This window comes from Arvicola amphibius, chromosome 9 (genome assembly GCF_903992535.2).
Source record: "Arvicola amphibius chromosome 9, mArvAmp1.2, whole genome shotgun sequence".
Classification (NCBI taxonomy): Eukaryota; Metazoa; Chordata; class Mammalia; order Rodentia; family Cricetidae; genus Arvicola; species Arvicola amphibius.
Genome location: NC_052055.2, coordinates 75,574,492 through 75,718,670, shown reverse-complemented (window position 1 = coordinate 75,718,670; position 144,179 = coordinate 75,574,492). Strand labels below are relative to the sequence as shown.

The following is a 144,179-nucleotide window of genomic DNA, read 5'->3' as shown; positions in this document are numbered from 1 at the left end:
CCCTCTGTTAATATTGAAAACAGGTGAAGAATGATGTCAACTCACTTTTTTTTTTATTTTGCTCAAGGCCAGAGCTAACAAATTATTTTTTTTTCCAATTCAGAAGAGGAAAAAATCAATTTCATTTTCTGAAGGGTGGCTATCTGAATGACTTCAGGAAAAACTTGGGCTATTCTAAAGATATGTCTGAAATACCAGCAGATGTTAACAGCAAGATAACCATTAATTTACGGTCTCCTTTGTCCCTATACTGATGTAGTTAATAGAGCACATATTTTTATTGCTACATATTTTCAGAGCCAAACTGATATTTTAGTATTTCTATGAATAAATATACTGCTTGTCCAAGATGAAGGTCATTTTTCTAGGAGAGATCTAGGACTACAGCTTACGAAGAAACATTAAAGGGATGTAGTCCTTATGGTATCCTTGGGACATTCTAACACCCTGACAGCTGCTATACAGATTCCTTAAAATATATTTTCTTAGTCAAGAATCTGTAAAACACAAGGCCAGTTGACAGTGAATCTAAAATTTAAGGTGCAATGAGTTTATAAAATTGTTTCAGTAATTTCATCACCTTCTGATGATTTTTAAGAACACAATGAAGAAAATGAAAGATGTGAGACACTACATTATACAATGATAAACAGAACAAAAAATGTAAATGTGGAGAGGACGTAAGTTAAGTACACAGAGCAGCTTTGTAGGAGAAAGAAGTCATTTAAACATGTGCTCTTGAATAATGGATGTATTGGGTAGAATAGATTGATGGCCACAGAGAAGAAGAAAAGAAGATCTTTGTGATTCTAACTCAGGGAGAGAATGGAATGCATGTTTGGCATCAGATTACAAATGAGCAAGGACAAGTAGGATTTGTAGCATAGTGTTTAAATCTGAAAGCTCTCAGTGGACCACCAAGAACTGTTTGCTTCTGGGTGTTGTCTGTCTGCCACCGTGAGTTAGACTGTCTTTTTGACCAGTTTCAGGTAAGTAAAAAATTTCCCCTAATAACTTCCGCCTGTAATTCTTCCTGAGATAAAGAGATATCTGGTAGTTCAAACAGGAGATAGAGCAAATCTGTGTAAAATTAAGTACTTTTTGTAACCTTTAAATATGCCATCTCTGAACACCCCCCCACATTCATATATAAATAAATAAATAAATATATATATACATACATATATATATATATATATATATATATCATAAAATACATTTTGTCAATAAACAGGTAAAATAGATGTAAAGAAACAGAATTTAATACACCTAACCTTAAATTATGCCAAAACAAAATGGAAAATAAAAAAATATATCTAGTCATCACTTTATTGTTCTGTACTGACCACACCAAGTTACATGACAACCCAGTCTCAGCTCAAAGAACATTTAGTCTCACAAAATGAGAAGCTACAAAGTTACATTGCAAAGGGAAAGAGACCACAAATGATTAAAAAATGGCTATCATTCTTTTTCCATTTACCACAGCAGAAAACTCCAATAAAATTTTAATGACATGCATTAATGACATGAACTTTACAATAAATTAACAGTTTAGGAGGAGCAAATCAAAGCTTCCATTGTCTAGCTGGAATTACAGTGCTCCAAAGAAGCAAACAGCATTAAATTTGCAAAGCAAAAATCTAGTTTTGAAAAAAATTTGTTACACTTGTTAACATGACATGAACAATGTAAAATTTCAGTGCTTTGGGGGATTTTTAATTGTAAATGGACATGTTCACTTGCCTAACATTTGTTTTTAAGAAAGTTTCAGAATGGTCATTCTTTGTCTTGATTTACATATAGTTTCACTGTGTTTAAAATGTTTTATTATCTTATTAATCGTATTCTAAGTTCTCCAAATCTATGGTAATTTGAAAGGTCATGGTTCTTAATTTTTATTTCAGAAAATATTATCCTTTTATGAATAATTCATCTTAAAATGTATGTGACTTTTGCACATTTTAATTGACTTAACAAACAAAATATAAAGGGTACAGATCCACTGAACCTCATAGAAGAGAAAGTGGGAAGTACGCTTTAACACATTGGCACAGGATACCACTTCCTAAATATAATCCCAGTAGCACAGACTCTGAGCAATAATTAATAGTTCATGAAGCCTAATTAATAGTTCTGGTTACAGCTATATGAAAACAAAAGAAGATCAGTTCACACAGATACACACAGACACACACACACAGAGACACACATATGTATTATCATATCATATGCAAATAATGAACGTTTGACTTCTTCCTTTCCAATTTGAATCCATATATATATATATATATATGGCCCCAAAACTCTACCAGGGAACTTCTACAGCTGATAAATACATTCAGTAATGTGGCAGGATACAAGATCAACTCAAAAAAATCAATAGCCCTCCTTTATACAAATGATAAAGAATCTGATAAAGAAATTAGAGAAAAATCACATTTCACAATAGCCATAAGTAACATAAAATATCTTGGGGTAACACTAATTAAAGAATTGAAATATCTTTTTGAAAAGAACTTTAAGTATTTGAAGAAAGAAATTGAAGAAGAAATCAGAAAATGGAAAGAGCTCCCATGCTCTTGGATAGGTAGGATTAACATAATAAAAATGGCATCCTACAAAAAGCAATCGATAGATTCAATGCAATCCCCATCAGAAGCCCAACACAATTCTTCACAGACCTTTGAAGAACAATAATCAACTTCATATGGAAAAACAAAAACCCAGGATAGCCAAAACAATTCTGTACAAAAAAAAAGGAACTTCTGGAGGCATCACCATCCCTGACATCAAGCTCTATTACAAAGCTATAGCAATAAAATAGCCTGGTTTTGGCATAAAAACAGACAGGTTGGCAGTGAAATCAAATCAAAGACTCAGATATTAACCCACACACCTGATTTTTGACAAAGAAGCTAAAATTATATAATAAAGAAGGAATCTTCAACAAATGGTGCTGGCATAACTGGATGTCAATGTGTAGAAGAATGAAAATAGATCCATAGCTATTGTCATGCACAAAACTCAAGTCTAAATGAATTAAAGACCTCAGTACAAATCTGACCACAGTGAACCTGACAAAAGAGAAAGTGGGAAGTAGCCTTCAATGCATGGGCACAGAAGACCACTTTTTTTTTCCTCATTTTTTTTAATTAAAGATTTCCATCTCCTTCCCTCCTCTTCCTCCTTCCCTCCCCTCCCTTCCACCCATACCCCCTCTCCACCCCTCTCCAAGACAAAGAGCCATCAGGGTTCCCTTCACTATGTTAAGTCCAAGGTCCTCCCAGCTCCCCCTATGTCCAGGAAGGTGAGCAACCAAACTGACAAGGCTCACAGTGAGCCCGTCCATGCTGTAGAGTTCACGTTCATTGCCACTTTTTAAATATAAATCCAGTAGCACAGACACTGAGAGTAACAATACATAAATGGGAGCTCCTGAAATTAAGGCACTTCTGTAAAACAAAGGACACAGTCAATAAGACAAAAAGGCAGCCTACTGAAGGGGAAAAGATCTTCACCAAGCCCACATCAGACAAAGGACTGATCTCCAAAATATATAAAGAACTCAAGAGATTGGACATCAAAATTCTAAAGAACCCAATTAAAAAACAGGGTACAGAACCAAACAGAATTTTCAACAGAAGAATCTCAAATGGCTGAAAGACATTAAGGAAACACAAGAAAACGTTCAACATCCTTAGCCATCAGGGAAATGCAAATCAAAAGAACTCTGAGATACCATCTTACATCTAAGAATGGCTAAGATCAAAAACACCAGTGATAGCTTATGCTGGAGAGGATGTGGAGTAAGGGTAACACCATCCATTGTTGGTGGGAATGCAAACTTGTACAACCACTTTGGAAATCAGTATGGTGGTGTCTCAGAAAATTGGAAATTAATCTACCTCAGGATCCAGCAATACATCTTTTGGGTATATATCCAAAAGATGCTTAATCATACTACAAAGACATTTATTCAACTATGTTCATAGCAGCATATTTGTAATAGCCAGAGCCTGGAAACAACCTAGATGTGTCTCAACCGAAGAATGTATATAGAAAATGTGGCACATTTACACATTAGATCACTACTCAATGGTAAAAGACAATGGCATCTTGAAATTTGCGTACAAATGAATGGAACTAGAAAACACCATCCTGAGTGAGGTAACCAAGACCCAAAAAGATGAATACAGTATGTACTCACTCATAAGTGGATTCTAGCTATAAACAATGGATATTGAGCCTATAGTTCATGATCCTAAAGAACAAAAGTAACAAGATGAACCCTAAGAAAAACATATATAGATGCACCTGGATAGTCAAAATAGACAAGATCACCTGACAGAATTGGCAACATAGGAGTGAGGGGAAAACAGAGGGTGGAAGGAGAAAGAGGAGGGAGGAGGGGAGGGTTGTGGAGAACATGAGGGAACAGGATATTTGAGATGGAGGAAGGAGAGAGATGGTAGCAAGGAAAGAGATACTTTGATTGAGTGAGTCATTATGGGGTTAGCAAGAAATCTGGCTCTATAGAAATTCCTGGAAACCCACAAGGATGAAACCAGTTAAGATCCTAAGTAATAGAGGAGAGGGTGCCCGAACTGGCCTGGTCCTGTAGCCAGACTGATGAATGTCTTAAATATCATCATAGAACCTTCATCCAGCAATTGATGGAAACAGAGGCAGAGACCTGTTTCAGAACCCTGGACTGAGCTGCCAAAGTCCAGTTGAAGAGTAGGAGGAATGAGAATATGAGTAAAGAGGTCAAGACCATGATGGGTTCACCCACTGAAACAGTCTACCTGAGCTAATGGGAGCTCACCACCACCCGGACTGAGAAGGAACAAGCTGAATTTGGTTGACAGTTGAATGGCTGGGGCAAAATGAGGGGCCACTGGCAGTGGCACCAGGATTTTTCCCTTGTACTGGCATTTTGCAAAGCTATTCTTTTTGGATGGATACTTTGCTCAGCGTAGATATGGTAGGAAGAAGAAGAATATTGGGGGAGCAATGTTTAAAACACTCTTTGTCATAAATGAATACATAGGGCCTGTTCTAGGTAATATAAAACATACACAAAGGCACAGGACTCGAGGGTAAAGTGTTTAAGGAATGCTAGTTGTTGTGACTATGAACGTGTTTCTCATTATTTTCACATAAAGATCTTCAGTGTTAGTAAATGAATGCATTTTTTCTGTGTTCTTGGACTATAATTACAACAAGAGCAAATGAAATTGCCTGACAGTTAAACTCATTTTAACAGCTATGTTTAAAATTCTGAGTATAAAGTTAAAAGCCTTTCATGTTTTTATGTGGGTTGGCTTAATGGATTCAGTAAAAATCAACTGGGCCCAACTGTGTACACAGAATCATCCTGTCAGAGTGCAGATGGATTTATAGGACTGTAAATCTCTTCTGTTCCCATTCTTTTAAATGCCAATAAAATCTTGCACTGTTTTATTAATAATGCAGAAGTAAATGCAATTATTTGATACCAAACAGTAGATTGTATGTTTCTCAAGGACAAGAGGACTTTACTTGATGTGCAAACTCACCGAGTTCCACGACTTGAAACTTACTCAGGAGGTAGCAGGCATGGTGTGGCTGGGTTTTCGTTAATGAGCTACTTTTGGCAGCAGATGCAGGGTGAGTGGGTTTTAAAGGATCTATGATTTTGGTTATCATGCCAGCTCAGTCTCAGAATCATGTGTATAGATAACAGTATGTTTAAGAATGCCTGAATCCTATTACTAGACAATGAAAAACACGGTACAGAAATTTGGTCTGTAAGGTAGTTCTCTTTGAAGTTGTCGTACTACTAATTTTGAAACTATACTGACTTCATTTTCCCCTTCTGTTTCCTCCCTCCAACCCCTTTCATGCACCTCTCCTGGCTATTTCTCAAATAGTGACCTCTTTTTCTGTAAGTGTTATTATTTATACATCCCTGTACACAATACACATACAAGCACACACACACAAAACCTACACACAACATATATACAACACACACATACACAACACATATACAACACACACATACACAACACATATACAACACACACATACACAACACATATACAACACACACATACACAACACATATACAACACACACATACACAACACATATACAACACACACATATACAACACATATACAACACACACATATACAACACACACATACACAACACATATACAACACACACATACACAACACATATACAACACACACATACACAACACATATACAACACACACATAACACATAGAAACAAAAATACAAAACATATACAACACACATGTCCACACACTACACAAACTCAATACACACAAAAACAGTACACATAAGTACACAAAACATATATACACACATACTACTAAATATATAAATACATTTTTTTCGATTTGTATATTGTTACTTGTATGCATATGGCTTCAGGGCTAACTACTTTTTAATATTTGCGTTTAACTCACACATAAGTATCCAGTGTAGTTAGAAGTACTGAAGAAATTATAGTATTAAAAGAAACCTTGAAGAAAGGAAGGTCAGGCTAAACAAGGAGAGGTTGGTGTTGATTTTTTCAAAATCCAAAATAATTTGTTTTCTAAAAGCCTTGTCTTTATCATGCAAGATAAAATTGATTATATAAAATGAAACCTTCAGAAATTAGTTGATTATTATTAATAGATATGCTGGGGACATTTTTACTTTTCAAATTTCTTGGAAATACTGCATGTGACTAGCTTAAATTTTCTTAATTATTACAAATTAATTAACTGATGAGGTCATTTGGGCCTAATGTAGTTCCTTTATGAAAAGTTTTAAATTTATAGATTTTACAGTTTTGTAGATTTGTGTATGTGTGATTGTGTAAGTGTATGTACATGTGAGTGCAAAGTCCCTATAGAGTTATTTGATCTTCTGGCAGTGAAGTTACAGGCAGCTATATAATGTGCAATTCCCCTCTCTGTGCTGTGAATGTTTTGTTTCCATTGGTTAATAAAGAAACTATTTTGGTTTATGGTAGGGCAGAATATAGCTGAGGGGAAAACTAAACTGAATGCAGGGAGAAGGGAGACAGAGAGGATGCCATGCAGCTGCTAAAAGAGAAGGATACAGAACCTTACCAGTAAGCCACAGCCTCGTAGCAATACATGGACTAATAGAAATGGGTCAATTCCAAAATATTTGATCACATTTTATGAAAGGCACCTTCTGATTGGTTTAATAAAGAGGTGAATAACCAAAAGCTAGGCAGGAGAAGATAGGTGGGACATCTGGAAAAGAGACAGGAACTCTGGGAAGAATCTCGGGCATGAAGAATTCACCAGCAATATACAGAGGGAGCTGGACATACAGCATGGAGGAGGAGAGGTAAGAAGCCAAGTGGAGGAACATGGATTAATATGAACTGACTAATTTAACTCATAAGAGCTAGCTAGGAGCAAGCCTAAGCTAAGGACAAGCTTTCTTAATTAATAAGAAATCTCTATGTCATTATTTGAGAGCTGGTCCTCCGAAGTCTGACTATAATGGTCATTAAATGTAACATCCATTATTGTAAGTTTATTTCCTCTATAGTATCTTCAGAGTCCGAGATTCTTTCTTCCATCTCTTGTATTCGGTTGGAAATACTTGTCTCTGAAGTTTCTGTTCGTTTACTCAGAGTTTCCATTTCCAGTCGTCCCTCAGATTGTGTTTTCTTCAATACCTCCATTTCATTTATCAGGTCTTGTACTGTTTCCCTTACCTGTTTGATTGCTTTTTCTTGTTTTTCTTGTTTTTCTTGGGTATCTTTGAGCGATTTATTTGTTTCGTCTACCTTTTTGTTTGTCATCTCCATTTCTTTATGGCAGTTTTTTACCTCCTGTTTAAGGGTTTCTTGTTTTTCCATATAAAGTTGATTATTGTCCTCTCAATCTCTGTGAAGAATTTTAATGGGACCTTGATTGGGATTGCATTGAATCTATAGATTGCTTTTGGTAGAATTGCCATTTTTACTATGTTGATCCTCCCAATCCACGAGCAGGGGAGATCCTTCCATTTTCTGGTATCCTCTTCAATTTCTTTCTTCAAAGACTTAAAGTTCTTGTCAAATAAATCCTTCACTTCCTTGGTTAGAGATACTCCCAGATATCTTATGCTATTTGTGGCTATTGTGAAAGGTGATACTTCTCTGATTTCCCTCTCTGCTTCCTTATCCTTTGTGTATAGGAGGGCGACTGATTTTTTGGAGTTGATCTTGTAACCTGCCATGTTACTGAAGGAGTTTATCAGCTGTAGGAGTTCTTTGGTGGAGTTTTTGGGGTCGCTTATGTATACTATCATATCATCTGCAAATAATGAAAGTTTAACTTCTTCCTTTCCAAATTGAATCCCCTTGATTCCCTTATGTTGTCTTATTGCTATTGCTAGAACTTCAAGCACTATATTGAAGAGATAAGGAGAGAGTGGACAGCCTTGTCGTGTTCCTGAATTTAGTGGGATAGCCTTGAGTTTCTCTCCGTTTAATTTGATGTTAGCTGTCGGCTTGCTGTGAATAGCTTTTATTATATTTAGGAATGACCCTTGTATCCCTAATCTCTCCAAAACTTTTATCATAAAAGGGTGCTGAATTTTGTCAAATGCTTTTTCAGCATCTAATGAGATGACCATATGTTTTTTTTCCTTCAGTTTATTTATATGATGGATTACATTGATAGATTTTCGTATGTTGAATCAGCCCTGCATCTCTGGGATGAAGCCTACTTGATCGTAATGGATAATTTTTCTAATGTGTTCTTGGATTCCAGATATGGACAGCAAGTGTTCCCTAGCTCCACAGAGGATGAGTTCTCCATGCCTTTACCCTATCTCCAGTATTGAACAGACTAATTAGGACCTCATTCCCTGACATTTAGACTTGGTGTCATTTATTTCATAGTGACAGAAAATGTTCAAAAGATAAACTAACCGAGTAACTGAATAATTAACTTCATAGATTTCTTTGAAAACTAGTTTCTTCTGGAACAAAAAGAAAATCTGCCCTGAAGTCAAATTGATTTACTGCTCAAGAAGAAAGGAATTATGGAAACTTTTAAACTATTCATTTTTGTCTATCCTAAAAAAAAATGCTATCTTTTTGTAATACGTGCCTTGTCTATTTAGATCACAATGAATTCTTTCTATGACACTCTGTCATATTCCTTCACGTAATTGGGCCTGAAGAGTGCCTACAGGAGCTACGGCTGTATTTCACAAGTTAGTCTACACTTTGTAGCAGCATGTCAATAATTTCTATCAGTACTTTCATCATTTTTATGAGATGCTAATAAAAATAGAAAGGAAATCTAAATGCAGGTATATTTGAATCTTCCCAAGCATGGAAAGATCTATATTCTAAAAGATGTTACTATCTAGCATTTTATTACGGGCTATACATATTTATAAAGAGAACATACTAACAGTCTCATTTTTCTCTCTTTTTATAAATTTTTGTCACTATTGTGTGTGTGTGTATGTGTCTAAATAATGAGGTGTGCACATGTAACATAGCCTACATGTGGAGGATAGTGGGCAAATTAATAAAGTGGGATCCAGGGATGGTACTCAGGCCGTCAGACATGCTTATCTGCTTACCCATGTCAGTGGTTTCTCGTGTGTGTGTGTTTGTTTAACTTCAGGATTACATATTAGAAACTTACTCTAAAACAATCTGTGTTTTAAGACTATGAAACACAAAATCCTCATATGAAAGCACCTCTTTCCATTGAGGCATAACATGAGAAGAAAAACATTGTAAGGCATTAAGGCTTTAGGAAGCAGAAATGAACTCAATGATTAAATACTGACATTAATGACAGAAACAACCTAGTAAATCATCATAAAAACTGTTGATACAGAGCACTTAGGTCTAAATTTTACCTCCCAGAATTCCTTGGGTTACTGTCAGTTCTTAAATATTCTTTTAGAGAGGAGGGGCTTTTTCCTACCACCTGGGAATTGACAAGATAGCAACAGACAGTTCTGAACTACATTGAGATAGAGACTGATACAATTTTTTGTTATCTAAGCACTATAGGGAAAACTAGGAGATGATTTACACATGTTGCCAAAGATGAACATGACCTACTTGAAATTATGTGTTTAGTGTCTACTATAAACCAGGCTTTGTTCACTGATGGTGTGCACTGACTGCACATCAGTGGCACAGAAATAATTATGTGCCTCTACTTCCTTTCGCCGTCAGCAGTGGTTGCTTCTGTTCTGCATTCTATTCCCTATTTGTACTTCTATTTATGTTTAGATTCACAAAGAGGTCATGATATGACATACTTCTCCTGTGAACATATTTTTTTAAAAAACTAAGAATGACTCGAGGAAAGCTTTGAATTTTGTGGAGACTTACAGGCAGACAGAGGAGTGTGCAAAGTGTCCAGCCATTGACAGGGAAAACCTCGAATATTCATTAATTGGAGGTTATAGGCATGGGGAAGCTGGCAGGTTGCCCAGTCAGGGAGCTTAGGTGAGGGACTACTATTGGTATTTCAGGCTTTGTGTTCAGTTAGAAGTGGGACAGACTCATATGCACTCCCAACTCCGGCTCAAAAAGGGGACAAATGGTGTTTTACCATTGCTAATTCTCTATCCTAAAATAGAGGTGATATGGAAATTATCCCTGCAGTTATTTTTATATAAAATAGATTGGAAATTAAAAATGTTTCTCACATTGAAAGATGCACTTGAAAGCTTAAGCAGATATTTTTTATTCAGTGTTTACATAATCCATGTAAATTTATGATTATTAATGAGTGGATTAAAGTGAAGGACGTAGTTGGGAAGCAGGATGCAGCATGCAAAGGTGCATTTGTAATATAAGCAGGCAAGCTTGGAGTGTCAAATAAGCATGAAGTTTAATGTTCAAGCCAAATAACTGTCTGAAAGGTAATTAGGTTGACTTTAGCCTAGCTCACATTCTAAAAGAATTTTGGACATTAGCTAATATGTTTGTAGTAACAGCCTAGGCACCTCCTTACCAATTTTAGAATGGCCTTATATTCTGAAAACAGAAACATTCCATAGACAAAATGTGCAAATGGATCATATATTGAAGCATAATTTGGATAAAACTAGTCAGCAGAGAAAGTTAAGTCACAATTTGCAAGAACCAGTTCAGGATGCCAAATTATAGTTTCTAGAACAGTCTGTTCTTAATGGTCGGGATTTCACTTGTAAAGGACTGTTCTCCTATTCACCAACCAGGTTTGGTTTATTATATTTTTAATTATTTCTGAAAACTTCATCTTTGTGTCTTATCCATCTTGATACATCGATGTACTTCCCCTCCAATTCCTGTTAGGCCTTCTGGGAACTTCTTTCTCTAAATTTCATGACCTTTAAAAACATTCTTGTATAGTCTACTGTATCCAGTTAGTGCTTCTTGCATGCTGATGATGTGGAGCCAACCACTGAGGCATGAGCAGCCTACCAGAGGATAGACTTCTAATAAAAGTGACTTCAAGCTGGTGTCTTCCAGGCAAGATGTATCCATTACTGCAATAGTGCTATGACTATTATGGGAATATCTTCATTTCTGATCAGATTTGAGGCTTGTTTAGTAGAAGGGAATCCATGCCTGGTGCCATTAACACTGTTTGGGAGGTCATAGGCTCTGGGGACCTATTGTTGTCTTAATAATAGAACACATTTTCAAACACAATTTCTAAGACAAATCAAAGTAAGCCAAGAATGTTCCAGTAACCCTTCACCTAGTTAGCCTCACAGGGTTATCCTGCTTTCAACCTGTCCATGTGAACTCCACCCAATTAGTGTATACCCATTTTCCTATCAATACCTAAAATGTTACACACATCTAAGCCCAGGACAAATCTTACACAGCACATGTGGCTTCTCCCAGTACTTCTCATCCCACCTCTAACTGAAACCTCTCCCTCTCAGGAGCTGTACTTCTGCTTCCTTTCCCCCAGGTAGATCCCTATATCTCTTAGTCAATGGCTCCTCTCTTGTTCTCACTCAACATCTCCTCTCTCATGGTCTACTTAGTCTGTCAGCCATGCTTGGCCTGGGCTCTTCATTCTCTATGCTTTCTCCATTTTATCTATAATAAATATCTCTTCCAGATAGGAGTAAGTCATGTCATTCTCTTTTTATATTCCTTTTCTTCCTTCATCTAATGCCAACAACCATAGTATTGGCATATATGAGCTTCTTTCTTCTAAGGGACTCGGGCTCTCCAAACCAACCTGCTGATTTGCCTCTCCTAAGGTATGCTTGGATCATGTCTTTTTTTAAATTAACTTCTGCCATCCACCATATTTAACTCCAAAAACTAGAGTCTGCCTCTCTGGCTCCCAGAGTCTATTAGACCCCTCAGAGTGCTCACCATCTCCCTGCTGTTCCCCCTGGGGTGTCTACCACATGGACATCTCCCTGCTATGCCCTACTGGGCCCCACCATGTAGGCCATCTCTCTACTCACTAAGATACCCCATCATCATCCTCCCTTCGGGTCTCTCCCTTTTCTCAAAAGCCCCCAGACTACCACTTTTTCCATTATCTCTTCTACCTGTTCTAACCACTCATCTCTCCTCCTCTACTAGGCAAGTGTCACCATGGAGCTCAATTATGTTGCTGCTTGTTTCGTAGCTTTTACATTCCCATCTTCTATACCTCATAGTTCTAATCTCTGAATACAAGCAATAGTGAATCAAGATGAGAGCATTCTAGCCCTTGAGAGCCACATGATAACTAAGGGATATGAAAACACCATACCACTATATATTATAGATACCACTATATATTATAGTTTCTTACAGAGGTAACTTCTATACCTGAAAATTCACTAATAAATGTTGAGAATATTTAGGCTAGAAGAATAAAGCAAAGGGACTAAACTCAGGGCTAAAATGGAATAAAGAGAATTCTGTCACATGTAACTGTCAAAAGCCATAGCTTAGATCCATAAATGTGACAGTTCTACAGTCCTTTATTCCCTGGTACTCATATTACCAGTCTTTGACACTGGATTTCCTGTTATAAAATCCCTAAAGTGATGATGGCCCAGGAAGGAAGTCCTCAGTCCAAGAGTATCTTCCCTAACTGTGGTAGCGGGATGTAAAGGATATCAATATTTCTTTGTTTCTCAGATTCTTTTCTTTCAAGTGAAAACTAATTTAAATTAGAAATTCTGAAAAGAGATGAAAGTGATAAAAATTCTCAAACATGATATCATTGACTGATTCTCCAACTGATGATATGTACACATCTGTAAAAAGTTTTATTTAAACTCATGTTGCTCTACTATCACAAACAGGTCTTATGGGTCTGGAATGAGGCTCAGCTGCCTAATACTTTAAATGAACCATCATTTAAAACATATGCTTCAAATGTATGCTCAGTGCCTTCACTTCCAGCCTCTACAGGCCAAATCAGGAGTTTTGTTTCCATGATAGCTACTTAAAGAAGTTCCAAATCATTTATAAAACTGACCACAAAAGTTATTTCTTCATCTCGTCCTACACTGATGACTGAGGTGGCATTCTGCATCACCTTATCTGATACCTGATTGCACCTGCTGCTTCTGTTTCTCTGTAGAGAATGACTTATGCAGAACTGATTATTATTATTAAAGAATGCCTCCTTCTTCATTAACAGTCCTTCTACAGCCAAGTGCACATGCCAATTATTGCAGATCTTTATGCTTGGCATAGATAGTGTTGTCTATCTGACGCAGTCTAGAATGAGTGTCAGTGAGAGATGTATGTCTTCGAAGATGTTGACTGTAAGAAAATTCTCTTTAATTGGCATGGGAGAACCCAGAGGACGGTTAAGTGGTACCATTTTTGGCTTTGGATCCTGAACTGTAAGACTGGAGATGGTTATTGACACAGTAAAGATGCACATGTTCATTTCCTCTTCTCTCTACGGTGGGTGTGACTGGTTGTTTTGGATTTCTACCACCTTGGTTTCATGACTGTAATGAACTGTACTGAAATTGTGAGCTAAATAAACTTTCTCCTATAAGTTACATTTTTTTCAGAAAGACTTTTTCACTGAAATGCAAAAGATACTGAGACACTCACTTGTATCTTACTAATCCATGCCTCTAATAGGGTTTCTTAATGATAGGGGTGGGAGAGAACACTGTGGTCAATAGATGCATCACAGAATTTTCCAGTCACTCATGGCTTTTGCAGTCAACACTTATTAATCTTTTTCTTTCCTTAATTTCTGTGAAACTCCTCATTTCTCACAACTTAGCGATAGCGACTCTGTAGGAAGAAAAGGTCTACATGGCAAGAGATGAGTCAGCCTGGATGGAGTCGCCTGAGAGCCTAGCAACAGGTGCTGTCAGAGGTCCTGATCATGCCTAGGCAATAATGGGTGACCATGCAAAGTCAATGGATCTGAATGTAGCCTGTGTGCTGCACAGAGGGTATGTAAGGCTCTCCCCATGGATGAATAAATGAGTCTGCTGTTTGTCTTTTACCTGACTCCCAGGCTCTATGCCATTGACTCCATACCTTTTCACCTCCTTCCCCAAGAGAGCCACTAGGTCCCATCAACAGTTTCCCCAATGACTCTCTGAAGTCTTATCATGGGGACTTTATTCTGAAGTTAAGCAAGTCTGCAGAGAAATTGTCAACATAGGGTTAAGCAGGAAAATACAACTTCTTAAGCTCTCTGTTTTTATTCTACACACACTTATATTAGCCTTTTGATGAATGTTATCTATTGATTTCAATACATATTCATTAATAAAAGAATGGTGATCCAGTGTGTCATAATTAAATAATCTCTTGCAGTATTTTGCAGAACAGAGTGTCCTTGGTCATCACTACTTGGCTTTCTCATGTTTTCCAAGTGATTGAAAGGGTGATATATCCTGTGATTGAAATGGAGAGTCTGATACAGCTGTGCAGGATGTTTAGCAAGATGAACTTCCAGTGATGGATTATATTCTTGTTGATCAAATCACTTGTCTTTACAAAAATAAATTCTGGGACAGGGTGATGGTTCAGTGGGTCAGAGTGTAGGTAGCCCAAGGCTGGCAACCTGAGTTTTATCCCTCAGACATTCCTAGTGGTTTTCACATATCATCACAGAGATACACACCACATTTAATAAAGTAAAAAAGAAAGGAAGAAAGAAAGAAAGAAAGAAATAGAAGAGCATGCTTGTCTATTTCTTTTCAAGAAAGGAATATTATTGTAGATCCTTTTCCAATCTCCTTAAATAAGTAGCATAAGGCAGCGATGCATGTCTATGTATGTTCTCAACTACTGGGCACAGGAAGGGGAGGAATGTTTCAGGTCAGGAGCCTAAGACAGCATGATTAATGGCATTGCCAACATGTCTTAAAATAAGTAGAAAAGTTTATTTGTTTATTTACCGTGACCAAGGAATTAGCTACTTATTACCATCTTTATTATTAACTGAAAATGAAAAGAGTTGCAGAATTGAACAATATTTCACTGAAATTGTATAGCTGGAAAATAACACAGAGAGAACTTCTCTCTTTTTGCAGAACAGACAAAGAAGTTACAGCAAATTTTCAGAGAACTTTAGCCCCAGCTGAATGCTCAGATACCATGAAACTCTCCAAGGAGGCACCTTCTTAATATTTGCTGCAGGTGGTGGTGGTTTGTGAAATTATTTCATTCCTTGCATGAAGTTTCCTCTGGCTTCTTATTGTAATTTCATCTCAATGAGAAGGCTGAGCCCAGTAGTTTAAGAGCAGACTGGGAAGCATAGTGAGACACAAGTCTAACAAACAATGCACAAACAGAAAAACTAGTGAGTGCTGCTTTGTGGTTAGTGTTGGATGGTTGTGGTTGTGTGTGGATGGGGAGGTAGAGAGTGCAGACAGAGCAGAGAGCAGTGTTCATGTTAAGACCCATTTCTCCTCAATTATGACAACTGAGTTTTTATACAGGAAGAACCCAGATATTGAATTTATATAGAAGACATAAACAGAAAATATGGGTCTGGAGAGATGGCTCAGAGGTTAAGAGCACTGGCTGCTCTTCCAAAGGTCCCGAGTTTAATTCCCAGCAACCATATGGTAGCTCACAACCATCTGTACTGAGATCTGGGGCCCTCCTCTGGCGTGCGGGCATACATCAAGGCAGAATGTTGTATACATAATAAATAAATAAATCTTGAAAAAATTTTAAAAAAGAAAATATGCCTGGCTATTGTCAATACTCACTAGAAATAGTAGAACCCATATGTTAACAAGGGATTTTCTGAAATGAGTGACATCAAACAATTTACTCCAAAGAGGATGATTACAAAGATTTTGAAATCAATTTGTACTATACAATATTGAAAATATTTGACAGGTTGTATCTGCCAGTTGATAACGTCCTGAACTATTCTGTTCTAAATGGAGAAGGTGATGAAGACTAGCATCCACATGCAGTTTTCAATCACAATGAGTCCAATGTTTCTGGAAGAGTATGACAAGGACATAATGGGGAATTACAACTGATGGAAGAGTGTTTATGTGTTAATTTCATTGGCTAATAAAGAAACTGCCTCGGCCCTTTAATAGGATAGAAAATTAGGTAGGCGGAGTAGACAGAACAGAATGCTGGGTAGCAGGCAGTGGGGAGACGCTTCAGGCAGTTGCCATAGGTAGTCGCCATGCTTCTCCTCTTCGAGATGGACGCAGGTTAAGATCTCTCCTGGTAAGCCACCCCTCGTGGTGCTATATAAATTACTAAATATGGGTTAAAGCAAGATATAAGAATCAACCAATAAGAAGCTACAGATAACGGGCCAGGGACCAGGCAGTATTTAAATGAATACAGTTTCCGTGTAATTATTTTGGGTAAAGCTAGCCGGGTGGCGGGACACAGCCCCGCCATTCTTTCTACATACAACACACAGAATTCCCTTGGTTCTAAGTCAGTGACCTAGGAAGTATGACAAAATTAGGTATGATGCATAGAGGTGAAAAACCTATGACCAAAATGACAACCTGATATACCATTTGCTCATTTTCTGGGAACATAGAAAGCCTAGATGGCAGCCATGGTCTCCTCTCAACGACATCGATGTTTTTTCCTGGACTGAAATTGTACAGGAAGGGAGTTTGTATTTAAAGTCCTAGACAATGCGTCTGTCAATCTTCAATCTATGTGTAATGAAAATGTATCTTTACCTCTTCTCTTCATCACACTAAGTCCTTTCACCCAAAGGGGTGGTGCTCTTTGGGGTTTCAGAAGCTCAGGCCAGGCCCAGTGTTTTATTCTCTTCCTGCTGCCTGCTGATCTGGATGTAGAACTTATTAGGCTTCCTTGAGCCTCCTTATTCCCCAGGGAAAGGTGAGTGTGCTATCTGCCCATTCCTGCAGCCCCACAAAGCAGACAGTCGTTCTGCTTCCCCACAAAGCAGGACAATCAGACATGACAGGAAGTAAAAATCAAAGGAGGGGCTCAGTTTACTACTGTGAGCATCCACTTATAAAGGTTAAGCAATACCCTGTGATGTAAGGGTACCTCCAGCCAGTGAGAGGCAAATAAACCCTCCCTCTGGCTGGAGGGGAATCTACCTAGTTTTTGCTGTCTCATCTTTACTCAAACTAGAGCTAGGCTTTTCCTCTGTCCTACAGCCTCGAAGTATAGGCCCTGAGATAATTTTGGCACAACAATAACTCTCAATTTTCTCTCACAGACTTCATCTGCCTGCCTGCCACCAAACTTCCCTTCATGAGTACAATGAACTAAAATTCTCAAGGTGTAAGCCATTCCCAGTTAAATATCTTCCTGTATAATAGTTGCCGTGGTCCTGGTGTCTCTTCACAGCAATAGAACATTGACTAAGACATCCTCTAATTTATTTTTAAAATCATATGTATAGGTGAATCAATATGTAAATATAATCTCAAGTTATTAGAAGGAGTCAAAATAGCTGTGATATTTCAATGGTATTCTCTATAGGCTGGTTTGGAGGACAGAGATGTTTTTATGAAAAGAACATATGAAAAAGATGAAAAGCTTTTTCTTTCTCCTTCAACTATAACAGAGAGTTTTTCTGCATACATAGTTAAGACTGATCTTGTAGAAGTGAAGGATATTGCTCAGAGCTCTTCTGTCTTTTATATTTTCCATTGATAAATCAACTTTTATTCTAATAGCTTTTCATTTATATGTGACTTGTGTTTCTTTCTTATTTCCTTTAGTAGTCTCTCTTTGTACTGTTATTTACAGTTTTCACTAAATCATGCCATGGGGTGTTTTCTTTCTCTTATACTTGGCCACATTGCTCTAATCTCTACATACATAATCCCTTTGCTTCTCCCCCCTTTTCTTTGTCAATTTCTTTCTGCCCACCTTTCTAAGAATAATTATGATTGCACTTGTTGCCCACCATAATACTCTAGATCTATTCTCCTTCTGCAGATCCTTAATTTGGTTACACTGGCAAAGTCTTTATCCAACAAAGGTCATGTTTTCAAGTCACAGGGATTGAAGCCACTTTGCACTGGGTGATAATTAACATAATCACAGCTAACTCAACCTTCCTGGTAAAATATTTCTTAATAGAGATTCGTGTTTATTGGAAGTGAGATCCTAAAAGTGAGTGGGTGATGGTGGGCTGGGTGCAGATACAGGATTTACATCACACTGAAAACCCCAAAAGGCTTCAGGCATGATATGGAAAGGGCATTATAGTAAATAAAATTTGTAGAACATGCTTGGATACCATGCAATAATTTGTAAGTTTTTCTCAAATACAGTGAATTCTACATATATTTATTGGTGATTAAACACCACAGGTGAAATTAATTAACTTTTAAGTATGTTTTGTGCAGTAGAAAATTGTACATTCCCATCATACCTTAAGCTCATGAATGGAAAACCCATGCTTGAGTGGTTTAAACAAAGATTAATTAGTGTACTATACTACCCCCAAATAAAATGAATGCATGGACAAAAACAACAAGAAATTGCCATTTTCATTAATCATTTACATACATATGTGTGTGTGTGTGTGTGTGTGTGTGTAATTATATATATAATACAATCTTCTGAAATTTTCAGTTTAGACACCTTACAAAGAAACAGTGAATTCTTGCTATGAAATTCAGGGAAGAATGGGCTGACTGAGTTACAAGGCCCAGTTTGTAAGTGCTACACAATGTTTTAGCCACTCTGAAATCCATGACATTGCAGCACAGCTGATAGAAGACAACGAATAGAGAAACTGAGCATCCCAAACTGTCACAGAGGTCAGACATCACCTGGATCTTGGTCAGGTATGAAAATTTTCCCATACAAGTAGTGAGATGTTTAATTACTCAAACTATTAGAGTACAAAACTGTGAAAGCAAGGTATCAATGCCTATTTTAGATCTGATTTGGATAACTGAAAATGATCAAGCCAAAAAAATTTAAACTAGCCAAAACTTGTTATCTACAGAAAAGTGTACTATCTTGATTTCAAAAACCAAATTGTAGCTTCTAACTCTGATTAATTGACTTCATTGACTTTCACTAAGTCAGTGAGGCAGTATATCTAAATGTACCTTTAAATTGAGAAGCTTCTTACAAATAAAAACTGATGTGATCATAAAATTATTATCAGACCAGCAATCTGTCGTAGCAGTCGTTAAAGAAATGGAAAATTTTTTTAATAAAACTCATCAGTATTTTCTAATAACAAAACATGCAAACAAATACCAAGAGATCATCTTGCAATGTGTCCTTTACTTCCATTATATGGATTAAATATAGGAATGAATTTATTATTAAAATTATACATTGCTGAGATGTCTACTGTATGGTATGATATTTTTTAGCAATGTAGGTTTTTATGAATTGTTACAGGGTGATCAATTTATTGTTTTATATCTATATTTGGAGTCCCTATAGGTGCACTTTGGTAGAACATTTCTTAACTCACTTTAGTTTCCTGTGTATAAATTAAATATTGTTGGAAAATAAGCAACTCACTTGGCTTAAATACTCCACTGTGAAAACAGAAATACAGACTTCTCAGTTATAGCCTAGTTATCTAACTCAACACTTTGTAATTATTTTAAATTTCATACATATTTTTGTTTTGTGTACATGCACACCTGTATTTCATGTGTGTTCCTGGGGCCCACAAAGATAAGAAGAGGGCATCATATACACTGGACTTTTGATATAAACAGATCTGAATTGTCATGTAGATTTTAAAACTTGAACCTACATCCTCTGCAAGATTAGTCAGTGCTCTTGACCACTGAGCCCCCTCTCCAGCATTTTTCCTTTAGGAGAGAGTGACATGAATCACTGCTGGATTCATATAAAATCAATGGGGAACAGTGCAAAAGCTACTGCCTATGAAAAATGACTAATTTAAAATTTGAATTTATTATAAAAATTCATAAATAAGTAAGAAATTTGGAATATGGAGATGCAAGCCTATGAAATGTAATCTGGGAATTTATTTCTCAAATGGAACAAATCTTAATTCCTTTTTGAAACCTATTGTTTACTTGACAGTGCATCCAACTTAATTTGCCTTTACAGAATTTCCCCACACTATTTGATCATCCTTATTAGTAAACTTCATCCAAGCAACAACCGACCCATATGGTGCCCTGAAAAACCTTGAGATGACAGCGAGACCATAAGCAGAACAGATTAGGTTTGCATTGTACTTACTTGCAGTTTCGGCTTTTGCCAAAGTACAGAATTACTTTACTGAAACATTTTTTTATCATATTTATCAAGTGAAGGATGAATTTGAATTGAGAGAGAGAGAGACAGACAGACAGACAGACAGACAGAGAGAGACTACCTTATAAAACATAAACCTATTTTATATGTGTGATAGATTTAAATTACTATTTGTAGAATCACAAATTGTAATTATATTTTTATCTGATTTCCAATATATTTATAATTTACCTTTGATTTTGTGGTCTAATTTGATTAAAAGCTGATAATTCATGACTTCCTCTCACATGTTAAATGAAATAATCTGGATATTCAGATTAACAAGGATAAGATAGGTTTTATTATTCTATTTTCCTTTACTTTTTTATACATTTTTCTTTCTCTTAGAATGACCTTCCCACTCAGATGTTTACTAGTTTGTGTACAGTTAATCAGACAAGATCTAAATTGAAATCCAACTTTTCTGATTTTTTTCCTTTCAAATCCTTTCTACTCTTCATTGTTTTCATTCTCAGAGTCCCATGTCTATAGTCAATTGTTTCCTATAAACAAAATGAGAAGCAACAAGCAACTCTGTAATGGCTCTATACCCCTAACTTATACTCCTCTATTTTTGTAAAATATGACTTTCGGAAAAAGCATACCCTCAATTTACCCCCTTTCTCCTACTTCATATACTCAAAAAAGTGTGAAACTTCAGAGATTTCCTAATTTGTAAAAAGATTTCCCATCCTGTTTTACTGAACTCCACTGCTACATTTGGTACCCTATCACTCCCCTGAGTATTCCTTCTGGTTCACAGATGCTTTCTGCCATGGCTTCCACAGTTCTGTCCTTCCTTCACTCACTCCCATTTTTACATTATGTATTTCCTTTGGTTATTTGTTCCACTGCCTTAGCACTGTTCTCTACCATGATGAAGAAACACCTTCACCAAGGTAACTCTTACAAAAGAAAGCATTGAAATGGGGGATTCCTTACAGTTGTAGAGGGATTTATCGTCGATCATCATGACAGGAAGCAAAATGGTATGCTGCTGGGGTTGAAGATGAGAATTTTGCACTCTGATTCATAGGCAGGAGTCAGGGAGTGGGAGAAAGACAGAAATACAAAGATAGATAAAGATACATACATTCATATATACGTAATACATGCACACATACATAGACAGACAGAGACAGAAAGACAGAAGGGGTCAGAGAGAGAGAGAGAAAGAGAGGAGAGGAGATGAGAGGAGAGACTGGGCCTGAGTGAGCTGTTGAACCCTCAAAACCCTCTCCCAGTGACAAACCTCCTTCAATAAGGCCACACACACACACACACACACACACACACACACACACACACACACACCAACAAGGCCACATGTTCTCATCCTTCTCAAAGAGCCCCATCAACTGGGGACCAAACATTCAAACATATTCGCATAACGAGAGTCATTCTCAATCAAACTGCCACATCCACATATGGATTAACAGCCATCCCTTATAAACTGATTTTTGGTAGCTTAAAACTGAAATACAGGATCCTTTAAAGGATACATATTTACCACTAGTACACAGGCATAAAGATTGATTCTCATTTCCCAACTAAGGGAAAGGAATGGCAAAGTCACACGAACATGAGTTTTGTATCCAAGTTCTTGAACCTGGTCTCTCTCTTCACTCCTTTTTCTTACACTAATGTTTTTACTCCTCCGACATTTTCCACCTCATAGCTCTGATTTTCTAATGCTTATTTAACTTTTAAAACTAGTCAAGACTCGTTTTTCCAATGCGGAATTTCATAGTTGTTCTGGAGTCCTCAGAACCACCTGTATTTGTTCCTACTCAACTTCGTCTCACTCTGCTAGACCAAAAACCTTTCAAAGCCAAAAACAATTTATAGCAAATGAATATCATTTAATATTTCATTTCAATATCTAGAAGAGAGAGTACCTCAATATCTAGTAAAAAAAAAGAGGACATTTAATTTACTAGCAAATCATTTCTTATCGTTATTTTGCTGTATCAACAGACTTTATAGAAACTGAATATAAACTTTCACATGATTAATATGTCCTTTCAATATCACTCTCACACAGTTCTATACCATATAAAACAGTGCAAAGAATTCCAGCTATTCAAAATAGAGAGAAGATTCTAGTATCTTAATATTTTTTAAAATCACGTTTTTAAAAATAATATTAACAATTGCGATTCAAGTTGAACAACTGCTTAGTCTTGATAAAATGTTCTCACGAACTGAAACATCATTTATGCTACTCTTCCTAAATGAAGAAGCCGTCATTCCAGATAAGACAAAGAAGCAGTTTCTGATTCGTGCTTGACGCTATTCTCACTAGTCCTCACAAAGGCTTGTTGGTTCTCTTGTTAGGCTTTCTGTTTTCATTGGAAATCTGTGGCAGAAATTAAGTTAAAGGAAAGACACTCAAGCATCCATGGCAACTAAGGAAGCTGCACAGAAGCCAACGTTCCTGCACATCCCCATTTCTAATACATCTTGATGATGTCAATTCATGTAATGTTATGAATACTGTACATCATGATTCCTTATCACTCTTTTCACCTCTATTTCAAATAATCACCATCACATATAATTTCACAATTAACTTACAAGAAATTTTTTACCAATTAATTACAATAATAAAATAATCATTTATTATTTTCAGTCATAAATTTATGGAAATTTATAGATATCTATCTACCCATCTAATGTACCCACACAAGCACGTATATGTACATGCATACAACAATTTATAGCTATCTACCCACCCATTTAATGTACCCACACAAGTACATATATGTACATGCATACATGCATACAACACACACATACACACATACCTACATATTCATAGAAGCAACAGACTCACATATATATATATATATATATATATACATATATGCATGCACCCTCATATATATGCACAAATTCACTCACAGGCATACACACAGCCATACACTTATGCCCGTACACACACATCCATACTCATACACATGCAAATAAATACACATGCTCCCCCTCCATGAAAAAGGAGCATGAAGACTTGGTTCTTAGACTCTATTCCCTAAAGTCTTCCAAGGAATTTTCTCCTAGTGATGGCAAAATATCTGAAAAATAAGTCTCTGTGGCTTCATTTGTCAAAATACAAGTTTGACATCCAAAAATTCCTGGATTTGGGGGGTATTTTGGGAAACTGTAGATAAAAGTGGGTTTGGATGGCATGACAACACTCTGTTTATCTTTTCAACCTTGGAATGATTGCCCTGACTGTGTGTTCCAGCTTGAGCTCCAGGTGAGCTCCCTGTTTATGGTGTTGCCCCCTTCACAGCATTCTTCCAAATCCCTTCTGAAAGATAATGCATCATGAATGAAGAGATGGCTCAGCAGTGAAGTTCATGTACTGCTCTTGCAGAGGACCCAGGTTCAGTTTCCATCACCCATATGGTAGTTCACAAACATCCTAAACTCCAGTGCCAGGGAATTTGGTATTCTCTTCTGCTCTCTGTAGGTCCCAGGTATACACATGGTGCACAGACCTGCACATAAGAAAATGCTCATGCATATAAAATAAGACATAAATAAATGTTAGTGTAATATTGCAAAGACACCTATAGATTACACTTAGCCTGAAGGAACATTTATCCTATTTATTTATTAAACATTTTATTTTACTTATATATATTTAAATATGTGTCTGTGTGCCTGTGATGTGCATGTAGGCTTTTGCAGAAACTGGAAGAAGTCCCAGGCTCCTGGGAGCCAGAAAACATGGGCACCAGTAACTGAATTCAGCTTCCAACCACTGGGCCATCACTTTAGCCACTAGACTTTGTATTCTTATTTTTGTTGTTGTTGTTGTTTCTTCTCTACTTGAAGATGGAATTGAACATTATGAAGGTTTGAAGCCCGGTACATTTAATTCAAGTGGCAGAACATATTAGTAATAGAAATATTATTTGAAACTTCTTGACTAGATGACTTTAACTGTGGATCATCACTATTTGGTAACATTTTAGTCTGTAAAGTGTTTGGTGTTCTCTTCACTTTTTCTAACATTGTTTGTTTTAATATTCTGTGTTTACTAATCTGGTAAGAATTCTGTTTACTTATACTCTATATTTTTAGATAAATGATATATTTGTAATTTAACCAAATAGAATTTCTGAATATCAAAATTAAAGGACTAATGTTTGTTCTTTAATCAATTTGATTGCTGATGGAAACAAGTTATGTTACAAAAACTACTCAGTCCACTCTACCACAGGAGCCACGCCAATGGGAGTGCCCTGCACTGCCACCAGGGGCCATGGTAACATCCTGGCCCAGGTATGTCCTTCCCCCTCTACCCCTTGCTACATGCAGAGGGTGAGAGCTGGCCCTGGGGTCACCAGAGTAAGAGTACTAGCAATGCTCCTTACCTGCTGCAGCACCCAGGAGAGCAGGCCCTGTACCCCAGTCTGGGCAGAACACAAGAGCTGACCCTGTTGTTGGATGTGCAGGTGAGCCAGTCCTCCGGGCATGAGAATAGGAGAGTTGACACCCACAACCTCCTTGTATACCACTTACAGTAGTCTAGAGAAAGGGCCCTTCACCTTGCCTGGGCAAAATAGTAGAGCTGGCCTGGTGGTGTAGGTGTGGGTTGTTAGGAAAAAAATTCTAAGACAGGTGGCTCTGCAAGTGCAAAGAAATCCAATTAGGTCAGATCAAACCAAATTAAAATGCCAATAGTTTTATTAAATACGGTGCTCTTAGGTGGCCAAGCACATGGCGGGGAGACAGAAAAGCAGGGAACACATGCAAACCCGGAACCACATGTTCCTGGCATACTGGGATTTGGAGTCCAGACCAATATAACTCCCAGGCCAGGGGGCTGGGATGGATGCCAGGAGCAGGGATTACGCTCCCAACTTAACATGGGTGAGCTGGATCTGAGGACCTGAGAGCAGAGGAGAGGATCCTGATCCTTGATGAATGCTGCATCGGGTGAGTTAGCAGATGCAACGCTAGAGAACTGTCCCTGGTAGTGACAATGAGGGAAACCCGGCTGGCTGACTAACCCAGCTACCACTGAGGCCCAGTACTAGGGCTATGAGTTGGCTTACCCTAACATCCACCTTATCTATGAACTGACAGAAAGAACATGTGAAGGAGATGAACCTACAGAAGAGGATTTTCATGACACTAGACAACAACAGGGTGTCCAAGAGGAGCGCCAGTGAGAGCCCATTATCAGTGGAAGAGCAGGAGCTTCAGTTCAGACAGGACCTTGAGGCAAAGCAATGACTTGTGACAGTGAACACTTGCGCCTAGTAAAGGTAAATGGCTTAAATGGTAAACTGTGACACAGCGGGCCACACTACAGCAAGAAACGGGAACACCGAAGAAGAAACCATCGGGATGGTTTCACAGACTCTTTTTTGAGATCATGGGTCTCTGACAAATAATATTGCCAAGCTTCAATTCCAGTGCATGTGGGTATAGCAAATTCTGTTTGTTTTTTCCCCACATCATAAAACCATGAGAAGTTTTTTATACTACTACCAGGACTACTTTCGGGATAGATGTTCCAAAATTTCAAATTCAAATTAAAAAAATATAAAATTAAGCATAATACATTTAATAAATGGTAGTTGAATAAATAAATCTATGCTTATTTGCCTTCTAATAGTAGTTATTGATGAAGGAGGTGATATTTACGATTATGAAATGTTATAAACTGTAAATGTAAAAAATAAGAATTTAAGCAAATAAACTGCCAGTAACTATTTTCCTTGAACAAGGAACTGGATAAAATACTGGTTTTATTTGCTTTTTTGTTTACTACTTTGCCTAGTCAAAGCTATGGGCTTTGAGTTACACTATTGTAAAATCTGTGGTTTGGCTATGTACGTTTAGATATCAGCTCTGTGTTGAGCATTGCTTATATGTTGGATCTATTAGTGATGAATGGGTTGAACATGGGCCATATCCTTGAAATCAGAATTAGCTACACATTTAAGATAGTGATAATAATGAGAAGAATAGGAAGATTTCTATCATTGATAGTAAGAGCAATGGTCTTTGAGGTACAAATGACTTTCCTGAGGATAATACACAGGTGTATTAACAGGCAATGCAGATAAGATGTAATGCATGAGTGTCTGTGAACATGCAAATAATGTGTGGTTTATAACAGGCGGTAGGGTAGTCAAATACTTTGAAAAAAGAAAAAAAGACAAAGAAGCAAGATGGGTGAGCACAGACAGAATGTGTTATGAAAGGTTGGAATAGGAAATCAAATTGGCATCTTGTTGGCTCGTACTATCTTATGGTGAATAACAAGCTTTGTCTAATGGAAAGGGAGTCTAAATGGAGACTTTTAGACAAATAAAATATTTTTAAATATTTATTTATTTATTATGTATATAGCGTTCTGCCTGCATGCATCTGCAAATATGCCTGCACATCAGAAGACGGCACCAGATCTCATTACAGATGGTTGTGAGCCACCATGTGGTTGCTGGGAATTGAACTCAGGACCTCTAGAAGAGCAGCCAGTGCTCTTAACCTCTGAACCATTTCTCCAGCCCTTTTTGGGAGAAAATATTTTTAATTCTTTTGAAATGTCTCACATTAGTGTAGAATATTTAGTTGAAGATGAAAGAATGACCATGCTAAGATCATCTGAACTAGAAGCTGGTACAATAGTAATATTATAAATAGTAGTTAGGCTGATAATGGTAATGCAAAGAAATCAATGGACTCAAGGCAGAATCAGATAAAAAATAATGATGGCTGACTGCTGAATTCACAGACTAGGAGTAAACAAGGACTCGAACACAAATACACATATTTGTTCTCTTAATTTTGTAAAAGCAGACACTGTAGAAGTACTTAACTCAAGTTCTCATCATTTAAATTTTAGATATAGGATTTGGATGACAAATTATTATAGCAAATGTGTTTAGAGAAGCCATAACAATACTCTAAAGAATAGTTAGGAATTAGATCCTTGTCTATATGTAGCCACAGCTGAATTTATAGTAAATGTGGCCATCTTTGCCTCCAGAAACAAAAACAAACCTCAAGTAGGATACCTGGTGACTCTGAAATTGTACTTATTTAGGTCAGATGGCAGAGATGCTGGAGAAGAGGACAATCTTTTATTATTATTATTATTATTATTATTATTATTATTGTTGTTGTTGTTGTTGTTGTTGTTATTGTTATTGTTATTGTTGTTTAAAATTTTATTTTGATGCTAAAGAATCTTCAATTAAATCTTTTTTGTATTTTTATTGATTCATCTGAACTATACTTTTCCAATGAACCACAAGATCTTGCTTTCTTCTCAGAAATAAGGAAATAAAACTTTTGAAATAAAAAGATTTAGATTGGTGGAGAGTTTGTGATTTTTGAATGTCAACGACTTTCTTAGAAGAGACAATCACAAAATTAGAGAGAGCTTGATTTCATATTTTAAAGTGATGATATCTTATTTAGAAACCAATTTAAACAAAAGTGAAATAAAATTATCTCATGAGAAAAATCACAGAAAAAATGTGCTCAGCAACAGAGAAAAAAACACAGCTTTAGACTCAAAGTAAAGACTAGTTCGCTACTTTCAAAAACTGACCTAAAGCACATCTTCAGAGTCTAAATGAAAAGCTAGTCTTCCCCATTTTTGAAGTCAGAGCCATGGATACATGAAGGGTTAACACTGACCTGCAAAGACAGATCATAGGATCAAAATGATTGCAGTTTGTCTGTTATTAGCCAACTGGAAAGAAAGGCAATGTGTGATGGCGTCTGATAACTGAACAACCACAGAGACACATGAGAAACAGGAAATGTAGGTAAAACCTGGACTTGGGGAGGTTCCCAAATGTTTTTCCAGAATAGAGGTAGCTTCCTGCAGCCCCTTCCACACAATTCAAGAGGACTACTGAAGGAGAAAGGGACTCAGTCTCATAAGCATTGCTGGATGAGGGAGCCATTTGTTGACTTTATTTCCTGCAAGGCTTATTTCTACTGGACTTTCTCCCCTTCTCCAAATTCTGGTGACAGAAGGGCTTAATTTCCAGTTATTTCTTAGGAAAAAAATAATAGTCAATCTGTGATTCAAACATGAGGTGATGCCATGTCTAGTTCAGAATCCCAAATATTATAGGGACAAAATGTTCCAACAAGCATAATGTATGCAAGTTAGAAGTACTAAAACATCATTTTCCTGAGTGTCCAAGCAAAATCATTCTCACAGAATAAGAAGAAGGGGTAAAATAGAAAGCTTTTTTTGATGATTAGAGACATAGGGCATTTTTACATGGCAAAGGGAATTATAGAAAAATGGAAAGAATGGAAATGAAATGCTCTCTCAACCCAGGGGACTGGTGAATTTTATGTTACCATCTACACTAATTTGCATTTAGAGTGTGTCGTCTTCACATTTTATAGCCAAATCGATATTTCAAAAGTAAAACTACCAGAGTTTACTTTCTTTTCCTAAATCATAACATCAATTCCATGTTTATTTCATAGTTTTGTAAATTGTATCAATTTCTTGACCAAAAATAAGAGCAGAATAAAAGAAAAAAAAAGAAGACACACAAAATGGAACAGCTTTACCATTGATGAAAGGTTGGAAAAATAATAAAAAAAAATTAAGCCAATTATTAATTTTATTACTATTAATTTTATACATATAAGTTTAACTTTTGCATGTATTTTTTAATGTTTATTTTTTAAGGTTGTCTGCAGTTTGAAATGTGGAAGACCAAAAATTTCTAAAATTTGCAACAAGTAGAAATTGGTAATAAGAAAAAAATACCAGATTTCTGACATTATTTCCAATGTTGTATACTCCCCCAAAGACTCTTTCTTCCAATGTCCTGTTTCCACAGGACTTTAAAACTCTATTAATGTCCAGTTTATTGTTCACTTGGAGCAATTCTGCAGCTAAAGAAGAAAATACCCCAGTTGGACTGTAAACTCTGAAACATGTACTGAACATACACAGAAATTATGTGGGGTGATTTATTCCCATGCTAATTAGCTTAACTTCCAAGAATGACAGAAAATAACTTGATATCATTTACAACAGCAATGACAAGATTAAAATCATGTTATATTAAACCTCTTCCCACTGAAACTCATTCAATTCCTTTTGCTCATGTAAGCACATAGTCATAGTATTGATGCCAAAAGACATTTCTTTTTTGTATAGTTTTATGATCTTTTTGTTTGTTTGTTTTCTGAGCTTTGAGTCAGGATTTTTCTTCCCCTCAGACTGGTCCTCTTGCCTCAACTGTGTGGTTTGTTTTCTTGTCACTTAAAAATTAAAGCACAGTTTTCCGTTTTTTTTTTTGTTATTGTTTTGTTTTTTTTCTGGATGAATTCTTTTTTTAAAAAAAATCAACACAGTTTTTCTTTAACTACTACTGATTTACACAAAGGGCAACTTCCCTGCTAGAGTACTGAATGCCTCAATGAGCAATTGAAATGTTTTGTTGATAAAATGTACTGGCACGTTTAAACAGCCTCGGACAATGTGGTAAGTGGCGTAAGGCGGCACCCGTGCGACTGTGGCTTGATGAGCACTCTGGTATTTCCCGCACTGAAAAAAAAAACATGCTTCTAAACACCCCTAGAAGAAGGCAAAATCCCAGCCAACCAGTTGCTTCTCATGGGAGACAGGATGTTAGAGGAACAGGATGGCGAAGCAGGTCAAAATAGAGGAGAACACACTGGCGCTGCTCAGACTTCGTTCATGTTGGAAAATAGGATTGAGCTGCGGATGGAAGAAAAGAAAACAGGGACATTTAAAGGAGATGCAGCATGACTAAAGCTGCCCTTGCCCAGATGCCCTGTGATGGCAGCAGCTTTCTCTTCCATCACCTCTTTTGAAACAAATTCTCTCAATCTGGAACTCACTGATTTGACTAGAATAACAAGCCAGATTCACAAAGATCCTCCCGTTTCTGCCTCCCTGGTATTGATATCGCAAATGTGCAACACAGTTCCTGCTTTATGTATTTGTTTGCTTGTTAACATGAGTGGTGGGGTTTGAATTTATATCCATATAGTCATACAACAAAACTTTTACCAACCGTGCCATCTTTCTAGCTATTAGGATGATATTTTTTAAGTGTACAATTCATTTTATTAAAAGATGCATGTAAGGCAAAGCACCTGAATCTTGAAGAAATATGAAATCAGCTTTGTCCTGAGATATCTTTGTTCCTAATCCCATATTCTGGGATCAGATAATAACTAATTTGAATCTTACTCATATCTCTTCCAAGGAGGGGAATCACAAAGTGAGAAATGATATAAAAGTTACAGTGACTTTTTAACTGAATATAGGTAGCTTGCTTTGGGCAATGTCACTTGGTGGGGACAGAAAGGTAAAGCTTAATTTCTACACAATGTGAAGATGTCCTCTTGTCTTTGGTAGCAGCTTTAGTGGTGCCTGGAGGGCAACCAAATAACCCCAGATCAGCTAAGGCCAGCCAGTGGTAAGGAGGATTTGATTAAGCTCCTGTTGGTCAAGGACATTAGACAAATGCTCGGAGACAAGGAAAACCTTTATGCAACTAAGATAATTTTTTTTCTTCTGGGCTTACCTTTTTATAACTCCTCAAGAAAGATAATTTAGATCATTAAACAGAAAGAGGATTTTAAGATTATACATTTGGAAAAAGTACTTGCTAATTTCCATATTTCACTTGAAGTATAATTAAAGATCTCTTTGTAGGAAAAAGGAATATTTTTACTTTTAATTCACCCTCTACATAACCCTCTAACATTATTGAGGAGAAAAATGTGAACGCCTTCAGTTTGACTCTCATTACTGCATTATTTTCCATGCATATAGAAATCTTCAGTTTTCTCCATTAGCATGTCATAAAGAAGAGTTTGTTGGTATGCTCCCATATTCCAGATGAGAGTGTTGTCATCACTGATATTTTTGAAAATCATTAGTGGTTTGGCACAAATTTGAAAGTCATAAGCATTTATGTAAATCAAACTTTTTAAGATTTAAGACTTAAGAATACAAGTTTATTGCCATATTGTTTAAATTTAATGGATTATATTAATTTAGTGCTTAACTAGTGTCATGAAGGCCTAATAGTAATAGTTGTAATCAAATAAATCTGTTATCTTAGTGCTCCACTTTCATTTCTGTGTCTATGACAAATACCCTGATAAAAAGCAACGTAGAGAAGAAAGTATTTGTCTTGAAATTTCTGGTCCATTATTGAAGGAAACTTAAGGCATTAGCTCTACAGTCAAGAGCAGACAGAGAATAAAATCATGGCTCTTGGCTGCTTATTTATTTTTATGCAAAGCTAGTTTTCTTCATTTTTATATTGTTTAGGGTCCACCACATGAAATCATGCCAGTCCCACTCAGAGTGAGTCATAAGAGTTCAGTAAACAGGCCTGGAGGGATGGCTCAGCCATTAAAGGCTAGGCGCACAACCAAAAATATGTGAGTTCAGTAAAAAATCAAGACAGATTCCACAGGTATGCCAATATCTGATATAGCTTAGGCAATTTCTCATTTTGAACCTCTTGTTATGTGATTCTATATGTTGTTATCAGTTAAAACTTAATTTGGAAAATGAACTCTATCATATTCTATAAAGATAGCATTTAAATTATCTCCTTAGCTAGCAAATAAAGTTGTGTCATCCACAGGAAAGACAGACGGATGTCATGTCCTACTGCAGTCATTTGTACCTGAAGATAGGGCCCAGAGTTGGATTGAGGGTATTAACAACCGTGTAAATGACAAAACAAAACTAGTATTTTCCTGTCAGAAAACATGAGAATAACATGAATACAGTGAGATAAAATCAAATTTAATAATCAATTCCTTTATCATTCATAAATTTCTTCACATGTGATTTGGTTACCTTTTAAGCAGAAAGCAATTTGACTATGCATATCTAAATCCATGCCAGTTACATAAAAGGAAATGGTTATTGAGTAAAAGTACGGGTTATTGAGTAGAAGCATTTCCAGCATGCTTCCTCGGTGCATAAAAGAGTAATAAACTTAAAGATCACAGGATGCCTTGATTAAAAAAGGACAACAAAGAGATTACAATAGCCAGTCTCAAAATAATGCTACAAAACCAAAGTAATCCAAACCGCATGTTGCTGGCCAACAAAATGATAGAACTATAAATCTCCAGACCTATAGACAAATATAGCAAAGTAGGAAACCTAGCAGCAGCCCCAAGAACTTATAATCAATTAATATTTATCTTTCCAAACACAATATTAGGGGTGGGGGATCCCACATCCACGTTCAGAAGAACCTAACCGAAGCTCTGTTTACCCAGCATGCAAAAAAAAAATCAACTTAAAATGAATTATAGAGTTAAATAAAAACCTAGAGCTGGAAAATAACTGGCAAAAAGTTATGAAGAAATGAAGCATGATAGCATTCTGTGCGAAAGCAGAGTAAATAAAATAACCTAGTAAATATCCTTCTATTTCAGCTAAGAAGCTTCTGCATGGCAGGTCAGACAGAATGGAAAAGAGCCTGCTCAGTGGAAGGAGATATAAACATGGCCTTTGTTTCTTCCTCTCTAATAGGCTGCATTTGGTATAATTCTTTTTATTTGTTTTAATCTTTTTTGATCTCTGCACTTTTTGGCTCTTATCTACTATTTTTTTCTGAAGAAATAGGAATGTATATTATGCAATTAAATGCCTGAATGATATAGCAATGACAGTACTGGATATAAAGCCAAAGGAAAACCAACACACAGAAGAGACATCTGTCTTCCCATTTTAAATGTAGCACTTATAACAATAGATTTAGTGCAGAGTCTCCCAATAGCACCAGTCACTTTAACCCATCTTTGTAGCTGCACCAAAATGAAATGCATCATTTAGGGGCAAGACACATTATTTTCTCATAGTTTGGAGGCTAGAAAGCCAAAATTCAAGCCAGATCCAGTGTTTGGTATGCCATTTTCTGGCATCCTATAGCTGTGTCTCTATGATGCTGACAGGACAAAGAGTCTCTTTCAAGCTTACATGCATAAGGATAACATCCCACATTGAATACTCTGCTTTTGTGACCCTAATCACATCCCCAAAGCTCCAACCTCCTCAACCACCATTATGGGAGCTAAGGAGTCAACAGTGGGGCGTTAGACACCAGACTGTAACCTTCATCCAGAGCAAAGCCTTCAGGCTCCCACTAAAAGTCTCTTCATTCCAATTCTGATCATCATGTGTTTCAAAGAGCCATTTTAGGTTTTCTGACCTTAAATTACATCTGTTTCCTTTACTTTGGGTGCATAAATTACTCCCAAATGCAGTGGAGTGGTATGGTCCTTTATTGTGCTACGATTCTGATGATCATGAGACTGGATAGAATTTAGGAGAGGCAGTTTTTCTCGCTGGTCCTTATCTGTGCAATAAGCTTGAAGATGGTAAGGTTGGGTGTGAAAATCCTTGGAAGATTCCTTCTCCTCCATCTATAGGTGACACACATTGAAAAGAACCTCAGTCACTCTCCACAAGGGACATTTTACTATTCTTTATACTGTAAATGTATATAAAGAAAGGAGAGGGGTGGAGGGAGGAAGGAGAATGAAGTTCTGAAGTTCCATTATAGCTTAGTCTCAGGCTCTAGGTTGAAAAGGAACACGGTTATCTTAAAGGCATATTAATGAGGGAAACAATGAGTACAAGACAGCAACTACAGAGCACTATGGCCACCTTTGAAAATAACACCTGATCCACATGGTATGATCTTACTTACTTCCCTGTATGTGAAGAATAGTGAGAAATTTAACATAACAACATCCATATGCAGCTACCGGATTCCTTCGACTGCAGCCACTTTTGCAGAGTTCTCTACCTATTCCTGTGACATGAAGTGCTGTTATACCCTTTAAAAGAGCTCCCTGCACTTCTGGGATCTGTAGGGCGTGTTTGGGGGGGGGGGAGGGGATGGGTGTGGGTGTGGTCTGGGGTGTGTGCATGTGTGTTACAGAGCACTTTCTTCTGTTTATCCATTACTTCTCTCTTCTCTTGCCTTGAGCTGTGAATAGCCTGCCAAGGATGCTCGAAATGATCATTAAGGGGGATGAATTAGGTTCATTTTGTATTTTGTATTCAGCACAATTCAAATAGAAGCTGACAGTAAATCAACAAGGAAAGTGGGCCCAGGCCCACTTCCTCCGTGTAACAGTGCTGACTCACCTCCTCATTACCTTAGAGAATATCCTCCAGTGAGTGTTCTCGTGGTGACAGATGAGCTGAGACTACGCTAATGGGCCTGTTTGGACACCGTTTCTTCTGCTTCAGCATCATGTCGTGGCAGAAGGAGCAGGTGCCATATTACGCTTGTATATATAGTAAATTTTAAATTATGAGACAGCTGAATATGGCCTATTTTTTTACTATTTTGATTGTAGATCTTAAATAATTGAAATCAATATGTAACTTACGTAATTGGATACAAATTTCCTTTCCAAAAAAACAGACTAAAATTGTACCAACCCCTACGATTATAAGAGAAAAATTAACAAGCTAAATAGAGTTTTTATTAAATTAATATTATATCAAAGCCATGTTTTTATGTAGATTTTAATACTATATAAATGATGGATAGTAGCTAAACTATGTGAAGATTCTGACACAACTTTCTAAATACTATGGGATAAATATTAAGTGACTAAGAAATGCATATTATTTCTAGCTAATATTAATAAGTATTAAGCAACTTTCCTATAGAGAGAAAAGTGAGGAATTAAAAGTGTATCTACTTTTCTTTTCCTTCAAAGAGACAATCAATGCAAACAATGTGAAAATAAACAACTATTTGCTGACACTGACATGCACAGGATCGAAGCAGGTAACCTGGTACCCAGGAAGCAATACTTTTTGAATAGCTCAGGACTTCTCTTGAAAGATGAGTAATAAGAGTAAAACCAAAAATGTTGTTATAAATAAATTCTGTAAAAATTGAGCTTCAAACTCTAAACGTCATCAGCTATGAATGCAATTGTATGTTAGATGTGACAAGAGAAGAAATGTGGGAATGGGAGTATTTGGTGGGCCTGGGGAAATGACAGTCTGTGAAGTACCCGAGGACCTGAGTTCGTATCCAATGTTAAGAGCCAGATGAGGTGGCAAGGATATGTAACTCCAGAGCACAGGGTATTTCCTCCTGTAGACACAGCAGGAGGAAACTGGAACACTAGGCCAAATTTTAGGAACCAGCATTTCCTAGGTAGAGGTGAAGATAAAAGGGGGTGACTTGTAGGAAGGTGGAAGAGTGACAGAAGACATCAGCAGTTATGCAGGAGGAGAGACCTTCCCTGCTGTTGAAGGCCTCCGGGAACAGTGTGGATGTGAGGTAGGGAACACAGGGACCTCAGGCCCGAGAGCTCATCTTGCATCATCTGTGCACTGTTTCAACTGAGCTGCATCACTCCACAAACACCTCCCCAGCTCAGGCATTCAAAGAGCCTTTATATAAGCAACAATTTTAAACTCGTCTTCCTCTGATAGCTTTCTTCCTTAGATTTTCCAAGAAAGAACAGAAAGTCTTCTCTAATCTTTTCTTCCATGTTGCAGCTAATTTGACTCCTTGAAAATTATACTAAATAATCATAGCAAAACCCCACAATTGTCCTACGAAATTATTCCCAAAATAGTTACTAAGGAAAGCAATGTTTCTATGGTGGGACTGGTTGTCTTTGCTCTCACCTTAAACTGCGGAGGAGGGGTAATTGTTTAGTTTGTCAGCACATATATCAGGAGAGCACAACATGGCTTCTTTTTGACCTATCTCCTCTTTTCTGGTGTCTCTCTTTTGATAGCAGAAGTGCAATACTGCATTTTTTCAATATAAAAAGCGAGCATTTCTTTTGATGTAGATGTATGGATGCCCTACTCTGTAGGACACTGCTTTCTCTTTGCTAGGTCAGGATACAGTCGAACAAATGTGTGCTCAGAAGATAAGCATTTTCAGTTCCAGCCATGTCCGAAAGTACAAATGCCTATAACACAGCAAACAAAACAGTCACACTATAATAAAAATTTAAAAACCTAAAAAATAAAAGCTAAAAGCACAAGTTAACATAGTAGCGTAAAAGTGAAAGGGAGAAATTTAGACTTTAGTAGAGTAAATTTTAAAGTCCCATGGAGACCTAGTAATGGGTGTGTTTATGTTTATGAAAATGTAGCAAGTAGCTGAGAACATGCAGTATCTTCTAAATTTTTAAAACATTTTGAAAATAGTAGGAGACCACATGTCTTTTTCCTCCTTTTTTCCTTTCCCCTCCTCATGTATTAAAGAATCTGTTGACTCATTACCATTATGAGCTCTGTGTGTACCTAATTTATTTTTTATTGATTTTATTGAGCTATACATTTTTCTCTGTCCCCTCCCTGCCTCTGCCCTCCCCTTTAACCCACTCCCAAGGTCCCTATGCTCCCAATTTACTCAGGAGATCTTGACTTTTACTACTTCCCATGTAGATTAGATCCATGTATGTCTCTCTTAGGGTCCTCACTGTTTTCTAGGTAATCTGGGATTGTGATTTGTAGGCTGGTTTTCTTTGCTCCTAAAACTGAAAAGCTTCTGTAAAGCAAAGGACACAGACAACAAGACAAAACGGAGCCTACAGAATGGGAAAAGATCTTCACCAAGCCCACATTAGTCAGAGGTCTGATCTCTAAAACATGCAAAGAACTCAAGAAAATGGTCATCCAAAGAACAAATAATCCAATAAAAAAAAATGGAGTACAGACCTAAACAGAGAACTCTCAACATAGGAATCTAAAATAGCTGAATGACACTTAAAGAAATGCTCAACATCCTTAGTCATAAGAGAAAGACAAATCAAAACAACTTTGAGATTACATCTTATACCTGTAAGAATGGCCAAGATCAAAAACACTGATGACAACTGATGCTGGAAAGGATGTGGGTTAAAGGAAACACTCCTCTATTGCTGGTGGGAGTGCAAACTGGTACAGCCCCTTTGGATATCATTATGGCAATTTCTCACAAAAATTGAAAACCACCTTCTCAAGACCCAGCAATACCACTTTTGGGTATATATCCAAAGGATGCTCAATCATACCACAAGGACATGTGCTCAACTATGTTCATAGCAGCACTGTTTGTCATATCCAGAAAGCGGAAACAACTAAATGCCCCTCTACTGAAGAATGTATAAGTAAAATGTGGTACATTTACACAATGAAGTATTACACAGTGATGTGCGATTTCCTTCTGTATGCTGTGAATATCATTGGTTAATAAAGAAGCTGTTTTGGACGTGTAATAGGGTAGAGCAGAAATAGATGGGAAAAATCAACTGAATGCTGGGAGAAGAAAGGAGAAGGAGCCAGGGAGAAGCCACGGAACTGCTGCTGGAGATAGACACACCAGAACCTTTCCGGTAAGCCACAAGCCTCATGGTAAAATATAAAATAAAGGAAATGGGTTAAATTAAGATGTAAAAGCTAGCCAATAAGACGGTAGAGCTAATAATCCAGGCAGTGATTTAATTAATACAGTTTCTGTGAGGTTATTTCAGTTCTGGGCGGCCAGGACAAACAAACAGCTTCCTACAACAACACAGTAGAGAAAAATAATGACATATTGAAATTTGCAGGCAAATGCATGGAGCTAGAAAACATCATATTGAGTGAGGCAACCCAGACCCAGAAAGACAATTATGATACATACTCACTCATATGTGGATTTTAAACATAAAGCGAAGAAAACTTAATTTATTTTATATGATCTACTCTCACGGTGCTCTTGCTATTTCATTTAACCTGTTTAATGCGGTTCCAGGGTCCTCCTGGACCACCAGCACAGTCAAGCTGTCCCTGAATATCTTAGGAAAAAGAACTCACTGTCTTTCCACAGCCGACTCCAGGGAGCATCCCGATGATGTTAGATCTGAGAAGATACACCCAGCTTCACAGAGCAGAAGGCTCTACAGAGAGAAAAGCAGAGGCATCAGCCTCAGCTCTTACTGCTCTTCAGGAGTCTGGGAAAAGTACATTTCAGGAGACCAAGTTCTGATACGTTACACCATATCCAAAAAGACTTGCCAAAAACCCTTAGATAGATTTGTCTGTGGACACAGTGCTTATAAATAAATGAGAGAGCAAAAGAAGAGCAATGGTCAGAGTTAGAGATGACCAAAGAGTAGACTCATGATGTAATTGTTGGCCACACACACACACACCAGATTAATTGGAAATATACCCAATAGATGATTATTTATATAGATTATCAACATGATTGGATTAAGAAGCACCCAAGAGGTTAGGAAAGAATGTTCCTTGTTTTAATTGTAAGGACATGTTCACAGAAAGTCACTTAAAGTGAAGGTATACTTTAAATACCTGTGTTATCATCTCAGGGGTTCATAATATACTAAGAAGGAAAAGAAGAGAGGTCCACATATTCTATCTTTGCTCTCTGATAGTCATTCTGTAACTTGCTCTTCTCTACTGTGCTTGTACCAACATGACAGGATTAAAACTACGAAATCAAGAGCCCTTTGATTCCTCCCTTTAATTAGTTCTCTCGTGCCTTTTGGTGGAGAACTAACTAGAGCCCTCAAAAATATTAATACAATGAAGGCATTTCAATTCCTCACTAAACTGTGCTGTTGACTTTAGAGAGTGTAGCATCTTCCTTCTGGAAAAATAGTGATATCATACATCTAATGAGATTTGAGCAGGTACCAATGAACTTTAGACCCTGCGTAGTAGTTGCAATGTTCCCTCTAAATAGAGAGGCCAAAGGAAATCTGGAGGTATTCATTGTGGCAAAACTCATATATTGTTGTTGGATGACAAATGCCTGTTTAAGCCCAAATTTAGCAGATATTTCAGTGCTCTGTCTATTCAGTAAATAGTTATTAAGCACCTGCTGTGAACCAGACTCTATGCTTCAGAGCAAGGAGCCCTATTTAGGGAGTAGGCATACATGAGGAAATTCCACAAATAAACAGAACATTGCCCTTAAGGTATTTTGGCTGATTAAGTAACTTGAGCCACAACTGGAATCAGGATCAAAGCTTATTGACTCTACAAAGCCAAAATACATACAAAATTACATTGGTAACCCAAACTGGGCACTCAAAGAACAGAACACCAGAAAACACACTTGTAATTTCCATAGCTAATAGATCTTGGCTCTTAAGTTATGAGACTATGTGATTTTCTTTGAAATGTTTCTTTATGGGATTATTTACAGAAAATATTCATATGCCATCACATAAATAAAAACTTCTGTACTCAAAACAATATAAATCATAAAATTTTAGGTAAAAATTATCCTTATTGGGATTCCCTTTCATCCTTACAATAACAATCTCTCCACCTTGCTTTTTCTTTCACACTTGATACTGAAAGGAACAACAGAAGAATAATTTCTTAAAGAAGCTGAACAAGAGTCGGTGTATAAAGAGGCTCAATGCTAATATTAAAGTGTTTGAATTTTTCTGTAAGCTGTGAGGATTATTGATGCATATACTAAGAAATTATATGCTGTGTGTGCCTATATCTGTGTGTATGTATGTGTGTGTGTGTGTGTGTGTTATTTTACCAACTGTACTGTTAAAGATCAAGAGGGACAATACCCTTAGAGGAAGGTCACCATATCTAAAATCATCCCAAAAGTAATGGCAATAGCAGCCTTAATTACAGCAGGAATGTTGTAATCTCCTTTTTTTTTTCATGGTTTTTTTTTATATTTAAAAATTTCCATCTCCTCCCCTCCTCCTCCCCCTTCCCTCCCCTCCTCCTCCCCCTTCCCTCCCCTCCTCCTCCTCCTGCCCTCCCCTCCTTCTCCCCCTTCCCTCACCTCACCTCCACCCATACCATGAAGTGTGTTCTTAATATGTGTGAGTTGTCATGTGATACGTTCTGGAGAGACATGAAAATTAAAAACGCCAATTCACCTTACGTAGTGCAGTCACTGAAAGACCAGAGAAGAGGTTCAGTCTGAGTCCAGTCAGTTGACCAATGAGTTTCTTGTGCTGATTTACAGGCGTATGTCTGGCTCAAAGGCAGTTCCACTACCAGGAAGTTCAATAGATAACAAGAATAGTGCACCAGCACATCCTTTAGGAAGGATGGACTGTAGGTCAAAGGTTATGTGGTAGGGCTGGTTTCCCATTCCCTCAACTTGAATTCTTGCCTGGTCACAGGAGATGGCTAGTTCAGGCTACATATCCGCTATTGCAAGAAGTCTTACCTGGGGTCATCACAATAAGTTCCTGGAAGATTCTCTTGTGCCAGTATTTTACTTAACACCAAAATGTTCCCCCCTTCCCAGGAGTAGACTGGAAAGTAATAGGCCTGCCCACAGTCTACTCACAAAATCTCTTTTATTTCTTCTCCCAGGGAGATCCAGGCACCCCATCCCCCAAACCAGCACTACTGTGAACACTCCTTACCTAGTCTCTCTGGGTCTGTGGACTGTAACATAGTTATTTTTTACTTGACAGCTAATATCCACATATGAGTGAGTACATATGATGTTTCCTTCTGGATCTGAGTTACCTCACTCAAAATGATTTTATCTATTTCCATCCATTTGCTTTCAAATTTCATGATTTTTTTAAGTGCTGAGTAATATTCTGCATTTTCTTTATCAGTTCCTCAGTTGAGGGACATCTAGGTTGTTTCTGAGTTCTGGCTATTACAAATAAAGCTGCCATGGACAAAGTTGAGCAAGTGTCCTTATGGTATTATTGAGCATCCTTTGGGTATATGCCCAAGAGGTAAGAGTGACCTAGAGATTGAGAGAGTGGTCAGCCAATTACTGATTTAGGCTTAAAGCCTTGCCAGGAGAGTAAGCCCACTCCTGACACTGACTGAAGCATCAGGACCCACAGACTGGATGACCTAGAGACCTAGGATAGAAGCAAACATGACTGGAGGAAAAAACTGTCAATGTCAGGATGCCTAATGATATTCTGCTATACACATAGCCCAACTGTCATCAAAGAGGCTTAATACAGTAACTGATGGAAACAGATGTAGAAACCCACAGCCAAACATTAAGCTGAACTTGGGTAATTTTGCAGAAGAGAGGGAGAAATGATTGTAGAAGCCAGAGAGGTCAATGACACCATAAGAACACCCACAGAAACAACTCATCTGGGCTCATATGAACTGACAGAGACTGAATCGACAACCAGGGAGCCTCCAGGGAGCCAACCTAGGCACTCTGCATATATGTTACAGCTGCATGGCTTGCTCTACTAGTGGGAGTCCTAACAGTTGGAGTGGGGCTGTCTCTGATCCTTTTACTGGTTTTGGAGACCCCGCTGTTCACACTGTGACACCTTCCCTAGTCTTAATACATGGGAAGTGCTTAGTCTTACCACAAATTAAGATGCCATGCTTTGTTGATAACCATGGGAGACCTGCCTTTTTCTGAACAGAAAGGCAGAAAGCAAAGTGAATAGGAAGATTGGGAGAGAGGGTACACGGGGAGGAGGGACTGGGTGGAGATGAAGGAGGAGAAACTGCAGCTGGATGTAAATAAACAAACAGACAAACAAATAGGACAGCCACAGGAGAGTTGCAACTGCAGCATGAATAACACTCAAAAGGCTACGCCCACAAAGAGCACTCTGTTAATATACAAGGACCTGTACTACAAAAGTGTGCTTTCATTAAAATGTTCACTACTCAATGACTTCAGGAATGGAAAGGGCCTTACGGGGATTTTTGGAAAGCTGTTGAAACCCTGAGGTTTCTGAGCCCCATGAACCGGGTTTTACTCTTAAAAAGAAAATAGACCAGATCTCATGGCTGTCTCACAGGTACACAGTTGCTCTCACTTAAGGGAATAGTGCTCATACCCAACCCAGAGTATAACAGCTATGCAAAAAGAAGAGAATTAGCAGCACATGTGTGATGGGATGGCTAAATTACTGGCTAGATACTGAGTAATTAGAAGGAAAATGCCAGAATGATTCTTAAATGCTTGTTTGAGATAGCTAAGTAGAGGTTCTGTCATAACCAAGATGGGACTACAAAACAATTCAGTAGGAAGAAAAATGAATGAGTTGATAGGTTTTTTTTCCTGCACCTCTGAATGCCCAGTCAGTCTGTGTGGTATGCTTTTAGATGCATTGTTTCATGGAGTTTCCTACAAGTACATCTAAAGTAGATGAGAGACCATAAAGAAAAACAGTTCATTAAGGGAGGGCTTCACAGAGTCCTGAATTCACATCAGCTACAGCTGCTTTCATCTGACCCTTATCAGCACTGCCTCAGATGTGAGATGTCTCCAAAATCCTGGAATTGATGGGACTAGAAAATGTGGATTCCTGATAATAGAACTGGAGAGAGATCTATGTACTAACAAGCAATGCAAACATACAAATTTGAAGAAAATAATTAAATGCAGTCAATGTCCGTCAGTCTTCCTTCGTCCTTCCTCCAATAATTTTCAAAGAATGCCAGACAAAAAAAAATTTCCAGTAAGTATAGAGTTTGTTGAAAGGCAATACTGTAGTGTGGAATTGCGGGCAGGCCTGCTTTTCGTCCTGCCCGGCTCTCGGCCACCAGCTAGCTTATGCCCCGAAATAACAACACACAAATTGTATTCTTTTAAATACTGCCTGGCCCATTACTTCCAGCCTCTTACTCACATCTTGACTAACCCATATCTAATAATCTGTATAGCACCACAAAGTGGTGCCTTACCAGGTAGATTCTAGCGTACGTCCATCTTGGGCTGGAGCTCCATCGCGTCTGGCTTCTCTCTCTGAGGAGAGGCACAGCGGTCTGTCTAACTTAGGAGAGGTGTAGCATCTGACTGATCCTTCTACCTCACTTCCTCTTCCTGTTCTGTCTACTCCACCCACCTAAGGGGCGGTCTATCAAATGGGCCAGGCAGTTTCTTTATTAGCCAATGAAATCAACTCAAACAGAAGACTCTCCCACATCACAATACCATGCTGTAGAAGAGAAAAAGAAAAAAATAAGCTACACTACACACCTATAAGAACTTCCAAATTTCAGAACACTAAAAACACCAAGAGCTGTCATTCACTGTGGGAGGGAATCCAACATGATATAGTCACTCTGGAAGACGGAACTAAATATACCCTTACTGTACAACCCAGCAATCATGTTCCTTGGAACTTACCCAAAGGAGTTAAAAGCATATGTCTACATAAAACCTTCACATAGATGTTTATAGCAGCTTTAGTCATTGCTACAAAAACTGGGAATCAACCAAGATGTTCTTCAGTAGGTGAATGGGTAAATAAAGCTTGGTACATCTAGAGCATAAAATGCTATTCCATTCTTGAAAACAAATGAGTTGTCATGTAAAGACAAAGGGGAAAATTAAAGGCATATTGCTTACTGAAAAAGGCTACATACTGTATTATTCTAGCAATAAGACATTCAGATAATAACGAAACAATACTGATACTTGAGACATAAGTGGTTTTTAATATTATTTTATTATCTTTACTCATTTAATCTATGACTGTCTGTACTCTGTCTCTTCAAAGACTTTGCTTTATTAAAAAAAACTATTTAAATTTCAGTTTTATGGTCCTATCTTGAATGAATTTATTTATGTTCTAGAGGTTTCCCTCATGCTTTATTATGAACATGTAAATCTTAATACATTTTCTGCCAGATGAGAGTTGGAGAACACCCATCTATATTTGGTAGGCAGGCATTAACCCTACAAATCATAAAAAACAATATTTCACTATTTTTCCTATTTTAATAAAGTTTACTAATAGTACAAATTTTATAATTTATTTAGCTAATTTTTGTGTCATAATTATTGCTTTGCTTTGTCATTAATTTAGGACAGTGGCTATAAATGAGTAGGTGGATTTAATTGAGTCTGACTAAATAGCACCCAGTTCAGTTCTTGGCTGAAGAGAGAAACATTTAAAATTATATGTACAAGGTCTCAGTATTGATATTTTGTTGCCAAATGTAATTATGCAACGTTTCATTATTGGTTCATTATTTTTAATTAAGTTTGGAGTGTCATCTTCTGTCACTGAAGCTTGAGTCCCCACTGACATTGAAAAGCATTGGCTGTGACTGATATCAGATTCATCAATGACCCTAGTAAAAAAGACTGCACCTTGTACCCTAACAGCATGCTTCTATCAAGATTCTTAGGACAGTATTTTCAATAAGGTATTTATGAGTCTGATCTATTTATTACACTAAAGTCTAAATGTATATATTACTGTTCTCAACCTAAGCTATAAGTTCAAAATACAGCTGTCTCCTCCTCATAAATTAGATAGAATTATTTAAAACCACATGAAAACCACTCTTTTATCTTAAAAGGAACTAATCCTTGGGAATGTTACATTAGAACAATAACTAAATTTTTTTATTTTTTTATTAAAAATTTCCATCTCCTCCCCTCCTCCCACTTCCCTCCCCTCCCCTCCACCCATACCCTCACTCCTTCCCTCTCCAGGCCAAAGAGCCCTCAGGGTTCCCTACACTATGGTAAGTCCAAAGTCCTCCCAACTCCCCCCAGGTCCAGGAAGGTGAGCGTCCAAACTGACAAGGCTCACACAGAGCCCGTCCATGCCTTAGAATCAAAGCCCATCGCCATTGTCCTTGGCTTCTCAGTCAGCCTCTACCGTCAGCCACATTCAAAGAGTCCGGTTTGATGGCATGTTCCATCAGTCCCATTCCAACTGGCCTTGGTGAGTTCCCATTAGATCTGTCCCACCGTCTCAGTGGGTGAACGCATCCCTCAGGATCCTGACTTTCTTGCTCATGTTCTCCCTTCTTCTGCTCCTCATCAGGACCTTGGGAGCTCAGTCCAGTGCTCCAATGTGGGTCTCTGTCTCTATCTCCATCCATCACCAGATGAAGGTTCTATGGTAATATGCAAAACAATAACTAGGTTTTAGCTCTTACCATATGAAATATCTTTCAAATGAGTTCATTCAATGATAAGTTAGGTTGTTTTCCCTAAAATAAAGCTGGGTACCAAAAAAATTATTTGGATGAGGTCTATGAAACAAGAGTGAGAAATACAAAATTAGGAAACTAGAAAAGGGATTAGAGAGGTTGTTCAGTGGTTAAGAGCTCCTGTTGGTCTTGTGGGGGAACACAGGTTCACTGCTCAGATCCCACATGGTGGCTTACAATCACCTATAACTCTAAGTTCCAAAGCAATCTGGACTCTTTGTGTATTGCCCATATGTGTAATACACACACACACACACACACACACACACACACACACAAAATAGATTAAGAAAGAATCAAGAGAAGAAAAGGCTAAAATGACAGTAAGAGACAGAGAAATGTGGACCTGTCACAGAATAGCACCCAGAGTTGTTCACACAATGAATAGTAGATGGTAGCATTTAACTTATCACTGATTCCATAATTATTTAAGCATTATCCTTGAGAGTTCTAACTTTCATGCAGTTCTCAAATATTTGAAGTCAAAGGGACAGCACTGTGCTAGAGAACTTAAGATAAAAGATGAGGATCTCTATGGAAACCAAGCACTAATTGTTGATAGACTGCTGAATAGGTTGAACCAACTATTCTGGACCCAAGAAACTGATCAAGGCAGAAGATCAAAGAGAAACACATGGATCACCCAAGGTGCTCTAAACGTCAATTTCAAGGAGGACTTGATGTTACCTTTTACACAATGGACGTTGTGTTGGTGTAGTTCACTTTGCTTTTGCTATTTCTGAATATGCTGCTCATGGTTTGCTTGTGCTATTGTGAAACAAATGCTTTTAGCTGAAAAGACTACAGACAAATCTGAAAATAGGACCAATAAAAATAAAAGACAAGTGAATGGAACTATAAAGAAAGGAAACAGGGTACAATCTGGGAAGTGCATTGTCATACCAAATTGAATAAATCTCCCAGGAAATGGAGATGTGTTACAATGCAACCCACGGGTAGCAAGTTCTCTCATAAATACAGAGTAGACAATTGCATGAAAATTTCTTTCTTGGCAATAGTATTTCCTTTATGTGAAACAGTGAGTTCTATTAGCAGAATAAATTTTATCTCAAAAGGTGAGTACCTCTTACAGAAATAGCTCTGATTCTTTATTATATTTTATAAAATAGGTAGCATCACAGATGTTGTGAGCAAGTGAGTCATATCCTGTATTCTAAAAAATATGAGCATTAGAAAATGAAGTCAACATGGCCATTGTTCTTCTTTATGTCTCTCCAGAATGCACACTCTCTCTTTTTCCATGCTTCAATACATTACAAATACATAGTTGTACAGACACACAGATGCACATACATACAGAGGCAAACACAGGCAGAAACACACAGCTAATTTGGGTTTACTTTCCAATAGTCCTCAATTATTACCTGATTAGTCATATAAACTTCATGGTTAAATTGATAGCTAAGATCACACATAGATGTTATAGACATTGCCCAAGTTATTTGTTACAAAATGTGTAAATATCTCAGACTTCAATGTTTAAAAACAAGTCGTGTCTTTTATCTCACGATCTCATGACCTGGAAAGTTGGGCAAGATGGGAGTGCATTAGTTGAAGACACACAGATGTGTTGAACTGATTAACAGGTTGACTTGGAGACCCTCCACGGCTTCATGCGGATGTCAGGTACCTGATAGAGATGAACACAAAGCAAGATGGCATTGTGACTGTTAATGGGAGATTCTCAATGGACCTCGCTAGCACCATTATGCTGAAATTCCTAGATCTCTTGTATGGCTTCCAGGGGTTTTAGTAGCCCAATGTGCTTATGTGGAACTTATAAGCTTCAAAAGGAATAGCCTTGGAAGCACCCCAATGTCACTTCGACTACAGACGTAAGTTACTCCTAGTCCAATGTGAAAGAGAAGGAATTTGACTCTGATTCCTGCTGCAGAAGGGAGGAAAGAATTTAGGCCACCTTTCATCAATTGCACCTGTGAAGATTACTCATGGGTTGAAATAAATGTTCTCAAGAGGTTTTTATGGAAGCCGGGAAGCTCTCACTGAATGTGGGGCTATATTATCGCATTATGACCTCTCCCCTTAAAAGACAAGAAGCTATATTTTAGTTCACAAGGCAGTCTCAGGAGCAGAGAGTCATCAAACACTAAAACAATAAAACTTGGTGAAGAGTTAGATACTGCCTGATGTGTGTCACTGCTCTGAAACTTTGGAATGTGGCTTAATAGCCAGGTTTATACTTTTAAATTTTATCAAAGAGTAAATTCCCTGAATTTGATAATATTTGCGATATAAAATCAATTTAGATAACTCAAATATCTGCACGTTGTTTTATAAAGAATTTTGTCACATCTAGATCTCAGCATAGCTTTTAAAGGTGTTTGCGAATACTAACTTGAATCCATTGAACATTAGTTTTAAGAATCTATTAACAAACCACTATAGTTGAATTTGCTTGTTCCTACAATTATGCAGTAAGCGAGTCTTCATAGCAGGCTCCTCATGGGTTTTCCATTGCATTTTACTTTATTTGTAGCACTTAGCAAAAGTCGGATTAATGGTCTTCTACTTCTCCAATCTCACAAAGGCATGTACGCAGCATCTGTGTGCTTACTTGGACCTAATGAAGCCCAGAAGCTTCTGTGTTTACCTTAGAGCTCCCTAAAGCACAACTTGAACAGAGATAACAGCCACAGAATCGGCAGTCCCTCAGGTGCTAGGGAGGAAATGACTGCACTGGCAGCCGTGGCACATTCCTACTGATTGCCAATTTTCTCTGACTATGCAATTAGCAGGAAAGTAGATTTTTACTTATTTTTTCTGTCAAGGAGGGCCAGAATTTCCCAGAACTCCAACACACTGTTCTCAGAGATTTAGCTATGGCACCACTACCCAAATAGTTTAAAAGGCAGACGGACATTATTAGAAAACAGTCTCACTCAAACTCCCCCTCTGGCTCTTACTATCTTTCTTCTCCTGCAGTGTTTTCTAAGCCTTTCTAAGCTCCCATATCTGTGGGAGAATTTTGGAAACTGATGGAAACGTATCCATCAGTACTGGACTCCACAACTCTACACTTCTCTCAAAACTGTCTTCAAAGTCACCTTCAGAAGTCATTCTGATTCTCTTGTGATAACTCTGTATAGAACAAGAAAATCCACCAAATTAATTACACAAATATTAATATTCTTCTGCCTGTCCAGTACTATGTCCGTTACTGTGTGTTCCATCCAAATATACATCAATCTTTGTAAAATACAGTTTCTTATCTTTTGTCTCTGCAAAAATTTTGTAATGTATTATTTTAAATGTTAATGCTAATAAATGCAGCAATATAGATTTGTTACTTAGTTTTTGAGGTTATAATATAACTATATCATTTCCTTCCTCTTTTTCCTCCCTCCAAACCCTCTTACAATCCTTTCTTTTGCTTTCTTTTAAAATCATATGCTGCTTTGTCTGTTCTAGACATCATTGTTCCTAGTTTATTTGTTTAATCTTGTCTTTAGCTATTACATATTTTAAAGCAGTAAACAATTATTTATGATAATTATTTGCCTTTATTTTTGGTCTCTGAGAGTTCTTAGTCTTATCATATCAAACCAGGATGATAGTTCAGTTATTAAGAGCACTAGCTGCTCTTCCAGAGGACCAGCATTTGATTCCCAGCACTCACGTGGAAGCTCACAACCACATCTAATTTCAGTTCCAGGGGATATGATGCTGTCTTCCAGCCTATTATGCAGTGAGAAGTTCAGTCTATCACTGTTTTCTCTACCACGAGGCTCTGCCTAACTACAAGCTAATAAATAATGGACTCAAGCAACTATGACTGAAACCTTTGAAATCAAGAACCATGATGTATTTTTCTATGTTAAGTATTTTCTCAGGAATTTGATCATAACAAGTACAGTAGGAGAATGATTTATAAAGGATTACTGTTTTGCATAGTATGGATCATTTCTATTAATGATTTAAAAATTTTGCTTCAAACTGACGATCCTAGGTTAAAAGTTTCCTTTGTGCGGAATGTGCTGCTTACTCCTCACATATTTTATCCCAAATTTTTCTCAGAATTTTCCCACTATACATTCCATTTATTCTTATTTACTTTAATTATTTTCAGATTTTTATTTTTACTATATATGCATGAGTGGGTTTGTTTTTGCCTGTGTGTCTGTGCTCCATGTGTGCAGTGCCCATGGAGGCCAAAGAGGGTGTGCATCCACTAGACCTGGAGTTTCAGATGCTTGTGAGCTACCATGTAGCACTGGGAATAGAATCTGGAACTTCTGGATGAGCCCCCAGTGCTCTTAACCACTGAGCCATCTCTCCAGACCAATATTCTTTATATTTAGAAAAAACTAATACTGTGAATCTTTTTTAAATTGAAAATAGATTTCTACAATACGTCCTGACTGCAGTTTTCTTTCCCTACACTCCTCCCAGCTCCCTTGGACATTTCTCCCCTCCTCCAGATCCACTCACGTATCTAAATGGTACATTACAAAGACAGATATGTATTCATGCTTATATAAGACAAAGAAAGGATTGGGAACAGGCAGCAGAGTTCATTGATCCCCACAGATAAACACTGGTAGGTTCGTTTCTCTGGTATGCATCATCAGTTATGTTTGAAGACAGATGACCTATGTGGAGAGAGAAATTTTAAGATGATCCACAATGATAAATGTTCTTTTCTAATTCCCTATCAGTAACTCTGGAGGAAACTGTAAAAACAATAACTTTATTTCCATTATATTTTAAGAATGTACCTACAAGGCTTTTGCAGACATAATTATAAGCTCTAGCAGATCAACTTTGAGTTAATCAGAGGGGTTCATCCTGCATAATTATCCTGACACAATCAGGTATGTTTTCCCCCAAACAATGGGGCTTCTGAAGACAAGCTTCTGCTACCCTGGAATGTTGCAAGCTGTCCTATTTCAAGAGAGTCATGGAGGAAGGACTCGGGGCCAGGAGGACATCTACCTGCAAAAGATTGGTAATCTCAGATTAAAATGTCATAATCTGCCACAGCCCATCAAGTTTTGAATAGGCACCTTTAACTACAGATAATACCACTTTCTGGCCAATATTTGCACTATAGTCTCATAAGACCATGAGCAGAGGGTTTTGCTAAATTGTGCCCAGGCATCTAATCCAAGAAAACAGCTACAATTTGTTATATAGAGAAATACAAAAGCAGTGTGATTTAAGGAGCCAGAACTGATAAGTAATTTAATGGGTATAAGCAGAGATCTAGGGTCCATCCTAGGTAGCACTTCATTTAGATACTAAATATGTATTATCCAGTTTTTGATGATGGTAGCAAAATGCCTGATATTAACCTATAACAAGAAAAGGCTTTATTTGGCTCATAGTCCTGGAAGTAATCGCCATGAGTGGACAGAGCACTCATTGCTGTCAGAAGTTAGGGAGGGTGCTAGTTGGGAAAGAGAAAACTGCTCAAGGTAAAGCCAGGCCACAAAGGAGAGATCAAAAAGGATCAGAGAGAAGTACTCTAAGGTGATTCAAGGACAGCAGAGTTCACTTCCCACTTCTAGGCAAAAACAAGTAAAATGGTCACCATGATAATGAGAAAGACTTATTGGGACTGAAGTCTTCGAGGGATCAGTACTTGATCATTTGGTCCTGTGGCTTTGGTCCTAGGAAACATATTATATTTCAGTGATATCCTCATAAGTCGAAGAAACTGATCCTCACATTGTACCCATGAAATGAAAACAGACAAAATAAATCAGGGTCCCAAATACTCTTTGGAGTGGGATATAACTCTCTGGAATCTAAATTTCACCAAAGAGGTTCTTTCTTATCAAGGCTCCCACCACCTCACCTATCTGGTGAGGAAGGGAGGGAGACAACATAAGCACAATAGCTGTCTCTAATCCTTTTTCTTCTTGTGTAACTCAGAAACACAATGCTCAGACTTTGTGCCTGTTATGAACATTGGTGAACGAAAGCAAAATGTACTTAACGCAATGCTCACTACACTATGGATAGTCTGATAATTGTAGCAATGGCTTAGAGACAAAAATTTTATTTTCAGATGTTAATTTTCATCACTGATTTTAGGTCAACTCCACAGATATGGGGATAGATTCAGAAGCAATTAGGCATCTGTGGAAATAATTTTCTGAAATATCAGATTTTATTTATCTCTCAGATTTAAAGTGTCTGAGGCTTAAGCCTAGTGCGTGCAGCTAATGACATCTTGAACTCTGAAACGGTTGATAAAGTTGCCGGTCTTACGAGTGGCTGCACTTTAAGCTTAAGTGTAATCTCTGAGACGAGTGTTTCTAATATCACACCTTTTTCCTTCAGTTATGATTTATATGAAAATGATCTAGGGTCTTGTGCTTGTGTGGGAGAGTAAATGTCAGTGAGACTGGCACAGGCAGCCTTGGGTGTGATGTGGAGGGACTTGGTCTTCCTTCTGGAGAATAAGGAGGCCATTGAAGAACTTCAAAGAAGGAAGGTCGAGATTATGAAAATGGGCACAAAATGACTGCATTAGTCCAGCAAGTGTTAAGATATTCTTTCTTTTTATTTTTTTAAAAAAATTATTTTTTAATCAAAGGCACATCAGTGAGTTTACTACAAGTCAATGTCTGCAATGTGGTCACATGTTTAAAAACTTGTATATTAACCTCTTTCCTTCCATATTATCTAGAACATTTGCTTCAATCCAAACTATTTGGAGGCACAAAGCATGTTTCTGAAGGGAAAAAGAGAATACTTCTCATTAAATGACCATTTCCCACTGAAAAGCAACCATAATTCTCATCCTCCCAGAGGATCAGTTATCACAGATTGACACTCAAGATTAAGGCCTGTAAGGTTTTAGCTAACATTCTGGTGGAAATTCCTTGAAACATTTAATGTCATTTGGTTCTTTGAATGGAACCCACAGTAGCACTGTCTGTCATGTACTTCTGAGATGTTTGCTTTGTTAGTGAAGAGAAAACATCAGGGAGGTGACTTTATTTTGTAAGCTGTTGTTCAAGCACTCATGCACAAATGCATACAAGAGCAAGACCTGCTCTCTAGTTCTAAACATTAAAAATGTACTTGGAAAATATGTAAATTAGCAGTGTTCTGAGGCTGAGTACATGGCGTTAGGACACGATTTTTAGAAGAAAAATAAGTGAAGTGGACTTTTCAAGGTCCCCGCGTGCTTTCATGAGCAGCATTCAAGATTGACGCAAAGGTTGAGCCTTGCAGGCTCATTAAATGGAGGGCAAAGAGATCAGAGTTGGAGGAAATTTGAGTTTTGAAAAGTAGTACCAGAAGTTAGAGAAGAGCTGGACTGAAACAGGAACTCCAGCTAGGGGTGTTACTGCAGATGGGAAGCTGAGCACTGTCCCAACCATACATGGAAAGTAACTAATTGCAATCAGATATGTCAGACGAACATCCGCAGAAAGGAACAGAAGCAATCCACTGCCTTTAAAAATAGTGAAAAGGGTTTATTTTTCCTTCAGACAGCAAAGAAAATACAACAACATCTGGTCTATCCAGTAAGGTCTAGAGAATTTTGTCGTATAAATAGCATGATTTATTAATCTTAGATAAAAGGTTTATTTGGATCACTGACAAAAAATTTGGGTCTGGTGAGCAACCAAAATGACAAGGCTCACACAGAGCCTATTGCCATTGTCCTTGGCTTCTCAGTCAGCCTCACCTTCCTGGACCTGGTGGGGAGTGGGGAGGACCTTGGACTTAACAAAGTGTAGGGAACCCTGATGGCTCTTTGGCCTGGAGCGGGAGGGAGTAGGAGTATGGGGGGAGGGGAGGAGAGGGAAGGGGAGGAGGAGGGAAGGAGGTGGAAATTTTTAATAAAAAAATGAGAAAAAAAAAGAAGGCCAGGGAATGAAATATCCTACAGAAACTGTGGGATAAAACAGGAGGCACATGTAATACAACCCAAGGCAAAACCTCCACAATGAGACTCCACAAATCAGCCCAGAGGTTTCGGCTCATTCGGAGAGGAGATACTGTTGCCAAAGTGTTCCATCCTCCATTTAAAAGCCATGCCCATGAAATGGGAAGGGTAACTGAAGGTGAACATAAATAAGAAAGACTGATCTACATTTACAAAAATGTCACAATGAAACTTAATGTATTGTATGCTAACTAAAGATTTTTTAATGAAGAAATTTATGTGAAAAAAATGCTCAAAAAGAGGAAAAACGCATAGGACTTGAAAGGGTTAGTATTATAAAAATATGTGGTAAAAATAAACCTATTACCTCACATAAAAAAAATGGGGTCTGGAGAAATGTCTTATGGATTACAAAAATATAGGACAGAGGGCCTGAGATACATGGCCAGCACTCATGTTAAGTGGTTCACATTTATCTGTGATTCTAGCTTCATGGGGCTATGACACCTATGGCTTCCACAGGCACCTGAACTCATGTTCACACAAACATACATACATACATACATACATACATGTAACTAAAAATGATAATGAAATGCAAGTGTGTAAGTGATTTAACAAGATTCCAACACAAAGTCTAACAATGGAAAACCGAATTTGCTAAGATTAGTCTCCAATAAAACAATTTTCATTAATTCACGAAAATATGACTTATAAAAAGGAGAAAAAGAAGATTCGACACTAACTATTATAGAAATAAAACAGAATTTATGCAAGAGCATGGATAAACCTGTCCCTCATGCTCACAGGAGAGAACTTCGCAAACACCTTGAAGAAATAAATGGAAGACATTTGGGACACAAACTGAATTTCCTACTGAAAATTCATAATTTTAATATAGAAGGTAAACATATATAGGCTGGTTGGACAGCTGACTTGAAGAGTTGTCAATTCACAGCATGTGCTGGGCAGTGGTGACATATGCCTTTAATCCCAGCACTCAGGACTCAGAAACAGGTGAATCTCTTTGAGTTCAAGACCAGCCTGGTCTACCTAGCTAGTTACAGGACAGCTAGGGCTATGACACAGAGAAACCCTGTTATCAGTCAGGACTCAGCACTTTTACTGAAGATAAGCATACCAGCACTATCATCAATAAGAGTAGGACAAAATAATGAAAAGAGAACAACAAACAAAAGAAATGTTTTTGGTGGCGTTTTACTGGCTGTTCCCTAGAGGCTTGCAAATTCCATAGCACCTGTGGGAGGTAGTAGAAGCTTTAAATGCTAGAGGCTGGTGGACAGTCCGCAGTTCACTGGGAGCAAACTCGGAATGAGGATTGTGAGACACAGTCCCTCTGATTCCTTTTGCTTCTGAGCTATCTTATTCTGTTATAGAAGTAATAGCTACGGGGTAGCTATATAACTACTACAAGATAATTCTTAGTTGCAGACTTTCCCAGACAGGTTCACTGAAGAATTGCACAAATATTTAAGGAAGAAATAACACTTGGATACTATCCCTTTTTTCTAATGTTACTATTACTCTAGCATAAAAATTCGAAGATATTATAAGGATAGGAAGCACGAATTAAACTTTTTAATAGTATACCTGTAACACAGCTTCTCCCAACACTCCGGAATCATTGCAGAAGAAGGCTGCACAGACTGTAAGAACAGAGGCTGGGGAAGACTGAAAAACTGTGGTTTGGTGATATGGCAGGGCCCTTGACATGACATGGCATGACATGACATGACAAACTTGAAGTCGCAGCATTTGTGACTACATGCACAAGATTTATACAAGATCAAGTCAGTCAAAATTTCAATATGGAGAGGGAAGTTTTCACTAAGTCCCACCTCTAGTTGCAATGGTCTTAATAGTTGAGAGCTTCAGGGGGAATAAACAATAGTTTTATTCAGAGATATTGCCTCAGGTACATTACCTATGTCTCACTGTATGGCCTGATATCCATGTGTGTACAAGCAACAGCAATTGGAGTCACTCAAGGAAAAGAAAAAGTATATAAAGGTGAGTGGGACATAAGATAGAGTATATGGGAGGAATTGGATAAAAGGGACTCAGGAGTAGGGTTGATCAAAGCACATTGCTTACATGTATCAAATTTTCAAAGAATAGATTAGAATATACAAAAACAATCATCCCATATCTGCTTTAAACCAAATATCCTAAATGTACACTAATTCTTAGCCAATTAAATCAACCAGATGTAAAATAGATGTGATAAAAGCAAATGGAGTGATTCCAGGAAATTAAAGACATTTGCCTTTGAAACACCAGGAAATACAGTTTTCAATGCTAACAAAATGGTCAAAGGCTAAATCCACACATAATGGCTCACACCAGCAATGCCATTACTCAGGACGAAAAGGCAGGAAGACTAGGAGTCCCACGTCAGCCTTTGTTACAGCAGAACCTGTCTCTAAACAAACAAATAAATGCAATGCAAAAGGAATATCTGGCAGCTATCCTAGTCAATATGAAGAAGGCATTAGATAAATTCCATAAACTATTCAGATGAAACCTATCATCAAACTTCTAATTGAAAGAAAACTTTCCAATGTCATAGGAAACTGGATTTCATGCTTGTTATTCAGTGTTTTGGTGTCCTGAGTTGTAAAACAAGATAATATAATTTATAATATATTCCCTTTCTGTTAAAAAGATTTTTTCATTCACAGATGATCTGACTGTTCCTAAAAGATTTTTGAAGGAATTTACAAAAGAGCTTTAGCATACAGTATTGGCAGGTTTGCAACTGGTAATTATATGCATTTTGATAAATTATCCATAAGGACCTGGAACTTGACTTTTAAAGAAACATTCCTAGTTGTGACTGAAAAGAAAACAGTTGTAGTTAAATCCGGAGATATATGTGTGTCCTGGTTCGGTTTCTGTTGCCATTATAAACCCTATCACCGAAAGCAACTTGGTGAGGTGGAGGTTTATTTTAACTAGAGGGCACAGTCTATGAATAATGAACGGAGAAGGATCTCCAGGACAGGAGCTGAAAGAGAGACCAAGGAAGAATACTGCTGACTGGTTTGCTCTTTCTGCCTGTCGTATGCAGCCCAGGTCCACCTGCCTAGGAATGGCACAGCCTAGAATAGACTTGGCCTACCTACAACAACCAGCATCTAGGAGGATGCCTTGGAATCAAGGCCACAAGCAAATTTGATGAAAGAAACCCCAACTGAAATTCAGAATATCATTTGTATAATAATTAATAATAAAAATATGTCAGTTCTTCTCAGGTGTATATATGTATTATGACAGTGGAATGGGTAATAAATATAGAATTGTAACTATGCCAGCAATGGCTATAAAATTACACATTTAACTGTTTTCCTAATGAAAATACTGAAGCAATTCTATGGGACTAAGGTAACTTTTCAGAGAGTGTCCTGTGCACCATTACATATGGGTGAACAAGAACTTCACCTCTGTCTCTTAGGACATGAAAGTAGCAAGAATAGAGTCATAGGCTTACATAAAACAGTTGTGATGATAAAGTTTCCAAAAGGAAACGCAGAAGAAAATCATTGTGACTTTTGCTTAGGTGAGAAGTTATTAGGATACAATAATTGTCAATTATTTAAAAACCCATAAACTGAAATTCACAGTAAATGTAAATGACTTGATATTTAAAAAATAACTATTAATTAACTAATGGGCAAGAAATTGTGGGAACTAACAAAGACAATATTTGGATAACATATATGAAGATAGAATTATACTCAGAATGTATTAAAAATCTTACAATTCAATCACAGATTAAACACAGAAATTGAAATTGGTGGAAGAAATTTGCAATAGACAACTCTTCAACAAATGAAGTACTAATTATGAATAACTATATGAAGCTAAACTCAACATTAATATTCACTACAGAACTAAAACTAAAATGTTAGTTAATACATTAAAATTAAGACTAAGTGTGGATATAGATATGAAATCTCATATGTAACTTATGAGAAAACAAAATGGGACAAACATTTGAGAAAGTTTGACATATATTAGTAGAGTAAAATGTAAATCCACCCAAAGGCTTACTAATATCACTTGTTTAGATTAACCTAAAAAAAGTAAATACATATGTTTACAGGAGTTCCATTCTTGGCTGTTTGTACCGACTTTATTCACAAAGGCTAAAACCTGGAAACATTGAGGAATTCAACAACTGGCATTTTGACAAATGGAAGGAAAGGAAATATCGATAAAAGTTACAGCATAGGTCTAGCTCAAAACCCTTATATTAAATGAAGTTGATCAAATGTAATAGCTCTGTACTGCATGAATCACTTATATGAGATTCCTTAATTGCCAATAATAGAAGGAAAAAATAGATTCGTCACTGCCAGGAGCCAAGTTACTGGAAGGCTACTGATTGCTGAGGGGCACGATGGGAATTTTGTGATTAGTGCAATATTCTATATTGTGACTGTGTTGGTTCCACAACAGCCTATGTCTGTCAGCAGTCATTATATATTTTGTTTTATATGTATTTGTATATTTTGCTATAGAGCTGGTAAAAAAAATAGTCCATAAAATAGAGATAAAAGACTCATTTGACTTTCTCCCTCATGTTCTCGCTCCTTCTGCTCCTCATCGGGACCTTGGGAGCTCAGTCCAGTGCTCCAATGTGGGGCTCAGTCACCTTCCCCATCTGTCGCCAGCTGGAGGTTCCCTCACGGTCCTGACTTTCTTTCTCATGTTCTCTCTCCTTCTGCTCCTCATCAGGACCTTGGGAGCTCAGTCCGGTGCTCCAAGGTGGGGCTCTGTCATTTTCTTCATCTATCGTCAGGTGGAGGTTCTATGGTGATATGCAAGAAATTCATCAGTATGGCTATAGGAACTGGCCTTTTCAGGCTCCCTCTCCTCAGTGCGTTCACTCATGGAGACGGTGGGACAGAACTAATGGGAGATCACCAACTCCAGTTGGAATGGGACTGATGGATCATGCGACCAAACCCGTCTCTCTGAGTGTGGCCAACAGCGGGGGCTGACTGAGAAGCAAAGGACAATGGCTCTGGGCTCTGATTGTTCTTCATGGACGGGCTCTGTGGGAGCCTTCTCAGCTTGGTCGATCACCTTCCTGGACCTGGGGGGAGTTGGGAGGACCTTGGTCTTAGCATAGAGTGGGGAACCCTGATGGCTCCTTGGCCTTGAGAGGGAGGGAGGGGAGGTATGGGTGGAGGGGAGGGGAGGGAAGGGGGAGAAGGAGGGGAGAGAAAGGGGAGAAGGAGGGGAAAAGAAAAAAAAAAAAAAATAAAAAAAAAAAAAAAATAAAAAAATAAAAAAAAAAAACTCATTTGAATTTCCAAGATTGTTCTATACCTTAATCTTTGATGTTAAGTAATTCTCCTAACCAAGATTAGGCAATGCTGAATCAGAAAATCCTCCCCTCCTAAGAATAGAGGAAAGTACTTCATCATAATTCAATATATGAGAAATGAATTCCTTGAGCAGTAGTACTTAGCTCACCAGAAACAAACGCTAAGGGCCATGCTTTCTTAGAAAGGTCAGGTTTATCTAAAATGTTTCAAAAGGTCAGGTTTATCTAAAATGTTTCACCGGTCAGGGAAGCTAGCCCACACCCTAGTGAAGAAATTGGTGCAAAGACGTGAGAAGGGCAAAAATAGTAAGGCTTCAATCCTGCAGGAGGAAACAGCAGACATGAGAACAAGTGTCCACCAAGTTCAGCGAGACCAATAAATCGTTCCTGCTAAACCGCTTTCTTCTTCCTTTCCACAGACTGTTTCCATAGATATCAGCTGCTCCTCTGAGAAAGTGACTATCATTTTTTCTTAGTAGAAATGCCACCTTCCTGTACTGTTCAGTGGCAGGTGTTGACTGAGAAATTCTCTAGGAATCCACAGCAATGAAGTCTTCTTGTTGGACTATGGCTGCATTATCATTTCAGTCAGTGTTATCTGAGCTACAGAAAGCATTCAACAAAATAAAATGAAATCAAATAAAGAGTGATCATTATGAAGACTTTCCCCTTGATCTTTCATTTATGTCAAAGAAACAGTAAGGCCATTAAGGGAACATGATTTCCTTCTGATGAAGGTCATGGGAAGTGAACCTAACATTCCAGCTAGAGAGTCAAGGGAACACTGCCAAGGACGGAGTGGCCACCCCTGGGAAGGCAGCCTCACTTCAAGCCCTGCTAAAGACTTAAGTGGGAAACTGACGCCTTAATGACACAATACACATTTTCCTCCCAGAATTTCATTCCCAAGTGCAGGGACGTAAGGAGCCACAGCCATGTGTCTTTGTAAATCTGCTCACGTGTCTCTCAGAAAAGTGTAACTTCTCCTTTTCTTATTTTTATCTATGTCTAAGCCTGCTTCACACCCACCCCTATACTTTGCATTTCCTTACTTTTTCTCTAATGCCCCACCCTTTCAAGCCTGGCCTGCCTGCTGCCAGCTGACTGAGTCCAATGATGGCTTAACCTAAAGGTGTCACTGTGCTGGTTTGTTTTGTTCTGTTTTTGTTTTTGTTTTTTCCTTCTCACTTCCATTCTCTTCTTCTGAGAAGCTGGTGTTCTTGTAGAGCTCTGCTGCCAAGGGATTGTTTTCTTTTCTCATCTTTTTGTTTATTCTTCTTTCATACAATACATCCTGATCACAGCCTCCCCTCCCTTTATTTTTCTTTTATATTCTAATAAAACTAACCTCAAGATTCCATTCCTAATGAGACCAAGATCTACAAGAGGACCCCCCCACACACACATTTCCTTAGTATCATCTGGGGACAGGAAGGGACTCCCAAAATATCTAGCACTAATCAATATTGCACGCTAAAGATGCTGAAGCTGGAGGGATTTCTCTATGGAACAAAACTCTAAATAGCATTAGTTTTTTAAGACTTTTCAGATAGACGATCCTATCAAAGATGTTAACTCTCTTAGAATGTTGGGTTCATTATATCTTCCTTATCTGCTTGGTTTCGGGTATGCTTGTTTCAAAAGATAAGATGTAAATAAGTCAATTTGAAGACATAAGCAGTGTTATCTACTCAAACTTTCATTAGATATTTCAGTTTGTAAACTAGTATAATTTTTCCAGGATGCTGATGTCCCTAATCTTTCTAATACCTTGTTAGAGGTTGTAGGTTTGGCAGCTCCCCATTTTCATCAATAGCAATTGCTTCTCTGGTTTCTTTTTCCCATCTTTCTCTTCAGCTCTCCTCCACACTGAACTGTGCCTTGATGTGTTCTCCTGTCATTCCTTACTGCCCACACTGCCCATCTCACTAAGAAGTAATTGTGATGACTATTCAATAACAGTGTTTTCACAAAAAAAAAAGAGAGAAAGGAAAAGAAGAAAAAATCCTAACATCACTCTTCTTCAAATTTCTTTGAAAGAATTTTGAAATAAAGTCAAAAAATGAGTAAATAATTCTCAAGAAATATCTTAAACAGTGCCAGCAGTACCATGAAGACACCTAGTTTCTTCTTGACAGAAAAAGTCGTCTAGATAATAATAAAAGGAGACTCTTAAAAAATAACCTGCATTAATGTTAAGCTAAAAATAGGAACACTTTAAGGTTGTCTCAACCTTACTGCAAGCAGGAAGCTCTCAACCTGTGTGGAACCCAAGTGCTATATTGGGTGATTTGTCTGATGAGTAGAAAAGAGCTCTCAGAATCCAGTCTGTAGCCACTTTATGCTATAGTATTTTGTGACTTGTTTCTGAAAACTTCAAAGTTAGTTCTTTTTTTTCTTTTTACTTTCTTTTCCTTTTCTTCTTCAGAGTTAAAATCTAAAATCTGAGTTTAGAGAACTGCTGAGAACAGCCCAATAGCCCTGCCAAATGAACTGCCTGGGGACTATAGCTTGCCTTCATTAGCGCAAACCTTTCTGTTGAAAAATTCAGAACACCTTGCTGGTGGGAGGAGACTCAGGCAGACTAGCTCTTTCTGAAGCTGCAAATTAGACAGAGGGCTTTAGGTTGCAAGCATTTACTGAAGATTGGGTTCAGACAGTAGTGACCATGTTGTCTTATTTAGGAATTTTGGGTTGCTTATTTGTTCTATAAGTTGCAAAGCACTAGATGATTAAATCATTATTATGAAGTAAAAAGCAGATATATGTTACAATTTTAAGCCTGTAAATATGCTTGCTCTGCTATTTCACACTTTATCTTTCAAATTTATGTGACTGTCAAATATATAAGATGATTTGAAGGAAAATAAACAAGTGGTATATATGGTTTAAGGACAATTTTACTTTCTGCTTTCTGTATGTTACGTACTTCTGGCTACTGTTTTTAGTTGTTGTCATATCTCAGGTAATGGTCCCCATCTCATCACTGTTGCAAAACAGGAGTCAAATTATGGTGTCCATTTGTCTAATCACTCATTCAATTAATGACATTTTTTTGTGACTCTACTACAAACAAAGACCTGTTGGGAAAATCAAAAATAATATATCCACAAGGTTAGGAAAACCTGCTTCTGCAAAGATAACATTATTTGGGGGCTAATTGAAAAAGAAATTGCAGGCTTTTGACAGTCCTTTAAATGTCTGGTAGAATTTAGTCATGGGTCCTTGGGTTTTCCTTACAGCTTCATTCTCATCACCCATTACATATTTGCTCAATCCAGCAAGCAACAAGCATATCTGGACACTTATGTTCATTGAAAAACTACACTCACCATGATGTGAATTTTGGAGTCTGTCAATAGATAAATAGATAAAGAAAACCACAATATACATGCATATGCATACAACACCTATCTCCTCAAGAAAAATAAAAATGAAATCATGTCCTCTGCAAGAAAAATAGTGGAAATTAAGAAAAATAAGCCAAATATAGATAAATACAAGAGTTTTTAATTTTTATGTTTAATATACAAAAAGTAAAAGTACAGGAGGCCAGTGTGGGGGAAGGGCAGCCTATATGAGAGGGAAGAGGAGGCAAGCAAGAAACAAGGGATGAATATGACCAAAGTATCCTATTTACATGCACAAAATGTTTGGTATAATTAATATTCACTACTAAAGATGTCATGGCATAGAACATAAAGAGAGATAAACCCTGAAGAAAATATGACCCAAAACCATGGTGTTGGAAGAGTCATATATGTCCTCTATCAGGTAGCATTGTGGAAATTTGATGCCAGAGCAAAGAATGTAAGCAGCAGGGACTGGTAGAGAATTTATTCAGCAATCTAAAGGCTCTGAGCTTGCTCCCCAGCACAGCAAAATACAAAACAGGATTAAAATTAGACAACAAAATAAATCAAAATAGAACATCAGAGGAAGTAAACCTGAAGAGAGGTTTGATGATATTTCGAACAGAGAGAACATGGTATCAAGCTCCAGGATTGGTCAGTACTGGCAAGATGAAAGAGCGACAGAGATTACGCAGAGTCTTGGGGACAGAATGTTTGAGCTTCATCTTATGGTTGTGAAAATAACACTCTGACCATGAGGAACCTGGTGCAGAAAGGGTTTATTTGGCTCATACTTCTAGGTTACAGTTTTTCATGGAGGTAAATCGGGGTTGGAAATTAAGACAGGAACCAGAGTCAGAAAGGATGAAGAGATGCTGCTTATCTGCTCAACCTCAGGCTCATGCTCAACCAGCTTTCTTATATAGCCATGCTCACCTGCCTGAGTATGGCTCTATCATGGTAGTCTGAGCATTCCCGTATCAGTCAAAAAAGAGCCAGAGATGGCGCTTGGCAATGAAACCTGAACAATTCCCCAAATGAAGCTCTCTCTTTCTAGGCAATTGATTCTGGGTTGTGTCAAGTTGACAATAAGAAAGCTAAACAACACAAGTGATAGAGATATTATGTCTGTGACATCCTTATGATTGCTCGAATTAAACTTTTCCTTAGGAAAAAAACAAGTGTCGACAGATATGATGATGCATATCTGCTGTCTCATATCCAAGAGATTTTCCTTGAGTTTGACTTCAGTCTGAAGCACATAATGAGTTTGAGGTTAGTTCGGGTTATGTAAAAAAAAAAAAAAAAAAAAAAACTGGTTCAGAAAAAAGAAACAAACAGACAAATAAAAAGAGGACTTTCTTAAGGATGTTAGTAACATAGTCTAGTCCATGTGTATAAGATATTTGAGAATAGACTATATAGATAAAGCTGAAATCATAATAGCCAGAACCTGGAAACAACCTAGATGCCCTTCAGTGGAAGAATTAATGAAGAAAGTGTGGAATATATACATATTAGAGTACTACTCAGTGGTAAAAATCAATGACATCTTGAATTTTGCATGCAAATGGATGGATGGAAATAGAAAACACCATCCTGAGTGAGGTAACCCAGGCCCAAAAAGATGAACATGGGATGTACTCACTCATAATTGGTTTCTAGCCATAAATAAAGGACATTGAGCCTATAATTCGTGATCCTAGAGAAGCTAAATAAGAAGGTGAATCCAAAGAAAAACATATTGTTATCCTCCTGGATATTGGAAGTAGACAAGATTACCGAACAAAAATTGGGAACATGGGGGTGGGGTGGGATGGGGGTGAGGGGAGATGGGGAGAGAAAAGTGTGAAGTGGAGGATGGGGAGAGCTTGGGGGAATAGGATGGTTGGGATATAGGAAGGGTGGATGTGGGAACAGGGAAATATATATCTTAATTAAGGGAGCCATTCTAGGGTTGGCAGAGACTTGACTCTAGAGGGTTCCCAGGTGTCCTACTTATACTATAAATGCCTATGTAAAGTGTGTGTCCGGCCTCTCTTCTAGCTGTGGGATTCACTTGCTGTTCCCTGTTTGATCAGAGGACTGTGATCTGTGAGTCTACCCGTAAATAAATAACCCTTTATTATACTCACTTCTGAGCTAGTGCTGGATTTCTTTTTAGTGACCATCTTCACAGAAATTTCAGCATGGATTTGGAAGAGTGACGGTAGAGGAAGCATGAGACACTGACAAGGCAGGGCGGAATGAACCTAGATTCCATAGGAAGCACACGGTATAAAATGGCCTCATCTCCTTAACCCTAAAACAGTCACACGAATGATGTTATCTTGTAACTGTTAAGAGTCTACAGTTTAGTACGGGATGAACCAGGAGAACCAAGATTTACTTCCTTTTTTACCTAAATTCCACTCCATGTCAGTGTGGAATGAGGCAATTGGCATGTCCCACTCACAGATTCAGTGTGCTCATTAGACGAACAGATGGGTAAATACTCATACATGTATAAGTACTGGTTTTGTCTCCATAAGAAGTATTAGTCTTTGAGTGTCCTACTGGTCTTAATTTCTTTCTTATCTCTACCAACTTAAGGTTCAAGCAGGTTTCCTTTCTCTCATGCTTTTATTGACTTATTTATTTATTTGTTTGTTTATTTTTTGTGTTTCTTACATTTATTTATTTACTGAGGCGGAGATGTGGGGGGATGTGGGTGAGCACAGGCACATGCACATGCGCACCATGGCATGCATATGGAGGTCAGAAAACAACATACAGGAGCTGCCTCTCTCCTATCAGTGGATTCTGGTGATCAAATTCAGTTAACAAAGCTTGGTGGCAAGTGCTCTTCCTTTTTATTTTAGAGAGAGATGTAAATATATCTTGAAAACGAGTACATGTGCAACTAATAGTAAATGTCCGGAGCAGGTTGCTCTATAAATATTTTAAGATTATACAATACTAGGAAAAAAGGAATGCATGTGTTGAATCATAGGACAGAACACAGAAGAATTTTAAAAGTGCCAAAGAGGAATGCTGAAGGAGGAATATGGATGTGGAAATCAACAGGCAACTGAGTGTAGCAAATTGGTGTTGAGTCATATTGTGTGCCAGGAAGCATCTAATGGCCTGGAAGAAAAGAACCTTGGCAGGAGATGTTCTGTTCTCTGGAAACAACTCCTCGATGTCATATCTTTTATCTTCAAGATTCCAGAGTTTTCTGAATTCAACAAACTGGCTGCCCTCCTGGTGAGCATCTTTTCTTTGATAAGGTTACTATGGAAACCATCCTAGCTATATTCATTTTACATGACAGTCAGAAACATCACAAGGAATTTACAGGGAGGCTCTTATTCATTTAATTATTTAAATAAGTAGTGTACATAACTTTTATGCTAGTTGTTTATACAGATAAATGATGACCCTTGATAGTGCTTTCTCTAGAGTACATTTGATAGGATATAATTGAAGGCTTAGAAATTAAAATTTTAAGGATATAAAATGACAAAGCATAAAGTAGCAAGAAAGCATCTTTTCCATGCCACGAGTTTGCTCAATCGAAACAAGTGGGTGCTTGTTTTACCAGTACTTATTATCCCTATCTGAAACTATTTTACTTTCTACCGTCAAAACATGACTCCATTTTGAGGTAAGGATAAATTTTTGAGACCTAAACTTTGAATATTTAATGGATGGAATATTAAAGCCCTTAAAACAACAAATCCCTGGTTCTAGTTTATCAAAATACATATAATGATTTGTCCTTCTTAATACCAACATACCTGCCTTGGGTCAAGAAGGCACCAAGAACCCAGCAGTAATAGTGGGGATGGGAGTAACAGTGATGACAATAAAGAAGACAGTTGCTATTATAAAAACTGTACCTTCATTAATTAATCTATCCTTGCAAGAGGCCCCATGATTTCTGAGCTTGTAGTAGTAGTTTGAATAAGAATGCCCCCATAGGCTCATATATTTGAATGCTTCGTCACCAGACAGTGGCACTATTTGAAATTAGGAGATTAGGAGAGATCGAATAAATTGTTTCACTTGGGGTGGGTCTTGGGGTTTCAGAAGCCATGCCAAGCCTAGGCTTGCTCTTTCTGTTTGTGGCTCAGGACGTAACTCTTAATCCCTTCTCCAGCACCATGTCTGCCATGCCTGTTGCAGTGCTCCCCACGATGATAATAATAGACTAAGCTTCTGAAACTGTAAGCAAGGCCCCTATTTAAATGTTTTCTTTTGTAAGAATTGCCTTGGTCATGCTCTTCACAGTACTAAAACAGTGATTAAAACAGTAAGCGTTTATACCAATTGACAAAGGCAAATGTGTTTAGTAACTTGGCTGTGATTATACAAAGTCTTACTGATAAAGGGAGGCTTCAAAGCCTAGTGCTCCATCTTTCAAATCTTTCAAGAGAAAATACACAAAAACCTTGAGATATTTATTTTGATGCATTAATTCAAAAATATTTGACATCTCCAAATGAGAGAAAGTCTTGCTATAATATGGTTCTTTTGTTTGAGTTTGATCATAGCTTGAAAAGGGTTACAATAAAGCACCTAGGCACGTTTGAGCCATTTTTAGATCTGGTGCTCAGCTCAGCAATTTGGGAAGAGCTGATAAACTCTATGTGAATTTTTATATGTTATACATCATTAATCAATATACATAAAATAAATGTCAGTGAGTTCCTACTGTGAAGGAACATACTAAACAGCAAACTTAAGTATTTTGAGAAATAGTACTGTTTGTGATATATGTGTGCATGTGTCTGCAAATTTATGTATATATGTATATACATATATATTATATATCTTCATTGAAGGCAATTGTCAAAGTCTTCGTGCATTTTTGGAACAAGGCACAATGTATTATTCAAAGCAAAGCTAGATGCAGCACTATTATGTAAGTAAATATGAAAGCAGCGACTCACCAATGCCAGACTGTAAAAACTGGTTCTCTGTGCAGTACTTACTGTGGTTCTTGCAGAAAATGGTACATTTAAAGGCTGCTACAGTAGATGTTTTCAAACATAAAAGACAGGAATAATCTCACAGAGTGACAGCAGTTCAAATGTGCCCATTAACTTCCTTTATCCAATCAAAAACATAAGTGATTACTTGAATCATTTCACACTTTGTACACTTTATTCTTTTGGTAGTCACCGGCTGCCTGTTATCTCTTTGGCATTCACATAGTGAGAATGAATGTATTGAGAACACAATATTTTATGTCATTACTCACGTAGATGTTCACTTACTGGCTTTTAAGGTTTTAGGAATATTTAAGGTCATTTATCACACACTGGTCAAGGTTTGCTTTATCTACATGGTAAGAATTAGTTTGGTACAGTTGGCCCAAACTCATCTCACTCTGTCAGCCATTACTCAATTTTCATCAGAGAAACCAAATATCTTTTTGATTACCATATTATTTTCACTCATCAGACACACCTGCACAACAGATAATTGTTCCCATTTTTCCAGTGTTTTTGTTTGTTCGTTTGTATAAATAAATTATTTCTATGGGAGAAGCAGCACTATTGGTTAAGTACCTTTAAGAAAAGTTAAGCATTAACCTACTAAATTCTGAATTTGAAAGCTAACTTAACGTAAAAGTGAACGTGGGCTTAAAAGAGGAACCATATCTATTCAGTTAACATTCAGCCTAAAATCTGTGGTAGAACGTAATATTCAGAAATCAAAAATCATGGACTAAGGAGGTAGCTCAGTGGTTAAGAACGCCTGATGCTCTTGCAGAGGACCTGGGTTTGGCTCCTAGCTCCCACATGCTGTCTCACAATTATCTCCAACTCTAGTTCCAGGGGCTCTGAAACCCACTCTGACCTGTGTGGATGCAAGCCATGTTCAGGATGCAGACTTACACATGCAGACAAAACATGCCATACACATAAAATAAAAATAAATAAATCTGAAAATATCAAGAATCAATTAAAGTTAGAATTGGTTTACATTTGGAAGTAGGTGAGAATAAGATAAAGAAGGTTATACATTGCAGTTTAATAGCTGTTTGATGATTGGAAGCTCAGTCTCTAAACTCTGCCATGCAAAACAACAAACTGGCCATGCAGAAAATCTTGATCTAAATACATTTCTGAGCTTCATGGATAATATACTTTTTGCAATAATAGGACTCCGTTTTCAGATAAATTACTCAAATCTCAATTTTAGGATGAGTTAGATGGAAAAGAAATATTCAAGGAAATAGGTGAAAAAATATTTAACAGGTTCAGTTCACTGGACCTCTGTATAATGAAATGAGTAGCCCTTAAAACAGGGAGAGGAAGCCTATGCTACTCACCCATGGATTCATGCTTCATCTTCTTCCAGGTTGTAAGAATAGGCCAGTAGTTCAGAATCTGTAGGCCACAACCCCTTTGGGGTTCAAATGACACTTTTGCAGGGGTCTCGTATCAGATACCCTGCATATCAGATATTTATTATAATTCAAAGCAGTAGCAAAATTATAATTACAAAGTAGCAACAAAAATAATTTTGTGATTGAGTCACCATAGCATGATGAACTACATTAAAGGGTTACAGCATTAGGTAACTTGAGAACTACTGGTCTAGATTTTAATAAAGATAAACAGGAAAATTTTTGGTGTAATCTTCCTAATCAGTATAGTTTAATTATTTCAAGGATTTTAATATTGTCTCTGGGTTGGAGTATAATGAAGGTGAACACTATACAATGGGTATGTGTTTATTTCTTTTAATTTCATATAATAGTATAAGAAGAAATTATTTAAGTTATGGGATCAACAAAATAATATAAACACTAATTCTTATTTCCTCCCATGTCTATATATAGTTATATGTATTTAAATGAAGACTTAAAAACTACATAGAAATCTTTAACACACACAGGGATTAGCATATTATTTTGATTTTATTCAATAAGCCCTATTTGATTCTGTTGGTTCATTCCTCTGGGGTGGTAGGCAATTTAGGTTTTTTTTTAAAAAACATTCTTTAGTAACCTGCAGTTTTCTCAAACAGTATGTTCTTCAGTGACCTGGATGTTGGATACAATGACAGCCACTCTGCTTCAAGGCAAGCATTTAAGTTAGACAGCAGAGTTGCTACTATGAACTTGAGATAGATTACGCTTAATACTGTGAAATGGTACTTTAAAAACCCTTCACTAAAAAGGTATTTTACATGAAACACACCAGTATTTTAATATCTGCTCTCTTTCTGCATGTTTCTTACTTTGAAAACTGAGCAGCTAAATTGTTCACAGCCCTTCATGATTTGTAGATACCATCTCCATTTCCAAAACATATGGTGATTTTTGTCCATTCAGTATGTATAATAAGTTTATGCACATTTATTGAGTGTGCAAACTATGCAAGTATCTATAAATTCAAAGAAATTTAAAATTTCAATCTATTGAGAATTTGAGGTCTTTTCCTTAATTAAACTTCTGATGAAAATTTACTCTCAATGTTATGTGGACAGCAGGGTATTAGCAGTGTGATCAGAAGACAGTAGCTTTAAATAACTGTGATGCTTTTAATCTGTGGACAGGAAAGAGAGAGCCATCAGGCTGGTCAAGCTGAGTTGGCATCTTCACCTACCAACAGTTGTGCAATTTTGAAAACAAAGCTGTTTTTATTCTGAAGAGTATAATTTAGCATTTTCCTCACTGATTAAATAACAGAATCAAAAACTGTAGGGAGAACTTATGGTCTATTACCTGTGGAGCCAACTCTCTGTGACAATTTACTTTGGATTGTGAACTTGTTTGGGTTTTGTTAGGAGGCTAGTGACCTACAGTTCTGAGTACGCATTCCAGGAAGGGTTTATTGAGCAGAGGAGACCTACATTGAATGGGGTGGGACTATCCTGTGGCTGGAAGGCATGGGAGGAAGGAATAGGAAAAAGTCAGCATACTATTAGAATGTTTTATTTTATTTACTTTTTGAATCTTTTGATGTAGCTCTCTCTCCTCCACCCAACTTTTTCCACCATGATTATCTGAATCCTCTCTAACTTGGGACCTGAACTTTGTTTTTTTCCTCTAAGTTACTATTCTCAATTATTTGGTCAATGACACTAAAGTAGTTGTTGTTAAAAATGAATACCACAGAAATTGGGCTGTTGTTGTGAATAAATTGGAGCATAAAGTCCTTAAACATTTTATTGTTTTGTTGAGCTATTCGAAAGAATTTGGAGATGCTGCCTAGAGAATCTATAGAATTCTTCAAGTAGAAATGATGGGTTACCTGTGGGGAGCTTATAAGATCAGAATTCAGATAAAAATATGTGTTAGCAGAGACTTGAAACCTTTTTACATCAGATTTATGGTGGAATAAGGACCACTGAGAATTGAACTTGAGGTCATTCATGTTTCATTCTGGCAAAATAATTGCCTATATTTCATCCATGCCCTAAAACTGTAGAAGGCTGAGTTTAAAGGTGTTGAATTAATTGATTTGATAGACATAATTTTAGCCAGTACAGTGTGCAGTCTGAGGGGTAGCTATTCAGTGATTCTTTCAGCCAGCGTTACAGTGAGAATATTGGACAAAATAGCAAAATGGAAGTCTCCCAAAAGGTACAACCCTGTCAAAAAAAGGAGAAAATTGAAAGTTGTGGATAAGAAAGGCATGGTTGTTAATAAGATTAGTGCTGTTACAAAGATGGATTTTCAATGGAACTATAAGCAAAGATCCTCTGAAAATATCTCTGAAATTATTGAGACTATCTTCCTTACAGACTCTAGAGATATAGTTATAAAATCTCACTTGAAGACTTTCTTTTGAAAAAAGTGAATTCCCAGAATATCTTGTTCTCATAAAGCCATTTGCAGAAGTGTTTTCCTAGATTAAAGAACATAGGCCCTCAAGTTCCTACAGCTAAGTTCTAGAAATATATGGCTACTGCTTGAGTTTGCACCAAGTCTCAGTGGTCAGACTCCATGCCAGTTTTACACGCATATGCAATTCAATAGTTATGGGTCTTGAATCTTCCCAAAGAAGAAGAGAGGGCTCGGACAAAGCATTACAGTGTGAGAGTCCCTGCAGTGAGCCCTCACAAGACAACTGATGAAGCTGAGAATGTCAAGTTTAAGGTGCTCTGGAAATCCCAAGGTGCTGAAGATTCCTAGATTGTAGAACTTCCACCCAGGAAAGCCCTAATCATCAAATGATGCTAGTTCGAGTCAGATGTCACTTGTACTGAAAACAATAGGACATAGGTGTGGGCATGCCCAAATCTTGGTGTCAGACATGAAAACATGGATTTTACTGCTTGCCTGCTCGAGTTCAGTCTTACATGAGCCCTGTTCATCCCCTTCGGCCTTTATCCCTCCAATTTGGAATGAAATGTCTTTATAATAGCGTTGAATATCAGAATTCCATAACTTGTTTTTATGAGAGGCTCACAACTAGTTGTTACCTTGAATCTCAGAGGAGGCTTTGACTCGTTAGATGGCTATGCCATCACAAACTCTATTTGAGGAGTTTATGGTAATGAAATGCTCTGGTTCCAATTGATGTGTTTGAGTAACAAGTTAACATGAGTTATATTAATTACGGGTGATCTTAAATGTCAGATTGATTGGATTTTGAAACACTAAGATTATTGGTGAGAAATTCCTAGTTAGTGGTAATGCCTAAAAACCATTCCAAGAAAGGGATAACTGAGCAGCTAGTTCCATCATGAATGCAATTTGTGTCGTTTCATGTATTAACCTGGGAAGAGATATTACCAAACTGTCCATCTCAAAGAGAGTGCCAGCCTGAGACTCCAAAAGCAATTTCACTCACTACTGGTTTGGTAAAGCAGTGAGCTCATGGTATTAAAGTAGCAGAAATGAAGGATTACTTAGCATAGTGACTCAAAAGGAGCGACATCACTGAAAAGCCCACCCCAGCTGGTGTATGACTCATAAAAGCTGCGTTCCTGGAGTTCTCTGCATAATTTTCCGGCAGCTCACCAGGGCAGACAGTTTCCTCCCTACAAAAACAGTTAGTAGTTCTACAACCTTGGTGAAGGGAATTGTATCTCTTTTGAATTTTAAAGTTTCTTAGTTTTTATGAGTCTCCCACCTATCTCAGGTGTTTCAATTCAGGGAAAAAAACAGTATGTTAATGGGGAAAAAAGTTGTTTCATCATAAATGAATGTTGAACATTTGAAGATGATTTTGTTTGTGTAAATGCGCATTTGAATATCACAAGATATCATATAACAGGTCTAATTTTATTTTTCTATGTACCATTTAAATTAATTTACATATAAACCTTTAAATTACTTAGTTTTAGGTGCTATTGAGGAAGATAAAATGGGCATACTCTTCTATTTCAAAAGTTATTTGCGTACATATTTCCATGTATAAAATATATATCTATGCATGATAACATATTATAATATATATGTTAAATGCATGAGAAGTTTCTGATAATAGAAAAACAATATTACTTTCTAAGTGAAAGTAAACCTATGTACACAGAAATGGTGTCTAAATAATTGCTTGTTTTGTTTTGTTTTGTTTTCTGAGATAGTGTTTTTCTGTAGTGTTGGTACCTATCCTGGAACTAGCTCTTGCAGACCTGACTTCAAACTAACAGAGATCCGCCTACCTCTGCCTCCCAAGTGCTGGAATTAAAGGAATGCACCACTACGGGCCATCCAATTTGTTTGGTTTTAGAGTAAGCTAATCTATATCCATAGTTTTGAAAATGGGTGGGTTTTATGTTGAAAATATATACTTTTAAGTAATTCCAATTGAGATAAATTAAAAATATAAACACATCTACTAGAGGATTTGCAAGTATATATTATTGCTTTTAGCTAATGCTCTTCAAGGAGTGACTGACATCTAGGATGATGGTCCAGCTCCTTTTCCACAGCTTAGGATTCTTGAATGACTGACAGAAATCAAAATATTTTGAGAGTCTCAGAAAAGGTATACATTTCAAGAACACAAGAACTTTATTCACTTATAAATAGTAGTGTTTTTTATCTTTGAATAGTTTAATATAATCATTTGAAAATAAAACACTTACAGAAAACACTTACAGAACCATTTTATATTTGCTCCATTTACGGCACCTAATTAACAGCTTAAGGCATGCATGGTACATGGTAGATTTTATTAGATTTGATTTTTCTGCCTGAGGAATTAGGATGTAATTGCACCTCTCTCTCTCTCTCTCTCTCTCTCTCTCTCTCTCTCTCTCTCTCTCTCTCTCTCTCTCTCTCTCTCTCTCCCTCTCCCTCTCCCTCTCTCTCTCTCTCTCTCTCTACCTCTCTCTCTGTCTCTATGTGTGTGTGTGCCTGTGACTGGTTGTATTATGTTTGAAAAGCAAAGGACATTTTACATTTGGTAAAAAACACAAAGCAAAGTAAGAAACAAGAGTGCTGTTTTGAACTATGATCACATGGAAAGCTCTAGAATATGAAATTTCCATTAAAAACCACTAATTCTAGGTCAGAGTTCGAAAATTACTATGGAGACTGATTTGTTCAGTTCCATCTGAGAAGTGGTCACGACTCAACAAGATATTTTTTTGTATTTGTATGAGTTTTTTGCCTCGATTTTCTTGATTTGGAATCTTACTTAGGATCCCACAGAAGCTTATTGGTAGAGAATGGTAGCCATTTATGAGTTATATTTTTAATATCAGAAATCACTGTTTTCTTCAATGAAAGTATATTGTATATTTGTACATAACACCTAGTTCAAATTTGTCCTTCCCTAGTTTTAGTAGGCTTAACTTCTTAACCAATACACACTTAACTCTCATATAATGAACTCTAAAATCATTCACAAGTTGGCACATAGCTGTTTTCCCCACAGTAATGTTGCGTTACTAAATTTTCATTTTCTCTGTAAGCCAACATTTTATTGTTTCATATTTTTCTAAAATTGTCTTTTCCCAGAACCCTAAAAAAAACTTTAACACATGTTCTGGTCTAGTAAACTAAGCACATGGCTACAGTGATCTCCTGGCCTTTATTTTCTGTTAGTAAATGGTGTGATATATTTGGTGTCATCATTTGGGCTCCTCATACCCATGCTATATTTTAGGTATGGTAGGTGGGCCTGTAAAAACACTGCTCTCTTGACCAATGTTAATGTGACATAATTAATAGTTACTGAGATTCTCAGACTAGACCTACCTTATCTGATTCAAATTTATCTGCAACCGTTCATCTATAAAGGGGAAAATTAGATGAAAATAATTAGAGTCTTGAGTAATTGAAAGGACTCTTTTTGATCTTGTTGGAATCCACACGTATCCCCTCGAAAGTCTTTGTTATCACAGGTTTTATTCTGTGACAAACTTTCCTTTATCTCAGAAAACAGTGGGACATTGTCAAAATAACTGTGATTTTAGGCATGCCAATTGGGGGATAGAGAATGCTGTGGTTACTACTTTCAGAGAAAGCCTTTAATTACAGGTGACATATTTCCACGTGTCATTCTTGTTGTGCAAGGTTAGTTCTGCTGTTGTAGTTAGTCCTAAACTCCCCTTTATTCTTGTCCTACATCTTATCTTTAAATTGAGAAAAAAATGCCACTTTTTATACAAAATTTCTACAAATTTAGAACCAATACAAAGCCAATAGTTTAAACAAGATGCTTTTGAGGAGAGGACCCAAATAAGAGTATGTGTGTACTGAACATATTTTACATTAGTTAGTATTCTATCTGGTGCAGCATCAATTAAAGAGTCAGTTAAATGCCACAAATAATATATTTTTACATTTACTATCACATTAAGACTCATTTCAGCACCAATTCGGTGTTTGACAGTGTGTTATAATTAAGGTTGTTGTCAATTGACAGAAACATGTTTTCTCTATCTCAGGAAGACAGGAGATTTCCTGTGTGGACACAGATGAAGCAAAAAGGGAACCACGACAGAGTGTAAGGTCGTTTGAAGAGTGGTAGCCAAAGCCCCTGCCTCCCTCTCAGCATCCCACCTGGCTGCACTGGCTTCATGAGGACTTTGGGAAAGAGGAGCTTCTCCCAGCCTCCTCCAACCTAGAATAGTACTTCCCCATAAACTCTCTCTTTGTGAATTTATTTATTTTCTTGTGTTTAACAGAATTTCATTATGACACATTTTCCATGTGTATTAGCTATGATATATATCAATTTATATAAAGTGCCCTTTACTGTGAAGCTTAAGTTTAGTTACTTATCATTGCCAAAGGGGTAATTGCAAAACAAAATAATATTACTGTCATTGTACATTTTTAGCATACAATAACATCACTTAATCATTTCAGTAAATGTTGGAACTATAAAATAGACAATCTGTGATAAGATGACAAAGCCTTCACTTCTTGTAAATATTTGATAGACATCTAACCTGTAATTTCTTATTTTAATCCTTTTACTGACCGTCTCTAGGGGACTACATGAACCTCTCAGGCAATAACAAGGGCAAATAAACCAACTGGTTCAACTTTTTAATGGCCTGGCAATGACAGTAGGATTGAATATTTCTCTAATAACTCCAAGAAATAAAGAATTACCTGTCTACTCTTGCTCATATCTGAGAGCAATTAATTTTATCAGCTGGCTTTGCATGCTGTCCTTGAACAGAAAGTACTGGCTACGCCTTTATGTTGTATTTGTTCTGAACAAGTCAAGAAAGAGATGAATTCTTTCTAATTATCTTTCAAATTTAACTGCTATCCCTGAAAACTCAGGGTATTGACTGTATTGAGCCTATGGTATGATTACAAATATAAGATAAAAAGCATAATTAATCAACAAGAATATAGTTTAAGGAAAATAAAGTATTTGTATGCTAATAAGAATGAAAATAGTATGGGGTAGTTGCTAAATTGTTCAGGACACTGGAAGGAATGTCAGGCTTCTATGATCATAATCATGAGAATGAAGACAGTGCTGAGTAGAGGCTGGTCTGTGGGTCATGTGTAGTAGATAGAAATTGGTAAAATAGCATCAGTTGCCTACTGACAAGGGATTTGGAGCCAGAGATATGGCAAAGCTGCCTGTGAAGAACAGGCATGGCATGGCAGGCGAAGACATGCAAGGAATACAGGTGAATCACAAGACACCTGCATTTACAGGGAACACTCTATCATTTTAAATGATGCCAGTCGTCTCCAGAACCCATGCATTAGTTCCTTGATATCACACTGGATCTGGATCAGATGTTCATCCTTGCAAGATGACAAGCGTGAGATGAGACCGGCATACGTAGTGAGTTACAGGTGGTGATAAACACAGCCCCAAAACAAATAGATGTTCAAACTGTCTCAGATAAAACAGCCATTCTCTCTTCACATTCTCTGTGTAGTGAAAACTGCCTCCATTTAAGTGAACTCTGGTTAAATAAAAGATACAAACAGCTTAATTTCCATCTAAGATATTCTCATGAAAAGCAAAGGGAGCAGATGAATTCTCAGAAAGAAATTTCCTACAAAGAGTTTCCTCATGTGACAATGAAATTCACAGATTTATTTTCTCCTAGAAATAATCCATAACAATTACTGATAATTAGTAATTCAAGTCTAATATAGAACATAGCAATCTAGTTACTCTACCCATTTACCCACAAGACAATCAGAAAATGCACCTAGGACATCCATACCAGGTACATAAAGAACAATTTTTGCTGATGCAAGGGAACACAGAGACATTCCTTTTGCCAAGTATACCTTCTGTCTTCTGCCTCAGAGCATCCTATTATTTTAAACAAATGAGTTCTTGTTTGACAAGAGTGAAAGAAATGCTCATCATAAATCAAATCAATGTAGGAAGGAGAGCATACTTGGGCTGTACTGTAATGATGGCGAGGGCCAAGTCTAAGGTGCCAAAACCACTGCAGCCTTCCAACAGTCGGGATGAGTCACTTAAAAAATGAGTGTTATGAACTCTGGCGAGGAGGGAAAATAACATAAAACTTGAGAAAAAAAATGCTAAGGATGCATGAGCCAAGGAGATGCCCACTAAGCCGGCTAACAAAGATAAGCTGAGAAGGGCAAATATTGAGAGTACAGTGAGGCCATCACTGTGTCTAGCAATAGAGTGCATAAAACAACGCACTTGAGAAGAGAGTAAATAAAGGGAAGTTCTGGTATAGGGGAGACCAAGGAGGTAGATACATACATACATACATACATACATACATAGGCCCCAAGTCATCAGGCAGAGAAAGAAGTAATAAAGTAGTGGGAGGACATGAACTTGGCTCATAATGGTGAGTGCTCATATGGGACAAAGGAAGATGACAGCATAAAAACAATCGCAGCAATAATAAAAATTAATAATAATAATAAAATATATTTTATCTGTAAAAACAAAGATGAAGTGGATTTAGTGAGATCAAGGGGATACAAATTGGAAAGGAAAAAGCCAAACTTTTCCTATTCACAGATGATATGGTAGTATACCTAGGAGACCCCAAGAATTCTGCCAGGGAACTCCTACAGCTGATAAACACCTTTATGTGTTTATCATGTGACAGGATACAAAATCAACTCAAAAAATTAGTAGACCTCCTATTTACAAATAATAAAGAAGTTGAGAAGCAAATCAAAGAAACATCACCATTCACAGCCACAAATAACACAAAATATCCTGGAGTAACACTAACCAAACAAATGAAAGACATATCTAACAAAAAATTTAAGTCTTTGAAGAAAGAAATTGATATCAGGAAATGGAAAAATCTTCCATGCTATTGGATAGGTAAGATCAACATAATAAAAATGGCAATCCTACCAAAATAAACCTGCAGATTCAATTGAATCCCAATAAATATCCCAAAACAATACTTCACAGACCTCGAAGTTCATATGAAAAAAAAAGGATAGCCAAAACAATCTGTATAATCAAGGAGCTTCCACAGTTATCATCATCCCTGACATCAAGCAGTATGATAAGGCTACAGTAATGAAAACAGCTTGGTATTGGCATAAAAACAGACAGGTTGACAAATGGAATCTAATCGAAGACCCAGATATTAATCTGCACACCTATGAATATCTTATTTTTGACAAAGAAGCCAAAATTATACAATGGAAAAAAAGAAAGCATCTTTAACAAATGGTGCTGGCATAACTGGATGCCAACATGTAGAAGAATACAAATTAATCCATACCTATCTCCATGCACAAAACTCAAGTCCAAATGGGTTAAAAACCTCAATACAAATCTGAGCACACTAAACGTGAAAGAAGAGAAAATGGGAAGTAGCATTCAATGCATGGTCACAGGAGACCATTTCCTAAATATAAATATAAGCACAGTAGCACAGGTACTGAGCAACAATAAACAAATAGGACCTCCTGAAAGTGAGAAGCTTCTGTAAAGCAAAGGACATAGTCAATAACACAAAAAGGGAGCCTACTGAATTGTAAAAGATCTTCACTAACCCACATTAGATAAAAAACTGATCTCCAAAATATATAAAGAACTCAAAAAATTAGACATCAAATTTCTAAATAACCCAGTTAAAAATGGGATACAGAAGTAAACAGTGAATTCTCAACAGAAGAATCTCAAATGACTGAAAAACACTTCAGGAAATGTTCAACATCCTTAGCCATCAGGGAAAGGCAAATCAAAATGACTCTGAGATCTTACACCTGTCAGAATGGCTAAGAACTTTGGACTTTTAAACTGTTGGGACTGTAATAGACTATAGGAACTTTTGAAATTGGACTAAAAGCATTTTTTTGTATTTTGGTATGTCAAAACGTCTTTGGGGATCAGAGTGGAATGTGGTTGTTTGAACAAAAATAGCTCTGAAAGGGAGTGGTATTATTAGGAGGTGTGTTGTAGTAGGTGTGGTCTTGTTGGAGGAAGTATGTCACTGTGGGCATAGGCGTTGAGGATTTCTTCTTCTCAAGCTTTTCTCAGTGTGACACTCAGACCACTTCCTGTTTCCTGTAAGATGTTGGACTCTGAGCCACCTCTCCAGCACCATCTCTGCTCACACATCAATGTCCCACATTGATGATAATGGATGAACCTCTGAACTACAAGTGAGTCACCATAATTGAATTTTTTCATTCATATCAGTTGTCAAGGTTATGGTGTCTTTTCACAGCCCTAACTAAGAAAGCCACAACTTGAAGCAAAAGAAACAAGCACAGAAGGCTACATACAATTTGATTCTAATTTTATAAAGTATAGAAATGGTTCCAACTATGTTTCTGAAATCCTTGATAGTGTAATAAAGAGTAAGAGGAATATTCTGGCATATTGGTAATAATCTTGGAGTTGGTTAAATATGTTCAATTAAAGAATATCTAGGACACATTGCTTTAGAAGTATACAATTCCCTTATGAATGATATGCTTCAGTTCAAAATTTTAGAAAAGGTTTTACGTTTCGGAATAGCTGTTAATCTATTTTGCCTCTTTGAAAGTTTGTAGACTGCTTAAGATTCAACACTCAACCTCATCCTATTTTTTCAGAACTTAATACATATGACAAGATGTCTAAGAAAACTGGTCCTTGGATGCTGGGCATTCACAGGATCTCTGTTTCACTGACCTTTCTCCACTTGTAGCTTCAGGGTTTTGATCTAGCCCTTTTATCTATTTTGGATAACAAACAAAAATTCAATAAGACATCAATTCAAAACATGATTGCTTTAGACACTGACATCATTTTCCTTTCCTAACATCTTATTTTTTACAGTTCTACTTATGAATAAGTTGTAAGGCAATTCTTATGTTCATAACTAAAAGTGCACTGTCCTTCCGTGTCCATTGATACCCATTTTTGGCTGCATGATAGATACAAACACCTTCTTTTTCTGTGTACCTAGACTTAATAATTTTGCTTGTAATTGTGAGAGTTCATAAATTGAAAGTTTATATTTAAACCTATTATGTAACCAAAATGAATCTTTGCAAATAAATACTATGTTCACAAGTAAATCAGGTATTTACTATCTGATAAGTTGTGAGGAACAAGTGCACAAAAGTCTTCGTTACTCCATTTAATTTAAAAATCACAGGCAAGAATTTAACCCAACTCACAGTGGAAACCCACCACCCATTATGGTAGAACATACCACCACTTTTAGGGGATAAGATATGTTCTTTTTTTACAATTTTGCCTAAGAAACTGCTTTCTATCCCTTTTCCCCTATTGGCCTTGAGAGGGAGGGAGGGGAGGTATGGGTGGAGGGGAGGGGAGGGAAGGGGGAGAAGGAGGGGAGAGAAAGGGGAGAAGGAGGGGAGGGAGGGGGGAGGAGGAGGGAAGGAGATGGAAATTTTTAAATATAAAAAAAAAATAAACCATGAGAAGAAAAAAAAAAATAAAACATTATGGCTGTTCCTAAGAACAGAAAACAAATGAAAAAAAAAAAATACAAAAGTCATATTTTCCTTAGTTCATTTAGGTTGCTATAACAAAATATCATATTCCAAATGATTATAAAAATGGAAATTTATCTGTAATAATTCTGGAAGGTGGAAAGTTTAAGATCAAACTCCCAGCAGACTGACTGTTGAGGGAAGGTGCATTTTTTGACTTATAATGATGTCTTCTTGTGTTCTTGTGGTGGAAGTGGGAGAATGAGCTCCTTTGGACCTCCTGAGAAGGGTGCTAATCCTTTAATGTGATGCTATCCTCACAGCTTTACCACCGCCCTGTATTCTACTTTCACACCCTGAAGACTTGAATTTGAACACACCCAGACAAAAGCATTGGAATAAGCAGGATTCGATCCTGATTCAAACCAAGATCATAAGGCAGCCGTTGGTTCTTGATTCCCAGCTTCTCCGTGTTGTCTCATCACCATAGACTAGACTAATGTCAGCTGCCAGCTGAATGTGGTATTTTCAAATCTTCTTATTTCAATTTAAATTCCATGGAAAAGTTCAAGAGTTTATAGCTCATAAATTCTACTGGAAGCTTAACTGTGGATCATTGCTAGGATTGATCTAAGTACCCGTCCTGAGCTATCATCACTGAAAAGAAAATGAATTGTACTCATATCCCAACGCTGGATTACTGCATGGCATATGCCTGAAATAGTAGTGAACTTATTCAGAACTTACAGCTGAGTGTTGGGGAAAGAAAGAGTAGATACCATATTATTATAAATAAACAGGTTCCGGGCAGCCAAAGCCCAATCAGTGCCTTCTACACATCCTTTAAAGTAGGATCAATAGTACTGGCCATCATACTTAGGATCTTTTGCTATTGTTATGAACACATTTATTGACTTTCTTTTCAAAAAATGATATTGAGTCTCTCATTGATAATATAGCTATTTGAATACAAAGAACTTCACTATAGAAAAAGCAGATACAAAAGATACTGTTTATTGTGCCACAGGGTCTTTAATCCCAACACCCAGTAGGCAGAAGCAAGTGGATCTCTGTGAGTTCAAGGCCAGCCTGGTCTACAGAGTGAGTTTCAAGACACGTTCTAAACTACAGAGAAACCCTGTCTCGAAAAACCAAAGAACAACAACAAAAAAGTTACTATTTATTAAACAACTGTGGACTGCATGTCATACAAGTACCCATATGTTAAAAGTTTGGTTGTCAATTCATGTCTCTCTGAGGAAGTGAAGCACTTAAGATGTGGGGTCTAGGAGAGGAAGTGATACCACAGCGGGCATGTCATTGGAAAAAATATCAAGACACAAATCTGTGCTATCTCCCTTCTTGGTCATGAGGAGACAAGTGTCTTCCTCTGACAGGCCTTTCCCTTTATGTCCTGTGGAAAAGATTTTCCACATGAAGCGCTGCCTCAACATTCCAATCAGAAACAGAGCTGCTCGGCCATGGACAGAAGCCTCTGTAACAGTGACCCCAAACCTGCCCTATGTAAGTTATTTCATGTCAATATTCTGTTTCAGTATCCTACAGGTGACTAACAAAGCAACTACCAGTTCAGTTACCAGTTACATTTTTCAGTCTTTGTATTAATTTCATGTTTTAATCATATAATATAAAAACGATAGTGAGTCTCCATGCTGCTCCTCTCCGAGATGGACGCAGGTTAAGATCTCTCCTGGTAAGCCACAAATCGTGGTGCTACCCAGATTACTAAATATGGGTTAAAGGAAGATGTGAGAATTAACCAATAAGAGGCTGAAACTATGGGCCAGGCAGTGTTTTAAAAGAATACAGTTTCCGTGTAATTATTTCGGGTGTAAAGCTAGCCGGCGGCCGGGTGGCGGAAAGCTAGCCGGTTGCTGGGAACTGGGCGGCGGGAACGCAGCCCGCCGCTTCCCACTACAGGTCATGAGGAGACAAGTGTCTTCCTCTGACAGGCCTTTCCCTTTATGTCCTGTGGAAAAGATTTTCCACATGAAGCGCTGCCTCAACATTCCAATCAGAAACAGAGCTGCTCGGCCATGGACAGAAGCCTCTGTAACAGTGACCCCAAACCTGCCCTATGTAAGTTATTTCATGTCAATATTCTGTTTCAGTATCCTACAGGTGACTAACAAAGCAACTACCAGTTCAGTTACCAGTTACATTTTTCAGTCTTTGTATTAATTTCATGTTTTAATCATATAATATAAAAATACAAATATTATTGTCCTCCAGTAGAAGAAAACTAAAATTAAGATACTCATGAACTTGTCTGAAGATTCATGGCTTGACCAGAGATTTACATTCCAAACGCAAATGCATACCACTTGACTATTTGTTCTAGACATTTAGACTATGTCACATCTTCCATAATATTTAAATGTTCATATTTCAGAGAAAATGTCCCTATGAGACAATAATAAAAATAATAATAACCTGGTTCTTAAAATACTTCATAATCTGGACCTCAAAGTTATATTCAAATTCATATTTTGGGGGGGGATTGTTTTGGTTTTGGCTTTGTTTGTTTGTTTGGTTGGTTTTTTTTAACTTTTATAGGATTTGCTTGCTTATTAGTTTGTTTTGCTCCTATAGTAGAAGATACATCAGGAATATTTCTGAAATAAAATTTAAACAAATTTTGAACACCAAAATGTTAAGAGGATTCTCAGCTCTTTAGGGCTATCGATTTTACAATGAGAAAGTCAGTGTACAGGGTAAGTATGTTCCTAACTTATTTGAACTCCCTCTTAACTATCACAGGTAGCTCTTCTGTATCAGAATTAATCATAATTTAATGGTTTCCATTTCTTGAGTGATTTCATTGTATGAAATTCTGCTTGGTAGCCTCGGTAAGCAGCTTTTTATAACTTTTCTGAGCATTTCATTGCATTAATCAAGGTCATCTTACGGATTATTTTTTTATCACAAGCCTAGCAATGGCATATTTAATTACAGCTTGAAACACAAACTTCAAGGCTAACCTGTATATCAACATATTAATTGATGGAGGAGAGTTATCTGTCTATGTTTCTTTCATTGGTTAATTAATAAAGAAAACTGCCTTGGCCCTTTAAGAACAGAAAATTAGGTAGGTGGAGTAGACAGAACAGAATTGTGGGAACAAGGAAGTAGAGTTAGGGAGACGCTTCAGGCATTCGCCATAGTGAGTCTCCATGCTGCTCCTCTCCGAGATGGACGCAGGTTAAGATCTCTCCTGGTAAGCCACAACTCGTGGTGCTACCCAGATTACTAAATATGGGTTAAAGGAAGATGTGAGAATTAACTAATAAGAGGCTGAAACTATGGGCCAGGCAGTGTTTTAAAAGAATACAGTTTCCGTGTAATTATTTCGGGTGTAAAGCTAGCCGGCGGCGGGTGGCAGCCCGCCGCTTCACACTACAATTAATGATTTTTTAAAGCATTTGACTGTTAGCCAACATAACAGAATAATTTAAATTAAAATCCCTCTGCTGTTAAAATAATCTAGGAAAACTCATAGATTCCCCTTGGTGTGGCCTGATTTCCCTGATGCTAGTCTCTACAACATCTGCTGATAGATGGCCCAAGAGAATGCTCCACCATCCTCAGTTCCATAAGGCCCTTATGTAGACACTGCCCTTATCAGCATGCATTTGCCTCTGTACATGGAAAACCTTTTGTTCTGATAAATGAACATGTTATTTAATTGCCTCTATTCATGTTTATAGCAATACATTAGTGTTCTCAGGGCTTTCTCAAGATGCTTCTTACTGCAGTGGACAGTGGTTAAAGCAGAGTCCCATAGCTGGTAAGAATGCAATGGGGTGCTCAGTCCCAAATGTAGTATCTATATTACCCTCTCCAATGTTTAGGGCCCTTTTTGAAAATGGGGCAGAAGAAAAGAGTTGTGGAGCCTGCGTGTGACTGAATTAGGCCCTCTGCATGTGGGAGACAGTTGTGTAGCTTGTTCTTTTTGAGAGGCTTCTGGCAGAGGGGCAGGGATCTATTCCTGTGCATGGGCTGGCTTTTTGGAGCCCATTCCCTAAGCTGGGATGCCTTGCTCAGCCTTGATGCAGCAGGGAGGGTGGTCTTCATCCTACCTCAGCTTAATGTACCAGGTTGCTACAGAAAGATGTCTCCTGGACATAGCATAGACATCGCACCCATGAACTTTCTACAGCCATAGTTACTTGCACAAGATTTGAATCTCCAACATTTCTTGGCAGCTGATCCAGGGAGGTATTAGAATGGTAACTGGACATGAACTGGAGAGAAACCTCATGAGCAGAGTTCATCTGTGACCTCTGCTTCTCCTACTGCCAACGTTGCTTGCTGCCTTGAGTTTCTGCCTTGTTTTTGCTCAGGGATAGAGTAAAACTATTAGCCAGCTAAACCTGTTTTGCCCCGTTGCTTTTGGTCACAGCAACAGTAAGCCAACTAAAACAGATACTTTACAAAAAATGTACTACTTTATAACTTATTGAATGTGAGACAATGTTAAATTGAGGTATAAACTCTTAGGGAAGCTCTGTGAGAAAAATTTCTGCAGTCACTAGAAGGTAAACTAGAAATAGCTGACATTGGACCGTAGCGTTTAATAACAGTACCTCGAGATACGTGACTAATTGCTTTCTTTCTCTATAATTGTCACCCACCCACTCACACAGCGTTCTCCTTCACAGAAAAGGAGGGGGTGGATTTCTACAAGCACTATAGAAAGAAACTTCGAATAGCAAAACAACTCAGGACAGCTTTTAGCTCACAGTGGGGAAGGGTGTGCAGCAAGGATAAGGGCAGCAGACAAACTCTGCTGATAGTTTTGCCATTAGTAGCAACCCTAGCACCTTGGATAAGCCTTATTGGAGCCAAGGGACCTGAAGGGCAGCCAGCAAAATGTGGTATTTTCATGGTAAAGCCAATACTTTAATGGTTGTACTTCTGTAGTTTGTTATTTTATTGATCTCTAAGGAAAATCTGCACCAAGAAGTTATATTTTCTTATGGTATGGGAGTACGGAAAGTGGACGATAACCAAGGACTCTTGCAAAAATGAGGTCCCAGCCTCCCTAAGCACAGTGCTCAGGTTGCACGTATTGATTCTTTACCCCAAAAGATACTATCATGTGATACAATAAAAAAAAATAAATTCTCAAAGATTTATATGTTTGGGAATCTTTCAAATCCCCCAGAAAGAAAATTGAAAAAGAAAGTCTATTGATGTTTTTTGTGTGGTTTGTTTTTGTTTCAGTGACAACAGGGCATTGAGACAAAAGAGACCTCAGGGTGTGCTGTCTCGGTGCGAACCGGAGCTGTCCTGACAGGAGTCCGCATCCTCTTTTCTCTGTTGCCCTCCTACTTCGTAGTACAGGATCTCTAGGTTCCTTGGTTGTGCGAGAAAAGAGGAGACTAGCTTATTTTTGCCATTAGTTGTGAAATCTTATCCAGTAAAGATAAGAGAGCAGTTCTGAACTTGTTTAGACTTCTTCCTGGAAGTTGTTTGCAATTTAATTCCTACAGTGTCGGTAACAGGCAGTAACTAATGCAGCATTTCTAGTGTGAAGCCATTTGCACTGAACCACATCTCTTTCTCTTGCCTCTTTGTCTTTTTTTTCATCCCCCAGTCTCAAGAATCCATTCATGTACGGACACACAGAAATTCATACTGTGCATGGACCTGAAGATCATTGGCTATACATACCTTGGTCCTAACAAGAGAAAGAAAAGCCCATTGTATAAAACTGGCATTGAAACGTGTGTGTGTGTGTGTGTGTGTGTGTGTGTGTGTGTGTGTGTGCTATTTAACTGGTTTTTTTGGAGAATTTCCAGAGCTATTTAATATAATATGTCCAAAGGCTTTGCTTCTCAATTGTCTCACCCCGCCCAAAAGATTTTTTTTCTTTCATCCTTGCTCAGACATTGACCAACATTACTGTATCTATGACCTTGTCACCACCCCCGCAAACCACTTCTGATATCTCAGTTTCAAGGACTTAGCCTCTGGTAAACTACTCAAGACATGGCTTACTTTACTAAGTATTTGAATCTCAGCAGTTCTTCGTCTTCAAGGAAGATTTTAAATTTTCTCTCCCTGACTGTTCATGTTCTCCCCTTCACTGGACAGCTTAGATTCATGGGAGCAAAAGAGAAAGAAAAATTTTATTCAGCAGGCAATGATTTTCAAGTTATGACAAAATGGAATGAAGATAAAAAATTTCGCATTTTGCTGTAAAATATTTGGTTCTGCCTTGGACCAATGATAAACAATAAAAGACAAAAAGTGCAGGGATTGAATTAGAAACAACTCACTGCAGCTTCACAGAGGGAACCCTTGTCTAAAGGAGCGAAAGGCAACTCATTTCTTCATATTTAGTATTTGTCAGATACTATGCTAGCTACAGTGATCATCGCGAACCTTAAGACAGAGGTATTGTTATCAGCCTTACATGACAAAGTTAGGAAATGGAACATTAAATATTGTAGAAGTAGGAAATGAGAAGCGTAGATTTAATCCTGGCCTGTTAACCACCAGACCATCCCTCCTACCTCACTTCCTCCATGGAATATTTTAGTGTATAGGAAGTTACCACAGCATTTCGCATATAGAAGCAATGCTATCTACATCTTAAATTTTAAATTTCATAATAAAATTTCTAAAATAAAATGGAGCTGTTCCATTAATATGTCAGTTACTAACTTATTTCAGTCTCCCGAATCAACCCTCATTTTCCATTTTAAGGCAACAAAGAGTTGGAACTCCATCACATTTCATGATGCTACGATTCCTATCATAAGACACTGAGAAAGGACCTCTCTTGCTGTTGGTGGAGCCTGCAACGGGGTAATTGCTAGAGATATAAGAACATCCACACGGGTTAAACCCAAGGAATGTTCATAGGATGTCTTGTCTACTGGTGGCATCAAAGACTTGATCTGGCTTGTCGAACACCCTACCAGCCTTTTTGATACAGAGAAGTGTTGCTCCTGGCTACCTGTTCATAGATGGACTCTGATATGTTCTTCATATCTAGTGACTACAGTATCTATAGTGCATGTTCCAGTGAGCTGCACTGCCTTATAGTTTGATAATACTTTGTCTTGGGGATTGGGCTCAACTTTCAAATCTACCATGCCTTGCTATTTCTTAGCCCTGAGTATTGTTGGAATGCTTTTTTCACTTACACTTCCTCTAATTCCTGAAAGTTAATATAGTTTACTTTTGAAGTAAGGTCCTTTCCACAAATCCATACATTCTGAATCTTTTGATTAGCTCTAGATTAACAGATATCAAGAAGAAATTGTAATGTCCCCATTTCTTCAGATATCATTCTCTCTACCCTAGAGATAAGAATATACTGATATTTTGATTGTTTGTTTACTATTTAGAAAATACATAGTGTAATCTCACTTTAGCATAAAATTTAAGTGGAATAAAACTTATGAAATAACTAAACCCTGATAGTAAGTCAGTTTACAAGCATGAGATGTTAACTTCTGCTGTTTTAATAGCATTGCTAAGGATTTTCTTGTATTTTAGAAGCACAGAAACTCATGCTGAATGTTTCCTTTGAAGCACATAGTATGATGTTTATACTTGGTGGATGATAGAATCTCAAATGGGAAATATTCTCTCAGTTCTTTCCAAGAAGTGCAAGTCTGGATAATAACTTATCCCAGAAATAGATAGTACTTATCCCAGAAGTCGAGATTTTAATTTTGGTTTGGTAGTGGTAGAAATGAAGAGATGGAGAGAAAGAGAGAGAGAGAGAGAGAGAGAGAGAGAGAGAGAGAGAGAGAGAGAGAGGGAGAGAATCTATTTCAATAACCCAAAGGCTAGACTCTAGATCAGCTTGTTTGTTAATTTTGCTTCTAAACTTTCCTTTTAAGGGATGTCCAGCTAGCTAGTCAAATTCACTTTCTAGGTCTATCTGGGAGATAATAGCATTTGAATTGGCAAACTGAAAAGAGCAGACAGGCCTTGCCTGTGTAGCCAGGCATAATCCAGTTTGTAGAGTTCTCAGGTATAAGAAAGAAATCAATTCAGGACACACTGACTCTCACTGATAGAACGAAGACATCTTACTCAGCCCGTTTCTGGGTTTATAGTTCTCTTTCTCTCTCTCTCTCTCTCTCTCTCTCTCTCTCTCTCTCTCTCTCTCTCTCTCTCTCTCTCTCTCTGTGTGTGTGTGTGTGTGTGTGTGTGTGTTTCTCTCTCTGTCTCTCTGTCTCTCTCATGTTTTTAAATCTCAACATACAAAGTTATAAGGTGCAATTACATTTACTATCAGCAGCAACAATTACAATATGCCTGGGATTATTTGAATCAACTTTAATGGCATACTACTGAAACCCAGTGGCATCTATAAAAATGAATGAGCACTCGAGAAGTGGCATGCATTTTTAATGTACTATGAATGATCATAGTGAGCTATAAATCTGTTGGAAGCAGTAATGCTGAGAATGTGGAAATATCTTGCTAATTATGTCCACCCATTTATGTGCGAATGAATAAATGAAGAAAATTTTTTGTGTGAATCAGCAGGACATTCTAAACCATGATGAAGTGTGAACATGTAAAGAACGGGAAGATGATAGCAGGAAAAAATATTAGTCACACTCATCCCTCAGTCTTGTCTTTGTGCATCTGCAGTGAAAGAGGGGAGATAGTAAGATTTAAAGGTCCTTAATGTCAAATACGTAAGTCTTTTTTTAGCTTCTTTTTTACTTCATTTTCTATTTATTTATTAAAAAATTTCTACCTCCTCCCATCCTCCCATTTCCCTCCCACTCTCCCCCCTCATCCTCCCCCACACTCTCCAGTCCTAAGAAAAGTCAGAGTGCCCTGCCTTGTGGGAAGTCCAAGCCCCCACCCTCCATCCAGGTCTAGGAAGGTGTGCATCCAAACATACTAGGCTCCTACAAAGCCAGGACATGCAGTAGACTCAAAATCCAGTGTCATTATCAATGGCTTCTCAGTCTGCTTTTAAAAGGAAACTCCACCTGAAGAGAAACTGTGTAATATTTCCTTCTATTTTTCATTTTTACTTGTCATTAAGTCTCTGAAGATAAATCTATTTTAAGTAAGGCTACACCCCCTGTCCTTCCCTCTCCCTCATTAACATCACCCACTTCTTTTCCTAAAAGGATGACATTTCATTTACTGGGTCCTGATTTTTAGCTTTTATTATAATTTTATTGTAGAATAAACTACTAAAAAATTTCCAAGACAATATAAAGTTCCCAAATGTGCTGACCCTATTGGAGCTGACATTTCCATAAACCATTAAGGTAAATAGGCCATGCAATTGTTGAGGAATATGGTTCTCTATTTAAAGTGACATTCAAAGCTAATAATCAGCCCAGGATCATGTGGGAGCTGGTCTGCAGTATTGGTTCTTTATGAAAAGAAGTCATGAACACAAAAAATAATGGGGCCATTCCAAGTACCAGTCAGCATAATAAGCTTTATTCATGGAAAATGTCAAGGAAGCAGGCACTAAAGAAAGTACTGCACTCCCTTCCCATAGGAATCTTAAAGATTCAATCCCCTCCTTGCCTGTCCAGGAAACTGGACCTTAGGAAATTATTTCTCAGCTCATGGCCCTCTTCGCATGTTTGTCTGCCTTTTAATCCAGAAACCTTAACTTTATCACCATGAGCTGTTTTACTTACAACTTTTTGTGAGTGGGTGGGAGAGCAATGGCAATGGAGTACAACCCCACACAGAACTAATCATTGAACATCGAGACAAGATCTTTCTGTAATGTAGAGTAAGACGAGGAATATTCCACCTGACCCAAACATCTGATGCGTCTCAGCTATCTCTGGAAATGCATAACCTATCTTATGACTTACTGTGAAGGTGAAGAAGGGCAGCTGCCCTGAGATCATCCCAGGTGAGTCTGCAGGGATGCTCACCCCAAGAAAACTGCAGGGAAGCTGGCCAAAGCCCAAGTCTGTGACCTAAAAACCTAAAGAGATGCAATTGCTTGGTGTTACGGGTTGTTCAAGGGCTTTAAAGCCCTGTGAAAGAAGAGTCGGTAACGGGTGTATCTGCAACTCAAGAAAGCCCAAATGAGAAGTTTTATGAGCCATAGCATCATAAGATAAGAATCCTACCACTCTATACTTGATTTTAAAAAAATTTATTTGAAACTGGAAGCAGCCACCTTTCATAAGACATAGACCAGGATAGGAACAAAAGAGATCAGGTCTATTCTGATCCACCACTTAACTCTTTTGGGCTGATGAGTCATTGAGCATGTGAGGATGGTAGACAATTCAGTTGCTAGAGTCTTTTGTCTTGTTCCTGGATCCAAAACACCTGCAAATTTTACCTTATTAAAGAGAGAAACAAATTTGTGTCAGAAAACAAAACCCATGTGTACTTAGCATCAGATACTGAAACCTCTGCACCCATGACTTTACCAAGCCCAGCATGTTCCCATTCAGGAAATCTAATTTGATGTTTATTTAGAAATTAAAACTTAGATGTGTTCCTTCATTCCTTGGATCTCATTATGTGCTCTTTTTGGAATGTAATAATTACATTTTTATTAAGAACATAATTTTTAAATGTTTGAAGACTCCTCCATGTATGCACTTGATTGAGCTTCTCAGCTGAAGAAGTGACCATCTTTCTTCAGGAGAGAAACAGTCCCTAACTATAAAAATGAAAAGGCTTTCTCCTTCAGTGCCAGCACAGAATCTCCTGCAAGGATTTCCCAGAGTTTATGAATGCACAGTATTTGAACACACAGGGCAGCCTTTGATACAACCGTTTGATATTAACCACAAACCAACAGAGAATGGGAACAGGGAATCTATGCTGAAATTGCTGGTACTTTTAGTGAAGAGCAACAGATTTGCTGTAGGATACAGTTGAGTGATTCTCCTATTTTGAGAAAGAAACAGCAAAAAAAATGAAATAAAGACTCAGAAAAGGAAGACAGGTTACATAGAGAAAAAATGATAGTATCAGTAAGGCCACCAGTCTCTGTAACTGGAAATGGGTGAAAGGGGTCTGCCACCTTAGTCACAGCTTAAACTTACTATAGACTCCTTGCTGAAAGTATGTTCATATAGAGCCAATACTAAAGATATTAAGATAAAGCCATAACTACTTGAATAAATATCTTAAAACCTTTGTGTACATGTGTGTGGGTATCAAGGGTAAAGTTTGCCCCAGGTGTTTTTTTTTTTTTTTTTTTTTTTTTTGAGAACCAATCACTTTGACTTTGGAAACATGGAGTCTCAATGCTATCTGGGGCTCTCTGAACAGTGTAGGCTACCTGGCCAGTAAGCTTCAGGGATGCTCCTGTCCCTTACTCTCCAGGGCTGAGAGTGTCATCATAGGCTATTATATCTGAATCTTTATTTAGGTGGTGGTTACTGAACTCACATTCTCACAGGCACAGAAAACACTTTACTAAAATAACTATCTGCCCAGTCCCCCCCTCTCCAAAACTGTCTTAAAATAAAGAGAAGGCACAGAAAGATAAAATGGAAGAAACAGAATGTAAGTCTTAAACACTTTAAAGTGTAAAACTCTGAGATTTATCTCAAAATTAAATTTAAGAGGAGCCATGGCTTCTGGCATGAAGGTGTTTATCATGTAATGAACATTAATAACATAATCAATAATATAATTAATATTACATTTGAAATTTTGTTAGAGCTAAACTAGTCCACAGCAAGTCTTAGACTCTGGAGATGATAATAGGTTAATAAAATAAGAACATTTGCCCAGAGTGGAGTAGAGATTAATATATTCCAGAGGAACATGTGGTCCAGTAGAAATAAATATTCTAGAAATCTTAAGAAATAGTAGGCCTTATATTTATTACTTCATACCAAAAAAGGAGAAGGGGTAAAGGATAAAATGCAAAAATTCTTGACTATAAAGCTGAGACTTTATCTAGGACATGGCACATGCCTATATCTGACCATTCATTGTAAGACAAACTAAACAAGCTCCTAACCATTTTCTCTATAAGGACACATGCATGAGGAGCTCTCACTATTGGCCATAGTGTCTCATGAATAAGAAGATGTAGCTATGTGTGCATTTAGGTGTGTACATGTGCACCTGTGTGCGTGTGTGCTTGTGTTAGTAAGGAAGTCTTTGACTCTTAAAACACAATCATTACAACTACATTACCAGTATAAAAAAAATTTCATCTCATTTCTTTCTAGATTCCTTTATACCTGGAATTGGCTGTTTGTTTATCTACTCTCCTTAGTTTCGCAATCTTTGTGATGTTGGGGCTGGTACTCTGCACGCCACCATTTGACCTTCACAGTTGAGTGTCATTATGCTTTGGCAAGAAGGAAAACTCACTAGAATTTCTATATCCAATGTCTATCAGGAGTTCTTTAGTTAGTTTCCTCAGCCCAGCAACAGTACTTTGTCCCAGTGGCTGCAGCTGACTGTTTGAGCTCCGACATCCCATAGAACCACATTTCCTATTATTCTTTCCTGGTCTACATCAGCCCAGCATCATCAGACCTGCTTTGAGGCCTGTGTCTTACAACTCAGGGCATCTTCTCTCATCTCAGAGGTCCCCACATCAAACAGCCATGGCTTTGCACCTTGGGTCTAAGTTTCAACTTGATAGCACATAAGAGTTTTTCTCTAAATGCCTATCATGAATACATAATCTTGGTACTTGGCAATATGGTGCTGTCATCTACGAATGTGTTGAGCCACATTCACGGCTTTCCTGAGCCACAGGTTGAATGTTCCTGGTAGATACTACCACAACTGAATCAGTTCCCCCAACAATACCAGAGCACAGCGCAATACCCTCCCCAGTGTTCCAGCATCTGGCTATTCAGTTTTTCAGAGTTATTAATATGAGCACCAAGGAAGTACACATAACCTTTTCTAAATTAAAAATACCACTAACATCAAATGAAGTTCTCCAACTAAATTTTCAGGAATATTTAAAGCAATTTCTCTCCCAAAACAATAAAATGGGGTAAGATTTCAGAGTTAGCTTGGTCACATAGTAATTTAATTAATTTCAAAAGACATAGATCACTTACAAGTTCTATTTGGATGGTTTCTGTGGTTGAACCTAAGGTGGATATCTAGCTCTCTACCACTCATGTGTATCTCCAGCCCTAACACAGATGCTATAAGGACTGGGATGTGGTATTGTGTGTGACACTGCAGCATTTTCAGGAAAGTATCTTCTGTCATTTATCTAGTGTTCTTAACAGTAACTACAAAGACAATTCATGGCCCTTCCCATGTAGCAGCATATATTTAATAAATGCAACTAAGTCTTGCTATTTCATTCTTGTCTCGCTTCCCCTCCCAATGATGGAAGACTGTTTTCAGCACCGAATTGTCTGAACTATGAATCATGTTAATTTCAACTCCTTAAAACTTCAAGAGCTAACTGATTTGTCTATTTCAAAAGGCACTGTTAATTTTGTCTGTCATTAAGAAGATTAGTTGAGTTTTTGTTTTTGTTACCTAGCAACAATAGATGATATTTAAATTCACAGTACTCTCCAAGGTTTTGAAAGTATTTCCTGAGTTTTCCTTCATTTGATTTCAATACAATAGGGGAAAACAGGTAATTACACCCTTAGATCTGAATTCTACAAAGTTTTATGCAATAAAATTTAAGGGGGAAATAGACCCTAAAATAAAATATTCTCTTGTGTGTTACACAAGCATGTGTTGAGTGTTCAGTCATTCATTGAAACAAAGCAGCAGGCAAGAACAAAATGCTTATCACCTGCAAGTAGTCTGGCAAAATCTGCTGTTGAGGATGTCAACATGGATTGGCAAAGTCTCTGAGAAAAGTATGTTAGTTGTAAATTATATTAACTTCTTACTGATGTTATATCAAGCTGCCTAAATTCAATGGCTTAAAATATAAAAACATATCACTGTGCAAGTCTCTGATGTTCACAGATATGGCTGAGGAATAAAGGACATAAAAGGGCTGCAATCCTTTGAGGGCTGGGCAGAAAATAAAAAGCCTTTCCTTATTTTTCCATTCTTAGAGACTGCCTGTATATCTTGATTTGCAGCCTCATAGACTGTATTTTATGAGTCTGTTAGTCCATCTTAATTACTATGATGATACATGGAGCCCTCACTATCAATCTGTGTTCCAATTCCTCCTACGTGTTAAGAATTCTTGTGATTAGCCAGCTCACCTGGATAAACATGGGTTTGTCATTTCTGTTACCTAAGGACATCTGGTGAATATCTTTAATTTCCTCCCCAATTTCAACCCTCATAGAATCCAGTGCATTCAAAGTTTTAGGAAATAACCCTGGGAATCTTTAGGAAGCTGGAAACCTGCTTCTCACACAGGGAGCTATTGGCTTGAGAACATTGGTTGATGGCAGTTGTTGGTTAAACCATGGCACAGGCCATTCTTTTCATTCAAAAAGGGACACAGTATAAACTGGGGACTCAATAGAAAAAAATAAAACTGAGGTAGAAAGGCAAAAGGAAATGCAATAAGGAGGTCAGGGGGCCAGATCAACAGGCTTTGACATAGATCCTGATACCTTTTTAGAAAGCAATGGTAAAACTAATAATGGCTTAAGTAATGGTCAGAAATGTTTTTAATTTATATTTATATATTATTGAGATTTTATCCTTAAATAACTGTTACAACATTTTTATCCTTTTCTTCATTTCAACTTCTCCTATGTCATTCCCTACTCCTCAAATTCATGATCATTTCTTCTTTATGATATATATATACATATAATACACACATATAATATAAAGAATATATATATACATACATATACATATATATTTCCATGCTTAGTACATTTAACATTGCAGAGAACATAACAGAAGAAGAGGCAGAAATAATTTGAAGAGTCAGAGAACAAGGGCATAGTATCTCAAATATTTGACAGGGATTTGATAGTGTCTTCTCTATTTGACACAGAAGTTGCGCCAATTAATTGTCAATAGTATCATTGCCTAAGTAAGACCTTAACAATGACAGGACAAGATTACATGTCCAGGTAGATTGGCAAGCTGCACTAGGTTCTATCCATACATAACGAACTACAGAAAATTAATAACTGCTGAAAGAAAATGTAACAATCTTTTTGTCATCAGTAATTTGAAATTTTATTTTTAATTATTTTTCCTTCTTTGTTTGATGTGTTACATATAAAAAGATGCTCTGAGTCATTAACTAAATAAAATTAAATCATCAGCTAAATAAATAAGCCATTAACTAAAGGAGATGTTACCTTCGTTAAACTGTGGTCAATAGAAACAACACAACTAGTTAGAGTTGAGGGAAATTTTATAATTATAAAAAGTAGAAATGGTGGCTTGTGGCAATATATCACTTAATCTAATGTTACTAATGAAAAGACTTGGAAGGGCCCTTTTAGTGAGATTCACAGACACAAAAATGTATGTATGATGATAGGAAATGCTAATGCTGGGAGCTTTACATGATTTTTTTGATATTTAGAGACAGGGTTTCTCTGTGTATCTTTGGAGTCTGTCCTGGAACTCACTCTGTAGATCAGCCTAGCCTCAAACTCATAGAGATATGCCTGCCTCTGCCTCCCAAGTGCTGGGGATTAAAGGCATGTGTCACCATCATTATTAATCATTACATGATTAATAAGGGTTATGCTAGTAAGATACTGCAGCTACAGTTGTATCAGTAACTTAGGGACTCAATAGAGCAGCCAGGGATGGATATACAGCAACTGCATTCAGGTTGTAAAGAGCTGAAAGATATATAGAATGTAACTATAATACATAAATAATCTATAATGGTTATTCTGCATCAGGGCTATTTTGTTCCTGAAGGCATAGTGGCAATGTGGAAAATAATCTTTAATATTTTTAAAACACAAATTGGAGAAAAGGGTGCTGTGAGCATGTACTATATAGAGACCAAGGATAACAATGTTCAAGAATGTTTACATTTCCTGAGACACAAGAAATAATCAAGCCACTCCATTTTCTTTTCTCTTTCTTCTTTATTATTTTATGTAGTTTATTGGTTTTGGTACAGTCTAGAATAGAGCTTGGGCCCTCAGCATTTAAAAAACATTTATTGAAAGTATGAATAATGCTTTGTCAAATAGGTAGAGCTGCCTCAAAATTGACTGTGATACCTTAGGAAGCTACTCCCTTTTCTAAGTAAGGCATTTGCTCCATTATGTCATGAGTGCCAAGGTAACACAATTCTGGCATGAAGAAAAGTGAGGACTTACAGGAGAAACAAAGAGGGAGTTCTGAGGACTCTACTGTGGTTTTTTATTTTATTAGCTATACACGATAGTGAAGAAGAAAAAAGAGACAAAGAACTAAGTGGAGTATGGCAAATGATGGAGAAGAGCGGATCATCAGTAACTACTATCAACTGACCAAGTATATGAACTTAAAGAGCCTTTGATATGAGTGTTTGAGGATCATGAAAGAATAACTTCAATAGAGAACTGAAGACAGAAACCATGTTAAAATGGATGTGTCAATCGTAGGGGTATATAAGGTCACACTAGTAAATTTTTAAAAAGTGTGTGTGTGTGTGTGTGTGTGTGTGTGTATGTGTGTGTGTGTCTGTGTGTGTTGGTATGGTTTGCCTACATGCACATATATACACTATGTGTGCACTTGCTGCTAAGGAAAACCAGAAAAAATAAAGAGTGCCAGATGACCTGGATCTGGAGTTATAGAGGGCTGCAAGCAACCATGTGAGTGCTGAGAACCGAACCTGTGTCCTCCCCAAGAGCAGCAAATGCTACAAACTGCTGAAACATCCCCCCATCTCTCCAGCATGAGTGTTTATTTTGATGGAGAAGAAAGCCATAAATAAAGAATAAGTAGGCAAATTTTTCCCTACCCCACCACTCTTCCCCAAGGTATAAATGCTAAAATGATAGAAACCAAGAAAGAAAGACAAGATTCATAAAACAAAAAGTAGCGTACAACATAACGTCCAAAATAATGAAAGACAAGATTCATTCAGTTGTTCATATAATCATTCACACAGCTAGTATTAATTCAAGGACTACTGAGCATTGTCTTAGAAAGGTAAACAGGATAAAAGCAAACAGGATCAACCTTTCTCTGAAAGTTAGCAAAAAGAAGATAGTAAAATAAATTTTAAATTGGACAAATTATGCATTGAGGGTGTGGAGGCATTTTTACTTTCTGTCTTGTCATTCTGGTGTTTAAACTCCTCCATGTACAAAGCTACAGTCTTTTTTAATGATTCTCTAACAGAATCTCCAAGAAATTACAGGCTAGAACTATGTTAACTTTCCATACAAAGATAAATTATTTTATTAAACCATCATTTGAAAATAAATATACTGTATATTAAGAAATGATATGTTGCTAAATAATATATAAGATTGCATGCTAGTTTATTCAAAGAGCACAACTGATATGAATTTTAACATTATGATATGGAAAATCAAGAATATACCTGATGCTGCTGCAGTAGCATCCTAAACATTCAATCAATATGTACGTTTGTTCAGCATAATAGACAATTTTTGAGATTCAAGGCAAGCTTGCTTTATAATGTGACTTTATTACATTATCGTTCCTGAGAAAAACAATTGAGATGAGAGCATTTGTGTTGCATAATTGATGCTTTACATGTATCTGTGAAAGTTGTGCAATTAGACCCAAGGGGCTCCATTAGCGATTCATCACCATCTGCCACACACAACTGCATACTGTGCTGTGTTGGGTAAAGTGGCACACATAAGACTGTTGTTTGTAGGCTTGTGTGTTCTATAAACAATAAACACTTCACATTCTCAGAGCACCTGAGGCTGCATGCACACGTAAAAGGAGGGAGAAACGTGACAGAGACAATTTGGCTATTTATTCCAGAGGGAAAGGCCACAGAGTTACGACACAAAATTATAATCTTGGAAAAGCATAAGGCTAACTTTTTCAGGTGATCCCTAACAATAATTTGATTGTTTTCTCCCAAAAAAAGAGACCCGAGATTTCCTGCATTTCTGTATTCTGAGAAAAAAAAGTTCCTTTTTGTATCTTACACTTTCTTTTGTTTTTCATTATAAACGATCAGGATGAGGGACTAGAGTCAGATGACACAAGTCTACATCAAACCTCCGCTGATAATTTTTTTTTCTGATTGATGAACTTTGAATTTCAGTCATATGTTTTTTAAAGCCAGGTATTATGTTTTGTTTTTCTAGCTTTTTATTAGCCTTTTATGGAAAGCTTCCATCATTACCAAAATATCTTTTTCCTATATTTTTGCAAAAATCAGCATGTCTTACTTAGGATTTATATTTCGCTAATAAAACACCATGACCAAAAGTCAATTTTGGGAGAAAAGATTTATCTCATCTTATATCTCCAGGTGACAGTCCTTCAATTGAGAGAAGTCAGTCCGGGAATTCAAACAAGGCAGGAACCCAGAGGTGGCAGCTGAAGCAGAACCCATGAATGACTGATGTTTGCTGACTTCTGCCTTACAATATGCTCATCCTGCATTCCCATAACACAGAAGACCACCAGTCCAAGGTGTCATAGCCGACAGTAAGCAGTGTCCTTCTACATCCCCCATCAATCAAGAAAGGGCACCACAGGCATGCCCACAAGATAATCTATTGGGAACATTTTTTTAGTTGAGGTTCCCTATTCCAAAATTTCTATGGCTGGTGTCAAGTTATATAAAACTAGCCAGCACATAGAACCTTTATAGCCCTACGCATATTCATTTGAAAAATGATGTACTGACTGCAAACTAGCCTATATCCCTCTACTTGGCACAAGAATCTGTAAATGGCTAAGCATTGTTTAATATGAATGTTTGAATAAGAATAGGTATCTTAAGGCCAAGAATAATGTAGTAAAGTAGAAATATGGGCTTATGTAACAAGAAAAAGAAACACAGGAAAATAATTTCCTTATTAGACATTATGCTTAAATTTACCTCTAAATATCGAGTGTATGTAATGCAATTTATTCATGATAAACTCAAAACATATAATGACTACAAAGCTTTCTCCAAAATCAAATGTTTTTATGCTTTCCTAAGATTATATTTTTGTCTTATATTTTCAGCTAAATAATAGAAAATTGTCCAAGCCTGGAGGAAGAGATGAGCAGATATGAACAAAAAGCCTATAAAGGACCAAATAAATAAGAAAAAAATGTCCTTCAGAACATGTTAATACTGACCAAAGAACAGGTATTGAAAACTGTAAGAGAAAAAAGTCAAATCACTGATAAAGGTGGGCCCATCAGAACTAAATCTGATGTTCTGAGAGAAACATGTAAAGCCAAAAAGACCTGGAAAAATGTATTCTAAGCTCTAAAAGCCCACAAGTGCCCATCTTATACTCAGTAAAACTACCTATTAAGAGTGAAAAAGAAATCAAAATATACCATGAAAAAAATAGACTAAAGAAATTTATGGCCATCGATCCAGCGCTACACAGGATATGAAAATATATGCTATGAAAGGATGAAGACAAGCAGATCAAAAACAAAAGAAAGATATCCTTTAAAAATTATCAGAATTCCTAATCAAAAGAAATCTAAGAAAATACTACAAAATCACCAAATGAGATGAATTAATACACATCTTCCAATAAGGGACTTGAATATCAATTCCCCAACCAAAAGATACAAGTTGAGAAACGGGATTAGATAAGAGGACCCATTTTTCTGCTCTCTCTGAAAAGCATATTTCTCCACCAAAGGCAGACGTAGGATGAAAGGACAGAAGGCATTCTAGGCAATGGGTTCTGAAAAACAGGAAAGTGCAAGTTGCTTTGGATTCACCTTTCTATCTAACTTCTCTAGGATCATGAAATATCCTCCTGGATATTGGAAGGAGACAAGATTGCCAGGCAAAAATCGAGAGCTTGGGGGTGGGGGCAGGATGGAGGTAAGGGGAGATGGAGAGAGAGAAGTGAGAAGGGGAGGATGGGGAGAGCTTGGGGGGAATGGGACAGTTGGGATGGAGGAAGAGTGGATATGGAATCAGGGAAGTATATATCTTAATTAAGGGAGCCATTTGAGGTAGGCAAGAGATTGGACTCTACAGGGGTTCCCAGGTGTTCAAGGAGATGTCCCCAGCTTGCTCCTTGAGCAGCTGAGGAGAGGGGGGCCTGAACTGGCCCTTTACAATAGCCACGCTGATGATCATCTTGCATATTACCATAGAACCTTCATCTGATGTTGGATGGCGATAGAGACAGAGACCAACATTGGAGCACTGGACTGAGCTCCCAACGTCCAAATGAGGAGCAGAAGGAAGGAGAACATGAGCAATGAAGTCAGGACCGAGAGGACTGATCTAATGGGAGCTCACCAAGGCTAAGTGGACTGGGACTGATGGAGCATGTGATCAAACCAGACTCTCTGAACATGGCTGATGAGGAGGGCTGACTGAGAAGCCAAGGACAATGGCACTGGATTTTGATTCTACTGCATGTACTGGCTTTGTGGGAACCGAGTCTGTTTGGATGCTCACCTTCCTAGACCTGGATGGATCGGGAGGAACTTGGACTTCCCACAGGGCAGGGAACCCTGACTGTTCCTTGGACTGGAGAGGGAGGGGGAGGGGAGAGAAGGGAGGGGAAAGGATATGGGAGGAGGGGAGAAGGTGAAAATTTATGAAATTATATAATTTAAGAAAAAAAAGAAAAAAGAAAGTGCAAGTTTTCTAATAGCTGAAAAAGACACAGAAATTTTTTTGAAAATTTCACTTCAATTTTTATTTATGATTAATATTTTTCTGAAAATTATTTCTTTACCATTGTTGTGTTTTCATTATTTAAAAATGTTTTAATAATTCTTTTCCAATTTTATACAGTGTATTTCGATCGCATTCATCCATAATCTCCTACCTTCTCTCAGCTCCACTCCTACTTAACCACCTGCCATCTTTGTGTTTCTTTTTTCTTCTTGCTTTTCCTTTCCTTTTCTCTCTTCTTTATTCCTTTTTTTCTCTCCATCCCTCCCTCACACCATCCCAGCTTTCCTTCTTTTGACCCTTCCTTCATTCCTTTTTTTCTACCTTCTTCTGAAAGCCAAGCCAACTACCCAGGGCTAGTGAAGTCATGGACCTCCGTGGAGAACCTACAACTATCACTTCACTAAACCAGAATAATTTCTAACCACTGTCTAAATATTTGTCCTTGTACCCACAGATAAGAATATTCATCATCAGGGAGAATTCTCAGAGACCATTACAGAAAAGCAATCAAAATGCAAAGTTCTGGATTTCACTCCCAACTCATATCTACAACACAATACTTGTACTTCAGGATCATTGCAGAAGAGGAGTGGAAAGATTGCAAGAGCCAGAGAAACTGAGAGTTTGCTTTGAGATTTTATATATATATATATATATGTGTGTGTGTGTGTGTGTGTGTGTGTGTGTGTGTGTGTGTGTGTGTGTGTGAGTTTTAATAAAACAAAACAATCTCAACCTGTACATAAAGATATTCCAAGCTAGGTACAAGAAGCTCACAGAACATATAATAAAAGAAACTGTGCATGATATATTATGGCTAAAACAAAATGGTCACTTCACACTTACCAGGCAAACAATCAACCAAGAGAACTTTGCGACTCTAAGTATACAAGCTTCAAAGTCAGATGCACTTAATTTTATAAAACAAATCCTACTAGATGCACAACCTAGTGGCAAAGGGTAACTTCAATATCTCACTTTCACCAATAGGTAGACAGACTAGATGAAACATAAAAAGAGAAAAATCAGAATTAGGTGACATCATAAATCAAATGATCCTAACAGACACCAAAGTATCTATTTGTGCAGATGATATATTTCTACGCATAAGAGGCTTCAAAAACTTTGCCAAAAGCCTCCAGAACTGATAAATATGTTCACAATATCAACACAAAAAAATCAGTAGTCTTTCCATTTATCAACCTCAAATAAACTGAAAAGGAAAATTAGAGAAAAAAATCCCATTCACAAGAGCCACAAAGAAGGTAAACTGTCTGAGAATAGACCCCAACAAGAAAACAACTCTACAATCAAAATTGTAAGTTAACAAGGAGAGAAATGGAGGTAGACAATAGAAGATGGGGATATATACAATTCTTGTAGACTAGAAGAGTTACACATGGAAAAATGATGTCCATGTAAAATGTAATTCATAGATTCAGTGAAATCTCAATAAAAATTCCAGTACTATTTTTTACATAGAAAAGATCCGAATCCATAATGCAAAAATATATGCAGAAAAACAAAAGACCAAGGATAAATGAAGAAATTATGGACCAAAAAATATTTTGGAATTATTTATCCTTCCCCATAAAACCAGTGCAAACTTGAACCAGACCAGATTTCAATACAGTCAGGCATAAAATCCCACTCCTAGTTGAGGAGCTATGGCAATTGTTAACTGCTGGGAAAGGGAGAGGCATTTTTCTCTAGGAGTGTAGCCCTTTGTAGGTCTACTTAGTCTATAGATCCAATAATATTTGAGCTGCATAGTTGGTCTTGATGCAATTTTTTTAAAGGACACAAAGTTGTGTGGATAATAAAAAGGGGTGGTTCCATATATAGTCAAGGGAGGGGACAAATATCAAAACATGCTGCGTGAAATTCTCAAAGAATACTGAAATGAATTCATTAGCATTACAAGACAATTAGAGCCATCTGTCTCTGGACCTGTAACTTTATCACATCTACAAAGTACCTTGTCTCAATGATACAGTCGCTAGTGCTAAAGATGAGGAGAGCGGATGTCCACGGATGCCATCATAGAGCATGTGGCATCACTGATGTAGTTTATTTAAGTAATGGATTGTATAGCCCTTCACTGCAGTTATCACTCCTTCCCCCAAGTAAAAGCTGCGTCTACTGCATTCCTACCCTCTTCATGTCTCCAGCTCTCTCTGTAAAGCAGGATAGATAATACTAAGCCTCTGGCTTTCTGGTGTCTGCCCCTCTGTCAGATAAGGAAGGAAAAGTGAAAAAAAAAAAAGAAGAAAAAAAAAGAACTCCAGGATGAGTGTTCCTTAAGCAACTGTTCACATAACAAAACTGACCCGTGCTTTCCCCAGACCCTCTCCGATCTTAGAAGCATAACCCCTAATTCGTCTGTTTTCTCATCTCCTTCATGCACTTCTGGTGGATTATGGTGGATTGACACAAGTTCAGATATTTGCCTTCGTGCTAATGCTCTGTCTTATCTGGATTTCATCTGTAAAATGTGGATCGTGTTATGTACTTATCAGAGAGTTTGTGGATTAAAATGTCGAGAAAGACACATCTGACTCAGAGAGGATGTTCCACTGATGTTAATATCTTCTGGCCTCTTATTTTAATCCATTTTCTGACAGTCGGGATGATCTACAATAAATTTCAATGCTTCCATCTTCTCCAAGATTTTTGATGATTCGATGATGTGACAATGGTTTTTTCAGTAAATACAAATCTGGAATGTGTGCTTTATACATTTCAAAATCTATGCAGGCTGTGTGTTCATAAAAGCTTTTTCTCAAAGAATAGAAGAGAAAATCCAGGTAATAATCTTTTATATTGTAACCAAGAACAAAATTAAATATGTGCATTTTTTTAGGTTTTTTTTTTCGAGGCTGGGTTTCTCTGTGTAACTCTAGCTGTCTTAGAACTTGCTCTTGGGACCAGGCTTGCCTCAAACTTACAGAGATCCTCCTGCCTCTCCCTTCTTAGTGCTATAATTAAAGGCAAAGGCTACCATGTCCTCAAATATGTATTTTTTTAACATTTTCATGTGAGCCACAATTATATATGGAACTTTGAAATACTTTCTTTATTTTACAATGAATGACAAAAAGTTAAAATAGATAAAAACACTTTCTTAAATATTGAACAACTCTTACTTTGTGCCCTAACATATGATAATGGAGAAATTATAATCTAAAACTATTATTTTCAGAGTGTTCCTTGTTGATCCCCTTCAGTTATTTGAGTTCCTTCTTTCAACTTCTCTGTGTAAGAAATATTTCCTAGCTAACACTTAACAAAAACAGGGTTGTTTTTCTGCCATTTTAATACCAAAGACTGTACTACAAAAGGATAAAATTTGTGCTTTCCATTTAAAAGTTTTATTCAGAAATGGTTCATGTCCCTCCCCTTATTTACTTAGGCAACACAGCACACCCTAAACATTTCATCTCCTTCTTCCTTTAAGAAGTAGATGCAGCCTATTCCACAGATACACATTCCATAAAACTCTTCCTTAAGTATATCAGGGACAGATACATGTGGGTATTGAAGGCTAGCCTAGTCTATATAGAGAGTTTCATAAGAGTTGGAACTACTTAGAGAGATTTTATCTCAAAGAAATTATTTTCCCTAACGGTATACCATATTCTTTCCATGTGGAAGCCATACACTAAATACATGATACTTCAAAAGCTTTTCAGAGAAACAAGCTAGGATCACTCTAAACAAAACTCAATAAGCTAGTATAGTTTGATATGGGAAATCTGGAGAGATTTGAGGGATAAAAGATGCTCAGGATTAGAGGACGATCAGAACACTCCGCTTTGGAGTCAGACACATTGATCTGGTTATTAGACTGTTGGTAGTATACTAGGAAGACAATGACTTAAGCAACCTGGCCTCTTCATTATCATAGAGCAGCACAAACAGTTAGCTGTGCTATGACCATACAGTTACACATGTATGAGCAAGAGAAGTGCTTTCTCCTCCTGTTCATTATGTGTTTGCCAATGAGATTCCCAGGAAAATTGTATGAGTTTCTGATATTCTCTGAGGGACCAATAAAAGGCTAAATATATGTACTAAGTTAGGCTAATGCATGCAATATTCTTTGGAAATTGATGCTTGGATACTTAGTTTTATCACTATACGTTGTGGCCGCATCAGGGTTGTAATGTTATGTCACACACTGGAGAGACATGATTCCTCTAATGCTTTATTTCTTCTTCAGGTTTCAAATGGTGTAACCAACTACCACTATAATAGAGTTTTCCAGCTCTGAATTACTTAATAATCTATCCTTTTCATTCAGCTTTATACATAAAATAGATTTCTTTCATGCTAAATGTAAGAAATTCATGTCTTTCCTTTATCCATAAGGGATCATAGTTGGAGCAAGAGTGGTTTCTCATACTCTGGGTCAATCTTTCCTTTCCTATTGCAATGTCTCTGGACAACTGACTGCATCTTCTAAGAACTGTTCAAGCCTATGCTGGATCTATGAGCTTTTCCAGGCTGCCCCTCTGGGTCTTGTATCTTCCACTCATGTTCAGCTGTCAGAAATCAAGGACAAATCTCAATAAAGAGTTGGCATTGCTGTGGCTTTGCTGCTGTGTGATTTCCTCATAGGTCTTCCTTTGTAATATAGTTCTAGTCCTTATTTTCCCATATACTTTACCTTAGCTAAGCTATATCCCCATGTATAAAACATTATCATACTTCAGATTTTTGCTGAGATTAATTTTCTAGTATTATTTTTATTTAATGTACATTAATCATACATATTAGTTGAATTCAGTGTGATATTGTGATATTTCAACATGTGCATGCAACATGTACGAAATTTACTGTATTAATAATAGACACATGTATCTTTGTAGTATGGAGATTTCTTTTTCTTTGTGTCCGTACCCAGATGTGACAAATAAAAACAGTTCAAATAATTCAAATGAAATAGCGTAATTGATTTGAGTGCATATTTGTCTCAAGAGAACAAGCAAACAGCCAAAAAAACGTGCTTTAAAATGCTTATTAGGTATCAGGAAAGTCAAGTCATATTGCTAACAAGATGTCACCACACTCAAGTGAAAATGGTCAATATAACAAAATGAAAAAGTAATACAGAGACAAAGAACCCTTATATACTGTTGATATGCATGTAACTTGGAGTACATATCATGGAGAACACTATGGAATATTCTCAAAATTAAAAAAAATACATTTATATAACACTCTCTGTATTGTGTGTCCATGCACAGGGTTGTGTGTATATGTATATGTGAGTGTGTGTGCATGCGTGTGTGCTTGTGTGTGTGAGACAGAGGGAGAGAGACAGAGACAGAGACAGACAGAGGAGGTCAGCAGTCAATGTGGAGAATCTTCTTCAATCCCTCTCACCCTAATTTCTTGAGACCAAGTCTTCAAATAGACAGCGAAATGAACAATGTGTTTTGGCTCCCTGGCCTGCCAGCTCACACCTCCTCCTCCACAGTGCTGGGAGTACAAGCATGCTCCGTTGGCTTTCAATTTTATGTGGGTGTTGGAGAGGTCCTCAAGCTTGTCAGAAAGCACTTTTACAGAGTGAAATATTTTGCCAGGCCTCGTGCAGTATTACATTTCTTCTTTTAAACTCACAAAAATTTAACCAGTTCTTTTTCAGTATTTTTTTAATTTATCCAAAATGATACCATTGACAATGGATTCACATTAGTTTCTATCTTTCTTTCCATGCTTCATATTCATATTTTAAATATTTTCTCATAAATATAAGTTATAGGAACATTTATTTTAAAAATTCTGATTAAGAATGAAATGTGTATTTTCCTAGGGAGAAAGAGAAGTTTTGTGTTGTTTTGGCTTTAAACAGATACATAATCAGTGGACTCTATAGAAATTTCTCATGAAGAATGCACTCATGTGACCATGGAGGCTAACATTACCCAAATTCCTCCTAACCTAGAAACATAGTTTCAGTGTTAGTCTAAATCCTTGAGACACGGAGATCCAGTGCTTCCGAGATAATTTGAAGCTCACCATCTTGAAAGTCTCTGACATTTCAGTTCAAGTTTGAAAGGAAGAGAAAAGCAGTTGTCCGTAGTAGAAAACAGACAGGATTTTTCTTGTATCTCAAATATTCTAATGAAGAAATTAACAGAAAGCATCTACTTAACCCAGTCTACCGATAGCCATCATTCTCAGTAGCTCTCAAAATAACATCTAAAATAATCAGTGATTAATTTTTACTCAACCTATGAATAAGTTAAATCAATAATAGTGTTGGCCATCATAGTCCCTTTTCTATTGCAGAATAGCAGCATGAAAGAAGAAAAAGGAAGGAAGGAAAGGGAAAGAGAAGAGGAAGAAAGGATAGAGAGAGGGAGAGAGACAGGAAAGAGAGATATAGAGAGAGGGGGAGAAGAGAGAGAGAGAGAGAGAGAGAGAGAGAGAGAGAGAGAACCAATCTAGCATCAGCAATGAATTTCTATACTCATTATTCCTCAAGGCCTCCAATTTTGTTCTGGGAGGCAATAATGGTAACCAATTATCTTCAAACTGAATATAATCAATGTCTCCTATACTTTCTGTAGACAATGTTCCCACTTTATCATCACCTGTGATCTTTCAAATATATTTTACTGCGCTGTGTTGGCCAAACTTTGCCAATGGAAAGGTGAAGGGCTTCGGATACTCTCTGAGAGCCACTTACTTTTGAATTTTTCTGCTTCCAAGCTGGTAAGAAAGAAAAACAAAAGTTGATTTGGATGCTGCCTCAATGCCCTCAGGAACTCCTATTTCCAGCCTTGCCTTTATTGTGAGAGTGAACTGGAATAAGATTTTTCCCTTTAACATGTTTCCCTCTGGTTCACAAAAAGGAAAAAAAAGGAAAAAAACTGCTCACAACATCAACATTCTTATTATTGTTTACTACTTTCACAGAAAAAAAAAAAAACATTAGCGAAGAAATCACATGCATTTTTTTTCAGTTACCTGGATTTATAATCATCTCAATTAGCAACAAGGTCCTGCTTTGAGTTAATGAGAATTTTCAAGTAAGCATATAAATTGTTTTGGCCTCATAATCCATAATCTACACCATACATTTATTGTTTTCATATGGTACCGTCTTTTAAATTTGTTAACATATTTATCGTGATCTTTGGAAAATAATTGGAATCATCATATACTGATGGTTTAATGTTCTTACATGATACCAGATTCTCCACAATGTCATTCAATAAGCCTTCATTCAGCTTCAAATAATTCTGATTATGCATCTAATCAATTTTTCATATGACCCCGGTACCTTTAATAAATAAGGAATTTAAAGTATGCAGCATACAATTATGGAGAAATCCAAAGTCTTATAAACTATTGCTGGAAATATATATATTGATACAGAAACTATGAAAAGCAGTATGGTAGTTCCTAAAGAAATTTAAACTTTCTCCTCACCTTAGGCACACAGTCATCAGTGTCCTTGCTCTGCTGGTCCGTGGCCGTGAGCACCCTGGCAGTTTGCCTCTTCCTAGTCCATTCTCAAGCTTGCATCCTTGGCCACGCCAAGACAGAGGAGCCTGTCCATTTCCAAAGTCTTCTGCCGAAGAAGGAGACTGGGGTCATCTCCTTCCTGTGCCTCTAGCCAGAGTGTGACGGACACAGGATGCTCATTGCCGTCCTGGTCACGGGAGTTGATCCTGAGACTCAAGGTAGGCATTATTCAAAGGATGCAAAACCAAAAATCATTGATGCCTTTGATGCCAGAGGAAGGGGTGATGTGAACACTGCTACAAAAGTAAGACGAATGTATGGTGAAATTATTGGTCTTCTGGAAGAGCGCTTAAGAGTTAAAACCTTTTCAGGAAGAGTAACAACCAGTCCTCCACCTGAGGAGCGGAGGGTAATACTGGAGAAAGAACCTCCTCATCCTATGAATGTGAATATCAAGGAAGCCGTTTTGTGAAATTCATCTTCAGGTGGGACCAGGACAGCTTGTCAATGTTTCACTCAGAAGTAAAGAAATTTTCATAAGATCCTTTCACAGGAAGGATCCACAAAGTGAATATCAAACAACGCAATTTCCCTCCAATGATATATTTTCAATATTAAAACCGACGGGTCAAAAAAAAAAAAAAACCCATTTCCTGATGCTCTTAGTTTTCGCAGCACTTTTAAATATTCAGGAGCGAAGGATCTCAATGTGATGCCATTCCATCCTGTCACTTATTTCTTTCTAGCAAGAAAATTAGACACGGAAGAAAATGTAAGAAGGAAAACCCCTGTGAACCCCAAAGCTACGCCAGGGAAGGAAGCTGATTGTCTGCATCCTGATCTCAACATCCTGATGGAATGGTTATTCCTGTGAAGCACAAGACGCTTTCTGGGACCAAAGTGCTCTGCAGAATCAGTTAGTTCATGAAACACGGTTGTCTAGCCAAACCCAACAATTTATTCACAACCAAGAGTTAGTCAGCAACCAGCCTGGGTTTTTCCAGCCTCTAGATTTTTATGAGACTGACATTTTCTAGCAGCACACAAGACTCCTTCCAGGCCCAAGAAACAGACCATAAAGATAAAAGCCAACATTTCAACTACATCCCAGGTATTGTTGAAAGAGAAGACTCAAACAAGGGCATAGAGTCTAATGAGCATTTTAAAGAGACCTAATATTCTGTTTGTTCTAATGACCAAAACAAGAGTAAGCATTTAGTTAAAGGGCAAATAATGTTTTCCAGAATGCTGAATTTCTAACCTTAAATTCAAATTCATTGACTGAAGCTATGCCACAACAAAAGGAAACACCAGGGTAACAGACAGTAGCTTCATTGCTGAGAAGCCAAGGACAATGACACTGGATTTGCATCCTACTACGCATACTGGCTTTGGGGGGGGGGGGGCCTGGCCTGTTTGGATGCTCACCTTCCTGGACCTGGATGGAGGGGGGAGGAGCTTGGACTTCCCACAGGGCAGGGAACCCTTACTGCTCTCTGGATAAGAGAGAGAGGGGGATTGGAGGGGGGAGGGGGTGGGTGGGAGGCGGGGAGGAGGCGGAAATTTTTAAAAAAAATTAATTGAGTATCATGCATACAGTTCAATGTCTCTTTCAACTACTACTAAAAGGCAGATAAGCAGAAGAAAAATATCAGACAATGAAAGAAAACTCAATCTTAAAGGTCTGTCTCCTAAAGCAAAGAAAAACTCTCATTCACAGGTGCTTCCAATTATATTATGTCATATTTCAGAATATAAAATAGAATTAATATTTAAGAAGAAGAAAATAGTACATCAAAGGAAAATAATGTCAGATATAGCTTTGCATCTTATTTTTGTCTCTAAGCTTATCATTTCCCATGTTAAAAAGTATTTCTGGCCAGGTGGTGGTGGCACACACCTTTAATCTCAGCACTCGGGAGGCAGAGGCAGGTGGATCTCTGTGAGTTCGAGGCCAGCCTGGTCTACAAGATCTGGTTCCAGGAAAGGTTCCAAAGCTACAAAGAAACCCTGTCTCAAAAAAAAAAAACCCCAAAAATATTTCTTAAATAACCTAGTACTGGTCATTCTAGTCTTAATAAGATGTGAATATCTTCTGAAGGAGCAAAATAAGCAAAATAAGTCTCTATATACAGAAAATATCAATTATACAAATTGAACTGTAGAGTAAAGTTGGGCATTATTGAAAGCATAGAATACCCACTCATGGTCAACACTCATGAACTGAGAGTTCCTTGTTGAATACTTGAAACAGAAAGATTAAGAAGTCTAGTGAGGACTCTGTTCAGCAGACATTTGACCTGAACATCCCAAAGCATGAGGGATTTTCAGGTGATTTTCAACTACAAAGATAAAGAAGTCATCATTTTCAAAGACATAAAATTACAATTTACTCAGTTCCAGAGCAAGCACTACACCACTAGGACACAAGCACTGAATTTTACTAGTGGTTTTTGTTTTGTTTTGTTTTTTTGTTTTCTGGCAAAGCTTTGCACGTGCTTTATATACAAGTTCTACTGATAGCCCAGTCTTGCCCAACCCTCAAGTTCCCAATTTTGCCTGGCGATCGTGTCTACTTCCAAAGGGAAGATGGGGAGAGAAAAGTGTGAAGGGGAGAGCGGGGGGAGCTCGGAGGAATGGGGTGCTTGGGATATAGGAAGGGTGGATATGAGAGCAGTGAAGCATATATCTGAATTTAAGGAGCTACCTGAGGGTTGTCAAGAGACTTGACCCTAGAGGGGTTCCCAGGTTTCCAGGGAGACGCCCCCAGTTAGTCCCTTGGGCAGCTGAGGAGAGGGAGCCTGAAAAGGCCAGTTCCTATAGCCATACTGATGAATTTCTTGCATATCACCATAGAACCTCCACCTGACGATAGATGAAGAAAATGACAGAGCCCCACCTTGGAGCACCGGACTGAGCTCCCAAGGTCCTGATGAGGAGCAGAAGGAGAGAGAACATGAGAAAGAAAGTCAGGACCGTGAGGGAACCTCCAGCTGGCGACAGATGGGGAAGGTGACTGAGCCCCACATTGGAGCACTGGACTGAGCTCCCAAGGTCCCGATGAGGAGCAGAAGGAGCGAGAACATGAGGGAGAAAGTCAGGAACGAGAGGGGTGCGTTCACTCATGGAGACGGTGGGACAGAACTAATGGGAGATCACCAACTCCAGTTGGAATGGGACTGATGGATCATGCGACCAAACCCGTCTCTCTGAGTGTGGCCAACAGCGGGGGCTGACTGAGAAGCAAAGGAAAATGGCTCTGGGCTCTGATTCTTCTTCATGGACGGGCTCTGTGGGAGCCTTCTCAGCTTGGTCGATCACCTTCCTGGACCTGGGGGGAGTTGGGAGGACCTTGGTCTTAGCATAGAGTGGGGAACCCTGATGGCTCCTTGGCCTTGAGAGGGAGGGAGGGGAGGTATGGGTGGAGGGGAGGGGAGGGAAGGGGGAGAAGGAGGGGAGAGAAAGGGGAGAAGGAGGGGAGGGAGGGGGGAGGAGGAGGGAAGGAGATGGAAATTTTTAAATATAAAAAAAAATAAACCATGAGAAAAAAAAAAAAAAAAAAAAAAAAAAAAAAAAAAAAAAAAAAACAAGTTCTACTGATAGAGGAAATTTGGGCGTTATTGAAAACACAGAATACTCGTTCATGGTCAGCACACATGAGCTGGCATTTCTTTGTTCATTATTTGAAGCAAACAGAGAAAGGAAGGAGTCTAGTGAGGACTCAGTTCATCAAACATTTGACATGAATATTGCAAACCATGAGGGGCTTTCACTAGTCTCCTCATAATGTGCACACAAAGATGCTCCATTTCCCCAAATAGAATGAAACGGAGGAATTCAGAAGAACATACAAAGTCCAGAGTAGGATAAACAAAATCGTATATGGTTTCAAGAAATCAATTCATAGAAGCATTCTGTTTTAGGATCTCGGTAAAATACTGCTGATTTAGCCAATTCACATTCATTCATCTAGGATTTCGGATGACTGAACCAATGATGTCCCCCTAAATACTGGAACTTCAGCTGACTTTGCAGAATGTCCAGCTTCTGAAGAAAGTGACAGTGAGGAATGTGTGTTTATAGAAACCAATGTTTAATCAACTCAGGATTCACAAAAGGGTTTGAGGTACCTAAAGGCATTCTTTGGCAGATATTCACAAATTGAATGAAGCAAACTTTTTGAAACCATTTTACTGTGAAGATCCAAATGACTATCATTTTAGAACCCATAGAAAACACACCTTCTCCATGGCACAACCTTGCTTTCAGTCTCAAAATAGTAGGAAATACAAAACTCCACAATGTAGTCTGTTGACTGGTTGACTCAGAGCTCATCCAATATTGTGGAAATAGAGACTACATGATCTTCCATAACATTCAATGAAGAGAAACACCAGACCATGAAGACATGGAGCAGAACAATTTCTTCTTGATGTGGAATTCCCTTCTGTATGCTATGAATATCATTGGTTAAGAAAGGAACTGCTTTGGGCCTATAACAGAGCTATAGGGGAACAGAGATAAGTGGGGAAAACTAAACAGAATGCTGGGAGAAAGAATAAGGAGTTAGAGAAAAGCAGTGGAATCTCTGTCAGAGACAGATGTGCTAAAACTTTGCTGGTAAGCCACAACCTCGTGGTGATGCACAGATTAAAGGAGATGGATTAAATTAAGATGTAAGAGTTAGTAAATAAGAATCTAGAGCTAATGGGCCAAGCAGTGATTTAAATAATACAGTTTTGGTGTGATTATTTTAGGGCTAAGTGGCTGGGAACTAATGAGCAGCCTCCTTGCTACATTCTCTTTAACCTCCTAAACAACTGAATCAAATATTATATTAAATACTGCAAAAAAGCCAAGTCTCACATGTACCCACAAGTCAAGGAAAGAAGGAGGGCTAATTCTGATTTATGGAGAAAGTCCAACATCAATCAGAGTTCAAATTACATTCACAAAAACAGTGAAGAGAAACACACAAGGAAGGGAGGGACTATATCATGAATCCAAAGAACCAAATCCACAAACCAATCTGATGCTTGAGACCAATGCTCATTGGTAGAATAACAAATTTTGTTCAGAAACAAGAGAAAACCTGTCCTTTCTTTAAGCCTGTGTAGTAGCAGATTCAATGGATGTTATCCCCTAACCATTAGTTAGGTTATTTCCAAAAGAAAAAAAAAATTACAGAAAAGAAACTTTCAAGTTCCTCAAGTGGCAAATGTTTCAAAATCTTGGAATCCATGGAGTTCATCCAAAAAGCTTTTGGGATCACTTGCAGGGGCCTTTAATACAATCCATTATGGTTAATATCAACTATATATAGATTCTTATGAATTGGAGCTCTGTTTGATACTTCAAAATACTATGAAAATAAAATAGTAGAATGTCACATTTCAAAATAATTTAAACATGAACAGCCACGAGACCCAACAATTGCTCTTGCACCTACCCAAGAAAATGCATACTACCATCCTCCATAGCCATCATGTGCTCTTTGCTATTCCTTAAACATGCATGTGTATATGTATATGTATATATCAGCTCCCTTTTGGTTTTTTCCCCATGAATTGAAAGCTCACTTCTTGGCAGTGTTGAACAATATTCTGTTCTATTAATATATATATAATATAATATAATATAAATTATATATAATATATAATTGATATATAATGTTGATATTATATTAATTATATAACATTAATTATATTATATAATATTAATAAACATATATTATATGTACATGCATATATACATACATATTATATTATTATAATTATATATTATATATGATATTAATATATTATGTGTGTGATATATAATGTATATTAATATGATATATATTAATATAGTATATTGCAGATGCTGTGATACACTTAAAGTTGCTTTCAAATTTGGATGACTGTGAGTAAAGCTACTATAAACATTCATATAGAAGGTGTAAGCATTCAGTCTAAGGTTTTTTGTGTGACTATGATTCTATTCTTTGGGATAAATGATAAGGAGTTTAAACTCTCATGTGATAGGAGTGTATTTCACTTAGCATATGTATTTTTCATCCTCATTTCCTCCATTGATCATTGTTTATTATCAAATAGTCTTAGATTTGTTAATCTAAAAATAATTCATTTTCTTCAATTTAAGAAAAATAAGTTTCTGTCAGATCAAAGTCCTTAATTCCTTTAAGAACACTAAAAATGAACACAATAAATATAAATATGTATCTAAATATCAATATTGAGCATCTGAAGACAAAAATACACTTTGTAGCTATCTGATTTTTTTACTCAAATTTTTATTACTGAAATTAAATTCATATTGATATTTCACTCTCTTCTATGGTCTCTAGTGAATTTTTGTGTTTTAAACTTTTTTTAACCCTTCACTGCAAATATTGTGTTCTAAAGGAATACCACTTTCCAAATTCCATCTGTATCTGCACCACATCTTTTTCTAAATATATTTGGGGAATTTTTAAACCACAGCTCTTTTTATTTCATTACATTTTACAATTTCAAGTTATTTGTCAGAATTCTTGATATAATCACTTAATTTTCTGAAAATATTACTGGACTTACTTTGCAGCCCATGTCTCGTGTTTTTTATGTTTTTATTTTGCATGCTGAGTATGCTTGCTTTCGAAAACTTCAGCTTGTTTTAAGTTTCTATGCAATAATTGTTTCTTAGTGTATAGCTTGCACACTTTGTGTGTAAGTGTGTGGGTATGAACGTAGGTGTGGGAAGTCAGCCTCAGATATTGTCCACCCAGTTGTGTCATTAGTTTTGGAACAGAGTCAGAGATGTCAAAGTCCCACTTTGAATTTGAACTTGTCTGATACAAGGGTTATCTATTGCTCCAGGGCCTTTGGAAACGAATTTAGCAAAACTCAGAAATCTTAAGAATTCAGGCAGCAGAGGCAGATAACTGTCATTTGAAAGTCAACCTGGTCTACCAAATGAGTTCCAGGAAAGCCAAGGCTACACAGAAGAAAAAAAAACTGTCTTAAAAAGGCCTAATAATAATAATATAGATAACATAAGTATTTTAATTCAAATTATAAGTATAGAAGTATGTTTCTGTGTTTATGTGTCTGTGTCCCATGCATGTGAAGGTATTTTTAGAAGTCAGGTATTAATTTTAAAACATTGCTTTCGCCAGATGAAGGTTCCCTCACGGTCCTGACTTTCTTTCTCATGTTCTCCCTCCTTCTGCTCCTCATCAGGACCTTGGGAACTCAGTCCGGTGCTCCAATGTGGGGCTCTGTCTCTAGCTCCATCCATCGGCAGATGAAGATTCTATGGTGATATGCAAGATAATCATCAGTATGGCTACAGGATCTGGCCTTTTCTGACTCCCTCTCCTCAGCTGCCCTTGGAACTAGCTGGGGGCGTCTCACTGGATAACTGGGAACTCCTCTAGAGTCAAGTCTCTTAATAATCCTAAAATGGCTCCCTTAATTAGGATATATGCTTCCCTGCTCCCATATCCACCCTTCCTATATCCCAAGCATCCCATTCCCCCAAGCTCTCCCTATCCTCCCCTTCACGCTTTGCTCTCCCCATCTCCCCTTGCCCCCAACCCACCTCACCCCCAAGATCCCAATTTTTGCAGGGCAAACTTGTCTGCTTCCAATATCCAGGAGGATAACTATATGTTTTTCTTTGGTTTCACCTTCTTATTGTATTCTCAAGGATTATAGGCTCGATGTCCTTTATTTATGGCTAAAAACCGATTATGAGTGAGTACATCCCATGTTCATCTTTTTGGGTCTGGGTTACCTCACCAGCTGGCGATGGATGGAGATAAAGACAGAGAGAGCCACACACTAGTGCACCGAACTGAGCGCCCAAGGTCCAAATGAGGAGCAGAAGGAAGGAAAACATGAGCAAGGAAGTCTGGACTGCAAGGAGTGCTCCCACCCACTGAGATGGTGGGGCTGATCCATTCGGAGCTTACCAAGCCCATCTGGACTGGGACAGAAAAAGTATGAGATAAAACCGGTCTCCCTGAACATGGCAGACAATGAGGGCTGCTGAGAAGCCAAGGACAATGACACTGGATTTGGACCCTACTACACATACTGGCTTTGGGGGTCCTGGCCTGTTTGGATGCTCACCTTCCTAGACCTGGATCGAGTGGGGAGGAACATCGACTTCCCACAGGGCAGGGAACCCTTATTGCTCTCTGGACAGGAGAAGGAGGAGTGGAGGAGGGAAGGGGTAATTGGAAGGCGGGGAGGAGGCGGAAATTTTTAATAAAATAAAAGAAAACATCGCTTTCTCTACCTTACATTGTAGGTAGATAGGAGAGGTAATAACAATGTCTCTTACTGAGCATGGAGCTCACCAACTTTTGGTTGGCTAGGAAATTCTGAACACCCATCTGTTTTCATCCAGATAGGGCCATAGTTAAGATGGCTTGCTATGATGCTTAATTTCATGTGAGTGCTAAGAATGAACCGGGGTCCTCCTGCCTGTGAGGCAAGATGGTCACAGAGCCATCTGGCCTTGTAGTCCTACTAGCCTAAATGGTATAAATATTTTTAACACAAAGGACAATTCTAGCCTCAGAAAAATTTATTTTTTGTACAGTAACTAATTAAAAAGCAATCAATATCAGTGATTTTCTTGATTGTTTCATCCCATCTTCTGTTGATTAAACAGGGCTGTAGTAGGAGGCTGCTTGTTTATTTCCCAGCCATCTAGTCTCCCAAAATAACCACACAGCAACTGTATTAATTAAATTGCTGTTTGGCCTATTAGCGCTAACTTCTTATTGGCTAGCTTTTACTTCTTAATTTAACCCATTTCCACCATTTTATATTTTACCATGAGGCTAGTGGCCTCTCGGCAAGGTTGCAGCATATCTGTCTTCAGCGGTGGCTCCATGGCTTCTCTCTGACTCTGCCTCCTTTCTTCCAGCATTCAGTTTAGTTTTCCCTGCCTAGCTCTACTCTACCCTATCACAGGCAGTTTCTTTATTAACCAATGGTATTCACAGCATACAGAGAGGAATCCCATACAACAGTGCCTCTCAGTTTAGATGCCTGCTCTACAACTGAGCTACCAACGTGGACTTTACCATATTAAAACTGATTCATTCAAGGTTATGCATTCCTTATTATTTAGAAACATTTATGCTTCAATTCACTTTGCAGATTTTCATCACAAAACGGATATATCTTTTTCTGATTTTACCAGCTCATTTTCTTTGTTATTGAGATCTTCGTTGTTGTTTTAAGGCTGGTGCACACATTTTACCACTATGGGGTCCTGTCATATTCATGTAAAAGAAGCAATAGATGATCTTTGAGGGAGAAAGTAAATAATCATGCAGGCCCTCGGGAACAGCTGAAGGGGTTATTTTTCAAAGGCCAGTTCTTTCTGTGTGTCAGGATCCTTTTGTAGTACACAGAAACCTTGACTCCCTGGGTGAAGATAAATGCTCAGAATTTAATTCAAGACTTGCAGAGTAATTCAGGTTTATTAAGCTAATCTTGCAGTACCACTACAGATGGCCTGAGAACTGCTGGAGGCTGGCAAGAAGGGCCACACACAGAGTGCCGCACAAACTCCTTGGCACTGTGCAGCTGGGCACTGCAATCTACGTCCTAATTATATCCTGGAGGCAACACTTTCTAGTTAGCAGAAGCAAACCTCAGGGTCAGACAAAGCCAGAGAACAATCTACACTGTCTGCCTTAGGAGGATGAAAGTACAACCAAGTTGCTTTGTTGTTGAATATTATCACTACTTCTGAATGCAACGGTTTTTATTTATCAGGATGAGAAGGGGCTGATTACCACAATGTATTTGTGTTGTTTTTTTGTCTGAATGGGTTATTTTGCTTGGTGTTGTGTGGAATTCAGTAATACTTATGAAAATGTCATTATTGTATTTTCGTGTTTGAATGATATCACCCTATTCCTTAACAAAATATTTATTGAAATTCTACTGTGTACCTGGAATTATGCTGTTTTGTTGTATCACGCACAAAACAAAAATGGTCTTGTGAGTTTACTGTGTGTGGAGAACACAAACAAATATGGCTTGACTTGTTGTTAGTGGGGGAAAGAACCAGAAATGGTGGAAGAGGTGGAAAACAGAGTAAGAAAAATAAAAACCCACAAAGTGAGATCTTTGGAAGTATTTTAAGGAGAGCCTAATAAAACACCCTATGTGTTTGAGAGGATTGCTTCAGTACTAAAAATAAACTTCTCCTTCAAAATAACCAGATAGTAAAGTGAAATTATTTCTTTAATGAGAGTAGATAACTAGAGTAATATCTGGGTATCAAACAAAGCATTTAGAATGCAGTGTGACACTATTATTATTTAGTAAAATAATAAGTATTGGTTTTCGCTCAGAGCATAAAACCTGCTAAATAAGGGATATTTGGCCAGGTTTTCAGAATTATGCATTGGTTCTTTCCTGTGCAGGAAATAAAGGAGTTGGGTACTCTGCATCATGCATGCCAATATTGCAACATGGCAATGGGTGGATCTTGCCAGTACAGCTGGTACCATTCTTTTCTGAGTTTACAACTGGGTAAGATAGTTGGTGACTTTTCTCCCATGGTATCCTACATAGTACCTTCCTTCTCTATGAGTGCCATACAGTAGGGAAGAAACTCCCAAGTCAGTACCAGCTTGATTTTCTTCATGCCCTGTGACACAAATCTAAATTGTCTTCAACAACAATATCTTAATACCCTGGTCAGAGGAATCATTGGAAATTGATGAAGAAGGAAGAACTGATAGTGATTGATTGTGGCCATAGGTAGGTCATTCATGCTCCAGTGGATGATCCTACTACATACCTACAAACACTATCAGCAGTAATTGTTCTTGGTGCTTTACAAAAGAAGATAGGAAGTAGAGTAAGAAATGTGCTGGTGGGGATCTGGGAGGAGTCGGGAGTTGACATTGTTGGGGATCTCTGCTCTGGTCTCACAGTCCCCCATTCTAAACTCTGCCCAGATGTTTGGCTAGGAACCCTGCCTCACTCCTCCCATTCTGTACCCAGCTCCTCAGAAATCCCACCAAGGGCCAGCCCCTACACCTACCAAAGCCAATCAAGGCCACTTCTACAGGGTATTTAAGACCTGCCACCCCTGATTTTCTCTTCTGTCTTTCTGAGAGTCACCCAGGAGTTTCTTTGCTGTATTTATTAAACCTGGTTTTATTAATTTGGCTGGATATGAATTACTGACTAATGATGACTTTTGCAAAATACTTATCATGCATGATCAGAAAAAGAACACTAAAAAGAAATCCCACACTAGCTCAGAATTGAGTATAATAAAGAGTTATTTATTTAGGGGTAGACTCGCAGATCACAATCCTCTGCACGAACTGGGAACAGGAACCGAATCACACCGCTGGAAGAGAGGCCAGACATGTGCTTTACATTGTGTGCTATACATTTATAGTATAAAAGGCAACTCCCAAGTGGGCGCATAACTTAAAGACTCTTGGCTGTAGGAATTCTTACAGCAATAATCAAAATACATTCTCTTTATGTATGACATTTTCAAAGAATAACTGAAAACTTATTTTGAAAGGTGAAAAAATTGATGTGTGTTCCCCTATTTAGAATTTAGAGGCTGACTGTCACTGCTATTTTGCTTGTGAGTATATCAATTTGTTCTTTAATGGTGAAGAATATTTAATAGTACAGCTATGTGACAAGCAGCTCAGGCTCTCTCAAAGCCTATGACCAAATCTATATCCCTTTGTATCATGCTAATATGGTTGAGAGAGTAGTCTAGAATTTTCCAGTATCCTCAAAATCACCTCCTAAGCACACAGCACAGGTGCCCTCTGCTTTCAGATCCTTAATCTACTTAGGAGGTAGAACCTGTAACAAGATGAGGCTCACAGATCTGCTTCAAACACCTGACTCTGCTGTCTTTTCTTGCTATCTCTATTTTCTTATTAATGTTATTTTATATCTTTTTGCAGTGTCTGGATGGGTGTTTCTAGCTTCTTTGAGTTTTATTCAGAGCACTAGAAGGGGTGTAAATAGATTATTAAAGTGACATGAAAACTATTCAAAGCAAAGAGATTCTGTAAATTAGAAAAGAATACACTGTAGCATCAGGAGGCTGAAGACATGGCTCAGTAGTTAAGAACATTTGCTGCTTGTCAGGTGGTGGTGCCCCATGCCTTTAAACTCAGCTGTGGGGAGGCAGGCAGAGGCAGGGGCAGGGGCAGAGGCAGGGGCAGGGGCAGAGGCAGGGGCAGGGGCAGGGGCAGGGGCAGAGGCAGGGGCAGAGGCAGGTGGATCCCTGTGAGTTCAAGGCCAGCCTGGGCTACAGAGCTAGTTCCAGGACAGCTAATATGGTTGCATAGAGAAATCTTTATCGAGAAACAACACAAAACAAAACAAAGAACACTTGCTGCTCTCCTAAAATACCTAAGTTCAGTTTCTGTCTTGTCTTCTTCTGGCCTCTTAGGGGTTAAAAAAACACAAATATATACATAAATAAGAGATAAAAAAAAATCTTTACAAAAAGTGTGACAGCAGACCACATGACTGAGGGTACTCAAGTTTCCCAGTTTTTATTGAGAACTTATTTTCTATAAGACTCAAGAGAAGGAGTAGTTTGTTACTAAGTGGCATACGTTGACTGGTTCTTTACTTTTACTGACAGATTGCATTATATAGCCACTTCCCTACTGTGCACAGCTCTTTGACAATGTATATTATTCTAATTATATGCATGCCCTCTTATGCAAAGATTTAAGATGTGAATAGGAGCATCAACCTAAAAGTTTACTTTGAGAAGAGTATGCCTTATTGTTCATGTACCCAAACCCAGTCTAGTCCACATTAGTCCATTTCCCACACTTCCAGGATTAGGACCCAGGATGTGCTTGAATAGAACTGAGACATTATCAAAGAGTTGCCAACAGGAGCAACTTTATTTCATTGCTTAAAGCATGTATACTGCAACTCAGTGTAAGTAGATGTTTTAGGGTGGTAGGTAACTGGTTGCTGGGTGTATTTTTCAGCAACATATTACATTCAGGAAGGGAGCTCAGACATCAAGTACATTGTTAAGAGACAGACAGGCACATGTCCCAAAGTTGAATCCCAAGTTGGTAAGCAATGCCTTGTGCTTCCAAAACTCACTTTGTGTACAGAGGGCAAGAGCTTCTGGTTGCATAAAAAATGTGCTTTTAAAACGCAGAAGTGTTTATCTAAAACCGTTCTGTCTATTATGAGCTCCAAGCACCAATTTAAAAAACTTGAATATCATTTATTTTTCTCACTACTTATGCAATAAAAATGTTACTGCTAGAGCAACCTGAAAAAGTTGTAGTTTCTGGACCAGGGCAGACAACATGCTAAATGAACAAATATGTACAAACCAGTAATTATAGCTCATTATTATTTTAAACCAAAATAATTTTACAAAATCAACATCATGTTTTATAAATATCTTATTTTTATATGCTTTTAAATTTTTTTTATTTTTTGAGATTATAATATAACTACAACATTTCTCCCTTTTCTTTCCTCCCTCCACATCCTTCATACTCCTTCCCATTCTGCCTCAAATTCATGGCCTCTTTTCTTAATAACTGCTTTGGCATGCTTACACATCTATGTCTTTATCCATGATTATGTACATGTACATTCTTAAATATAATCTCCTTAGTTCCTACAGTATTATTTGTATGCGTGTTTTCAAAGTCGATCTGTCAACAATAGACAACTAATCGGTGTGCTATTCCATGATTAATACCACCTCTCACACTCCCAACTTTCCACAGTTGCCGGTCGTTCTTTCTGCAGTGTTGAGACTAGAATTTTGTCTCTCTGGATCTTGTTCAGGTCTTTGGCAAGTAAACATATAATATTACAAAAGATCTTAAGTACAATAGCATGTCAGAGGTCAGGAAACAATATAATATTATTTTCCATTCTCTGAATTCTTTCTGCCCCCTCTTCATAGATGTTAATCACTGAAGGTTTGAACAAAGAGGGTATTTTTAAGCAGCCCTGTTTTCCAAATACTATAATATAAGCAATATAATAGTAAAGATCTTCTTATGTTTGTGCCTCTCGATCTTCTTAGCACCTCAAACATAACAGACACATGACAGGTACATTAAGAGCTACTATTTGTTTGAGTAAAATATTTCCTCATTTTTCCCTAAAAGATAGATATAACATAGAATATTACCATAGAATAGCATACAAAGAAGTACTTTATTATTGTAATATTACTATTTTATTCATTATTGTAAGAGAATGATTAAGACAAGTGATAAAACAGGTTATGCAATCCATTCTCTTGCTAAATGAATCACCGCAGTTATTTATGGAAAACTTAATGTCTTGGCAGAGTCATTACAAGAAGTGATTGTCCTTGGGGACCTAATAATAATCCTCTAGATAGAAATTATTGTTTCTGCATAAGAGGGAAAGGAAAGCCGGAGTGGGGATCACTGCTGAATCTTACTCCACTATAGCCTTAGCAAGTAGGCCATCTAACTGTTCAGCTGGTGAGAGAAGAAACAGTACTTTTCTGCCTTCATTGATAAGTTAATCAGTGCTCCACAAAATACTTTCATAAGTAAACTCCATGATAGATAGGCACTGGTTTTGAATCATGAGATGAAATTTTCTGAGGAAAAGTAATGTCCCATTGGATATATATATATATATATATATATATATATATATATATATATATATAATCAATGAAATGGATTCCATTTTTATGTGCAAGCATGTTATTGGCATTTAATAACTGTGTAACGATCAATTCAATGAATGAACATTTTCAGCTTTGTAAAAAAAGATAATAGCTATGTATATTCTTATTCTATAGTTAATAGATCCTGAAGACATGTAGTTGTTATTTACTTGATTAACTTAGATTATATTGATACAGTGTACATGGCATACAGTGCCAGAAAATAAAATGATAAATTAGAATCACATTAAAATTATGCTGTTGTGATTTTTGAGTCTATTTGTATGCCAGATTCAGAAACAATAAACCAAATAAAGAATTTCTTCTAAGACTTAACCCATTGAACCAACAGTTTATTAGGGCTACTCGAAAAGCATGGGTAAAGAGTAATTTCCAAGAATATGGGGGAAGTATTACTTACAGAAGCACAGCAGAGGAGATACTTTAAGGAGCACAGGTGATTCCGCCATTATTATTTTAACAAGCTGCTATACTAGAGTCCTCTGTGAAACCTGCAAGTAGGTTAATTGCTGCATGATAATGCTCTTGTCTACAGTAAAGTTTTGTCATTCCTATTGGTTTAATAAAATACTGATTGACCAGTAGCCAGGTAAGAAGTATATGCAGAGATACCAACTAGGAGAACTCTGGGAAAAAGAAAGGCAGAGTCAGTAGTAATCCAGAAACAGAGAAAACAAGATGAGAATGCCTTACTGAGAAAAGGTACCAATCCACTTGGGTGGCTGAACATAGGTAAGAATTATGGGTTAATTTAAATTGCAAAAGGTAGTTACTAATAAACTTGAAGAATAGACAAAACAGTTTATAATTAATATAAGTCTCTGTATGCTTATTTATGACTGAATGGCTTTGGGACAAGACAGAAAAAAAACTTCCATCTACAAATGGCAACAAATAAGGGGCCTGAACCCTCAACCCTGAAATTAAAAGTATGCTCTACTGACTGAATTAGATTTGTAGATGGAAGTTCTACACCCAGAACAGTCCAAAACTGCTGATTTAGATAATCCAGCCTCACAGAATACTCCAGTCAGGATTTGACAATAATCCTAATTTTTTGGGTCCCCATAAGATCAGCCCCCACAATCAGCAAGAAGTAGCCTAGAAAACGAGACCCACATTCCTAAAAAAATGGATTATGGATGTTTGTCTTTGTGTAGAGTGTTAGTGACAAGTTGTTACAGATAATGGTCAGGAAAAAGAGCGAAACAAAGGAGATTAGATTTAGTATTGTTTTGAAAAGAAAAAAAGGGGGAAATGCTATGGGATTGTGCTCTTGTATGCTAAAAGATTTTTCACTTGCATTGGTTTAATAAAATGCTGATTGGCCAGTAGTCAAGCAGGAAGTACAGAAAGGGCAACTAGACTAAGAACATTCTGGAAAAGAGGAAAGGCAGAGGATCAGTTGTAAGAGGTATTTATTAATAAGCCTTAACAATAGACCAAAGAGTTTATGATTAATATAAACCTTTGTATATTTATTTGGGACTGAATAACTGTGGGACCTGATGGGACAAAAACTTCCATCTACAGTTCACCACTGAAGAATCCCATCTACATCCCTTTCTTCCTTCCCCACATCCAGTCCCTGTGTATACAAACTTCAGAGAAGGGTTTTGTGAGATTTGTATGTCTCAAAAGTTTTGTAAATATCCCCTATTTCCATAGAGAAACATTCATATAGGGATGAAATAGCTAAACATTGTATGCCTTAGATATCAAGAAGAGGAGAAAAATGTACACAGTGGATCACTCTAAAAGCCATGGGAGATTGAACATTTATTAGTCCTAAATAAAATAAGGATAAAATAAGATAAATTCTTAGGATCTGGGAGATACTACAGTAATAAAAGAAGCATTCCATGAGCAAAAGTCATTCACATTACATAGCTACCTCATCAGTAGACAAACTGTAGAATATGGAAAATCCAGAACTTTAAATCAGAAAGCTATGAACCATTCATAGGTACATAACTGCAACCATTCCTGACAAGGTGCATTATAGGGTCTTCAGACAGTGATGCTAAGTAAAATCTTACAATCCAGCTATTTCAATACCACTTATATGAGTTGGTTTATGATTGACATCTGTGGCAGTAGTTATCACTCTTCCCTGACACCAGGACAATAAAAGATCATTATATCTCTTCAGTGTGTTCACCTTCTTGCTCTATTCTATTTAGACTACTGGTCTCTACACAATATAGCCCTAAGAAACATTAAATTTGTCTCCGAGTTATCCCTGGCCCTCCTTCTTGCCGATTTGCTCTGTTGTCGATGCAGACTGCTCACTCAGCCTCTTGTATATAACAAGAAATGCTGATAGCACAAAGATGGAGGATTGCAGCACAGACAAAAAGAAGCATAGCAGAAGGAAGATTGTTTGCCTTTTGCTTAGCCTCCTTCTTGATTTGCCTGTCTCTGTTGCTGCTGATTTCTTCACTGACATCAGAGCCAGCATTCTCAAAGCTTCTGTCCTTGACCAAGGAAGGACCAGTGACTCTCCAGGAATCTACGTGTCTCAGCACCAGATTAGAATTGCTGAGGCACCTAGACTTATGATTGAGCTTTTACCAGGTTCTCAGTCTCTCAAGTATGAAACAACTGTTATTTCTTTTTAAACATAAGCTGATTCAATAAATTTGTTATCTTCTTTTGCAAGGAGGCTGCTTGCTTGTTTCCTGGCAGCTCAGCAGCTCAGACCTCGAATAATCACACAGAAACTATATTATTTAAATCACTGCTTGGCCCATTAGCTCTAGTTTCTTATTGGCTAACTCTTACATATTAATTTAACCCATTTCTATTAATCTGTGTGTCACCACAAGTCTGGGAAAAGTTCCAGCATCTATCTCTGGTGGGGCAACATGGCTTTTTTCTAACTCTTTTTCTTTCTCCCTGCATTTAGTTTAGTTTTCCCTGCCTAACTCTGTTCATTGAACAGGCCCAAGACAGTTTCTTTATTAACCAATGGTATTCATAGCATACAGAGGAGAATCCCACATCAATGCTCATGTAATATTCACTCACCCGTACTATTCCCTTAAAGCTGTGACTAATAGGCTGATCTTTACAATCATCTTTGCAGTGTGTCTGTGTTGTCACAAAATACTTTGAATGGACAGACTCAGGTTTGGGTTTTCCTGAAATGCCCTCTGCCAAAGACATTAGTCCATTAGTTTCCAATTTAGCCTCAGGCAGATTCTTAGAATGAGGGCAGAAGGCAGCTAGATTGTTTGCCAAAATACCATGAGAATGGCCTCTGTCCCCAGTGCTCATATAGACTTTGCTCTGAATACTCATAAGCTGCCGCTCTACAAAAAAAAAAAAAAAGAAAGAAAGAAAAGAAAGAAAAACAATTCCACAGTCCAAAGTCCCAAAGCTTTCCACAGTCCTCCTCAAACGTGGTTAACTTATTCACAGCGATATCATGTTTCCTGGTACCAACTTCTGCCTCGGTTACTTTTCTATAAATGAAATTAAACACTATGATCAAGGGAATTTATAAAAGAAAGAATTTAACTGGGCTGTGGCTCCTCGAGGTTGAATTCACTGATGGTGGAGACGATCAGACTGGCAGAAGAGACAGCAGGTAGGTGACACAACAGCTGAGAGCCGACAGCTTGAACATCAGGCAGGAAACAGAGAAGGCAATGGTCATGGCACATGATTTTTGAAGCTTCAGTGTCCTCACCTAGTGGCGTACCTTCTCAAACAAAGCCACAAGCCTAATCCTCACCAAACAGTTCCATCGACAGGGAACCAATTATTCAAACATGTGAGTCTATTGGGTCGTTTTAATTTAAATAGCCTCAACCTCAAAATTCTTACATTTTTAAACAGCACTCCCCAAACTGTCAGTAATCTAACACACACACACACACACACACACACACACCTGTCATTAAGTCATCTTAAATTTTGCATTCAAATTTTAAAATATCATGGTCATATCTGACAATATATAAAGTAGCCTAACCCCACTTAAACATAACTATTTTGAGTTCTAATTACAATTTGTTAGTCTTTTCCAATATAAATAATGCACATTATTGGAAAATTCTATTGTTGTAAACACCTCCATTTCCCACCCCTTACTTTTGCACATATCTATTTCAAATTCTTAGAAATAGAAGTTATTTCAAATTTCATGTTTTCTAAAATCTAGTAATATTTGCACATAACTAACAAGGGATTTAGGAGATATGATCTCAGACTAAATACAAAATTGATTTATATTACATACACATTTTATACCTTTAGCTTAAAATTAGTTTTATGTAACATATTTTAATGCAGGTATGTTTTTCCAGTGATGAGTCACAGTACAATAAGTTCAGATAAAGTATTTTTTATTTATTGACTGATATTAACAGTCAGAAAGTTTCAGATTTAGGGGTAATATACATGTTTTGACTTTTGGATTATAAATAATCATTCTGTAGTATAGGAGATAGCTAGTATCTCCCAAGTATACTTCTTACATGCTGTCTTATTTTTGTTAGATAATTTGGACATAGTTTGTAAACAGTGAATTTGAGGTGGCTAATGTATTTAGCAAGAGAACTCCAATGTGAATGAAAAAGTAAATCCCACTCACCTATTATCACACGTGATATCTCAGATTTACTCTGACTCCTATACTTATAATTATAGCACAAAGTTCTCTATTACTTTGTTAATAGATATTTAAAGCTCTTCACAGAAATTGGTATCATTTTCTGTCTTCTCTACTGGGATTAGAAAGCTCTAACTCAATGCAGAAAATATCTTCTTAATGGAGAAATCAGAATGAACAAAGATGTTTTATCAAAACAAAATCATTACATTTAATATCAGTAAGCTTTAGGAATTAGTTCTTTTCTAAGAAACACAAATGTTGGTTTTAAAGCCAATTTCAAACAAACACAATGAACTAATACTTGATTATATGTGAATATCTGAAGTTATTTGAAGATTTGCATTATAAAAAATTCTTGGTTATGCTTAGAACAGAAAACAACTGTCTCTCCACTGAATCATGTGACATTTTCAGTGGTCCTTAAATACTCACCAGTAGGTGGCCCTGCACTGACATAAAACAACTGGCAGAGTATTTTTTGAGGTGGGAATAGCTAGAGACAGAGCAACTGTGGTCCTTGGACAGGTAAACGGGCTATAAGTACCACAGGCTGCAAGCTTTGATCCAGTTTCAGGTGCATACGAAGTGTTGCTGGTATATTTAAGTGGGGTAGGGCATCAGTGAGGACACCTGACTCAAACTGTTTTGAAGCAAAAGTAAGCTCACCCTTCAGAAAAGCAGAATTCTTGGAAGAGAGAGGTCCAAGTTCACTGTTTGGGTATGCTGTAACCCATACTAAACATAACAGAAGGACTAGCTGGTACTAAAATCAGAGGCTTGGCTACGGAAGACAGTGTTGTTTTGTTTCTGAAGATAGCCCTGACTTGCTTCAAACTGATGATCTTCTGGCCTGAACCTCTTCAGCTTAAGAATTGAACATCAGTAAGACAGCTTATGTTATAAAACTTCATGTGCCTGGCGGTAGTGGCGCACGCCTTTATTCCCAGCACTAGACAGAGGCAAGCAGATCTCTGTGAGTTTGATGCCAGCCTGGGCTACAAGAGCTAATTCCAGGACAGTCTCCAAAGCTACAAAGAAACCCTATCTCAAAAAAAAAAAAAAAAAAAAACCTTTATGCAATGGAAAAGGGAAATTGATGCTAGCTCTAGACCCAGATGACCTGGCTCTGGGGCAATTACCTATGCACTACCATCTATCTGGCAAATATTCGTTCCTTTTTGTGCTATGATTTTCATATTTTAAATAAAAATGGTAGTTAATAAGAACTAGAAATGTCTGTGCAAAAAATCTGCACCTAGCTTGTAACACCCGATTCTGTGTTACCCCTCGGTACAGTTCGCGCGCCACTGTACCTTACGCAAGTCGGACAAGGGCCTGGAGATTGAAAGAACACACAAGAGACCTGGGTCATTCGAAAGGAGATCAGCCGAATGCCATTTATTTAGCCTTTGGGAAAATCTTAAATACCCCACTCCTGCCCAAGGAATTCCACCCAGGCAGGTGGGAAATTACCATATCTAACTGCTGCACAAGGACTCCCACCTAGGCAGGTGGGAAATTACCATACCAACAATAGAGTCAACAATGCCCTACAACAAATCACCAGGCGGGGCAGAGGGAGCACAGGAACAAACAGGATGCTTAGTCATCTGACCAGAAACCGTCCTCAAGGTGAGCCCCTGGAACAAGGGCAGACCCGGGCCCTACACTAGCTGATAGATTATATCCATTATAAAAATAAAATCATCAAAAATGTCACTTTTCTCTTAATTAGCACAGAATCAGTGGAAGACAAAGAAAGTATCTGAAACACAGTTTGGTTTCTTAAGTCTCACCATGTAGAACATAATGGAATCTAGATTTAAATGCATGATTATAAGCTCTGACTGCAGATCATTTTCTTCAGCTGACTAATCAGCCTGCCTTAGATTGTTCCATTGCTCTTATACTAACTTTAAACTTTAAAACGACTCACCTACACTAATTGCAAAGTTTCCATGCTATATGCCAAACCTCGTCCTACATCAGGAACTTCCCGATTACTTGCTAATATGTACTTTGCTGATGCTAAATCTATTCCATCTCTAAGTGAAGGCTGTAATTACTAGATCTTTGCAAGATGTTTCTGTGACTTTCTTTTTACAAGGACAATTTTGTTTCATGTGGACATATAATATTTTCCTCAAACATAAAACATGTTAAAGGCTACTTAGTAAAGCATCAAGATACAGGATTTTTTTAAAGATAGCATTTTATTAAAGGATAGACTTTTGCCTGTTTGTCTTTTGAGACAGCGTATCCCGATGTAACAACTCTGGCTGTTCTGGAACTCTCTCTGTGGACTAGACTGACCTAAACTCACAGAGATCCACCTCTCTCTACCTCTTGAATACTGAAATTACAGATGTATACCACCACTACCTGTCCGATAAAAGATATTTTTAATTGATAACAATTTATCTGAAGTTTATCATGAAACCATAGTCTCATGTCCTAAAGACAATGCCAAGAAGTTTAATTGTCAAAGAACATTTGGTTTGGGAAATACTTGAGAAGTTGTGAGAAGCAAGCTCACTTATTTCCATAACTATTATTTCCCAGTCTGCTATTCCTCAAAGTAGAAGGATGAGAGGAGAAGGCGAACAGAGAAAGATGATGGGGAAGCCTTGGGAATGGCCTGCAGATAAAATGAAATGTCTGGATGAAATAGCACAATAGCTGTGATTTTCTTCTAAGTAAAGTGCTATTTATACTATTCATTATTAATCCATGTCTGCAAATCTATGATTTTATTATAGTCATTAAGTATTACTGTTCCAGGTCCCTCATCTAATATCTCTACGTCTCCAGATTTCTCCCGTGTAAATAGAACCCTGAACATAACAATCTCAATTCAATAAGAATATTTTGCATTTCCTATTTTTCTTTCTCATCCAGCATTTTTGTGAACAACCAGCTGGGAAGTATAAGACAGTCAAAGGCAGGCAGCAATCCATGAGGACACCGGCCTATACCCTGCAAAAATACAAATTCCATACACAGTAAGACAGCTCAAGTTATTTCAAAATGCCTTTCCCCGAAATACTGACTCACTGCTGAAGAGAAAGGGTTAAGTGACATCACACTGCAGAAATCTAGCAGACACCTCCCTCATGAAGGAATCAGAGCAAATATCCACTATTAAATTATTCAAGACTTGTGCATAGGAGAAGACACAAGGAGGACACATTGCCATTGCTTCCATATGCTATGAATCTAATTGTGAGGTAACAACAGACAAGCAAAATAGGACATTCTACAGAATTCTTGGCCTCTAATTTTCCAAAGTACAGTCGTCCATAATGGCACAAGATGACTTTTTTGCAGTGAAGAACACTAGTGCCTTACACGATTGTATTCATTTCCTGTAAAGGATATGACCGACAAACCTGATAAGACTTTAATGAGTCTAGAGACAAGGTGATAGCAATTTCTGGCTTGTGGAAATTTTATATTAAACTAAATTATTCTGTGGTGTGGTGACAGGGTAGGTATCACGACATTATCTTATTAACAAATACTTTAGAGAAGGGCATTGTACTGTGCTCCCTATTTTTCTATGTTTATGACTATTTTAAAACAAAGATAAATAAATTAAAAATATAAAATAGCATCAAGTTTTATGATCAAAGTGTTCCCTGAATAAATATTGGTTCTGTCTCATGCTTTTATCTGTTGTTGTTTACTTTTGTCAAAATGATTATTCAGCCACTGTCATTTATTTTGACTGCTTTAAGTCTGTGCTATCTGAATAACATGAGGTGATATGGCAACTATTCATAGAATACAGCAAGTTTTGCATTAGTCAGTATGGAAAAGTACTGTAAGCATTATTTACCTGTGTTAGAAAAAAAAAAGAAGAAAGGGGTGAAGAACATCTGACTCCCAAAAGCCATCTGTGCAAGACGTCTCTACCATCATTGGGAGCACGGCAGTTCAGGGCATCCTTCAGTTCAGAGAAAGCAAAGTTGTGGTGAAATATTGGGGGAAAAAGATGGTTCCAGAAAATAGCTTTCTGATTATTGGGCATATTTGTCTTAATATAGCTCACGTAGGGAATTTCAATGGAAAAGTCAAGCTTAGAAATAAAAAAGACTCTAAAATCTGACCTATATTGAATACTTAATAATTTAAAATGACACTGTTTCAAGCTCTTTAACAACAATGGCAACAGCTGTGGCTTATACTTGAGATAGCCAGAGGCAAGGAAGAGAGATCTTTCCAACCTGACAAATTGTGATAGAAAAGGACAGAAGAGCCATTTTCTACTTTTACCTCACTCAGTCAGGGCCCTCCAAGGAACTGGGTACAGTAACTAAATCACTTACCAGGTGAAACTCATGCCTCTGGTAGACGTTTTTGAATCCTGATATTGGACCCCCAGGCTGAATACAGAAAAAGCAATGCTGACCACATTCATTTCTTTCATTCTGTTAGCCTAGCTTATCAGAGTTGAGATGGACTATTGCATTTATTTAATATTTCACAAACAAGAGCTTCGGACCTCAAAGTTGTTAGAGAGACAGAAATTGCAATCTCATCATTATGAGATCAATTCATGAACTGTAATCTTTACTCAAAGGCAAAGGTCAATTTTCCAAAAGACATTCTGTTACAAAGAAGTGTTTAAAGAACATTTTGAGGAAAAGAAACTGCAAGACCAAGCATGTGGATAAATCAATGGCTATGTTGTTGTCTAGTGTGAATATAAAAATAAATAGGATCTCAAACACTATTCACAAATTTACTTACAAATACAAAATAATATGAATACAAACTAAGATTAAGCAAGAATAATTTATTTTAGGTTATGAAAATATTATAAACTCTCTGAATAATTTTAATTAGACTTTCATGAATCTTCTTTGCATTTTGCAATTGGTTTACAAATACAGAGGGAAATCCCTGCCTCTAATTTAGTAACTTTCTGGGCATGTTTGAGAACAGTGGAAAATCAGAAAGTGAGCATTATAGGCAATTTAATGCTATAAAATATCAGATCAGTTTCTTTTGTTTAAAGGTTTAAAATTAATCATTTCTAAATGTCTTTTTTGATCTCAAATTTCAGCAAATATACTTAATCATCACTTCTGTTATGAACTCATGAAAAGAGAGCAATTTATTCTCACATGGCTTCTCAACACTGCTTGACTACCTTTTTTCTGCTGTGCTACATTACATTTTATGGTGTGGAGGTGGCACTGGGCCTGTTATGTGTTGTGGTATATGTAGCTGTTAGTGTATGTTTGCTCACACATGTGCATGGGTTCATGTGTCCGTGTGAATATATAGTCGGAAAGGTAGGGTCTGTGTCTAAATGAATCAAAAGCTCATAAATTGGGTTAGACTGACTAACCAATGAGTTTCAGGGATCTACCTGTCATTGCCGCACCCCTCATCCCTATCCACCACCACCCATCAACACTGTACCCCCATTGCTCATATTGTAGCACACACCACCATGCCCAGCCTTTGCAGTGAGCTCTGTTATTGCAACTCTGATTCTTATGCTTGTAATGCAGGCTCTCTACTGACTGAGCCATCTCCCCATCCTAAGTTTACCTACATTTTAACAGTGTGTGTGTTTTAATGGATTCCATTTTAGGACCGGACTGAGATTATACAGGGCACACAAGGTTGTCAAGCAGCACCAATACTTTACATGACATAGAAAAATGCATTTCTTGTCTCTTGAGTTGCTTGCAGTCTGAATATTGGACAATATTGGATATCTCTAACAGTTGAAAGAACACCAAAGTTCTTTATCGATGCAAATACTTCACATCCTGGAGCCACTGTGGAATGAATTGTTTAGAATTTGGAATTCATCTAGTCAAGCTTAGAGACAAGACAAGCCTTGGTTTCAGAGATCTTTCACACCCATATAGTTTTATTGACATTCATTTAGGAAGACCCAATCTAATGGATAAAATCACAGTGTAAGGCTAAAACAACCGTTATGGTGGTAGTTATATTTAAAGAAAAAATTTATTAAATCACTAAGATTATTATTTGAGTATAAAAGGGTAAATCCTAAGAATCCACTTTCATGCATTATTTGTTTAAAGTACTGGATATCAAAATATGCAAGTTCTACATGCAGACTACACAGAAAATCCTGCAAACTCTTAATTTTTATGTATCAACTTTCTCTTACCTTATGTGTACCATGTACATTTAATTTATGCCCCATTGTTAAGCTATAAATAATGTAAATAGTCAAGTTATAATAATTGGGTAATCATGTGAGTGAATGGCAATATAAATGAACTATAATTGGCATTTCAATCTATCTATATATTAAAAATATGTGCCTTATCTGGCTTTGCACACACAGTAGTTTAAGAAGTTCACAAGTTTTAAAGTTTCAAAATAAGTTCACAAAGATAAAAAGCTATTCTAAAAGTATCATTAGCCCCTGCATCAAATATTTTTGACTGAAATGTCCCAGTGTTAACCTTAGAATCTCCATGAGAAAGAATGTGATGTTGAAGAGCTAATAGCAATGTAAACTTCGGCTTATTTTCAGAAAAGCGATCTGATCTCTAAGGAAAATATGCACAGCTACAACCTAATGTGGCTGAGGTACACTATCTGTAAGCAGAACTCTCAGATCATGGTAAACTTGAACCACCTCTCTACAACAGCCTATATGGTCAAGCAGAAATGATACCGCTGAACAGAGAAATTAATCACACCTGTACATCTAAAGACCATTTAAAAGCACAACACTGGATGATACATGCCCCTCATAGACTCAGGTACTTAAACGGTTGGTCAGCAGTTGGCAGAGATCTTTGGGGAGGTTAAGGCGGTATGAAACATTACCGAGAAAGCACGTCACTGGCATTGGGCTTTGAGAGGTCAAAGCCTTGTGACACTTTTCAGTTCACTCTGCTTCATGCTTTTGTTTAAATATATGCTCTCTCAGCTTCCTCTTCCTGCCACTCACTTCGGCTGTGTTTGTGGATGTTCGATCACACTGTGAATCTCAGTTTGCATTTCCATTATTAAATAAATTAACTTTCGGTCTGGAGGCTTCATTACCAACTAGTTGCCAGGAAGTAATCATTGAGTGCCAGAGGGCATCCGGCAGAGATAGAGACACACCGGAAGTAGTGGTGTGAGGTTTGGAGTGGTGCAGCTTTGTGCAGTTTGGTGTAGCCAAAGCGCGAGTCTTGGGTGGCTGCCAGCAAGGAGAGAGAGTTGGCTAGTTGTTACTCAGCCTCTCTGAGTTCACAGGTTTTTGCCCCAGCCTTTGAATCTCGACTCTTATTCAAAATTAGAAAGATAGAAATTTAGTTAAAGTTGCCTTTAACTGCAGTGACAGGACCAGTGCCTGCGGGAAAACTCTCACCAGTCTGTGGCCTCAGCAACCACACTGCGGCTAGAGGCGGTCCAGTAACTACGGAGTTGTACTTGCTGGCTGAGATAGACTTAGAGCGAGGTGCCGAAATTAAAACAACTTGCTTCCATGTCTCTAGTCCACTGTGATAATTTTTTTTTTTTTTGGTCTCTCTGAAACAACAGGTCAGATTAAACGTTTTTCTTCCATAAGTCGCCTTTGGTCACACTGTTTTATAACAGCAACAGAAAAGTAACAAATACACAGGATACACTGCTTTTTCAGAGGACTCAACTTTGGTTCCCAGGACCCACAAAAGGAGGCTAACAACCCGTCTGTCCAATTCCAGTGAATCCAACACTGTCTTCTAGCTGCCACAAGCAACCGTACTCTCTCTCTCTCTCTCTCTCTCTCTCTCTCTCTCTCTCTCTCTCTCTCTCTCTCTCTCTCTCTCTCTCACACACACACACACACACACACAAGCCAAACCATATCACACACCAAACACATCACATTGATACACCCCACACTCATATCACACACACATACCTCTTACACCCCACTTACACACACACATCACACACACACACACACACACACCACTTACACCACTCTTACACACACATCACACATACAGCCCCCAACACATCAGACATACACTACATATACACACACAATACACATATCACATATAGCACAGGTATACACACATATTAATTAGCATAGCACACACATGCATGTTAAATAAATATTTAAAAACACAACAGAATAATAATAACTAATTTGGATTTGCAGCAATGGTATCATATAAAGTCACAAGTAATCAGACTCCTGAGTTTTAGTCTTATTATTCGGGTTCAGTCTTTCTCTTTACAGTACTTCCACCTGTCATGTTCTGCCTGTTGTTGGCTTGCTTGCTTGCTTGTTTATGCTTTAGTTTTAGCCTCGGAGAATTAAAAAGGGAAAAACTGGGCTTAAATCAATACCAGACTCTCAAAATTCTCCAGTGCTATACTAAGAGGATGGTGTTTACTAAGTATTGATTTGATGCGAACAATTAGAAGATTAAGAATCTTCCAAAACAGTAGAGACAAAAATGCAATAGCTTGCAGCCATTTTTAAGCTGTGCGAGAAGAAAGGAGCCACTTGAAGGAAAAAAAAAAAAAAACAAATAGTGCAAGACAAATAGAGCATTGCAAACCAAAAGTGTCCAGATCAAGTTAACTCAAATCAGTAAGTGTAGTAACTTTGCCAGACAAAAAACAATTGTATTTTAACAGAATTTCTCTTTTCTACATCTTTCTCTCATGTGAACACAAATGTAGACATAGAAGTTTGCAGCAAGAATAATCAAATGCAAGAAAGTACTCTGTGTTTTGCTTCCAGTAAGTAACCCCTTTCCATTTTTAAGACTTACTTTAACTAACTTATGTTATGTGTGTAGGGCATGGAGCGTGGAGGGGTGCACATGCAGGCACATGCACATACATTCGAAACTTCCCAGAAACCAGAGGAGGATACAAAGCCATTTGAAGCTGGAGTTACAGATAACTGTGAGCTGCCTGATGTGAGTGCGGGGAACTGAGCTCAGATCCTCCAGCTGTGCATCAAGTTCTCTTAAGCACAGAGGCATCTTAGTGGCCCATGCTTATCTTTCCTCATCCTCCTCCCTTCTTTCTGACTTACAGAAACACATGATGACCAGACCATAAGCAGCTCTGTTGAACATGATAACTTTGATTTCTAGACTAAATCTTGAGGAGCACAAAGCAGCAAATCAAGAAGCCTGTGGCTTCTTCACCCAGGAAGTCCAATTTAGCCCTTGAATACTTCTGTTTTGGGTTTTGTTTCTATAGGTTGTGCACTGCATTAGAAATATGGTTTCTGTTGCTTAAGGAAAGAGGTCAACACCCCCTTACGCAGGAGATGCTTTAGTTTCCAGGGTCAAAATAAAATGGAAAAATAAACAGCAGTGTAGGTGGACATGATGCCTGAATAGAGGAAGAAAGGTACTACTAGAGACAAGTCACAGCAGACCCTGGATAAAGAGGAAGTCAGAATGAGCCATGATATTGGGCCCAAAAATGTTGCTGAAAGCCCTTGAAGTTTCAGGAAGGAGACTGAAGTCAATAAAGAATGTAGCTTAATACCCAAGAAACACTAAACACTCCATGCCAACATCTGTTGAAAAGCAGGTGGTGAATTGAATATAGAGTCACACCAAAAACATACAGGGGATGAGATAACTTCATAATGAAAAGAAGTCAATTTAGCTTTTAATTTATGAGGTTGAATGTGGAGTGGTCTCGGGGAAGTTTAAACGGGTCTGTGGCAATGGAACCTGTGTGTAAGGCAAAGATCACACTTTGAGACAGGAAGTCATAAATTAATCTGGTTCCCAAATTTATCTTACAACACCTCATCATTGAGAGAACTCAGGGGTTCGGTAAGGGTTGCCTTAAAGCCTCTCAAAGGAAGCTCCTCCACTGATTTAAAATGTTTGTCCTAGCTCCCACAACCTCTCAACACTGCCACGCCAGAGAAACCAGGGTCTCAGTTCAACACTGAGAGGGTACACTCAAGTCTAACCTGCTGCTAAGAATAAAGCATTTCACAAAACAACATGGCAGTAGAAGGGTGATTAGTATCTACCCATGGGGAAACATTTATCGCACTCCACACTGAAGCTGTTCCACGTGACTCCTTTTGTGGCAGAATCAAACTGCTCTCCTAAACATTCTCAATTTAGTTTCAGTCGCCCAATATTGATTAATGATAGCTAAGGACAGAAGTAGCAAAGGAAAAACTATGAGTTTTAGTTGTACAGATTCAATCAGAAATAAATCTTCAAGCTAAACCTGGAAAGTGAAGAGGAGCTTTGTGAAATTACAGCTTATGAAGAATGGCTCTTGCCAGTCACCTTTAAACCCAGTCAGCCAGCTAATTAAACTTACAGTTTCTTAAATGTTTCTAGCAAACAGAATCCACATAGCAATATACTTTTATGTTTTTCCTGTAATTTACAGAAAAATACATTTATAACTATTTTTCACAGCCAACAATGGATTTGTAAGCTCTGATTCCCATATCTATAAAAAAACAACCTAGGAGAATTACTTTAGTGTGTGTGTTATGTGTGTGTGTGTTTGTGTGTTCTCAAGGATTTACAGATGCTATAAAAGAGTTGTCTTTATAGAATTGTTTATGAATAAAAATTTTACAATCTATTAAAAGAGGAAATATAACATACAAGAGTTAATTTTATCCAACTATTGAGAATAAACCAATTAGATTTGGTGTAATATCAGCTAAAATTTGAAGAATTATTTAGACACTAGAAATAAGATAAGGACAAGGTTTTTCCTAATGGGAGAATGTTTGGGCTCACCTGAGATTACACAAAATTTTGAGGGTCATAACTTCCAATTGAATTCCTGCCTTAGACAGCACCCAGAGAGCCCCAAAGTAACAGTGGATAATTAAAGCCACAGGAATCCAAGTTTCCTATGTTCCCTGATCTCCTGTTGGTGAACATAAACCAGGACCATGCTGTTCGTGGGTCTTGGATGTTGGAGATGTTGATGATCTTGAAGGTGAGTCTTTTACTTTTAAGAAGAAAATTATTAATACAGATGACACATCTGAATAATTAATAAAAATAGAAAGGTTTACTATGAAAGTGTTTAACCACTAAAGTGAATGTTTGCTTGTCTTTGACTATGAGTGAATGTGTATATATATATATATATATATATATATATATATATATATATATACACACACACGTGTGTGTGTGTGTATGTGTGTCAGCACATCATATAGAAACTCATAAATATTTACTGATGGAATATTGAGAGTGGTAAAAAATGGTCTTCTCAGTGGAAGAATCCCCTAATTAATTATATATACATACACATGCATGTTTACACAGATGCAAGTTTATCTGTATATGTATATATTTATGTGTGTATATATGTATGTATATGTATATATGTAACAACACTGAAAAAAGGAAGCATTAGATTTGAGAAAGATCAAAAGGTACATTGGTTGGGTTGCAGGAAGAAAAAAGAAGAGAGAATGATAAAATTACATTATAATTTTAAAACTAAAATAGTTTTTATGAAAATGCCTTTGAAATGGCAATTGTTAACACTAAAATGGTTATAAAATATTACAAATATTTAACAGCTATTTCACACCAATTAAATTAGTTCTTGGGAATGGAGACCAAATATTGAAAGTTTTGAGCTCCCCAGCTCTTTCTAATGCAGATTAAGATTGAAAGTCAATTAAGTTTTAACTAATACCCTCAAAAGAATTTATATTTACAGAGATTTATTAATTTTAGATAGTAATGAATGGTACCAGGTTCACGTTTTCCTTGAGTCATTTGTTAATGGTTCTCCCTTGAGTTATGGATAGTCTCAGTAAGAAGCAACATATCTACATTCCGAAGTGGAAAGACTCAGGAAACCTTTAGATTCCTCTGTATAAACTACTTTGCATTTCAAATGATTAGTGAGTTCATGACTATGAATTTCACAGAGCATACATCTTCATAAGTCATAGATCTGAGAACCTATAAGATCTGCTTCCTGCCCAATAGTTTTTTTGTATCGTTTTCATTTCAAGATTCAACTCCTTGAAGGAGGAATCTTTGTGAGAAAGCAACTTTGTACTTAAAGTAATTAAAGTTTTCTTGTCACTCTTGAACTAATAAATCCATCCACTGTTCACCTATAGATGTTAATGTTCTGTTAGGGTCCTGTGTGTTACCCAACAGAACAGTATGCCACTATTAGATGGGATACCTTCATTGAAGGATCCAACATCAAGAATATTTAAAAAAAAGAGAGAAAGTAAACTATCTGTACCTTTTAAACTTACTGTAAATTCTCAAAAAAAAAAATCATGCTGTGTCTAAGTACTCAACAAAAGAGTTTGAGGAAGTAAGGGTTGTCTATGGCTCATAGTCTGTGGGTAGATTTCAAAACTGTGATGAAGGCATGGCAGAAGGAGTACAAGGTAATTATTCACATTGCATCCAGTCAGGAAGAAGAGATGAATAGATGCTGTTCTTCAGCTTATATTTTCCTTTTACTCAGAATGAGATCCTAGCCCACGGAATGATACATTCCCCATTCCACCTAGCTCCTTCTACTTCGATTCACCTAGTTTAGAACTGCTCTCACTGGCGTGCTCAGGAGTTCAACACCTGGGAATTTTGAATCTGTAAACTTTTGTTGTCAATATCAACCATCACACACACACACACACACACACCAAATCGATTTCAATTTTCAGCTTTTCCTGATTATTGGCCTGTTTTCTGGATACTTCTCTTTGACTAAGCAAAAGGAAGATTCTAGGTATCTCTTACATTCTTTTCTACTGTCTTCTATAATCCCATTGTTGTGTTACATTGCACAAATAAAGAAAAGCTTAACAATCTATGGATTGAGCCTATTTTTTCTTTTATAACAAGTACAAATTATCCAAATGATAAAGAACTCTTATTAAATACTCCACTTTTAAAGTCAAGGTCTTTTGTCATTGTTTCATGGCCAGCATCTCAACATCTCCATAAACATATACCCACTCTTCTCCGAGGGAAGCCATACCACATTTTGGATAGAATTTACTGGGAGCCCATTCTGTGTTTGGAGAAGAATGTTGACATTTCCATGATCATTCTACAAAGGAAAGTTTCAGATAGAATTCTTGGCATGCTAATCTGAAACAGACCTGACCACGTCTACAGAGAACAAGGGGAGATGCCCTGGAAAATATTTTAGAGTGTCTGGAAATCTAAGATTGTTGAGATGATGACAGGTGAGCGTGTGATCCTACGGAAACAACCTCGGAATCGCTCCTGCTCTCACCTCTCTAGTATGTGTTTTATAATAGAGATCACTTAGAATATATTTGGCCATTGCAAAAGTACCAATAATGATAGTCATTTTTGTATGACAGAAACGTTGAACTTACTCCTGACTGAAATTTTGCCTGCTCTCTGAAGAGTTAATGGTTTGTGTATATTAAGTGTGTGTTGAAAGAGTGTAAGTGTGTGTGACTATGAGTTGTCTGCAGAGGCCAGAAGAGGGAATGAGATCCCCTGGGTCAAAAAATATTGGTGATTATGAGCTGATAACTTCATCCATTGGGAGCTTAACCCACTTTTTTAAGGTCAGTAAATATTCAACAGTTGAGCCATGTCCTCACTGAATTATTATATATTTTCACAGTATCACTGCAGTTCCCTTCACCTACAAGCCCTTGCTCAACACCACCCTCTGGGGCTGTCTCTAATACTCGTCACATTTTCAAACCACACATAGAAGTAAAATAATTTGTGTGCTTTCCCTCCCCCCTGAAACACAGGAGATAATAGTAATTAGTTTGACTTGGCTATTTTACAGTGTGTGCATATTTCTAAAGATCTTGTTGTAAACAATGAATATATTTATTTCATCTATAATTAAAATATTTTTTTAAAGTTATAAACATATTTGGTTGTAAACAAACAGTTGATTCTTGCATGCAAGTGTGTCTTGTCAGTGCCCATCCTGATCAGGAAGAATCATGAGGACAGATCACACAGCTTGTGGTGGCAATGCTAGTCCTCCTAAAGAATGGGAGGTTCTCTGAAGAAACTTGAAGCTTGTTTGTAGCATGAATAATAAAAACTGAGAGAGAGAGATTGGAATTCAATCCAAAAACCAGAAAAGCAAAGCAGCAAAGCCACTAGAAAAGTTTTACTTTTATCAAGTCTAGGTGACCCCAGACTAAGCAGATTAAGCCTCTCTCTCATCTCATTTCATATTCCCTCAGGTGCTGGGATTAAAGGCGTATGACCCCCTAGTACTGGGATTAGAATTGTAGGCCACCACCACCTGGATTTTCTTCTTCATTGATTTTCTGTAGTCCAGGGTAGCCTTGAACTCTTAGAGATCCATCTGTTTCTGTCTCCCAAATCCTGGGATTAACGGAGTACTCCACCACTGCCTGGCTTCTAGTGGCTTAGCTTTGCTCCAGTCTTCAGGCAAGTTTTATTTACTAAAACACAAATAATATACCACAATACTTGATTGAAAGCGCTGAAGTATAGTGTTCCACCCCCCAGAGAGCTACGTGCGATGGACTACTTCCACATTTCAGGTGAGCATAAATATAATGCATTTGCATATAATTCCTCTGTCCCTTGAAGCCTTGTTTTCAATTGCTGACACTCTTGAAAATTATGAAACACACAGGGACAGTTGATTTATTTTTCTCCCCTGAGACAGATATGTATTACTTGTTTATTATTTTATTTATTTGATCTTCAATGACCATACATTAAGATCTAACTTTACTGTATTGGCCTTAGCTGAACTACGCAAACTTTGCTGAATTAAACTTTCTTCCTACAATATGCTTTTACTTAAAATATCTCACTACTGGAAACATTGAAATTCAACTCAGAATTCAACACCAATTTCACCAATTTCAGTTTCACTTTGTTGATGTCCCTATGTCCCTTATAAGTCCCGTTGCCACACTTCATGAATGTTTCCTCATGAATTTTAAAATTCGATTTATCCATTTTCATTTTTCATACCTCTGTCAATGACATTGCCCTACTTGAAATTGAAGAGCAATTCAATCCCTCTTCACCCCTCTGTAATGGATTTAATACCTGCGTTTTGCATAGGGTTTATTTGGCTACTCTAGCCATCCAAATGTCTTATTTCATTTCCAGAGCTTATTTTATACATTGTTCTTCTGACATCTTTCTGACTTCAGCAGGAAGCAGCATCACTTTGCAAAGTATGCTAAGGTGATGTAATATTATATTTCTGTGACATATTCATAAGTGTAGAAGAACAGGGAAGAGGGAGATCAATGAAAGATATTTATAATACTGATTTATTTCAAGCTAAAACTAAAATCTGCATTTCTAGATATAAGTTTCAACTTTTTTGAACATTAAAATCATGCAAACATCTGGGTAAGAATGAATATTTTCTAACAAAAAGCAGATAAATATGTTTCCAGTTACAAACTTCTTGATGGAGGCAAGAATGGGGAAAAAAAAAGCAATTGCTGATCAGTCCTGCACCCAAGATGCAGCTGTGTAAGTATAAAATTGATTAATTATAGAACACAAAATTGTCTGTGCTTTCAGGAATCAGATGCACATATAGGTAAGACTTTGTAATTGTGCTATTTCCCGGAGAGATCAGCTTAAAAAACAAGTTTGTTATTTATTAGTGTAAATAAATATAGAGGCCGATTGCTAGTACAGAGATAGATATCTAAGACATGTCTGAACTTGATGTTAACACAGTCTTGCTATTGTTTTTCTAACTGTAATGTGCACATTAGCCACCCCAGGATCTTGGCAAAATGAACTTCCTTTTTAAAAAGCCCTGGATCAGCCCCAGATTCCGCATTCCTGTTAAGCCTCCAGGTGCTACAGAAAATCGTTGGAGTAACAAGACACAGCACCATCTTTGTCTCAGTGCTGTGCTGCATGCAGTCTCCTATCCTCCCACAAACGGGCAATCCCTCCTACTAGCGCAGGCAGGCACTGTCACATCTGAAAGATAAAGAAAGCATTTTTGTCTGTTTCCATAAGAACCACTGTCATAGATGATGCTTATGTGTAATTGATTAGCCTAGCTTAGTTTTTCTTCACATATTTATGGCATCTACAGAAGACAGAGACTAAAAGTAAACAAGACGAGCGGTGTGGA

General features: G+C 37.5%; 1 long non-coding RNA gene across 1 annotated transcript; it reads right to left on the bottom strand.

Moving 5' to 3' along the window:
- Positions 1–23,631: 23,631 nt before the first annotated feature.
- Positions 23,632–132,520, bottom strand: LOC119823133. The gene is made up of 3 exons (XR_005286905.1): positions 132,422–132,520; positions 25,284–25,362; positions 23,632–24,227 (listed from the first exon to the last, which is right to left on the bottom strand). It is a non-coding gene; the product is annotated as an uncharacterized LOC119823133 (long non-coding RNA).
- Between the last annotated feature and the right edge of the window lie 11,659 nt (positions 132,521–144,179).